Source organism: Astatotilapia calliptera, chromosome 4 (assembly GCF_964374335.1).
Source record: "Astatotilapia calliptera chromosome 4, fAstCal68.1, whole genome shotgun sequence".
Lineage (NCBI taxonomy): Eukaryota > Metazoa > Chordata > Actinopteri > Cichliformes > Cichlidae > Astatotilapia > Astatotilapia calliptera.
The window spans coordinates 8,083,378-8,216,808 of record NC_137425.1 but is presented as its reverse complement, the minus strand read 5'-3'; the positions used below and the strand labels follow the sequence as shown (position 1 = coordinate 8,216,808).

Genomic DNA, 133,431 nt, shown 5'->3' with positions numbered 1-133,431 from the left:
TTGATCTCCCACACTGCACAGCTTCTTTTTATGTTTTATGTATGCCTTAGGCTCTGAGTCATGCTTCATTTCTCATGCATGAATTATGTGGATGAATAACTTTAGTTGTGCCCTAAAGGACATTGTATCATATGAAGTCTTGAACGCGGAGAGAGGAATAGATGCTTTGTTTAATTATCAAAAATGTGCACTAAAAATTGTCAATATTTGTGATAAGTAGTGCAATCTTCTGTCGTTTGAATTGGTAAGAAGTGCAAAGGTATGAACATAACCAATATGAGCAAACGAGCAAATTAACAAGCGCACATAATAAAACTGATCAAGTTTTCAGTATACTTTGTCCTGACAAATGATGTACAACAGACACAGAATTATACACCAGACCTTTTCATATTCTAAAAAGTTTTTATTAAATCTCCGTTTGCAGTCTTAACTGTTTATTTTTGGCAGCAATGCTATTTCTGTTGTGGGTCGTGACCTGATACAGGTGACCTGCTGGCCTACTTCTAAGAGGAGTATAGATCATCACCCAGAGGACCACTGAAAACATATTTGTATGTATCAGCTGGTTGAATGTCTACATCAGTACTGGTGCAAAGGAAAAAGACGGTAACTGTATTGGAAATCTCTAATGGGACCAGATAGCGCATTTTAATGCAGCAAAGTCTCAGGTAATGTAAAAAAAAAAAAAACCAAACCAACAAAGAAAAGAAACTTCCTCTGTGTCAATATAAAGTCTTGCAGTAAGAATTCAATTGTTTATATCAGTATTACGTAGCATAACATTATTGTAGACTCCTTTCTCTGGTGTGATCTGTTATTAAAACTATTATTATTAGATCTGTTATTGTTCTAGTATTAAACTTGGCAAAGACACAATCCTCCTCAGCTCATGCTAGGGCTGCCCTTTTTAACATCCCAGCACATATCACTTTAATTAGGTGTCTACCCTGAAATGCATTGTAACCTGAGGCCAGGTGACCGCATCTCTTACCACAGAGGAAGCAGACAGCAGACAGGAAAGAAAGTGCCAGGTCTCGGCATGCTGTTAAACATCATTTTTCATGCCTTTTTTTGCCTCTTACAGTCACGTTTTTGTTGTTGTTGTTGTTGTGTTTTTTTTTTGTTTTTTACAACGTTTACAACATCTTGAGAGCTGCTGTTAAGCATGTCATTGCCCGAATTCTGTAGCAGTTCAAGACCTAAAAGTAAACTCCACTCCACTCGCAGCTACGGTTAAGACAGATCACATAGATCAGCGTTGAAGTGACAATGGCAAGGATAATTAGGCAAACTAGGTACACTGCAGCAATCAATTATATTGAATGGCTTATATTGGCATACAGTTAGATAGCACTGGATGATACCTAACTGCTGCTGCCATCACTGCTGTGTTCAAGCCTATTACAGGCTTGCAGCAAACGAGACATATTGGAAACCCAACTGGTAGCTCACAGATAAAGTTTGTTGGGAAGGAAGAAAATGTTGGAGACAAACAGGACAATATACTCGAAGCAGAAAAAAAATTTCTGCTAGTAGATGAAATTATCTTAGCAATTGCTTCTACAGTGGCAACACACAGATAGCTTGTGTATGCACATGGGAGACACAACATAAGCAATTAAATCAGTTATCATTATTCATGAGCCCCGTTTGAATGCTTTTCTGTGTCTAAGTGTGCATGTGTGTGTGCTTTGTCCAACTAGATTGAGGTCATGGATGCTTTCTAGTGTCTGGGGAAAGGGCTAACATCTGCACAAGATTACTGTAAGGAGCATTTGATTAAAAAGTGATTACAATGATAAAAAAAGAAAAAAAAATCTCAATTATTGAGGCTTATGTTTCATTTATATTTGATTATATAGTGGATTAAAGTGCGTTGGATTAGAGTAAAACTAGGTTGAATGTTACATACCGATTTTTACAAAGACCAGATCTCTCTATTATTTAACAGTGTATATGAATTTCGCTGCCTTCTCTGATGTTTTAGCATGTTTAAACTATGTAATGTAACATGCATACACCAACAAGAGGGAGAAGTAAATGTTCTCTGTCTCTTTTCTTGCTTGTTGAGTCACTGGCACAGTATAATGCAAAGTCGGTCTAGATTTGTAGAGCTGTTATCCTGTATTGATCCTGTGGATTCATCCATGACCACAGCAGAATATCCCTAACAAGCCTCTTGGATGAGCCCTGCATGACATCTCCAGCTAACTCCACCACTCCTACAGCAAAACAAATCATCATTACATAGGTACTTTCGGCGTTTTATTCAAAGAAAGGTTGTGATGTAGCACATTGCATTCTCGTAATTGCTGGATGTTAGCACAACAAAGATTCACTTCCTCTTTTCTTTTATTTTTGGGCGCTCGTGCCTGTAATATCTGTGACTTAAAGCAAATGTTTAGCGTGTTAGTTTAGTTTCCACAAAACAAACTGTTGGTATTTAGGTCAAAGAGTGTAACTACATCTATTTAAGATTACATTCATACCTTTTCCCAGGCTTGTGTAATGTTTCAATTGAATATTTGGCGAGTATTAACAGAAAAACATACGAGCTTGTAGTCTGTTCGATATAGTTGATAATTAATCAATGTTTCTGTCCGCTTTTGACCACCTGAGTTAGTCACATGGGTTAGGGGAAGATATTGCACTATGGCTAATGATGTGTGGCAATACCATCAAATCACATTTAACACTTTTTTTTTTCGTCATTCTCACATGATCTGTTATCCTTTTTCTTTGCTTTACACAAAGAAAAGCATGAGGCAGTATGTGTATAAACTTTAAAGCTATGAATTATATATTGACAAATATTCCCTTAGTTACAGGGAATGTAACTGCTGATATTCTCTTCAAAATTTGAAAGGCAACCTACCTATAGAAATGTCCTCTACATTCACTGAACGGGCATGCAGGACTATGCTGAATTTGTAATGCAGGACACCTTTGTCATTCTACATGTTTTTATTCGGTGTTTCATTTAGTGATCACAGATTGCAGATCACATTTTTCTATACTGTTCTTTTCAGTGTAGCTTATACTGAAAACTATCTTCATTCAACAAAGTTGACTAAAGTCTGATGGTCAAGTGCAATAATGGGGAATGAAGGAATTATTTTGCCCAGCGTAACAGGATTAATCATCTAGCATTTACTGCTGTGATGCTTCTGCAGGCTGGACACTACAGTTGTATTCTCGTTAGTATTAGGTGACCATGAATATAATCAGGAAGGATGCCATAGAAGGAACCAAAGACGTGCAATGAAACTTAATATGAGATTAGTTGTTGTATAGATGAGGTATGTCAAGGAGTATTTTAATTATGCATTATCAAACACAATGCAAATGTATAGAATTCACACTGAATTCAGAAAAGTGTGACCGAGTGGGAGGATATAGCTGTGGTACTCTGTATAACCTCTGTGTCCATGTTTAGCTTATCCAGATAATCCATCTGCCACTACCGTAATCACTCAGACAGCTACCATGTATACAGGATCGTAAGGTTGATGCCTTTGTTTTTCTATTTTAATATGGCAGAGGTGAGAGCTCCATCCTGTTTTTCTGTTTCTAAAGGATGGTATTTCTATCAAGAGCAGCTCTGCCACATATAGCAGCAGGCCATTGTGATGGTAAATCCCCATATGTCCAAAAAATACTATCAAAATATAGTTATATATTCACAAGAAAAGGATGGATTTCCTCTGGGAAAACATTATGGCTCATACACTCTTTTCTCTCGCTGACAACAAACAAACACTCCCTCTATTGAGTGTGTCGTGCTTTTTGATAAGCTTAATCAAGAAGCAACATTTTATACTACTTATACAAAAATACTTATGTATTTGTGATTTTTGGTTATGTTTGAATTTAAGATTCAAGAACATTTAATTATCATTGTCCATCCATCCATCCTTCCTCTTATCCAGGAAGTACCTGGAGAGGACTCATGCAAATTCCAGGAGAACACACTAACTCCGCACAGAAAGGTCCTGGCAAGATAGTGGAGTTGAAATCAGGATCTTCTTGCTGTGCTAGCCACAGTGCCAACGTGCTGCCTAATTGCTTGCAGTGTCACTGGCGCAATATAATTTAGTAAATTGTGTAATGCATTGCACAACAAACCTGCAGGAGTTCCCAAACTAGAGATGGCATGATACCACTTTTTTATGTCCGATACCGATACCGATATCATAAATTTGGATACCGATATGAATCCGATATAGTGTTTTTTAATCAACAAAACTGTTTTTTAAATATCTTGCTGCATTTTGTATAAGTTCATACTCAAGTTTAAAACAACAACTACACTAAAGCTATTCTGTTATACCTGTATGCAAAAAAAAAAATTTCATAGTTCAGCAATACCGATCAATCTAATAAACTTAAACCTACACCATCCTCCCTATTCTGGTATTTTAAAGAGTACTTAGCATAAATATTAAGCAACCTAACTAATAGGGTTCCAACTCCCAGCAACAACAAAAATAAATAAATAAAAAATAGGGAACCACCCCTCATGCTCCACCTCATGATGCTTAATCGACGTAATCAACCTTAATTTGATGCAGTGTGAAAAAAAAATGCACAGAAATCAATTATTTTTCAAGAAATATTAAATAGATTCAACATCTTTCTTCAACAAAATTGCAGACTGCACAGATGGTACCTTCCCAAAGGAAAAACTACTATAGCTTACTAGGGTGTATATATTAGACTTAATAGTTACTATATACAGTAATTGACTTCTATTCATTTTACATCAAATTAAAACTTTGGGTGTCAGATAATTATTTATTAAAAGCTAGACATTTTAAATGAGAATAAGAAAGAAAAGTATGTCTTTGTGCCCCCTTTTCCCTGTTAATGCCCTATCGGCCCCCCTGGCTAAACTTTGCTAGATCCGCCCCTGCACAGTTACCAGCGTCAGCTACGTAGAAAAAGATCCTCGAGTAGAAAGTAATATTAAATAAATTCTAACAACAGCTGATCAAGCTTAAACGTGCTGCTGTTGTTCAGCCGCTGGTTTCCTCTTTCTGGTGCAAAGTGGGCCAAAAGCAAACTAGAGACACGGACTCGCGACAGAAAAGCCGATCAGCTGATCATTATAAGCAGTTTCATGATTGAAGTAGCAGCAAGAGGAGGCAGTCGCTCCATATATCGCTTGTTAAGCTTAACGCAGGAATGCTTTACAAACATTCAGAGATGGACTTACACACTTGCTTTACTTCTCTCGGGGATAGCTTTGTCGGAGATGAAATGCCGGGTTGCTAGCGAAGCTCCAAATGCTATCCAGACCACCGACAGGTCCCGCATGCCACAGCCGCTCTATCACGTGATGCATACTGCTCCGACGTGCTAACGTTCTGAGGTGAGTTACGGCGTGTTGCAAGTTTTGTGAGGTGCTTTCGTGATATTTAATGGATCGGATTACATTTTTTATTTTTCTCCGATATCCGATCCAGTCATTTAGGTCAGTATCAGACCGATACCGATACGTAATATCGGATCGGTCCATCTCTATCCCAAACACAAGGTTGCACTGGGACCAATACTTCTCATGCTATTCATACTTTCCTTAGGCAGTATTATTAAAACAAACTTCATGCACTACATTTGCTATACAGATGATCTCTGGCTATATCTACCTGAGACCAGATGTCACCAATCACTTTATTAAAGTACAGGTATGTCTCTAAGATATAAAAATCTGGATTAGCTGTAATTTTCTACGTCTAAATATGGGTAAACAGAGCTTAGTGTGCTTGACTGTCTAAATCTGAGAAATGTGGTTTCTAAACTGAATTTAAAGCCTTTCTTTAAGGGAAGGCAGTTTTCAAAAGTAGAATGGGAAGTGGAGTTTTTAAATCCCTCATGTGTAGAACTCTTACCAGTTTAAGAAAAACTAGTTCTTAAATTTCCATTTTACCTTACAGTTAGTACTAGAGCACGTGACCCTGAACCATTCCTTGTATAAGACCAGGCTGTTTGGTGACTTTCCAACCAGTCCTGGTGGATGGCTGCCTCTCCCTTATCTTAGTTCTGTCTTTTCACACTAAAAGTGTCTTTTTGTTTTTGTTTTTTTTACCCTTCCCACAGCTGTCAAGTGCTTGCTCTTAGGAAATCATTTGAATGTTGGGGTTTTCTCTGTAATACTGTAGGGTCTTGACCTCACGGCACAAAGTGCCTTGAGACCGCTATTTTTGCACCATATAAATTAAATGAAACTGAACTCAATAGAAATGATCTTCCCACTTTTTTGTTGTTTATTTTGTGGTTGGCTTACAGCCAGATTATCACCATCTTCTGGCAGCAGTATTGTAACAAGGATGGGTAAAAAGAATGCTATTTGAAGATAAAAATAGCTGCTGACCATTGTCTTCAATGAGTACTCCCTGACAAACCGTGGTCTCCCAGTAAGATAGTCCATTATCCAGGATATTAAGTCATCTCAGTCAGTTTACCTCTGAATGAAGGGTTGGATAGTTGGACAGTATAAGAGAAATCAGAGAATGTGATTCTGACAGTACCACTATCCTAAACCAGATGAGAGTAGTCCCTACAGCAGATAAAGAATAGCATCTTCTACACACACCTTCATTTGGTAAGCAAATTGATGTGGGTCTACTGAATGATGGACCTGAGGGTTTTGAAAATGTGGCTGTAGCCTTTACAGGGTTCATGATGTCAAATGTTAGTATAATCACCCAGGACCTGAAGTGGGAGCCCACCATCACCTCCGTCATAAAGAAAGCCCAGCAGAAGATGTACTTCCTGAGGCAGCTGAAGAAATTCAACCTGCCAACACGGACGATGATGCAATTCTACACTGCAATCATCGAGTCCATCCTCACCTCCTCCATCACCGTGTGGTACGCTGGAGCCACTATCAGGGACAAACAGAGACTGCAGCGTGTTGTGCGCTCTGCTGAGAAGGTGATTGGCTGCAGACTCCCATCTCTGGAGGACCTGTACACCTCCAGGACACTGGGGCGTGCAGCTCGGATCTCAGCTGACCCTTCTCACCCTGGACACAGTCTGTTTGACCTGCTCCCCTCAGGCAGGAGGCTCCGGTCCATTCGCACCAGAACCTCTCGCCATAAGAACAGTTTCTTCCCCTCTGCTGTTGGACACATGAACAATAACCGTATGACTGTTCCCACCACTAACACATGACCCACGCTGTGTTCACTGCATCATTCCATGTTTGGCACTGATCACCACCTGCACTCATGTATATATCTATCTACTTAGCACTTTTAATTCTTATTCTTATTTTTTTTTCTCATGTCTATTTAAGCGTTGTTTATGACAGTATGTTTGCACTAAGCACCGCAGCAATTTCCTAATGTTGTAAACCTGCTCAACATTTGGCAATAAAACCCTTTCTGATTCTGATTCTGAATCAGCCTGAAATCATTCATATCACTGGCATGTGACTTCTTCTGGGCTTGTATAAAGCATGGAGTCTTTGCATAGGTCAGGACTTTACCCGGTCTCAGGTTTGTGTTGAATGTATGTTGAAATCTCCCCCAGTTTGACTGCATGTGCCCTAAGCGTTCTTGAACACGCTCTGTCTGGGCTAGTAGACTTCTTGATGCAGTCTTCTCATTCCTCTTTTGTCCTGATCTGAGGTAATAATAGAAGAAAGAAGAATTTTGAGGTCCTGGGTGTGCTTCTATGTCTGGTGGGGGAGGTTAGTTGGTGAGAACTGTTTGTGTTTCTCCAGATGGTTGGTGGAGTTGTGGGGGTGATAACAGGCCAGGTGGCATGGACAGGGCAAGCCTGTTTAAAAAACAAAACAAAACAAAAGTGGCTAAACTGGTTTGCAGCACCGTGGCTGTTCTGCGATGATTTTCATCTTTTCCAGACCTCCTTCACATTGTTCTCCTTCAAATTCTGTTTCATTTTTCTTCTGTATGATTCCTTTGTCTCTCTCAGCCTTAGGTCCACCTGTCCGTGTATCGGCTTTGTGTGGTCTCTTTTTACTAACGAGGAGCTCCTTGACACGGGAAACAAGCCTTGTTATTTAAAAAGCAGCAGTTTTATTGAAAACTAAAACATCCATACAGAAGTGGATGTAATCACTGGTATAATTTGAAACCTCCTTTGTCCTCAGTACTTTAGCATACGCTAATCAGTAGATTCAAAGCAGTTCCCTAGAGCCTTCTTTGCTCGGAAGACTGTTTTCTAAGGTGTGGTAGTGGGTTGCCTCTGCACTGGTGGCTTTAACCTGAGGTGTAGAAAGACCAGGTTTTGAACTGATTTTCCTAGTGGGGCCAGGGAGTGATTCTGTTTTCATTCATCACATTAGCATACAAGAGATGTCTTGTTCTGTTGTTCCTGGTGGGGCTATTCACAGGTGGGTAAAAGGCAAACCAGGCTGAGTATTGTCTCACACAGTCTCTGCAAACGCCCATGAAGGAATGTAAACGCCAACACCAATAACAATAGCGTGCAAGATCTCCATCAACATGACATATGGTCAGAGACTTACAAGCAACAGTTTGATATCGCAACGGCAGATCTTGTTTACAGTCACATACCCTGGGTTGCACCACCTGTTGTTGATAAAAAAAAACGTGCGAGAACCCTGCCTTTGCACTTTTCACTTAGCTTTGGGTTTCTGTTTTCTCTCCCAACAGATCAGCATTAGCTGAATTTTGGTGAAGCCCATTAAGCTACACTGTAGCTCTTTGGATTCCTCACTTGGGCTGCCAGCTTGTCAGGTTTATTAACTAATGAGTTTACATTCCTCATGACATCTGAATGAATGGAAGCTGCTATCTCCACTGCTCAGCAGTATCATAGCCTTGAGCTCTGCTGCCTTAAAAGAGTCTCTTAATTCCTGTGGTATGGATTAAAGAGCTTGTGGTATGTCCCATTGTTTTCAGTGAGCAGCTCGTCTTTGGTATAAACAGTAATATTGCTACTGATTCAAAGTTGTTATATCGATAGCAAGAAATGTATATCAAAGTTGTATCAAATAAAAGCTTTTTTTTTAAAAGTAAGAAAATATATGAAACATTCAGAGCTACTGGAAAAGCTGCTACTTGTGTGGGCACCACAGAGCAAAAGTTGCACCATTGAAATGTATTGACTGAAGCACTGAATCACAACTTCACTTTGATGGGAAATGTTCTCCGTTTCTGGTTTGCGTCACAATTTTGAAAGTTTCCATTTTTAAATTTTCACGACCATTCAGAGAGCAGTTTGCCAGTGTTTGCCAATCAGAGAGTTTAAACGTTTTAAATTCAAAATCCTGCACTGTAGATTGCACCTTTTTAGGTTTCAAAATCTGTTCTCTTTCATAAAATGGTGCTAGTGCTGTTGTTTCTGTGGGGGCAGAGCTCTCTGTGGGGTAAAGGTGGAGTTGACCTTTACTGAAAGCAATGAGCTTGCCATCAAGGGAGGGGAGACACGGTAAGGGAAGCAACTGTGTGTGGGGGTGTGTGTGGGGTCAGGGCCGGGCAGAGGTCTGGTGAGTGAGTTAAGATACTGTGTGTGAGAAAGTGCAGCTATCTGACCTCTGACACATGAGGAGCTGGAAAGATCAAAGGTAGAGCTCTTTAAAGTTACGTGCATTGGTGTTTACAGATGCACTGATATAGAGGAAAACGAGAGTGAAAGAGAGGAGGATTTACCTTCGAGCACCAGTAAAGCTGTTCTGGATATAGAGCAACAGTGAAATCTAAATAAGGAATTCAGTAAAAACCCTATTCTGAGAAATGAATTCTCAAGGATGTTTTCATAGATGCTGGCTGGATTGTCGTTGGACTAGTTCGAAGATGTTGCAACAATACATAACCCATATTTGCCTACCACCCTCCCCCTGCCACACACAAATACAGCGTGTATGCACACAAACCCTCTGCTTGAGTCTTGCAACATGATGTGCCTCTGAGATTGCGTAGAGGTCACAAAGTCCCTTATCATACCTGTTTTTTCCTAGTGTATCTTGAGTGATTCTTGAGTGATTTGATTTCATTTGAATTACTTCATAAACGTGGATGAAGCAGGAAATGAACAAGAACAGAAACTCTTGTGTTTAAAAATAAAAGACAAATGCTGTAGCGTTAGGATGTTTAAATACAGATGAATTTGGTGTGATTTGAATTTCTCAGGTAATTTTGTTATAGTTATAGAGGCTAACTAATGTGATTACTTCCCCGTGATAGACTGTATTAAACCAATTTAGCTGCCTATTTTTTATTTGTTTTTTTCTTGCTGATGAAAAGCATTGATTGAACAACCTTAATCTGATCATTTTCCTCATGGATGCAAACTCATGCAGTGCATAGTCGACTCCTAACAGCTCCCCACACAACAGGAAGCCTATGTTCATGCCAATGAGGGTTATGAAGCAAGGCCCCCCACCATACGTCTTTCTACAGGGAAATTACTTGGTTACTCATAGTCAGTCAGGTTGGGCTAGAGAGAAGTGTTATTTATTCAATTAGACGGAACAGAAATAGCCTGCATGATAAACTGCATGAATGAAATTAGGAAGGAGCTGCCTTATCAACATAGGAAAGAATGGACAGGCAAACAATGGAAACATCAGTGTCATTGGAAATGCAGTGTTGTGTTTGGTCAAATGTCAGATCAATAAGGTTCTATATTTCATCTTTACAGATAGCAATGGCAGAGTGCATAGCTTATGTTTGCAGTTTCTTTTGAGCTGTGATGTGCTTTGTTTTGTTTTTTTAATTTTCTTTTTTTTTTTTTTTTGGTTGTGTTTTATTACCTCCACCAAAGGGCAGGATATGCCTAGCGCTGAAATCCGCTCTGGCTCCTACTTTTATCCCCCGTCTCTACTGACCCACTCCTGTTTTCTCATAAAACTACTACAAAATGTGCTGCTTTTATGGGGTAGTCTGCAATTCATGAAAATAAAGAGAAAACTAGACAGTAGTACACAAATCATTGCATATGTGTATATGCATTCAATCTTGATAAGAGGATTCATGTAAACTATTTATCTTTGTTTTGAAGGAGAGCTCACAGTATAACCAACACATAACATAATACCTGTGAAAAATGTTAATTCACTTAGAAAACTGTCACCACAAGGATGCGAATGAGAGCATCGTTCTTAACTCAAACTGAGAAACGGGAATGTCAGTTTCACAACAAACAAGCTAAGAAGTAAACAAGATGAATGTATGTATGTTCATGTATGTATGCATATGTAAGTATATAAGTGGGTATTTACATTAGAAATCCTCAGTTCAGCCATTTGAGATGAATACTGTCAGTTTATCCAATAACGATAAAATAGAGTTTTCTATTTTGTGAGATTTAACTCACTAGGTTTCATTTCCTTTGCTCTCTTACAATCAAATAGCTTCTGAACATCTATTCTCATCCTCTGGTAAGTCTGGGGGGTTTACAGATACAGTCATCTGAGGTCTTATTGCAGCTATTCAGGGGCCAAACAGCCCTTTTTGTGGGGAATCTGCACCACCCGGTCCTATTTAGAGACATAGTAGGCCTTTACGATGTTTGTCCACTTGTCAGTTTTATTTAACATGCTATGTGGGAAGACAATAAGAATGGTGCCAGAGGGGGTCAGTTGGCTGATGGGTGCACAGGGGAAGCCTGATAAGCAGGATCAAAGTGTGGGAGATATTTGTACCCTGTTATGTAGGAAAGCAAAAGAAGCACCAGAAGTTTTTCTGCATTTTTTTAAAGCATGTTTTCTATATGGCATCTATATCTGTGCTGCTGATGACAAACATGATTTTAAATGATGAGTATATTACCGTTTTACGACAAATGGAAGCTTTTTGTAAAAAACTCATTTGGACTACCCTGCGTGACTAACCAGTGTAACTATAATGTTATCCTTTGTCAATGACATTTTTTTAACCTATCATTATTTTTTATTGATATATTCTTTATTTGCCTTTCAAATTCATTTATTTTTACTGTATTTTTGTAGACGTCAGCTGAACTGAATTTTAAGCATTTCTCTATGTATGGCCAGGTACCAATTTGGCTTAGGTTTCTCTCCAGTGTCCCTGTTAGCAGATCTGGAAAATGAGTCGTGACAAGGCCTCCCCTGACAGGTCCTCCATACGAAGAATAGTTTCAGTGCCAATGTGCCGCTCTGCTACACTAGCTGAAATAAATAATTGGAGTCTAATTAGAGATTTACAGTTGAACAGTATTAATTTTCAGGAATTCTGTTTTGTCTTGGGCAAATAACTATCTGGAACAACTGTCAGAAGTAAAAAACAAAGATAAAATCTTTAATAAAAGTGTTATCTTGGAAAATGTATAGACCGCAAGATTAATTGCGACATGTCTATGAGACAGAATGCACTTTATTGTCAATTCATGCAATGGCAATGACACAGCAGCTGAGATTTAAAAACCACCATGTTGCCAAAAGCAGATTAAAGTTCCCACTGAATGTGCTTGATAAAGAACTCGAAGGGATGGGACATTATGACAAATACCCTAAATGCCCTCAGCTAACATACGGACCAGTAGGGCTGCACGATTTTGCATAAAATGAGAATCACGATTTTTTTTGCTTAGAATTGAGATCACGATTCTCTCACGATTTTCTTTTCCAGTATAAATATTTATTGCACTTATTAACTGCACATCAACTTCGTAACAGTTGAGACTGAACATAAAAACAATAAATAAACATAAAAATAACAAATGTCTCACATTTTGCACAGTGTTGATGGGAGCCATATCTTTGGTCAGGTGATAAGTAATAGCCTCCGTAATTTCTTTGTGCCTGCGGGAGTTCGACGGGTATAGGGAAGCGCTGTATAAGGTTGCCGTTATTGATGTTTGGGTGGTTGACCGCGACGGATTTTATCCAGTCACTTTCTCGTCATCCCCGACGTGCTCTCCGTTGTTTTTTACCTGCCAATTTTAGCAGCCAGCTTCTGTATCACGTGGTATAAGGCTCCGCCCTTGTCATTTGTTGAGCAGGAAGAGTGAGCGCTTGTTTTCATGCAGATTACGTCCCGGATCAAAATGCGGTACAATCGTCGTCGTCTTTTTTTAAAAAATTTTTTTTAAATCGTTGTCATTTGGAAATGAGATCGCACATAAGTATGAATTGAGATCGTGATTTTCTAACGATTAATCGTGCAGCTCTACGGACCAGTGATCTTATTTATCTGGATCTGTTGCATGTTCATTGTGTCCAATTCATGCTGTATGTAGGTTAAGCTTCGTGCTAGGTGATTATTTGGGAAAGGGGTTTTCTCCAGTTGGCAGAAAACCTCTTGTTCTCTGCATGCTGTCAACCGTAGCTTGCTATTTGTATTGAAGTGCTTTTCTGTTGGTAACAATGGCTAACAAAAGAGTGTTAGTCAATAGCCCACTCTTTAATCAACAGTGGTGAGCTCACAGGAAATGAATTTGAAGCAAACATGTTAAGGTTATAGTCTTCAGGGTTACTGTGTCCAACAGCAGGATGTTAAATCAATCAGTGATACATGGACAATATTTGGATGATCTGATATTTGAATTCAAATTAAATTTACTATGACAACTTGGAAGAACGGCTTATGTTTTTCTTTATCTGGTTTCCAAATGTTGCACATTATCCAATGGCAGCCTAGTGTGTTCCATTAAAAGTTTTAAAAAATGTTTCCATGAAGCACAACATCCTTCAAGGAACCCATATTAGTTCACAAATCTTGCCAGACCAGAGTGAGCAAAATACAATTTGTGGGCTGGCTTAGCAAAGCTAATGCATCCTGCTGATAAGTGTTGCTTATCGGAAGAGAATCATGGTAGTTTGTATGTTTGCGAACCCAAGACGTAGTCTGTCATAGTCTAGATCGTAATCATGTTTTGTTTTCTGTCTCTTTTGTGATTTAAAAACTCTGGAGAGAGATTTTAAAATACTTTAGTTAGACCTTGGTCTCAGGTCTCATACTTGAGAATTTGCTGCTTTGTGATCTACTTAATTGTAAACAGATGTTTCTTTTTTCTTTTTTAGAAAAACATGATGTTTTCATCTTGGACACTTGGACACTTATCATTTTTGTCATTTTTATTCTAAACATGTGATTCTTTCATTCCTTTCCATTTTATTTAATTCATTTACTTATTTGGTATGTGGTTGGGAGAAGAGAGTAATAACAATACCTAAGTAGGTTATTATTGTATAGTTAGTCTTAAACCTAGAAGAAAATTCCTCAGTGAGTTTATTAAAATGGACCCATTTTGCTACTGTTACTATTATAAACACTCATTACACTGAAAAATGTGACATTACCAATTATTTCTGTAATGCAATGGATGCTAGAAATGCACTCTTTTATTCCTACTACAATGATTATCTTAATGATTAATATTAGATATTTTATTTTTCCATTTTGGACTTCTTATTTCTCAAACCTTTTTTGGATAATATGGCTAAAATCACAGGCTTGCATAAAGTTGTGTGGTGTTTCTGTAATCAGGTCTCATTCAGTCACTATAGTTCATCCCAACACCCCCTACATCTAGGCATGGGTTGTGGCTGCTGATTGGCTCTGAATGTAAAGGGCGACAGTTTGAGTCTATGACCGGTGTCTGTTTTTCTAAGTCAACTGCCACTACCCTGCTCTGATGTCTCGTTACAGCAGGCTGCTGGACAGTGACAACTGACTAGCTGGTTGCCCCTGCTGTGTGGCTCTGCTCAGTGATTTTCTGCTGCTTGGTACTGCACCAAAAGTGGCTCCACTCCAACAAACTGGCATTCCTACTTCCCCTTGCAAAAGTGTGAGGCTGTGTCCACATTTAACTCTCCCTCTGGGCTTGATATTATATAATGTAATCCACTGGTGCTTTGTAGCTGAGACCCAAATGCATCAGTGCACCCATATGTGCTGACATAAACACCCACATTCACTCTGTGTGAATATTGACATGTAGCATAGGCCACATTCATCATTCAGAAGAGGAAAAATTGGATCGTCACTGTAGTGGGCAAAGTAGTGACAGATAAGACAAATACAGAAGTAACAGCTTTTAATAAACTAAAGAAGTCACTTCTCTATTTTATTCTATGCATTGCATTGTTCTGTTATTTGCTTTTCACACTTTGAAATACTTGGATAACAACAAGATTTGTAACTTGTTGTTTTCTCACTAGATGCATAGATATATTACTGTCAATTTATCTTATGTTCACATAGAATATGAATTATGTCTTATCTCTAAGCTCCCACTTTGTCACTGCCCATAAGGAAACATTGGCCTCAGCTCAGCAGCGGGTGGGGATCAGTGACAGTGTCTGCAAGGATGGAGGTGGGGCTTTTAAAACGCTCACAGCATATGCAAGCAACAACATAACTGTCAAGTTATGTGAGCAGAGCACTGACAGCTGATGTTCAAAACCGCCACTGAAAGGGAAGAATTAGTGTGTCTGTAGTCATTTTTAGCAAGTGTGGAAGTTGCCTAAACTCTTACAGTTCTTTGAAGAACATACAACTGTTGTTTTCAGTACAAGACATTTGTATTTACTAATGAAAATATGTAAATGTAACATTGTTATCTACTGTCTTGACAGGGTTTTGTGTTGGCTGTGCTGAATTCTGTGCAGAAAGGATTGGAAGCTACCCCATCTGTTTAAATATTTCCTGTATCTTTTCCTACATCGTAAAATAAAATGCACACAAACAAGCACATACCGTTGTTTCACATGTGCATGCTGAGCGGTTATATACACAAAGGAAAAAAGCAAATGCTCCAACAAATCCTATACTGAGTTGATGTAGAGAGACCGGAACTGCATTCATTCTTGTTATGAAAGGGAGTATTCCACGTGACCAGCTTTCATTGTGAATATTTTTGTGCTTTGTGACACTTTATTCTGTCAGAGCTCAGCTTTGCACCCAATTGACAAGATGAAGCTTATCTTGCACTCGAACAAAAGAGAGATTCAGTCTCTCACTTGAAGCTATTACAAAGCTATTTCCTTTTCACACAGGTTTCAACCTTGTCACCTCAGATACCTGGACTTGATCTTAGATGCCTTTTCACATGGTTGGAAAGTGTGAGGCTGCAGAACAAAGTAGAACGTTAGCTGGTCAAACTCTGGAAGGATTTTAGGGCAAAGGCTTTTGAGCCGGTTGAGCACGGTGAGGTCGCGCTGCTAGGGAATCAGCACTTACAGCTGCAAATTTTTTGCAAGGAGCATTCATCGTCTCCCACTGAAGTGCTGGATGACGCTGTGTATGTTTTGTTGCAATTTTGTTTTTCAGATTAATTCTAAAATTACTCAGCCGCTAATAAGTGTCAACATATTTCCTTGATGATTTCTTTATATATACCTTTGTAAATTATAAACATATTTTGAGGTAAAGTGTACTTGCTGTGTGCTCGAAAAGCTGCTTTGTTTGAACTAATGATCAAAATAACTTGAAAAGATATTGCAGCTTCTGTAGCAGGTCATTTACATTAAATAGTCTCTTGCTTTTGCAAGGTAGCAAAAGGCCTCAAAGGCTGCATGTAAAGTAAGCCTTCTCTGCTGTCGAAACACGGCTCACAAGAGACGCGTCTGCGAAAAGCTCCATAAAGAAAGTATCTTTGACTTGCTAAATCTAGTAGAGTCTGTTCCCAAACCCTAAGTACCATTTGCTTGTTAGTTTGGGGCAGGTCAATGACACACAGCGTTATTTTAGAGGCATGACAGCGCAGTCCAGCAGGATCGGTTGGCTGTGGTGTACTATGTCTCCCCGATTCATTTCACTTCACACTGACTATTGCTTCATCAATCAGACTGCAGGCTGCACAGCTTATGTCAGTAATGCAGAAGTAACAGATTGCTAAGGTCTGGATTTTAATCAGAAAAGGAAGGTAGGTACCAAGCACAGACGCTGCAGTGGGTCTCCTGTAACTGAGACCATTGGAAATATATATACTGTGCCATTTTCCAGTTTAAGCTGAGCGAGCACCTTCACTCCCATGCCAGTTATTTTCCGATCCCCTTATGTAGACCAGATTTTTCCCTATGTTTGTTTGGTGATAAATATTGTCCCTATAAGGATCATTTTTTGCTGATAAAGAAATAAACATGCTAAAATGGGGGACAGGAAATAGCTGTACCACAGCGTTCACATATATTAAGATAATTCATGTAATACATCACCAAAAAATAATATTTTCACAGTTAAATTTTATTTTAGTGGCTCTATATTGTAGTGGTTTACAGATTGCCCTGGTTCGATCCTCCCTGGTTCATCTGGTATAAAAATCGACAAAACCAAATCAAACATGTGGAGCTCTGTGCTGCAGTGACCCCTTGTGAATAAGGCAGCGGTTGAAAGTAGTTGTCACTAATCATTATTTGGTTATAGCACTGAGGCGTCTTTTTATTACGTATACTCTTTATTTATACATGCTCATGCTACAGTATTGTTTGGTCTGGGATTTTGGTCCATTGTTAGGTGGTTGCTAAGCAACGTGATAAAGTCATAATTTATCGTGGCTAAAAAAAGGTTTGGATTTAAATGACATGTTATTGCAGCAAAATTAAAGTGTTACACTGCTTTTCTAAGCTGCTATAGGTTAATAAATGCTACAAATAGGTCATGTTAATGCTTTGGTTGGCAGTTGTTAGGCAACATGCTGATGTCATAATATCTGATATTGACAAGATCTTTCAGACCTTTAGATGTACCTATGTGGCTGTTTTGGTGCTCAACTTGACCGTGGTTACAGGCAAACAAGCAGAAATTTCATGTGTTTTAGCAAGATTTCCTACTGGAAAGTTGACTTCTGCCATTAATCACGTTTCAGTAAATGCACTATGATTTTCTCAGCACCTTTAGCGTCACACCATTATCCTTTACTAATGGCTGTTTTATTTTAGATTTCTTTTCTTTCAAATGCACATTCATGCACTGAACAAGAACAGAGAATTCTCTGAGGGAATTTCTGTGTCGCTACAGAAGGAGAAAATTCCTAGACAAAAACAGGAAGGTGATCGATGCAGACATCAAACTTGTCTGTACCTTATCTCTACCTTTCTGAATCCCACAATGCCAGCTGTCTGCAGACAAGCAAACCATTGTACTCCTCTTTCTAACAAGCAGTCTTTCTAAAAACATGTCTGTAGCACTTTTCATAAGAGCAAACCTCTACTGCAAGCCTCTTCATCATACCAAGACATGCGGTCTTATATCTAGTTGTAAAGCATTATTGCTTTGCTTTTGAGCAAGATATATACTATGCAACAGAAAATCCCATTATAGCTTTAGGATTGGATTAAAAATCTTTTTCTTACTGGAGAGGATTTCTGAAAATCTATGTCATTATTTCCATGTATCATGTCTGTCCCAAGGCAGCCCATCCTTAACAAAGGTCAACTATTGAAAGTTTATCTTCAAACAAGATAACATCTTCAAAGTTCTGGGGCACGTTGTTATCTCAGACCACCAGCATGTTTTCTTTGATCTGACTCCCTGTGGGTCTCCCCATATGGGGGTGGGGGGAATGACAGTTTTCACTTTTCATTTCTGCCTCAGCAGATGACCTTCTAGTTACTTAAAATAGTGAGCCCTTGTCTGCTTTAAGGACGAGCATCATTGGGGGGATTTTCCTAAAGCTTTGAAAATTGTAGTCATGTGCAGTCATGTATGTGGAGAAATGTGTTTCATCCCTTATTACTTAGAACTGAGATGTTTGAACTGTAAGCCATGAAAAAAAAAAATCGCATTGTAAGTAGTCAATAGGAGTAAATACAAGTATAATCTAGTGATTTTCAGCATAGTTTTAATGTTTTTTTTCCCAGTTTGCCAAAATGTCAAAGAACAAAGGCCTCATAAAGCAGGGCTGAGGTGGGCTCAAACTGCCAGACTTTGAAGAAGCAAATGATTTCTGGTTGCTTGATCCTGTTTGCAGAGTGTTGACAACATCTACACAATACACCCTGCAGGGCATTGATCACCTGTGTGAAATGGCTATATGATGCCTGTCAGAGATTATCTTCTCTTTTTCGTTGTAGCGGCTCATCATCACAGCGGCATCCCGAGGCCTCCAGTTCAGCACCACGGGCAACTTGCTACCTGGGGGCTTTTGCAAGCTTCTCTTTTATCTCTACGCAATTACGTTTGATCTCATAGATTAAAATATGTCTGGGCGTGTCTGTGTTCTTTAGATTGTAATAGAAAAGAAAATATTTCCGCTCAGTACGAAAGTGTGTATTTTAAGATTTGCGTCATGAGACTGACGCTTCACAGTCAACAAATGCGTAAAAATTGTTGATGATCGGGTTTTGTGTAGAGCTTCAGTGCAAATTTTAGTTTGTGTTTTGGCATTTGCAATGTTACTAATGGGATTTTTTTATGTTTCAAATTCTGAGCATTATAATTAGGGTATGCTGCATGTAGCCTGAATTCCTTCTTTATCAATATTTTAATATAGTCCAAAGATTATGCTGCAGCTGCAGACAGCTGTTGTGGCTCTTTAAATGCACATTTTTTATTTTCTATATTATCATTTTTCCAAACCACAGCATCCTTTATTTCTCTTGGTTTTTCTGTCCATCTGCTGTGCAGACTTGTACACATCATCTTCTAACTTGCCCCGAGTAGTTGATGTTTGTGCTAATCTTCAATATACATGCTTTCAGATTATCTTTTCTACATGACTGTGAAACGGTCAGTGGACCACAGTTTTCTTTGTCTGATTAGTCAATTCTGTGCCATTAAAATGTTTTACTTAAATTCTAAAATTCTCTCAATTAACCTCTTATAATTCTTAAATTTGAGACCATTCAGTGTCTGTGTGAATTCCGAGGTAGTGCTGTGTGTTCCAAAGCAGTTCCTGACAACTTTGTTTTTGTGTTGCTTCTGCGAAGGAGTGACAACAGATTATTGGCTAAGAGTGGAGAAAATCAAGACCATGATAACTTAATTAGCTTAGAGACTTTACAAGCTTACAAATACACACAGATGAACTCTTATGAGCTTATTCTGCTGGACGTTTTGAATAGTTGCTAGCAGGGCGTTAGGTTATTTTGGCCTTCATGCCAGTGAGGGTGGCAGACACGCTCAGCTCTGGTCTTGTCGCACGAAGAAGTAACAACAAGATCTTCTGACGTAGTGGTTGATGGAAAGGCCTGCAGGGCAGAAATGTTCAGTTTCTAATGTGATTTAGCCATCAAATGTGATCCTTTTTTTAGGGTTAATTGAGTCATGTGAGGTGCATTTAATTAGAGTTATCCGCATTCAAACGTGAGTCCTGTCATCAGCCGACAAAAGTATCCAAGCGCTTGCAAACTAAAACACGTGACTGAGCTAATAAATGATCTCCCTTATGCTGACAGCGTGATGAGATGTGGGTTGGAGCATAGCAACAGTACCTCAGGGCAGGTTGGACGGCACAAGGATCCTCTTGTAGTCGCCATTCCCTCTCTGTGAGCCGCTGGCACATTTGTTTGTCATGCGCTTCTCTGTGACAATAAGTTTCCCATGTCTTCTTTTCTATTCTTTGACTTTGTGTCTTCATTGTGAATTAGTAGAAAGATTTGTTTTACTCTCAGCAAAGTCCTTTTTATGTGTTTGATAAATGTTTTACACATCCACAAATTGGTCCCAGACCCAACCCCCAAACCAATTTTTAAGGCAATCGTTACACTATATGGCTATGTCTGTTTGTGTGTGTGTCTACACACGTGTGTGTCTACACACACACAAAACAGAAACTTTCATTGCTTGCATTTGATGTAAATTCTAGCTATCAAAATAAATAATAACATGGGTCACACTTTCTGGTCACTGCATTAATATTTGCAGTTTTTAAAAAACTACCTATGAATTAATTCAAGTGGTCACATGTTTGAGACTCGTAAGTGCTTCACAGCTTTGACTGCATTCGTGTTGTGTGTCAGCTGAAAATGCCGATGAGCTGTACTTTGGCTGGCTTAAAGGGTTTGCGTGGAGGAGAACAACTGGCAAGATCCATGATAATAATGTAATAAGGATGTTTGGTCTGGCTGAGATAATGGATTTCATCTTGACTCCTGCTCTACACTCTGCCACATTTCAAGTTTTTGCTGCTTTATAGATCCATGTTTCTGCCCTGCTTCTTGCCCTGCCCCGCTTCACAAAAGCATTGCTCTGATGACATGAAGGATCTTTTTTGTTGTTGTCTTTTTTATTGCAGGTGACGTGTTTGGTTAAGGTGATTTAGTTCTTATATTGGGCCACAGTAGTTGTGGAAATGTATACCGCCGTGTGTTTCTGGATGTAATACTGGATCGCAGTTATGGGCAATGCGGTTTTACTGTGACGTGTTATTTATAACCGCTGGCTAAGAGTGGGTGTTATAACGCAGAGTCTCTATGATGGAGCAGCTGGACTGTGGGGGAGAAGGAGGGAGAAGGATGGAGGATGGGAAGCATAGCCGAGAGACGGTGGAGAGAGCAAACATTAAAGCTGGTTGTTTATTTGGGGCCTCTATTATTTACCCTGACAAATAAAGTTATGTGTATGCAGTGCTGTTGTATAGCTCTCCTCCTTGGGCAGCCTCTAGAATCAAGTGTGTCTTTATTCTGTTTCGTGTTTCTTTGAAAACTGCATTTAAAAAAGAATTTCTAAGTAAAAGAATAAAAGTACTCCTCTATGAACAGGTATTTAACAGGTATGCTTCAGACTTTGACTTTTGACAGTTTCAGCAGCACAATTGACAACTTAAAAACTACAAAACAGTTCCAGCGAGGATAGAAATGATTTTTAACCCTCGGAGGCTTTAAGTCAAAAAAGGGACCCTTTTTTGACTTAAAGCCTCCGAGGGTTAAATCATTATTTTTAAACTGAGCTGTAAACTATTTTTTTCTTCTTCACAACTGTGACTGCATTTGTGCTATGTATTAATTTTAGACATCACAAATTTGTACATCTACAGTTCTGTGCAAGAGTCTTAACCCACCTCTTCTTTCTTTATCGTTATGATATTGCAGGAAAATGGGGAATATGTGCAGGTATTTACACCTATTTTCCTGCATTGCATCGACACTGTCAATCAAATGTTCTCCAGATAATAATGCATGATTGATCACATCCTGACAGTAATTTTTTGTGGTCATATTTCCATCAGTTTTGAAAAGATCCCCAGCGCCACTGACTGAAACGCAGTACTAAACCATGACAGAGCCTCCACCATGTTTTACATTTGGCTCTAGGAACTCAGCTTTTCCTCTCTCCACCATTCTCTGTACACACTGACAATAATTTGACCCAAAAATTTCAAATCTCCGTAAGACTTGTTGCCAGTGATTTCCAATGCAGTTTCTGTGTAATTTGGCTTAACTCAGCCTTTTCTACTGTTTCCCTTCCTTAAGGATGACGTCCAGCCTTCCACTGATACCATTTTTGATGAGACTTAGTAAACAGTAGACAGATTAACTGAAGGGCCAGATGAATCTCTCAGGTCTTGTGTCAGCTCTTTCTTTTTCCGTTTCTTAAGGATATGACTTTTAGATATTTCTCATCTGCTGCAGATAGTGTTTTTATAGGCATGCCAGGCCTTTTTTTTTAGCCTCCACTTGTTTCCTTAAATTTTTAAGGACACATTCATACCATGCCAAGATATGCCAGGTTTGTAGCTAATAACCCTTTGGCTACCACCTTGTTTGTCCAAAAATACTATTTTATGCCTGTCAAACTGTGTTGTCTTTGATGCTTTTTTTTATAGATTCAACTAAAACATTTAAACTATGTTAATAGCCTAAAGATCCAATTTTAAAAAAAAATCAAAGTTGGTTCTTTGCCCAGTTGTCTGTCATGTGTGGACACAACACTGATTCATCCCTTGAATCAGGTGCTTTTTTGTATGCTTGATTCACAGGCTAGTGGCTTAACAAACAACAACAAGAAAAAAAAATTCCTCTGAAAATGGTCAAGTACAAGGGCAAGTATGAAAAATGAAAATAAAGCAGCCAGTGTCTTAAGGAAACCTTTGAAAGACCTTCAAAAATGCTGGATAACTTTTTTGTTCAGCACCACTTTAAATAATTACAAGAAAGTAATAATTACTTTTGCTCCTTGAAAGTAAAATATTAAGAAATGAGGGATGGTTCAAGACTTAAAATATATATATATACCTTTTGTGCCAATAGATGTTTTAAAGGAGAGTGCCATGTTACTGCCATACTAAATACTTTCCAGAACTCTTTCTAGTAGAACACAGCATTTAAAGCCTGAAGGGTAGAATATACGTCAAACTAACAGTTTGCATGAGAATAAGGGAAAAATCTATATATTTAATCTCCTGACTGTCAACAGCAGCTGGTTCAGACTCATGAACTCAGTTGAAACTAATAAATATGATCTGGTTTAAGTATTAAACAACTGGTAAGCGGCCCAGCAGTCATGCTTTAGTACAAACAGATATTCAGTTCAGATCATGGTTTGTTTGTTGAATAATTGCTAATTCTTTCTGAAAGTTCATCCAGACCTTAGCGACCAGTTTTACCGCTAAGATTAAGATCTGAATACCAGCTTTCAAGAAGCATTGATCTCATAACTCACTTTATGAAATTAGCATGTGTAAAATGAAAAATAAGTAAATAAACATCATGTGAGTATTGTTGATAATCGCATTAGAAAGGTTATCACGAGGCAGCTGGTCGGTTGAACCAGTCAGTGATAGTGCTTCACACATGTCTGTAAAGTCTGTACTGTGAACTACAAAAGCTTTTAATTTAGCATAAAGTTAAAAAAAATAAAGGAGATGCAGTGAAACGATAGATAGATAAATAAATAAATAAATAAGACGTGCAGAAGGAATGCTGGGTAAACACGCAGAAAGTGCGAGCAAATGCTTTTGACAGATTTCTTTGTTCCTTAATCCTTAAAGAGTATTTTATTCTGAGCATTCACGACCTTCACAAACAGTGTTTACACTTTTAAAGCCATATTTAAAGGCAGCTTGGATATTTTTCTTTAGTGATGAGACAAATCAGCCTTTCCTCGTGTTCTAACAGCTATTTATTATCATTTAAATAATATATAAACTATGTGGAATATTTTGGTAATGCAAAAAGTGCTGGATTTGAATCTATAACTTGTCTTCAAACAGGTTGTTTTCATCATTTTACACTGCGTTAAGTGAATAGGAGCTGCTTCTGCTTATAAGAAGAAATGCATCTATCAATGAGAAAAGCCTCTGCATATTTTGTCAAATAGCGGTTAGCAGTATTCATGCCGGATTAACACTCGTGTCCCCCAAAAGACATTCAAAGTACTCGCAGTGTTACATGACATGTTGTTGCCGTGTTTCCTTTCTGTTTTGTATTCTCAAGGTAAGACTGCTCTGAATGGTGGGTGGCACTTCGGTTTCCTTACAGGAAGTGCTGACGTTAATGAATGGTAATTTTTCCTCAGAGGAAAGAGTGGGTGACACGAGTTCATTGAATTAACGTGCCAGTTTATTTCGAGACCCCAAAACCTCTGAGCAGAGCTTTAAACCCACCCGTTTGTAACTCTGTAAAACCCTGGTGTGACTGTGACGGGCTGAAAGAGGACATCAAACACACAGATGATGTTTCAGGGCCAGTGCAAGCGGGAGTTGTAGTGTTGTTTATGTTCCCTGAAAGCTGGAATCTAGTGCACCTTGGCTCACAAGCGAAATTAATCGGACCGTGTCAGCAGAGAAGGATGTCTGTTATTTGGATTGTTTGGTCTCTTTTCACACATACGCAGAGAGTACACGCAGAGCTTTTCTCTATTTTGAAGCTCAGAGCTTTCTGGGCGCTGCATATCCCTGGGAGAACACTCTGTGAGGGTTTAGCTGTATTTCTTTTTTGTTGATTTGTCCTATAATCGAGACTTTTTTAAGAGCTCGTTGAGTGGTAGGGATACTTTGAAGCTTCCCCCTGCTTAGAAGTCAGTCTCCTCCAAGGATTTAGCAGTCCACTTTAGCACTTTGTGTGACTGGCATTAATATCTGTGACATATATTGGTTGGACAGAGCCTGCTAATTTGCTTTTAAGACAACAAATGTTCAGTGGCTGTTTCAATTCACCTGTAATCAGAAGAAGTGGGAATAAAGCAGTCCTCCTCATTATGTTGTTTTTGCCCTTTGTGGGGCATTATCGAGAACCTTGTGCAGCTGGTTTAAGAAAGGGATTTGATTTATTTGTTTTTAGCCGTTGTGCAATGCTAGCTGGAACCTCTTCGCTTGGATTTGTATCCAGGCGTTCTGAGCTCATAAATTTGCATTGAATCTGCACAGCGGGTGAAGTTGTTCATTGTGTGTTTGCCAGTAATGTGTGAATATAGTTGGGGGGGTTTTCACTTAACTTGCCGTCCAGTTGCATTTTGTTTGGTATCTTAGAGAGCAGAAGCAAACCGTGGATGTCGGAAATAACTAATGTATTTAATTTCCAATTAATCAGTGAAATGAGAGGCTGGTGTTGGTGTGGCGTTGGATTGAATTAGTCGAACTGCTTTTCTTTTTTTTCCGTTTTGCGTGTGCGTCAGAGAGCGAATATGAGAGAAGCACAGGAAAAAATTTACTGGCAGTACAGTTTGCAGTAAATTTATATTGGACAACAAAAAGCTTGAGTGACTGTGAGAATGGCTTTGAAGATGGAGCAAAGGTTATCCTTCTTTTCCAAAAGAATGACAGTACAAATAAAAGAGACTGGCAACTGATAATCTTTGATGGATGAGCGAAGGCAAAAGTCAAGTGCATTTGTGCGTTTGCTTCTTTATTCTCATAAACAAAGACTACAGATAAGCAGCAGGAACACTTTTGCAGTTCAAATAAAAACTGCAAATTAAGTTTTAGACCAGCCAACAGGCACAAGGAACTAAAACATTTTATTTTGCAAATGCTGTGTTTGTCAGAACTTTTTTCCTATTTATCTGGATTATATTTTGCCCTTCCTTGTTTTCTGAAACGATATAAAAACGTGTGAGTCATCCAACTGAGATATTATCCTTTTGTATCAATTCCAAAGGCTTTTTCTCTCAATTAGTACTACTGTTTCCAGAAAACCAAGCCAAAAGTGCTTCATAGTTTCTGTTATGGGAAAAGAAACACATTAGAGGACATTAAGTATAAGGATCATTTTGAGCTACGATAATAATCTGCAGTAACTGCTTCAGTAAACCTCTCTGGTGGTATAAACAGCACTTTAGTCTCTCTTGCTGCATAGTGATTTTTGTCCGTTATGGCTGTGGGTAATTTATGACGTCAAGCCACTGCTGGTATTAACATGTGATTCTTTAATAACAAATCACGGAAGGATTTCTAAGTGACATTTTTCTCCACTCTAACTTTCAGCTGGCCTTACAGTCTTGCAGAGGTTTCAGTAAGTTTACTTTAATTTGAGTCACAACACCATCAGTGTGCGCTGTATGTGAAAAGATGCACATTACAAGCAGAGCTGCAGAGGTGATGAGTCAAGTGACAAGTTTCCTATATGCAGTGACGAGTTGAAATATTCTAGACAAAGCCTTGAGATGAAACGGTTTGATTGAAGCTTCTGCTTTGAGAGAGACAGCGTTTTGCCTACACGCCTCAAGTGGAAGCAACTTTTTAAGGCATTAATGGCAGTGAGCTTGAAGAAAGAAAGGCAGGAGTGCAGAGGAGCTAAGAAGAAGACTTATCCAGACTGTAAAATAAAGATGTCACATTTTTGTCTAGAGCCAACATGTGGCGTCCTGATGTTTTGCTTCTTCAGGGTACAACCAGTGGTAGTTGTCTCAGTCGTCATGATTTGATGTGTTTTTACATATTAATGGATGAAAGGCATGGCCTTTAGGTGGTAGTTTAGATAAAGCAACTGACATTTTTCAGCCATTTAAATGAAACCTGAGTGAACATTTATAGAGCCTCCCATTGGTTCAGGTTTGAAGCATGACTACTCAAAATCTTACTTTAAAAGAGCTGTTTCGACTGTGGTTTTACTCTGTGGTAACTATTATTGTTAATTATTGTTATCAATAACTTGCAGACTGGATGTTTTAGTAAATTATACTGTATATAATTTTTCAAATTCATTAAGGATGTGGTTCATATTCTGACAATTTGTTTTAGAATGTGAGCCAAATGTGTTTTGCTCACCAAAATCTTTCAGATATTCAAGTAGACTGGATTCAGCCGTATCCCTGTAGTGACAACTGAAGTGCTAATTAGCCGTGCCAAACAAGCTGTGTTGTTGTTTACACGCAGCACCCGTTGAATGACGCTCTTCTGTTAGCAGGTGATGCTAATTTATGCTCTGCATTTTGTCGTGTTTTACAAACGTAGTATTTTTTAGCGCCTTTATGTACTGCTGTGGTTATAAAGTTGCAATGAACTCTAGTTTTCTTCTTCTTCTTCTTCTTCTTTTTTTGTAGTAATCATTTAGGGAATTGAACCTCTCTTAATTCTCTCTAAATCTGATTTCTGGCAACACTGTTGTTTTTTGTCTTTTTAAATGCATCAGCTTCAAAATCCCCACATAGTGAAAGAACCTTTCAGGCTTGGGAAGAATGTTCAAAAATTATGCTATTATGTTGACATGTCCAGTTCATCTGGAATAAAGTCAAATCTGTTCAGTGGACTTTCCCTTTTTCATGCTTTTTGTTAAAGCTCTTGTCCTTGTGAAAAAAAGAGAGCTTCCTCAGAAGCGCCCAAGTTTGACTCACTTCCTCCTTTTGGTCTCTGTCTCTTTCTTTCTTTCATTCTCTGTCTCTCTCTCTCTTTCTGTCTGTCTCAGGTTTGTGGTGCTCCTTTTTAGAGTTTCCTGCTCTTACATGGTAACACAGAGCTGAAGGTAAGGTGGATTTTATTTATTTAATTACTTGAAGCCAAAGTGAGGTTGGTGATGAAATAGCAGTGACATGTTACAGTGAGCTTCCTGTACATGGAAGAAAATGGCAAAGGCAGAACGGCTGACTTGCTTTTACAGTATATTTAAGGTTCACGCCAGGATGTTTGTATATTGAGGTCAAAGTAAAGCTGTTGCTTGGGAGCATTTCACTTTTTCTTGGAGATGAGAACTGAGGTGCTACTGGTTGTCAAACCCTGTTTGCAGCCATGTCTTTAAAGATCTGTTGAACACACTAAAACACCAGTTTGTCCCACTGTCTTCTGACAGCACAGCAAACACTCTTTTAAGCTGCAGCTCCCATTATGTTCAGCATTGGTCTATTTATATGTTTGTGAAATACAGGTTGGTGTAGAAAGAAAGTCCTACACCCACGATGGGTGTCACAGAAAGAGGTGGTAGAAAAGTTTTGTGCTCTTCCTGTCGGCTCCTCCTCCAATCAGCTGATTTGCAGTTTTGGGCTGATGCTCTCTGCTGATTCCTTTACAGATAACATGTGTAGGTTATTCATTTAAAAAGCACTTGACTGTCTTTTCAAAAATCAGTCTTTATGCCTTTTGTGTGCTTGTAGTTTTCTTTCACACAGGCAATCGGAGAATAGTTTCTTGACATTTAACATGCAAAAAATGCTTATAATGCTTTTATTTTATTTTTTTTATAAATTTTGTGTTACACCCCGGCCTAGGCAACCGGAGTGCAACACGAAAAAAAGTAAAAATAAAGAAAAAAAACCCCACTAAAGCTCACCACCAAAATCCCGAAACGAAAGTATTTACAACAAACTATTTATTTACAACAAAACACACCAAACTATTTACAACACGGGGGAGATCGCGACCATGACACACTGAAACACAGGGTTTAAATACATAGAGGGAGCAATCAGGAAAATGGACAACAGGAGGGAAACACAGCTGGGGCAAATTAGACCTGACGAGACAGGGAAACGTAAACTGAAAACACTAAGATAACACAGACTTTCAAAGTAAAACAGGAAACACATAACAGTCACGCCAAAAACAACACACTGACAACACCGAAACGTAACATTTCCCCCCACCCAAAAATCAAACATGTAACCCCAAGTGAAATGTTTGATCAAAAGCGGATGAAGGCTGGTGGAGGCTGGAGCGGTCCCACGGACCCTCCAGCAGACGACGAAGGCTGGAGCGGTCCCCCGGACCCTCCAGCGAAGACGGATGAAGTCTGGAGCGGTCCCACGGACCCTCCAGCGAAGGCAGACGAAGGCTGGAGCGGTGCCTCGGACCCTCCAGCGAAGACAAACGAAGACTGAAGCGGTGCCTCGGACCCTCCAGCGAAGGCAGACGAAGGCTGGAGCGGTGCCTCGGACCCTCCAGCGAAGGCGGACGAAGGCTGGAGCGGTCCCTCCAACGGACCCTCCAGCGAAGACGGACGAAGGCTGATGAAGGCTGGAGCGGTCCCACTGACCCTCCAGCAGACGACGAAGGCTGGAGGGTCAGTTATATTTTGAAAATATAGCTGTAAAGGTCAGCAGGTGAACTCTAGGACACATAAGAGCACAGGAACAGTAGAATAGGCTTTGTGTCGCCAGATTGTGTCGCCAGATTGAGTGGAATTACCTTTTTGACCCTATTTCACCTTGGTCTACAAAGACATATAGTCAGTTAGCAAGCATGCATGTGAGCCCAGCTATTAGGCATTTATGACATCCACATGCACAGGAAAAGGCTTTTGAGTCGGGTTTTTGTTTTGTTTTGTTTTTTAATCAAGTTAATTCATTGTCTAATTGACACATGTTTTCTTGTACAGATGACAAGAGGTCACTTGTGGAAGTCATGGGATATTTTTGTGCAGGGAAATGGCTACCGTTATTATGCTTTATCTGTAGCAAAACGCATGTTTTCACATGTTCTTTATGAGGGAGTGCAGACTAACAAGGTTAAAAAAAAAGCTCTTCAATCGGTATAACGTGGACAAGATATGTGACAGAGACATAAGCTACAATGGAACAAAAAAGAGCAATGACAAAGAAGAGGATGAACATTTTTTTCCTTTTGTTTTTGTTTTTTTGTTTTTTGATGCAATGTGTAGTATCAATTACATGTACGTGGATATAAAAACTATACATGTACTGTCAAGCAGAACCACTGACACCACAGGCACCTACAAATACACACATGCACACGCAAACACTCACACACATACACCACAAACTTCCCGCGTACTCATATCTCTCAGTCTTTTACTGACAGTGACTGTGCCAGTTTTGAGAAGGGTGAGTGGGTGTGCTGACTGGAAACAAGCAGCAGTGACCCAATACAAAGCCCTCTCAACCAAGCCATAACCCTCAGTGTGGAGTTGTTGGCTCCACAGAGGAGCATGTTTAAGTCCTCAACATGTTCAGTGAAGGAGAAAGCGACCCAAGCGGGCCGGGCAAGTGACCTGGATCTTCAGTCGTAGAAGGAAAACAGAGACATGTGTATTAGTCACTTCGTAAAGCGGACTTAATCAAGGTATAAGAAGATAGAAGTGTTTTAGTCATTTATTTACCATTAAAACTATTTTTATCTGTATGACTGACTCTTTTGGGAAAATGTTAAATACTTCACTTAAGTGATGTTCTTTCCCCAGTACATTTAAAACCTTTGTAAAGCTGCTAAACCCACATTGTATCCCAGCTTACGTCCGACAAACGCAGCTTGTATCCCCGATATTAAAAAATATCTTTCTCAAGGATTAAAATGATCAGAACAACACTTCTGGAGGCATTCTTCTCGTGCACAATTTTACAGCAGGTTACAAGTGTTTGTGGCGTGTTTTCATGTGTGTGGCAGAAGATGGGAAAAGATGTGCAGAGTAAAATCCATGTAAAATAGCCTGGACTAATTACTACTGCAGCTGAATCCAATTACCACTCGGTGGAAAAAATTATAAATATTAAGTTATAACAAGTTATTTTACATGTGGTGTCTGGGATGTCTTCTGTGCTTTTGCAGAACATTACCAGCTGGGATTAAACACCTGAATTGAAAGATGAATTTTTGCCATAAATGTTTGTAACTTTCTATCTGTGTAATATTACACTATACTTTAAATGGCTTCATAAAGTGGCTTTTATTCCTTTTAATTGTGTCATGCTAGTTAATGAAAGGTTTTTAGGTTTATGCCAAATAAACATGTTGTTTGTATCATTCCTCATACTTTAGCTGTTTTTTTTTCTTCCTTTTTTAAAAACAAAACAAAAACAAAAAAAACCCCAAAACTCACCACCCTTCATATTCTTGACAAGCTATGGTTGTTGTGCTGATTTCTGCAGTCTTTGTAAAGGTGAGACACTTGGCAAATAGTAAAATGAAAGCGAAAGTTTCATAAGTTGATCCGAAGTGACCTGAAACGATCTTTTTCTCACCACTTTACATCCCTTTAGTTACTGTTTTCAGTTTATGTGTAACATATGTTCCCTGCACTCTAATTAAGAATTCTCCCCTTTTTCAGCTTAAGGGTGTTGAAGATGGCGGTGTGGATCCAGGCCCAACAACTGCAAGGAGATGCCCTCCACCAGATGCAATCTCTGTACGGTCAGCACTTTCCAATTGAGGTGCGACATTATCTGTCCCAGTGGATAGAGAGCCAGCTCTGGTGAGTTTATTTGATGCACGTGTGACCAGAGAATGTAAAGGATGTTAAAAAAAAAATCCTAATCCTATTTTTGTAACATTTTGATTTGTTCTGTTCAACATCTTACAATTTATCGTGTGTGTTTGTGTGTGTGTGCGTGTGTGTTAGGGATGCCATAGACCTGGAGAACCCACAGGAGGAGTTTAAGGCCAAACGCTTACTGGACAGTCTTATACAAGAGTTGCAGAACAAGGCTGAGCACCAGGTTGGGGAGGATGGTTTCCTTCTTAAAATCAAACTGGGACACTATGCCAACCAGCTCAAGGTGAGGCTTTTATTCGAACGCCGCTGCATTCTTAATATAGTTCCCATTTAGTGCTTGGTTACCTGGCAATAGCTATTAAGCAATAGCTGTTGTGTTTTATTTAGAGTTGCTTGGCTTTGATTTGCAGCGGGTACATGTGTATCAGCTGTGGCTTGTTTGTCAGACCCTGATTTGATCATCTGTGGCTACAGAAATAAGGAATGGAAAGTACTGGTACTCCAAGTACTGGGAATGTCAAAAACAAGGCATTCAAAAGCAACTCTGAATGAATAATAAAAACAAAACGTACTAAATCTCAGTATTACACCTACCCAGACTGTAGCACTGTTTTAAGAAGAGCATAAAATTGTTTACAATGTCACAAAATGATGTGATTGATGTGATTAGAAGTCACAGCTGTTCAGCTTAACTGCCTCCCTTACTGTAGTTCTCAGAAAGAGCACATGTTGCACAAAATGTTTTAAGAACAGGTTGTATCCACTGAGAGGAAAACAACAGGATGGCTCGAGCGAGGGCCTCAGTAGCTAGCCAGCTCTGCTATTTATGATCGAACTCCCTCTTCACAGATCTGTTCTTCTGTTTGTTTTCTCCCCTCCCTGAGACCACGAGGAAAAACAGGGAGAATGGGGCAGGCTGCGCACATCACACTGCAGTCCTGAATTCCTACCACACTGTTTCCCAGTTTATGGCGCTGAGCACACGTGTATTCGTGTAGTTGAGAGTGACATGTTAAATGTGTCACTTGGGTTCCTCTCTTTCCTGCAAAAGTCAAAAAAATGCAGATATATAGCTACTGTGAATGATTTCTCTCTTTCTGTGCGGTATGAAGTGAAAGCAATTCAACTTGAAACTTAATTCCTTCACTTAAAACAGGAAACAACAAGAGTATCACCCGCAGTTTTAAACTGAAACAAGATTTTGTTACACTGTAACAGACAAACCACTTAACTAGGCGTATACTAATGAGTCATGGACCTATATGAAGTGTGCTCATTAACTTAATAGGTTTTGGTGTGTCTGCAGTGTTCGCTCCAGAACCTTTGATTCTACTAAATTGGCGAGCCCTGTGTGCAGAAGCCGCTCTACTCGTCAAAAGCTAACAGGCCTTAACACAGCTCATGTGCTCCTTGTCTTTCAGAGCACGTATGACCGCTGTCCTCTGGAGCTGGTCCGATGTATCAAACACATCCTTTACACAGAGCAGAGGCTCGTCCGAGAGGCTACAAACGTAAGTGGGATTCGTGTTTGTGCATCGAACATGTATAAAAATAAATAATTTCTGAGTGTATATGTGAAAAAGTATTTGCCACATTCCAGTTTGTTACACTTATATTTTCAGATCGTCAAGCCTATTTTAATATTAGACAAAGAAAAATACAAAATCCAGTTTTTTAAATGAAGATTTTATTTATCAAGGGAGTTAACCAAACTCTTCGTGACCCTATGGCAAAATAACCCCACCCCCAGCTTGTAAAATCACGATTTAACTGTGATTAACTGCTTTTTTTTCTTTGGAAAGCTGACACATCTTGCCACAATCTCAAGAAACATGAGAACAGCTGAGAAGCAAAGTCATTGAAATCTATCAGCCTGGAAAGGGTCGCAAAGCCATTTCTGAGGCTTTGGGATTCCAGTGAACCACAGTGAGACCCATTATCCACAAATGGAGAAAAATTGGAACAGTGGTGAACCTTCATGGGAAAGGCTGACCTAACAAAGTTACTCGAAGAGCGCTTTGGGACTCATCCATAGGGTTCATATAGGGCCAGGAGCTCACAAAAGAACCAAGTACAACAACTAAAGAGCTGCAGGCCTCGCTTGCCTCAGGGTCAGCGTTCATGATTCAACAATAAGAAAGAGACTGTGCAAAAGTGGCATCCATGGGAGAGTTAGAAAGAGAAAAATTACTGTTGACCAGAAACAACACAAAGGCTCATCTCACATTTGCCAAAACACACTTTGATGATCCTCAAGACTTTTGGGACTGACAAGACAAAAGTTGAACCGTCATACCGACAGTAAAACATGGTGGTGGTAGTGTGATGGTCTAGGGAAGCTTTGCTGACTTAAATCCATTTAGATTTATGCTTAAAGGCTTCAGTTCAAAGCGAGCAAACCATGCTTTAAAACCCTCTAATGTGGCTGAATTAAAACAATTCTGCAAAGATGAGTGGTCCAGAATTCTTTCAAAGGGATGTGTTTTTTAATTTACTCAGGTTGTCTTTGACTAATATTAAAATTTGTTTAATGATCTGAAATATGTAAGTGTGAAAAGTATGGAAAAACCAAAGAAATCAGAACAGCAGACACACAAACACACCTGTGGCTTCATAGCCCGCAAAACACAAACTACATAATGGTGGCTGATTCGGAAAGTGGATAACTATTCTGTTTCCTGTATTTGTTTATCCTAGAGGATCTCCTGAGTTCATTGTATTCGAACATTATAAATGTGATATCGTACCACAGCCAATACAGTCATGCTTTAAAATGGCCTTGTAAAACCAAACCATTTCTATTTCCCTACTTTAACAATGCAATATACAGGAAAGTCAGATATTTCTCACTTTTATAACTTGCAGTGAGTTATAAAACCATAAAGCCAGCCGTGCGTAAGACATCTTCCTTGAACTCCTGTGGTGAATTGATTTTCAGTCACAACATGCTTTTTCTGTTAGTGGAGTTAATTTTGGCCCGTTCAGTCTGAACCTTTAGGTACAGTAATGCACTTTTTCAAATTGTGGTGACCTTGCACTCTTCCTGAGGATGCAAATACATTTTTTCCTTATCAACCTGCACCGTTGACACTATCCTTGTGTTCCCAGAGAATTTTTACAGTTAAATAGTGCAGGTGCTGGGGTCTAGCCATCAGTCAGTGCATCATGTTAGTTTTGGTTCAGTAGCTGTCTGTCTCTGTTTGCTGGTCTCTCAATCTCATATTTTGTAATTGACAGTCAAACTCTCCAGTGGGTGGAATGATGGACAGCATGTCTCAGAAATACCAACAGATCAACCAGGCTTTTGAGGAGCTTCGCCTGCTGACCCAAGACACTGAGAACGATCTCCGCAAGCTCCAGCACAACCAGGAGTACTTCATCATCCAGTACCAAGAAAGCATGCGCATTCAGGGTGAGACCAGAGGGCTTGCATCTCCTTAGCGCTGCACGACCATAATGACAGAATCAGTGTTTGTACTAATGCAGTTTTCACAAACTTAACTTATACCTACTGCAAATACCAAAAAACATATAATTAATGTTTCTAACTGTTGTTAGTCATTTAGATTTGCTGCTGTACCATTTTAATTCCTTGTTGAATCAAGAAACAAACTCTAGTTTATCTACTCTGTTTGTTTGGTGAGCAACTTGCTTAAAATAGATCTTTTTTTTTTTTCCAATTATGCTGCTCCCTTTTTGGTTAATCAGTCTCACTTAGTCTGTTGTGTGCCACATGTCACTGTTCAAATTAAATATAAAAGATAATTCTTCATACAGCTATCTGAATTTTGTGTTGAGACATGTAGATTAACAGCGGGAAACTGACAGCTTCTGTAACACTACAGATTTTTCACGAGTGCTCCATGTGTCAGACAGAAAGCATCGATCTTTTTTAATATCTGAGCTATGCAGGAGGGGGAGGAGGGGGTTTTCCTGAGTAAATCATTATTCCTCGGATGGGACATGAATATTGCATGTGCACAGGTTAGAAATTGTTACTGCTTCTCTTCTACTCCCTCTGTCTTTAACTTGTCTCCCATCTTCAGCTCAACTGGCCAGCCTGGCCACACTGCCCCCTGCTGACCGCCAGCTACGAGAGCCTGCCCTTCTGAGCAAGAAAAACACTGTGGAGGCATGGCTGACGAGAGAGGCCAACACACTACAGAAATACAGACTGGTGAGACATACTTGCACTTACTTATTTCGTTCATGTGTGTGTGTGTGTATCAATGTGTAAATTACACTCCATAAAGATAAAATTAACTAGACCACATTGTGGAATGAGATCATATCACTGCAGTGCCAGTGCAGTTGCCAGATTACACCCATCCTTGAACTGGGCCTTGGTTTTGATTTTAAACTGTACAGAAAATCTTGGACAGCTGATAAAATCTCTCCACAGACAGACATATAAACACCTGGCAAAGAGGTTGAAGCCAACTTTGTGGTAGTTGCTGCTACAGCTGTTGTCTCCCAGACATTTTATCATGATGACTGTCACACACATACACACACAAAGCTGGTCCCGCGTTTGCTTTTTGACTTTAAGTAAATAAAGTATGGTATATGTAGGTAACACTACACCCGCAGTGAAATCGGCCATCACTTTGATTTTAGTTACAACCCTGTAAAGTTTTGTGACCGCACCTTGTTTCGAGGCAGTCACATCCAGACGGACATGCAGAATGAGCAACTGTTCTCTGCAGCTTTTGTGGTAGTTGCAAACATTACACTCCCTAAGTTAAGTCTTTACCCCTTTTAAAAGCGTAATAGGAGTAACCCTTGATGCTTTTTTCTGAACTGAGCCATTTCTCTCATATTTCGGGCCTGTTTATAGCATAAAATGACTCAGTTTGCATCAGAATTAAGTGAGCATGGTCTCTGCATATGCAGGTATACTTGGAAAAACTTAGAAACTCTTTTAATAGTCGTCAAACCACATTTTTATTGACATATATACTGAGGTGGCAAAAGTAAGAGTGAGGTAGAGGTCACCAAATGAGGAAAAGAGTCTCTCCATAACCACGGTTTACTTCAATGACGCACAAATTTGTAGCCCACACACAGATTCACAGAAACATTTGACCAAAACTTGGTTCTGGTGAAGTACATGTGTCTTGCTTGCTTGTGTGCAGGACCTGGCAGAGAAGCACCAGAAAACACTGCAGCTGTTGAGGAAGCAGCAGACCATCATTCTGGATGACGAGCTGATCCAGTGGAAGAGACGGCAACAACTGGCAGGCAATGGGGGACCGCCGGAGGGAGGCCTGGACATCCTTCAGTCCTGGTGAGTTGCTTTTTTTTCGCTCTACCTCCCACCAAGATCACAGTAACTAGACTCTCTCACAAGGCAAAAGGTCACAGGTTTAAAAGCTTGCTTTGGAGTGGTCCTGTGTGGGGTTTTTTCAAAGGTTATTGGCAGGCATAGGCTGTCTTACATATTTTCTATTTTTTGCTTTAACCCACCGTCAGGGATCCCTGGCTGTGAGCCCTTTACATTTTTAAAGGCCTCACTTATTCAGCCAGATCTGAAAGTTTTAGTAGTGTCAGCTACTTAAATTCTGTCTAATATAGCTGAGCTCAGCTTTCAGGAGCTCAAATTAAAATAAGTAATGGTGAAATATAATATTTCTGGCACTGGTCGTGTTGATCTTCAAGTGTTATTCTTACTTGTGTGTCTTTCTTGTGGATGCGTGGCTGGATTGGTGCCAGGTGTGAGAAGCTCGCGGAAACGATTTGGCAAAACAGGCAACAGATTCGGAGGGCCGAGCATCTCAGACAGCAGCTGCCTATCCCTGGACCTATTGAAGAGCTCCTCAACGAACTCAACAGTACTATCACAGATATCATTTCAACACTGGTCACCAGGTGTGTTTGTGTGTTTCAAGTTTTTCTACACATCAAAGGCTGCAGCACCTGGCATGCTTATGTGTTGTCTGCAGGTTTTATGTAGAGCTGTGCAGCTCACTAGGAGTCGGGGGGTTGGGGGGGAATATGTTAGAAATATGTGGAACCACTAATGTGCGCAGCTCTTGTTCGTGTTTGTCTTGCTGTTGGTCCTTAACTCCAGCCGTGAAGAAGACAGTAGCCATTACAGAGCTCTGAAGTGTTAAAAACCATACATATGATCTCTGTCTGCTCAAGTCGGATTTTTAACCAGGCAGCATTAAACGACTACACGCCATGTTTACACTCAGGCTATGTGATATTTTTTGGACTTTATGCAATCACGTCTGCATTTGTTGAATACCCATAAATCTCCACTCTGCATACTCAAATACGAACACTGAGGGAACATCAATGAGGGGTCATAAATGGCACATTAATCTTATCTACAACTTTAATTTATTTTGTGAGTGTAGGCCAGTGTAGGCCAGTGTAGGCGGTGGGTGGATCTTTTTTGCACATTGAGGAATTGCCTTTTATGCACTCAGGTTACTGAGTGCAAAAAGGGCAATGAAAGGGCAGGTCTACTTGTGCAACTGGTATTGTGGTCAATGGAGTGAGAGATGTCATCTATTTGTAAAATGAAATTACTCCCACATTCAAAATTATCCATCAAATAATGTAATTCAATCCACATGCAAAAATTTTGTTAAAGTTTGGGTTTTCTTGTCTCTCTCTTACACTTATTGTGTGAGTGTTAAAGGAAACATGAGAGCTCTTTACCTTGTACTTAAGCTATAATCCTGATGCTGCCGCAGCCTGTTGTGGTAAAGAGAGCTGAGCAGAAGGCAAAGCTTTGCTGGACAGTCTGCTTTCCTTCCCTGACCTATGGCCACAAGCTATTGGTAGTGACACACATAACCTTCCTTCAAGGGGTGTTTGGGCTGCCCTTAGATATGTCAGACATGTCTTCTAGATACCCTCTTTTTGAGGTATTTTGGGCATGCCCCACTAGGAGAGGATCCCAGGGCAAACACAAAACATGCTGTAGAGAGCTGGAACATAAATGTCTCTGAAGAGGAGGAGGCGGTGGCTGAAGGGAGGGGTGTCTCAGCATCTCTGCTTAGATTAGATTACTGCAACCAGTTAAATAGTGAAAAGTGAATAGGTGGATGGACTGTTCTATGGTATCCGATAATGCGATAGTGTGGAGGTACATTAATACACATAGCACTGGTAACTGTAGACATCAATAATCCACCATCAATACCTCTTTTCTCAGGGTAGCCCTTGCACAATTTAAGCTGCATAGCTGTTACCAATATCAGATATTACAATAACCTCGATCCATAGTGCTAGAGTCTGGGTGGTAAAGGGAATTTTCCATTATGGACTTTGGCTAACTGCCCCCAATAATGACTCCCACACTCCCACATAGACAAGTACACTGTACACTGTATTAAACTGCATAAACAAAAGTCAAAAAGTGGGGTTTCAGTTACTGTAACCTATGGGGATTATACCTTAAAAGTTAGATTAAATTTAGGATTTGACTTTATGTAATACAGAATAATGAGTGTGAAAGCAATGCACTGAGCATTTGCGTTTTAGATTTCATGAAATATGTACGAACCCAGAGACAAAGAATGCAACTATACAGATATGCAGAAACAAAAAGCATACAGTGTTCGAGAGCTTAAAGGGAAGGAAGTGCACAGGGAACTTGTTTTAGTCCATTATTTTAAGCCCCAAATGCACATATGCCAGTATCTTTTAGTCATCCAGCATCTCTGAACAAGAAGTATTCTGAAGTTTGTGACAGTGTCCTCTCTCGCTTTCCTAGTAGATTCCCTGCAGGGACCCATAACCCACTAAGAAGTCATGTCATTGTCACAACGATTTTTGACTGGCCACAGACAAGTCTGAAACAAGACAGTAATGCACAGCTATCAAGCACAATATAAATGCAGATTATGTTTCCTCCTATCTTTACTCCCTAGGAGCCCCGGGAGGTTTCACACTGGCAATTGCAAAGTGCGGTCTTCTCATAACCACTTAGTTCAGCAGTATTTGTTTGCTTTCAAGCTTCCTCTGAGCCTGCAGGATTAATCATTACGCTGATTCTGCTGTTATCTCACTTCTTGGTCTCTTTAATGTTAATGTGGAAATCAGAAAACGGCTACACCGCCATACAAAAGAAGCACCAACTCTTTAAGAAGAAAGTAATTGTTAACCCTGTCGGTTAACTTGAAAGCGATTACTTACATGACCTTCAAATAGTGCGCAAGGCAGCAATAAAGGTCATTTTGAAAGGTTAATGTTCTCAAGCCTGCAGGTCATTAGAGCATAAAGAGTTTGGAGTTTTTATTAACAAAACAAAACAGTTCGCTGAACATTACCCCATCATTACCCTATCATAAAACATGCTCCATGCTTTATATGCTTAAAACTTTTTCCTTAAACAATTAATGCCGTAGAGTGCACATACATAACAGGTTCTGCTGCAGTGAGGTTACTGATCTCCTAATATTTGTTCAACTCTGCCTTTCACTAAAGTTCACTAAACTACAGCGATACCAGTCTTTCTAGCTTTAGATCATTGACTCGTTTGCATAGTTCGCATGTTCTTCGTCCCTTCTTTTCTCTGCATGCTTAAGTGTTTCTCACAGTTTCCCACAGTCTAAAGATATGCTTGTATAGGGCTGTGCGATATGACCAAAATCTCATATCCCGATATAAGAGTTCTATCGTCCGATATAAACGATAATAACGATATAAATCACAAAAAAATAATATTTAACATTTTCTGTAAATTCTGTGAATCTCGGGCAGCTCGACTTGCGTGAAGTGTTTCCAGCTGCACGTCCTTTACCCGGAGTCAAGTGTTTTAACCGATGCACGAAACTATACATTTTTAGACATAAGTTGTAATGCTGTTTTCTTTGTATTTATTACACGGCGTGCTGCGGGTTGCCTGTTCTAACGTTTGAGTCTAAGGTTTATTTTTTAGCACCTGGCGGCTCTTCTTTACTTCTCATCCATAAATAATCTGCTCTTTCACGTGATTCAGTTTATTTTGAAAAGTCTCAACAGGATCTTGAGCTTTATTGTGAAAGGTTTACGTGGAACATAAACAAGCGGACACGCGAAGGTGTTCCCGTCGTTGTTGCTAACGACAACGCATAAAACAGGCGCTTGTCCGTCAGTAGTGTGGTTATTTACATATAAGAGAAAGAGAGAACTTTAAGAAATTAATATAACCACTGCAGTGACCATCAGAACGATGAAAAAATATTGCCGTAAACAGTTTATTTTGCGACACCACGAAACAAACGATAGCGTAAAATGAAACGATAGATGTTTTTATATCATCATCCGATATATATCGTTATATCGAACAGCCCTATGCTTGTAGGTTAACTGGCAGCAGGTGTGGATGTGACTCTTAATGCTTACCGGTCTCTCTGTTAACCCTGTGATGGACTGGCAACCTTTCCAAGGCCTACACTACTTCCTCGCATGTGTCAAAATACGCTGTCTTGGCTATTAAAAACATATTACAAGTTCATGGTCATGCAGCTTAAGTAGGGTGCGTTTGCTTTTAAGTTGCTTCTCAGCTCAAAGTAATCATTAGGTTGTGTTATTGGGCCAATCACACAACAGACAGTAAAAGCAAAAGAATAATTTCATAAGAGACCTGTTGTTGACCTCTATTAGTGGGAACAGTTACAAATAAGGTCATTTTCACCTTGTGAAGTTTCATTTTTAGGACAGAGTTTGCAACATTCAACACCAAATACTTTTAACATGTTTTACATCATAAATCATTCATGCTGTCTTTTTTTATGCTTTAAGCCTGTTTTATCTTTTATTGAAACAGTTTCAGTGAGTAGACTATAAGCTTAGTTATAGGACAAGTGACTTTTTAGTGCACATTCTCAAAGTTGTCAGTCTTCTTGCTACAGAACGAAAGCAAAAAGCTTAAAAAAATCCACAGTTGAAAATTGTGTACATAACCTGCACAACTGGAATGGAAAGTTAACTGTTTCCTAAACAATTGTTTCAGTTGAAGCTGCAAATACTCAGCAACAATTTAAGACCGAAGTAGAGCTTATAATCTGCAATAACCTGTGCAGCTGTACTAAAGTTCACTAAACAACAATGATACTGATCTATTTTGCTTTTGCTTGGAACAGATGGAATTTGACACTGACATATTTGCAAACCCCAAGATTTCCTCACGTACACTGTTGGTTGTTCATGTGACACTGATACATACTACCAGAGCTGTTATTTGAGAACCCGTTAATTAAATGGACGGGTGGTTGGATGTCGCTTTAAGATGTGCATATAGTGGCAGTAGGTATCTGATGATAAAGACATTTGTCACACTCTAACTGTCACTCTTCTATCCACAGCACATTCATCATTGAGAAACAACCTCCACAGGTCCTTAAAACCCAAACTAAGTTTGCCGCTACAGTGCGCCTTCTAGTGGGAGGCAAGCTGAACGTACACATGAATCCCCCACAAGTCAAAGCTACCATCATCAGTGAACAGCAAGCCAAGGCCCTCTTGAAAAATGAAAACACAAGAAAGTAAGTTTGGTGCATTGGTGCAAATGGACTAGTGCTTTTCTGCTGGTCATTCAAAGAGCTTTATACAACATGCTTCATTCACACATTCATACAGCATATACATACATCCCCTTTTTTTTAAACGCTCAACTTTTCGCATTCCATCTTCCTTGACAGAGAGAGAGATAACACTGCAATAAGTTACCATAGCGCAATTAAGATAAGCGGTTTGGTTTTCTTCCGAGATTACGAGATCCCATGGTGAACTCTGGCCTAGTGTGTTCCGAGACCTCACCACAGAAACATGGCTGGAACTTGAACAATGTCTAAGAGGAATCTATGGTGTGGACACAGAATCCGCATTTAGCCTGTTCCACAGCCTCGTTCCACATTCCTCCTAACTAATAGAAACCTTACAAGACTGTAGGTCTGCCAGGCAGCTAGTGGGAAAGTGGCTGAGCGGCTACATCTTAGCAAAATCTACAGAGCAAATCTACATACATCTGCTGCGTCTCATCTAAACCACTTGTCGAGAGACTTCTGCCACAACGTCTCGCTCAAAAGCATGTGACTAAAGAGGGACGCCACATGAAGTGTAGTCTAGTAATGCTAAGCGTTTTGTCCCGTAACTGCATTTAACAAACCAATTCAACAAACCAGCAGTGTGCGCATGTCAGTAATTTAGTATGTAGGCAGTGTCTGAGGAAGTGAGTAGTGAATGAATGTAAAACCAAAAAGCACGACATAGCTCCGCCGGTTAGTGAGGAAATCGAAGAGATAGAAAGTGAGCAAGATGGTCTTGCTAGGCAGCTTAATAGTCTCCTGAGCCCAACTTGCTCAGGTGTGGTTTCTATCCAGGTTGTCTCCACCCACTAATTTCCAGGAAGAAATAAAAACATGCAGGCTACAAGGAAAGACAACAAGAAAACAGCCCTGAACCTGCCATACTTGTGTTTAGTGTTTAGAGAAGACTAATGGTGGTAGTTAAACCTGCCAATTATGCACGCAATACCCCCCCTACACACACACACCTACCAACCACTCCCTCCATACAAAACAAAAAGCTCCTGCTGTGTAAACATGCATTTGTAGATAACATCTAACTTTATTGTCTCTGTGTTTCAGTGATAGCAGTGGTGAAATTCTTAACAATAACTGTGTGATGGAGTACCACCAGACTACGGGCACTCTGAGCGCCCACTTCAGGAACATGGTAAGTATGAGCTATTAGTGAAGATTATTATTTCCATGTAAAAAATAAAAATAAAAAAAAACCATAAAGCTGAAGTAGTATTGCCATTGTTCCTTCTATACAAAAAGTCTCTTAACATTTAATCTAAAATAATAGCGCCTTGCTATTTGCCTTCTTTTGCTGCACTATACCCGAAACAGGTAAATATGTGATTGTCTTGGGTCTATACAGGAGAGTTGCTCAGCCGCTTATATAAGGGAAGTAATTGCCAATCATTATGTCCCATATAGCATTTTTTCCCTTGGATTAAAATTGTGAACAGTAGTCCTTTGGAGGATCGGCCTGCAGCTTCAGTGAAGTTCTCTTCGTCACTAATGTTGTTAGCAACAATCTCCAGAGCCCTCCAAGGATTATTCACATATGATCCCGATAATCTGCATGCATGTACTGACTGTGTGTGACGCTTATAAGCCTAACTGCGTAGTTAATACATACCATTTGTTCTTGCACATCATTTATCATGCAGTCTTTAAAGAGGATCAAGCGATCGGACAGACGAGGAGCAGAATCTGTCACAGAAGAGAAATTCACCATTCTGTTTGAGTCCCAGTTTAGTGTTGGAAGCAATGAGCTTGTCTTTCAAGTGAAGGTAAGAGGATGTAGGCAAATTAATGAATAAAAAACACTATACTTTAAATCACACTTAAAAAAAAGAACTATATATATATGCATGTGTGTGCGTGCATGCACATGCTGCAAGTAAGAATCTGGCTCGAGTACTCCCACTTGTTCCTTCTGTCTTTTTCCCTGTTGTTTTTATCATGTTTAAAAAAAAAATGTATGAAATGCAAGAAATGTTTTATTGTGCTGTAAGTGCATTATTTACTTTTGCAATTTCCTCCTTTCTTTCTCTGAACAGACATTATCACTTCCTGTAGTGGTGATTGTTCATGGTAGCCAAGACAATAATGCCACTGCAACTGTATTGTGGGACAACGCTTTTGCAGAGCCGGTACGTAAATGTTTCAGAGATATTGCATGCAATGCAAACCTTCCTGGAACAAGCATTAAATAATTATTCAGCTTAGTGATATTTTTGTATCCTAATGCAGAAGTACTGCGTTAACTGAGAAAGGCCTTGAATCAAATATTTCTGAAGTGTGCACATGTTTAAATAGTTTAGCTCTTACAAAATAATTGCTAGTTCTTTAGATGTAATGTAACACGTGCAGCCCGGAACTGAAACACAAATGCATGTTTAAATCTGTTTTAAATTTAGGTTTTTAATGCAATTATTAAATATTAAATTTTTTTTTCTTTAAAAAAAAATGTTTATGCAAAGGCATAACGTGTGTGTCACTTATGTTTTGTGTCTGTGTGATGTGAGTGAAAATTCTTTGCCGTTTTCTTCGTGTGTTGCAGGGCCGGGTGCCTTTCCTCGTGCCAGATAAGGTGCTTTGGCCTCAGCTGTGTGAGGTCATCAACATGAAGTACAAGGCAGAGGTGCAAAGTAATCGAGGTCTGTCGGAGGAGAACTTGGTATTTCTGGCTCAAAAAGCCTTCAGCAGCTCCAGCAACAACCCTGATGACTACCGGAGCATGACTATGACCTGGTCACAGTTTAACAGGGTTAGAAACGGCCTCTTTCTTACTCATGATCCTGTTTGTCTCTATACATGCACACAGCTGAAGAGTATTCCATATATCTGTTTTAGCTTGAAAGTATAGATTTCTGTCGTGCTGCACTTCATGCATTTTTAAAACGCCTGCAGGCAAAGTTCAGTTAGTCATTTGAACCACATACTTGTTCTTCATGAAAGGATTTACTATTGCGCTGTTATTCATACATAGAAATATTTCTTGCTCCATTTGCAGCAGTTCAAGGGGTTTAATAAATTTATCTCTGATATAACTGAACCTCTGAAAATGAGCGACTATATATCAAAATTGCTGTACTTCCTAATTAGTTAATGCAATATGTTTTGTTAAACTCCTTTAATTCAACATGAAAGACTTCAGTCAAATCTTGATTGTTTTATCTAAAACCTACTGTGCTGGTGCACAGTGGTAATATGACAAAAATTGTGTCATTGTCCAAATACTTACCCACCTAAGTGTAGGTCGGTTTAATGGGCTTGTTTATCCGCACAGGAAAAAAAAATGCTGAAAGCCTCATTTTCTGCTTCTAAGTAGCTTGTGATTCAGAAAATGCACTCAGATTCACCACAGGCCACGGGTCTTATTAGATTACAGGAACATTAAGTTTTAATCGCTCCAGAGATGTAAGTATAGGTTATAGAAATATGCAGAACTTTACCCAGAGACGTGTACAGCTGCACAAATTTTAAAATCATAAAGAGAACTGTGATTACTGTCAGCGGTTGAGGAGATTTTCATTATTATAGACTGAATTGGGTCATCTAAAAACATTTTAACAGTTGTCAGTTCAGTCTGGGGTTTTTTTTTTTTTTTGTTTGTTTTTCATGTGTTTTTAAAAAAAAATTTCCCCAAACTATGCCCCTTTACAGGAAAGCTTGCCAGGGAGGAACTTCACATTTTGGCAGTGGTTTGATGGTGTGATGGAACTCACAAAAAAGCATCTGAAACCACACTGGAATGATGGGTAAGGAAACTGCTGAGGGTTTTTGTTCAGTTTCAAAAGATTCAAAATGAGGAGGGACAAGAACGAGGCACAATTTTTATTTTATTTTTTAAATTTTTTTTTTATTAATGTCTCTCTTCCTCTATTTTTAGAGCCATCCTGGGCTTTGTGAACAAGCAGCAAGCTCAGGATATGCTCATGTCTAAACCCAACGGTACCTTCCTCCTGCGCTTTAGTGATTCTGAAATTGGAGGAATTACAATTGCCTGGGTGGCAGAAAATCCTAACAAAGCAGGTAAAGCATGCAAAACACAAAATTTCTCCATTTTTGTTTTTTAAACCACACCGTTCATCAGACGGGCCTCTTTCTAACAAGCACAGAAGCCACAGAGAAATAAAGGAATCCCATTCAGTTTTTCTTTTGTTGCTGTTTTTTTTCGCAGGTGAAAGAATGGTTTGGAACCTTATGCCCTACACAACCAAAGACTTTACCATTCGCTCTCTGGCTGACCGCATTAGTGATCTCAACCACCTTCTATTCCTCTACCCTGACAGACCCAAGGATGAGGTTTTCTCCAAATACTACACTCCGCCTCTCTGTAAGCGTCCTTCTGAGCACACTGTTACTTTCAAATTTGAATCTCACAGCTGCGAAGCCGTCATTACTGAATGATGATCACATCGAGCCATTACTTATTCTGTCTGCCTGTGCTTGTCTGTTTCAAAGCTAAAGCAGTTGACGGTTACGTGAAACCACAGATCAAACAAGTTGTGCCTGAGTAAGTGTCCGGCTTCCTGTTCTTTCTTTTTCTCGTGTCCTTCCATCACCGTTTCCTCTCCATTCTTTTCTCGTTGTCATCCACCCAGCATTTTATTCTGTAAAGCACAATTTAGAGTTAATCACAAAATACTGGGCCATGAATTCAGATCAGCTATTAGCTAGCTGTTACAGTTGGAGGAGGCCAATTAAGCGCGGCCTGGGTTCCTGCGCGAGCTCGTCTTCCGCTGATCATAAGAGTTAGGCTTGTTAGTTAGCAAGGCACGCTCCCTGCCTTTCTCCACAGTTGGTTCACCTGCAGATATGGAAAACGGCCATAATGATACAAGAAGGCCTGAAAATCATGCTGAGGATCGTTGCTTAGGCAACTACTGAACACAGGCTCATGGGGGGTTGTTGTTTTCTTTTCTTTTTTTTTTCCTTGTGTCTATGTGTAGATACATTCAGAGATGTATATGTACTTTGTTCATTACCAAAATGTGGTGTTTTGGTTGTTTTCAGGTTTGCCACAGCCAATCCAGACCCAGCAAGTGGGAATCCAACTTACATGGATCAAGGTGCCTCTCCAGCACCTGTCAGTCACCCTCACGCCTATGGCATATATCCAGCTATGTGAGTTTACAACATTTTTCCGTGTCCCAATTTTGTGCGTGCAAGGAGTTTCTTGTATCTCCTGCTGTTTGATTGCCGTTATGCCGAAAGCTTGTGTGAGTGGCCTCTATCTATTTCCTGTGGCAGGGCTGACTCTATGTTGGATGCAGATGGAGACTTTGACCTAGATGACACCATGGACGTAGCGAGGCATGTAGAAGAGCTTCTCCGGCGGCCTGTAGAGAACCAGTGGAGTGGCCAGCAGTCGTGACCTTTGACCGTTTAACTCGCAACAAAACCAAATGAGCCCTGCCCAGCAACTTGCCCTACTCACATCGACATGGTTTAATTCCATTGGTCTCTCTCATTTTTTTTCAGATTGCTATAATGTGAAATGTTCATAATGGTTGTGATTTTTTTTTTTTTTTTTTTTTTTTTGCTTTCCAGCATGAAAACATGCATGCCAGTGACTTCATATTGTTTTTATTTGTGTAATCAGTGTTTGTAAAAGAAAATATAATGCAAAACCTCTAATGTTACAATGTTATGAAAAAGAAGTAATGGTCACTCACATAGTGCATGCATTTTCAATTGATTTTAAACTGATTTTTTTTTTTAAATATGCTACTGTATGAAGTTATTTTAGAAGTTGAATGTTTTTATTTTATATTTTCTTCTTTGTAAATGGGTTATTAGTATTTTATTAGTGACATTGAACTTGCCCTTTGACAAAAAAAAGAAAGAAAAAAGAGAAACTTTGATGAAAAGTTTTGATTTTGCTCCCAACAACATAATCCGAGTCACTGCTCTGGAGAGTTTTTTTTTTCAAACCCATATACACTAACCTAAAGCAGAGTGACTCTTTGCTCACTGACAGCACACACGCTTCAAAGATACACATGCACAAATTTAAGGTGTATTTGTTTCTGATTTGTTCACCAGCTGAAAGGAGGGGAGAATTATGTACCTCCCTTGCTCTCACAGGGCTACTTTTTCTTCTGTTTGTACCTGAAATGCAAATCTGAGCATCTACCCAGTGCTGCCTGCTTGTCCTCTCAGGTCCCTCTGTGCCCCTCATCAGTGCTACCTCGCATTATTCCACTGACAGTCTCTGTTAATGATTCTCTTGTTGTTTTCTGCACCACATTCGCACCAGTAGGTACGGTCAGAAGTTTTTCTTCTTTTAATCTGCATTATTTTTTGTGAAGACGATCCCTTGCTGCACAGGCTAACTCTGTTGGCTGTTTTTATGCTTGAAACTGCTCACCTGGAAAACACCGGAATCATGAAGTGTCACGTCTGATTGTTAATGCCTGAATATTTGAGGCTGTTCTGCTCCCTTGTGACTTTTCTGCCTTTCAGTGCATATATATATATATATATATATATATATATATATATATATATATAATTTTTTTTCTTTGCATCTATGAACGAGTGCAGACTTCGAATGCTTGCACATACTCACAAGCTGCTGGGTCATGTTTAGGATTCTAGGATGTTGAACTGTGTCAGTCTGTTTCTTTACCTGACTTTTGATTTCCCCCACCCGTCCACACACACATAAAAAATAATTGTCTTGCATCTCAGGAATGAATCACTTTGCTTAACTGATGTATAAGCCAAAAAGAAGAGATCTATGTATACGAAATATATGAATTTATTTTCTCTATCTTAATTGTATTTTATTATTATTATTATTGTTTCACTGGCACTCCCAAATTGAATGTAACCTTTTGCATGACCGTACAATACTCTCTCTGTCAGATAAGAAGTCCCCCGTTGACCATAAGTAGCAACTGAAAAAGGATGCACGGCAACTGGAAATTAAAGGTGTAGTTCTGTGTTTGTCCAGTAAACACAACAGTATTTGAAATATTTCTTTTCCTTTTTTTAAAAAAAACAAAACTTTTTCTTTTGCCTCACTTTCTTTCCTGTTTTAGAAATCTCAAGCTACATGGACAGTCTTGTGCTATGTCTCTCATTATCATCACTTCTGAGCTTTGTTTCACTGTAGTCTGTGTATTTTTTAACGATATAGATGGCGCTGTGTGCTGTTTTATGTACGTACCCTGTTTGTGGTTTGGGTTTATGACTTGGAAGTTTTCCAAGCGAAAAAGCTGTTGGGTTGAAAAGAAGGAAATAAAGTTTTATAAATAATTTGAATTCAATCTGTAGGAATACTTTGAATTTTAAATGTCTTGTGCTAAATATGTTTTGTATGTGCAAATATACAGAGTAAAACAAGTAATATGTAATAATATGCAGTACAACATGATATCAAAGTGATGGACTAATCGATATTCGATGAGGCCTTCCATATGGAGAAAACAAATCAAAGTAATTTATGCCAGATTAAGAATGTGAGCTGAAGTCATCACCAAAGAATCTTGATTCTTGACATTGAATTAAACGACTAAAAAACTGTACTTTAAAAGTACATGCCTAGCTATTTGCATGAATATATTGACTATTGCACGAAGCATACCACTGTGATTTAAAGTTTTACACGTTTCTCCGCCAGGCAGTTGTTTCCTACCATAAATTATAATTCACCCACACTGCCTGTGAAGCTTTTGAATGATGTTAAGCTGTTTTCCAACGGTGTTAACAGGCTTGCAAACTGGAGCATGGAGAATTCAAAATGCTTTTCATATTGCACAATGAAAAAATACGTGGCATTGGGCCAACGATAAATACAATTAAAACATGAGATTCACATTCAGTTATTTTGAATGATCAACTCTAAATAGTATAGAAACGGAAAGCTTATTGGAAAAATAATAGACCATTTGTCAAAAGTCAGATCACCCCTGATCTGGGGCAGGCCTAGAATGTCCCATCCCCAGTGCCACCATAGTTTTGCATATGACAATACTGGTTATTAAAATAAGCTAGAATTAATACTTTGAGCCTAGCTGCAATTAACGTTGACTTATAGATACTAAAACTGAATATGTTGCATAATATAATTTGCATAGCAACCAAAATTGCTTTATTTTCTTGCTTTTAGCAGCAACTGACACCTCTAATTGTCCCTGAGCACAATTTGAATCAATAACATTTGAGATTTCAACACAGGTGGTTGATTGTTACACTGGAAATGCTATGAAGGTGAGTCTTACGTAACCCAGTAAATCATGAAAAATGAGGTTTAAATTTCTGTTGGAAAAATACACCCGTTTCTTCATGAAAGTGCAGATTTCTGACATTTGGTGTAACAATTTGATTATTACTAAAGACTTTTTACTGATCCATCTCACGTGTAGCTTTCTGGATTTCACACTTATTTGGCTACATGCTTATTTATTATATAGGCTATACAGTACATAAAATCAAATTTGGCATTTTTATGTAACTGAAATATTATTTGGGCCAAAGCCAGTAAGAAAGTTATAGACTATGTCTATATGAATGATGTGCATACTTGCTGCATTTGTATTTAAACCGTATTTGATACATATTACAGAATGTAACACCAATGTGTAAAGAAATGGCTTTGAGTTGGCCACCCCATCTCATTTCCATGCCACCCTAAGAAAGTATCTCTAGATCCACCCTGGTGTCTTCCTCTATTTGAAAGGAAATTATTTCACATGCTGGGAATCTATATATCAGCTCGTTTCTGCCATCTGGTGGAGGCAGGAAACGTGGCTTTGTGTGGTTTTTTGCTAAATTGTCACTTATCTGGTTTGTGTCATGCCTAGATAAGAGATACATTATTTTCCATGGAATTCAGTAAAACTTAACCACATTCTGCCCATTTTTTCTATTGCTTTTTATTTAAACAAATAAACAAACAAACTATTATTATAGCGCAAAGGCTTGATTTTGCATATGAAGACTCAACAGACTCAAGTAGAAGTTTTCCTGTAGAAATTGGGCCTAAAATAATTTACAGTACAGAAGGGACTATAGAACAACTGCAGGTAGGTCCATAAGTTTAATGTACAGGGCTTTACTTTCTGATTAGTTTTCCAAATCCTGCAAAACCGACAGATATTGATAGAAATTGGATATTATTTGAAGTCACAACCCAGTGAAGCATGCTTAGTTACTGTAGACAAAACTGAACGTTGACTGGAGGCGTCTGCAGCAAAGGCCCGGCAGAACATGTTAAAGAAGACACGGCATTTGATGATAACCATTGATCGTGGTCTTCAGGCAGTCATTAATTGTAAAGGATTTTTTATCAAATATTGAAAAAAACAATCCTTATTTAAAAACTATATTTTACCCAATTAGTACTGAACCTCGTAGTTAAGGGAATTAGGCATTATAATGGCTGCATAATGCAATATTGTTTGATTTCAAATTCACTGTAGTGGTGTACAGAAGAAGAATTCCCCCCAAAATGATACAATTAAATAAATTAATAAATACTGAAGATAGAGAAAGTGAGATATATGAAATTATGCTTTTATAATTAGGCTACAGTAATTATGCTGTGTCCATTTGCAATGAAAGTAATAAGATATATATGATATGTCAGTTTTGAGGGCGCAGACTGTTTTGTAGGTCAACCGAAAAATAATATACTTTTAAGGTGTGGTTATCTCCTGATGCTTCGATGTGTGCTCAGTCATCCAGGTGAGGAAATCCCAAAAAGTAGATTCTGCTCTGCTCATGAAAGGATGATAGTTTATTTTCCATCTATAGTTGTGTAACTATACATAGGTATAAGTTAGCACACTTTCTGAGTTAAGGACATAATATATATATATATATAAATCTTGACCTTGTAAATTGTCACTGTGTCTCCTTTCTGTGATGTCCTAAGTGAGCCTAACATGAGGATGACAAATTTCATGACACATATATTAAAAAGCATGAATTCATGATTTTAACAGCAAATCATTTGAGGACAGTCAGCTAAAATTAAACAAAACTAGAAACTTTTCAAAGAAGCAGCTGTTAGCCATATTCTGTACTTTAATATCTCTATCTTTATTCTAACTTTTATGAACCAAAATAAAGAGCCACCACTAGATGTCAGCAGAGTCCACAGGATCAGAAAACGGCCAGTGCTTGTTGCTAAATTTCAATTGAAAAAGTGTAGATTATTAACAAAGCTTATTCATGCAGACTGATATCTTTTCACTGGAAAGGTGTACGTGTTGATGGCTGGGGTCTTATTCATAGCACTGAGCTGGCTTCTTTTCACATACAAATATGGTCATAGTGCAAAAGATCTTTTTGCATCTAAATAATGGCTCCCATTGGCCTGTGGGATATTCAGGTATTTTTAGGTGTCATGTATATTTGGTAACCTATCTTCTGGTAATCCCGCCCCTTCCATCCCTGTCACCTTCACTTCTTTGCTACTGTTAGCATGCCCTTTTCCTGTCTGAATACCATTTCTGAAGATCCTGGTACACTGATGTCTGATTCACTCCTGGCATGCATGCTGTTGATGTATATAGGATGTTCTCTTCAGAACCTGTATCCATATCCACATTTTCAATAATCTGTCTTAAGAGGTTCTTGTCTTGTGCCTATGATGGATAAAAAGTACAGCTTTTTCTTTTGAAGCACATAGCAGAATTGCCAAAAGAAAAAAAATACTGCATGGGTTGATTTCACCTGATAAGGTAAAAGACTTTCTTGTCCATTGTTGCTTCTATTCACATTATCAGGCAGCGTAATCATTATGCTGTGTACAAAGAGTATTTCAATTATTTACTGTCTAAGATTAAATCATAAAAAATTGTCCTCAAAATGGGGCCAAGATTAGGCCACTGTCAGTGGGTTACATTGAGCTCAGTTTCCCCCATTATTCAGAGGAGTCATTATCTAATGATCTTCTGATTTAATACTTTGTGAACAAAGCTGGTCATCAAATTGCTACATCCCTACAATGCACATAATGATATGGGTATCTGCAACGTTTTGACAAGCACTACAAATAGACATATAGTAAAGGCTAGTGAACTGAAGATGAGAAACACATCTGATAATAGATCACCGCAGAGCAAGAAACTCTTCTTCATGAGCAATGAAGTCAGTTCTTCAGATTGTGAAAGTGAAGTTGATGATGCATCGGAAGCTCAGGCGTCAAAGACGACTTTAAGGTTGACTTTATTCTAGCCAAAAGATGTGTATCATTCACTTCAGCTCGCACACTGATGCAACTGATAGCTGATCAGGCATCAACAGCGCTGCCTTCGTAGCAGATCAAAAGATGTTGTTGTAGAGAAGTAATCTTAACCAAGAAATGTTTAGAGCTGAGATACAAGAAGCAGCAAGCTGTACATCCATGCTGCCTCGGGTGAGCAAGTGCAACATTAGTCAAAAAGTTGAACTAGTTGACAGTCCACATTTTCCATTTTTAGCATTTTATGTAAACTTCTGCACACATGGTACTCTTTCTATAATTGTTGTAGTCATGAATTAGCAATCATTGTAGTCTGTGCAAGTTATCTATACAGTAAGATGTAAGCTGGCTGTTTACCTCTGGAGAAAGAATCTTCACTTTGCAGAACAGTGTGTGAAAATATGCAAGAAACATCTACATACATGGCAAAAATAACACAAATGGTCCTCTGCCTAACTTGCCCCAGTCTCTCCTCGCCCTGTCGTGGGAACTACCACAAACATGTTTTAAATATGCTGCCAGCTGTTTATTTTTCCATCTGTCAGTTTGATGAGTTTGTCAACACAACAGCGTCACTTTAAGATTGTGTAGTGTGTAGTTGACATGAAGCTTGGTCATTGGCATTTCAGCTGGCTAGTTATCTGACTTATCTCTCTTTTGACTTTGTCCTTAAAAAAATCAATTGGAAGTGCACAATTAGTGTGTAGAAAAAAAAAGAAAAAAAAAAGCACAGTTCTAAAAAGCGTTTCTAATGTTCATTCTTTTATTTGTGGTTTCGATTCCTGATTAACCAATTATCACATGTGCTAGCACAGGAAGTGGTGACAAAGATCAGGAAGACACACCCTCCACTCCCCATCTGTGAACATCGTGAACTTCCTCTATAGACAGTCATCGCTGATATTTAGAGTTCTCATTTCTCACCATATACTAATATACGCCTTGCTCTTGTGGTTTCATTTAAATCTCTGAGAAGGCGACTCCTCCCGGCACTCAGGGAGGAGAGAGCCGTTAGATGCTTGCAGGTACGGCAACGGCGATTTCATTGGCCTGAACCTGGCAGCTACTGCAACAGCAGGGAGCAGCGCCTTACTGTATACAGCTATGGCTGACATCCTGCCACAGGAAACTATAACAAACCTCAATAGAAAACAACAAGGTGTTATTTTAGAGCATCACTGCCATTTCAATGTTTAAAACTGCTGATGCAGCCTGCTCTGTATTTCTCTTTCTTGCTCACAGTTATTTTAGCTCATTTTACTCTCAGTCAAACAAAATAATGTTTATTTAGTTCCCGTGATTCTGATGTGGTAATTCATTGGGCCTTGATGCCCATAGTGAGTAAAGAAGTATATCACAGCTCAATCTAACATACAGTTAATGTGGGTGTATAATGCCCCTTTAAAAAGACTGACTGCGGTCACATCTTGGAAATTCTTTTGAACTATCACTTGAGTTTGGAGACCGGTCGTCTGAGGCCTTTTCACATTAAAGTGAGACAGCCGGGGTGGGTGGGGAAGCTTTTAAAAGCAGGATTTTTGCTAAATAATTTCTGAGAATGCATAATACATGACCCTCAGAGATCGCGAAGGGAAAGGAGAGAGAGCAACGAGCGAATAAGGGGAAGAAAGGGGTAGAAGCCTCTAGCCTCCTCTTTAAAAAAGTCACTGCCTATTTATATCAGCAGTCGTTTCATTCTCTCATCCCCTTGCCACATCCTACCTGTCCTTGAGAAGAAGCTGTAGGGTGGTGCGTTGTGGTCTCAGGCCGAGTAGAAACACAGGCATCCTGAATGAAAACTTTAATTTCTACAGACCTTCATACCCTTTGAACACATCTGATGATTGTATACTGTTCACAATAATCTTGTGTGTGTCTCCCGTGGGTGTTGTGATTTAGCAGAAATAATTTCTCCACAGTATGCAGCATTCATGTAAAAGATAACCACCCAAATATAGAACCAAATCTGCTCGCGATATAGAGATGCTTTTGCACTGATAAGTCTGGCCACATTTCACAAATCTGAGCATAAGTCATGCTCTCTGCTGCACACGTCTCTTCATATACAGATTGGACATGATTTGATTTGCCTTCTTAGTGGGTTATAAAGGAGGCTGCTTTTCCCAGCTCAAGGGCTATAGCTCAAGTGATGATGTGAGTTGGTCTGACACTGAATGTCACACCCCTCATTGTTGTAGGTTTTCTCATCTGACCTCAGAAATGTCAGCAGATGCTCAGTTTGTGGTATGTATGTGGCTGTGTGACAAAAGTATTTTCAGTTTACTTTGTGAATATTAAGTATATTGTAAATGAGCACTGAATACTCAGTGTCCTCTGTTGTTCCTGCTGATTATCCCTAAATTAGTGCATAAGTAGGAAAGGGAGAGTTGGGAAGGTCATCCTTGCATGCTAGATGAAGAGTGATAATATGACATTAAAAAAGAGCAAGAGTTCTGGCATTAGCTTTAACTGCAAACCATGAAATAATTAAACAGTGTACATATGCACATCATAAGCATACTAATTTAAACTACAATAAGTACATAAATGTGGAAATGTACTTTATTGCCCTGAATATCCAAAAACCACCCAGGAAATTATAGGACGCTGTGTTTCTGAGGCTAGATCTGGTCATTATCATACAGTTTCTGCTGCAAGACTGACCTGTATGCTCCAGTCTGCACCACCTCAGGAAATTAACAGATGATGAAATTTTGGCACCATATAATGCCAAGGGATAAGTTACACAGTATTTAAGATGTTGAGCCACAGCATCCTGCCTGCACAGCTTCAGTGTGTGCCTGGGGTATTGATTTTATAAGTCTCTGGATCCCTGCTGCATGCTGCTGATTGAACATTATTCTTCTAAAAGATATTCCCCTTATTTGGTGTTTTGATTATTATGGTGGAACTTGCGATTTATACAATCTCTATATTCAACCCAACCATTCAGTATCTCTGTGTGTCATCTGAATGAGTGCATTCACATCAGGACAGAAATGTTTCATCATAGGGTTAAAAAGATCACCCAGAAGAACTGGTATTCATCAGCGGTGACCCTACCCTCTGTGGGAACCAGTGGACCAAATCATGTAAGTGAAATCCCCCAGTACAGTGTGGGCTCAAGGGCCCAGGTATTAATTTTTTATAAAACACCCACTCCTTTCTCACTAGATTCGTTTGTTTTAAAGTTTTGACCACGTTTGATGTTGTTTAAATGAATTTTTATTTATTTTTGACCTCAAAAGTTGGTGTATTTTCTTTTTTCTATTGGATTTTGCAATAAACCATATGGGTACTGATAAAGAAATTCATAAAGTGTATCTTCACTAAAATGAGCTAGAGTAAATCGCTGTATTTTAAATAGTAGTTTTAAGATTTTTTAAGATTATTTTTTTTTACATTTTTATGTATTATTTTTTTTACATTTTTATGTATTATTTCCACGTTTCATTTTATTCCATGTTCCATGTTTCTGGATTCTTTAATAGGCTTCCTGGAGCGTCCTCTGGTGGAGACTGCAGCCTGCTTGGCAGAGAGAGTTTGTGAGTTAGTTACGAGCGCTTATTTTGACAAAAATGTCTGCTGAGACATTAAAACTGTAGAAATGTTAAAATGCTCATCCCAAATTCCAAAACACTCACACAAACGTGGTGAGCTTGCTTCAAAGCTTAGTGACTCTGCGCGTGCACGTCAAGGAATCGAGCCGTGATTGCGCACGCGACACTGATGGAGTGGTGCACGTACTTGTCCGTGTGCGCACGCGTTTATGCGAGTGCGCTCTCACGTTCTTGAATTTGTCCCGCGGATGCCTGAGAGGGGAAGATCTCCTCCAGTTTGCAAGCACTGCAAAAGTGTTGCTGGCACGAGGCGATGCGCGCAGAGTCTAGAGAAGCGGACGTGGTGAGAGAAACAGATTTTTTTCAGGGCAAGGAGACGAAACTGCAAGCGATAAACAGGAGCGACATCCTCAAACCCCGATCTTAAGTCTGTATTTCCATTTTTTTTATGAGCACGCGCTTCCAGAAAGCGAAGCGGGAGACGTCGCGCGTGTGGGGTGCACCGTCTGCTTGTTATTTCACCAGGACAGTTCAGTCTGACCGGCCTGGCTCTCGAGTACCAACGCTGCCGTGCGCTCCGATGATGGACCAGCCTCGGTAATTCGGTGAAGGAGACGAGCCGCCCGGATGACAGCAAGTCCACCGTGGTTTGAGAAAATGGGTTGTTTTTACATTGTGGCGGGGAGGGCTCTGCTGTAACACCGGCGGATCATGGCAGGGGTACACGCTTCAGATGGGGTGTCGGGACATTTATTGGATCCTGCCATCAGCGCCCCGCCAGCTCAGGGCGCGACCAACGCTGCGGGGATCACCGGCGATGCGGCCACTCTACCTCCGACCGGTACCCGGACGTACTTGGAGGTGTCGGCCGCCGCTCAGGGGTACGGGGCGGAGGGAGTTTACACCAACGGACGGTACAGGGACCACGGCAGTCCAAGGATCGGGAGTGGCAGCCGTGATAATTCAGCGGAGAGAAGTCAGGGAGCTGGAAACACACCTTGCGGCATCATGAAGGTTGGCGATCACTTATTCTCATTGTCACCGATCCTCAAGGTGACACAAGGAGAATTTGCAAAGTGGCGGTGCTACAGCTGTAAAGCAAGGCAGGCAGTAAAAATGTGTGTGCGGACTTCCAGAGTTTCCGTAAATGCCCCATAAAAAATGAGAATTAGGCAGCTTTCAGTTTTGCAGCGCCCCGTAGAACTTTGGCATAATGTCAAAATTCATAGCCTTATGGGAATAAAGCCGAAAAGTTCGTTAAGGTTTCCATAGAACATCTTTATTTTGTTTTTCATGTGTGGATTTTCCTGCTTAGTGTCAAACCAGTCGAGACACTTTCAGTCACTTTGAAAACCTGATATTAGGTTACCGTAAAGGTCCATATTATAATAATATTAGTTATCCTTAGGTTGTATCTAAATTGGAATTTGTTACAGGGGTAAGAAATGTGGAAGTGAAAGTAAGTCGGACTGATGGTGTGTAGAATTTGGTGTCCTTTGAAACTTTTTTCCCACAATATAAATTTAGATCGTTGGCCGGGGCATGCGCATTTCTTCTTATAGCTCCTTCAGTAATGGATAGTGTCATTCTAATGTTTTTAATGGCGCGCAACCCTAATTAGTGCTCCCATTACTAGAGGTTAATTAACTTGTCTTCCACAAACCTGCACTGTCAAAGTGGCAAGTTTCCTCATGTTATATATAATGTGACTCTACATGCTTTTAGTAGGCTACTGCATAATATCTGCCTTGTTGCAGTCTGTTACAGATTACCATGGGGTCTCTGGTGGATATAGAAGTATTATGGAGGTGGGACACACTGGAGAGTTGCAGTCTGTCATATCAGACTCAGCTTGCATAGCAACTGACAGCATGCAGGCAGGTTATTTGTTACCCCCCATTATTGGATTTCCCCTGAATGTGAACAGACACAAAGTACTCTCATTCAGACCTTCAAACAAACACATAGGCACACACATCTATGAACTTTCAGATGTAAAATCCACTGCAAATTCCATTTATAGTGCCAGTAAAATAGCTATAAAGGAGCCAGTCTGCAGTTTACATTCCTTAAAAAACATACATATTTGTCACAAACAAAATATGATCTCAAACCTCAGGTTGTGTGTTTTAAACTTTCAAGGCTGATGGCTGATTGGAATCAACAAAAAAAGAAAAAAAAATACAGTAGATATTTGAATATCCTGAATTATCTGTGGAAAACGCTTATCATCAGAGTGTTACTTAGTTACAAGTGATACCTATGTGATGCAGTATGGTTTCTTCTGAGAGGTGCACTGATGTGTCTGAGGCGCTTTTTCCTGTTGGATGTCTGTGTGCGCTTGACTGCATCATGCATGTCCTTGGTGAAATAGAGTAGAAGGTACATAAGATAGAATTTTGGAGCGAAAAGAAGGCCAGACTGATAAAAACACAAGGAAACTACAAACTGGGCATAGTTTGAATTCCCTTTTTTATGTTACACGTTACGTGGTACAGTGTTAAGTTTAGAAAAGTCCTCTGCTCTATAAGCTTACTATGATACATCAAATATTGTTACAGTTGCTTGTCTTGACATGTAGAAGAACGTGTAGATATTCGTCGACAGACATTCATATCTTGAAATGTTACTTTCTAATCTTCATCGTGCATCCAAGTAGGGTTTAATTTCTCTGGTCGGTGCTAGAACGATGCACTCCACTAATAAGATAACAATAAAGTAAACACTGGTCAAGTGGGGCATGGCGGGAAAATAGATCAACCATTCTATGCAGTTGGTTTCTGTGTAGCTTCAGCGCACATGACTGCTTTTCAGCAGTTTACTGCATGTCTGTTTAAGCCAAGCTCTAAAAGGTGAAGGAGTTGTGGGTGCATGGGAATCAGGAAGCAAACAAGCTATTCCAGCATTGCATCGGAACATTAACTTGGCCCTCGGTATGCAAATCTTGGAAGGAAGGAGTTTGCATGTTTGTCCTCTTCTAATTTCCTCAGCGGGGTGACATTTTCGTGGTGGAGAGACTGCAAAGTGGCTGGGGAGGTGGGTAGGTGGGGGGTGTTTGGTGATGCAGCCTTGTTATGTAATGCTGGATTGTGGACAGCTGCAAGGCCGGCTCCAGCCTGGCTGCAGGGTGGAGGGGACTGACAACTAGCGCAGCTAGTGAAGCAGCAACCAGTGTTTTACGAAGCATGTAAGGCGGATAGTCTTGCAAGTCAACATAATATACAGTACATTTAGCATATTGTTCCATTCATCTTTATGCATTCTAGATGGGGTTTTTTCAGGCGAGTACAGGCAAGGTAAAGCATTTTGACCTGCAAAGTCAGGTTCTAATTTATTAGGAAAGCACAGACATAAATGATATAAACCCACTTCAACAGAAAATAAAAATCGATACGGGTCACACTGTTATCAGTTGTACATGCATAAGAACATCTCACCCTTTCACCTCTTTTCTCTTTTGCCACGAGAGGCAGGACATCACTTCAACTTTTCATTGATCTCATGTAATAGATTTGAGTCAAAATGACTCAGTGTACCCCTCCCCACCTCCAGAATGCAATAGAATACTTTAAAAGAGCCTGACCTTGCGAGGGGATTAATCCACTGAGTAAAGTGAATGTCCTGGATGAAGATAGGGGCAGGTAAATGCTATGTTCAAATAATCTGAGATGAGACATCAAGTAATTTACAAATTTGCATGCAGCTCATGCAATTTAAAGATAGATGTTGAGAATGTTTTTTTCTTTTATCTGAAGGACAAAATATTCTCTGGGTTAAAACCAAGAAAGACAAGATTTTTGGCACTCTTGCCTCTGTTAGAGAAAAGCGTTCTGCCAAATAATGCCAAATAATCCTCAGCGCTGAAATGTTCCTTCCAATCTCAAGGTCATAGCCCTCCACTTATTTATCATATAAATAGAAAGAGCAGTTTATTACTGCGTTTGACTACCCCTGGTCTCGATAAGAAATTCAGGGCATCCTTCCCTTGTCTCAGCCAGATGACCTGTGTGGTATCAGTGTTAAAGCTGACCAGGCAGATATCAGTGGATTTCATAACGCTCCAAGGTTGATGAGGGAGCAGTCCTAGTTCATGCCACAGGGGTTTTGTATGATTAATTAGGAATGGTCACCATGACATGAACTGTTATTTTAATTTGAATCTCCTTATTTGAATTATTTCTGGAGGATTCTTGCAGTTTGATTATATTTTTCAGTATACCGACTTCACACATGCTTCCTTACTTTTTACGAGAACAGAATAACAGAATTCTTCGAAGACAGACCTTCTGGTTTGTATTATTCCAGTAAAATTTAAAACATGTCGAACACCTGGATAGAAACATAGCTGTAGGGGATATTTTGCGTATGAGGACAGTGTCTTAAATCTCTGCCTCTGAGTCTGGCTATTGTTTCACTAATGTGAGCTTTGTCTGATCCTTTCCAGGGCTGAGGACAACTCAGTACAAGCCTGAACTAATAACACTGATTACATATAGAGGGATCATCTGAGATGATGAAAATGAGAATTGGAATAAGAACCTGTTTATGCATCACTACTCCCATCACAGGCTTTATGAAAAATAATAGCTTTCTCCAGAAACTTAATTTAAAGGGAATATGGGTACAGATAACTCAAGTTTAGGTAAAATGTGTGTCTGTTCATGGATTTCAAAGAGCATAAGTAATTCCCATGTGTCCTGCAGCAGCAACTTGTACTAAACGCCTGGATATTTTTGGAAGGCAGAGATCTGCACTGCGTTGAAAAAGAGGCACCAGAAGATGTGAAGCGGTGATTACAGACGTCTGGGGCTGCTGAGTCATCGTTCGCTCTCTTGGCTCGTGTTCTAAAAGCAGCAATCTGCGAAATACAAACATCTCGAATAGGCTTTATTGTATGTGAAACCGCAACTTAGCATCAAACGGGGAGGTAAATCATAAACAGTTTTGTAAAGGTCACTCACCAACAAGAAACGAGAACAAGCTCACAATCACCCATATCCAGTTATTGAACAACAGTGATTTTAGAGTGTAGAATTATGTGCGTTTTAAGTTTTTGACTTGCTATTTTAAGCATATTTGATAGGCATAACAAAACACTTTCCTCCCTTGAAGCTGACTTGCGTCATAAAGTATAGAAAGGACAAGCAGCATAAGTGCAGCATGGTGTCATAGTGGTTAGCAATGGTGCCTCCCAGCAAGAAGGTCTTTTGACTTTGAGATGGTGACTCTAAATTGGTTGTGGATGTGAGGTAGATAAAGCGCTTAAAGTGCAGAGAATAAAGCGCTGTGTGAATGTGTGGTAAAAAGTAGCTTGGAGTCTAAAGCGCTTTAAATGCCAGTACGTTTGATCTGGTCAATGGGGAAATTTGATATATTTGAGCCACTGTCTTTATTGGAGTTTTTGAAGCTTGGTTATAAACGCTTTCAAGAAACACATCAAACTTATCCAGGTTATTTTTGATGACTAGGCAAATTTCTAAATACAGTTCTAACAAAGATTTGGAGATTTTTATAGCAGCTTCTTTAAAAATTGTTAAAAGGTCTCACGAACCAGTCAAGTTTCTCTTGAACTTTTGGCCATTCATGTGCGTGGAGCAAAGGTGCCTCCTAATCCTTTGTCCTGGTTTATTCCCTTGAAGGATACCGATTTTAACTATAACCCCAATTACCCATGTGTCAAATTGCAAAGAGATCAAACGAGAACAAGTGATTTGATTGGACACCGTCAGGGAGTGCTTGAGGTGATGGCTTATCTTGATGATCCTTGAGGGATGTGCACAACAGTGATGTCATCAGAGGATAGGCAGGTTGTCTATGTCAATGTGGTACTCATGCCAGAGAAAATCTGCGGCTGAAACAATCCAGGCAGGGCATTGGTTTGGACATACACTTTAGTAGAGTCTGGTATGGTCTTGGCTCTTCTGTAGAGTGGTTGTAAGGTTGAATAATGGTCAGATATGTCATCTGATCATCCCCAGGTTTATCTGAGCTAGGGGATGAGAGGTTTGAAAGATAATGTCTGTGAGAACTGCACCATCTCCATCAGGCTTTGCTTTTGCATGCGTTTACTGCCTTCATGCCACTTCCTCTCATCACATGTTTTTTTTTCTGTCAATATACAGTAAGACAGAAAGTGAATGTAACAGTGCCTCCTCAAGAGTACTTTCTGTCAATGATGAAACAATTTGCAATCCTTTGCAAAATACAAAAGCTGCATGTTTCAAACCATGAATGTATCGGACGGATGATGCGTTCTTTTTAATGCCAATTGCATAATTAGTTCTGTTTATTAGTAAGAATATTGACTGGTCCCCTCACTGATTCCCACTTAAGAGTTCTGTGTGGAAAAAAACATGCTAGTTTTTGATGCAGGTTTTTGGTACGAGCAGAACTGTTTGTTATCTTTGAATCTGTACATGCTGTAGAAATAAAGAAGGAAAAACCTCAAAGCAAAAGCTTCGCTGTCGGTACAAATGCTCTACTGTCATAAGGCTTATTTTACTGTTACTGTTCCATTGTGCAACTGTCAGAAAAACATGCCAGCATTGATAAAAGGAACAAAGGATTGGGAGGTTTACAATTCTTTTGGATTGGATCATTCCAACTGGAACCAGTCAAGCTGTTGTGGCTGATAATAAATGAGGCAGTAATAACTATTGAGTACAAATGGATAGGAATATGAAATCCCTTTAGTATGGTGATCAGGATCACGTGTTACCATGATCACATATGCACATAGGTGCCCGTGTGCACAGACACACACTTACACAGAAACACAAGAGGAGAAAAGAAGGCTAATGCTAACACATATTAAAATCAGTTTTTTCATTTCTTTTATTGACTCCGTCATTCTTAGGTTTGGTCTGTCAGATAGAGAGCTCTGTCTTCACGTTTGCATCATTTATTCATCGTCTTCTGCAGACAAGCCATGCCAGGGTGGTCAGGAAGACTTATCTCTGAGACTGAAATTTGAACATGAGGAGAACCTGAACAGTAGAGGGAATGATGTGAGGGATATGGAAATTTCTAACAGTTGTATGCGACAAAAGACTGAACTTTCAGCCACATCTTTCTGTGAGAATACAATAAGATGAGAGAAAGTTAATATTGTAAGATAAGACCAGAGATTTGCTGGAGGAAGAAAGCGAGTCAGCATCTGACCGTCTGACCTTCTGGGTGGATTTACATGAAAGCATATCAGAGCTAGTTTTATGTTTATGTTAAAGATATTAGTAAAGCTTAAAGTCAATATTACCGGCAACCAGTGATGGGAAGAACGGCGTTACAAGTAACTGCGTTACTAACGGCGTTACTTTTTTCAGTAACGAGTAATCTAACTAATTGCTATTCCTATCGTTACAACGCCGTTACAGTTACTAACAAGGAAACGGGGTGGGAAGAAGTAAACACTTATTTAATCCCACCCCTTTGCCATAAATTATCATATAGTAGTTTTTACCTTTAAAATAGTTTTTAAAGGTAAAATGTTGAGGGAAAATCAAAAGTAGTTAAAAATGGCCAGTTATACCCTGGACCCCAGAGGGTTAAACGTTTTTTTAAAGTAACTGTTACGACCCGTCTAGGGCCAGGCCATAACATGAACGAGGCACTCGCTTCCCTCCCCAAGACCCAAGCAGTCACACGAAACCAATCCGTTAGATATGAGGTGATTTATTTACAATGTGAATAAAGAGAACCAAAACGGGAGTGTCAACACTTCAGGGTGAGCCAAGGCCAAAACAATAAACAAAACAAACCTACACAAATCCCGCACCCCTGACCTCACCAAAATAAAGTCAAAAATAAAGACAGAGTCTGACCTCCTTAACTAACTCAAAACAGGAGAAAACGGGTGATCAAAAGAAATGGCAGCTCACCCCTACCCACTCCACTTCCACAACTTTCAAGCGTATACTGCAGCCAGCGGCTACCACAGGACTACTGCTGGGTGATGAGGAGAAATGCGAGGACCTCTCCCGCTGTAGCACTCCAGCCTCCTTTTAATGGGCGGGTCCTCCAGCTGGATCCAATCACGCCGGGGCAGTAAGTCCACTCACCAATCGGAACAGGGACCTGGCACAGCTAAATTAACATAGACAAAAACACAGCACCTGCACAAACAAACACATTCGTAACACCCCCTTCCATAAGATTTAAACAATCCTCCTATTGTTTAATTCCTAAACTACAAAATTGCTCTCGACAGGGCGTCCGCGATGACATTTTCCGTCCCTTTCTTATGCTTGATCTGCAGGTTGAAGTCTTGCAAAAGAAGGGACCAACGCATAAGTCTCTGATTTGAGTTTTGCATCTGGGAGAGAAATACCAATGGGTTATGGTCAGTGAACACTTGAACAGGGATAGAGCTGGATCCGATATACACCTCGAAATGCTGTAGGGCTAACAACAAGGCAAGGGCTTCCTTTTCAATGGTACTGTAGTTCATCTGATGTTTGTTGAATTTTTTTGAAAAGTAACAAATTGGGCGATCCACGCCGCAATGGTCTTCCTGCATAAGGACAGCTCCTGCACCAACCGCACTAGCGTCAACCTCGAGCTTGAAAGGGGACATGAAATTCGGGGCCGTAAGAACAGGGGAACTGCACAGTAATGCTTTCGCAGACTCGAAAGCAGTCTGACAAACAGGCGTCCACACAAAAGGCTTCTTCGGACTGATCAAATCGGTGAGAGGAACGACGACAGTGGCAAAGTTCTTACAAAACCCTCTATAATAACCACACATTCCCAGAAATCGGCGCAGCGCCCTTCTCGTTTGTGGGACTGGAAACTCAACGATCGCCTGTATTTTCGCGGTCACCGGCAGTATCTGTCCCTGACCCACCTGTTTTCCCAGATATGTGATGGTGGCTCTGCCAAATTCACATTTGGCTAGGTTCAACGTAAGCGAGGCCTCCTGAAAACGGCTGAAAACAAGAGAGAGTGTTTGTAAGTGGTCAGACCAGGTGGATGAGTAAATGACAACATCGTCCAGGTAGGCATCGCAGTTATTCACGCCCGCCAGTACTTTGGCCATAAGGCGCTGGAAAGTAGCGGGTGCATTACGCAACCCAAACGGCATAACCGTATACTGGAGAAAATGGTCCGGTGTAACAAAAGCAGATATTTCAGAGGCTCGGGGAGTTAAAGGTACTTGCCAGTAACCTTTTAACAAATCAAGTTTGGTTACAAACGATGCCGATCCCACTCTATCAATACAATCCTCCATTCTAGGAAGAGGAAATGAATCAGGTTTGGTAACAGCGTTAACCTTCCTGTAATCATTACAAAACCGAGGAGTGTTGTCAGGTTTTGGTACTAGCACACACGGTGAACTCCATGCGCTGGCGCTCGGAAAGGCTAAACCGTGTTCTAAGAGATAGTCAACTTCCTTCTGCATTATCGCCCTTTTCACTGGGTTCACTCGGTAAGCATGTTGCTTAATCGGTTTATGTCCTTCCACATCAATATCGTGGCACAGGACCGCAGTTTGACGAGGGTGATCAGAAAAAAGTAATAAGTTCTTTTCTATCAGATCAGTGATGTCAGCTCGAGCGGGTTCAGACAGGTGGACTAAATATGTGTCTAAATCATTTAAGATCTCCGAATTTTTTAACCGGCCGCTACCCAGCGCTTCACTTTTCTGGAGTAGCCCGTCATCAGAGGGTTCATAGGGAGAAACAGTACTAGCGGCGCACACTGGAGACGGCGCACCCGAAGGACTCCTCGAGTGAAACGATTTTAACAGATTAAACTTCTGCAAACAGCTTTTTTATCATAGCGAGTTTTCATTTTAGCTTGCGTATGTGACAGATTCTCTCGAGCTAACTGACATGCAAGGTGAAGCTTTTCCCGAAGTCCGCTAACATAATCCAGAACATTATGCTGAGTTTCAGAAGTTTCTGACAACCACTTCTCCTTCAGAAGGCGGAGGGGACCGCGGACCACGTGTCCAAACACCAGATCCATCGGACTGAATCCCAAGGATTCCTGAGTGACTTCTCTGACTGCAAACAACAATAACGGCAGACCCTCATCCCATTCTCTATCCGACCCCGCGCAGAACTTGCGCAGCATAGCTTTGAGGGTTTGATGGAATCTTTCCAGAGCACCTTGACTTTCCGGGTGGTATGGACTGGATTTTACATGTTTTATGTGCAACTCCTCCACGACCTGTGCAAACATTTTTGAGGTGAAATTCGTTCCTTGGTCTGTTTGAACAACCTTTGGAAGCCCGAAAGTAGAGAAAAATTTAAGTAGTGCTTTTAGCACCGGTTTTGCTTTCAGCGTGCGTAGTGGAATTGCCTCTGGGTACCTTGTTGCTGAACACATTATTGTAAGTATGTATTGGTGTCCGGATTTGGTTTTTGGCAGGGGACCCACACAATCCAATATTACTTTTTCAAACGGCTCACCTATGACTGGAATAGGATGTAACGGAGCAGGTGGAATGGGTCTGTTAGGTTTCCCCGCCATCTGACATGTGGTACAGGTACGGCAATATGCCACCACATCAGCTTTCAACCCTGGCCAAAAGAAGTTGCGCAACACCCGATGATATGTTTTGTTCACCCCAAGATGTCCAGCCATGCTGGCATCATGCGCTAAGCTAAGCACCTGCCCTCGATGTGGCTTCGGCACCACCACCTGCGTAGCACCAGACAAACCACACCGGTCAGAGGACCACCTCCTCATAAGAACTCCATCTTGCAAAAAATAAGAAGTGGGTGATTCACTTCCTGCACTCTTAGCTGCAGATAGAAAACAGGGAGCCAGTGATGAGTCATTCTGCTGAGCGGTTATCAATGCATCCCTATTCAATTTCTCATCCAGCTCTGGCATCAGTTTCATCACATCGCTTTTTGTTCTGTCACTCTCACGGCTGGGAGATATTCTCCCGTCTGGCGTCGCCATAAACGTGTCAGCAACATCCATAACGTCATCAAATTTGCGTGACTGCGCACGAGTGATTGCACAAACAGGAAACACATTTAACAAAGGGGCGGCAACATCAGTGACAGAAGAAATAGGCGTTTCCACCACTTCAGGCGGTGGGAAAACTGTCCCACCAGCCAAGTCATTTCCTAAAATAAACGAAACCCCTTTAATCGGCAACTGGGAACTCACCGCAACTTTGACATGCCCCGTTTTCACGGGCGAATGTAAATGGACTTTGTGTAACGGCGCCCGAAGAACGCTCATCTTAATTCCCCAAACCAACACATCCGAATCACAAGCAGTTTTATCTGACAATGGTAGTACACTATCCAACATAAACGACTGATGCGCACCCGTGTCCCGAAGAATAGTAACAGGCACTTTGTCGGCCTCTTCTCCCGTCACAGAAACAAAGCCTTTCGTGATGAACGGTTTAAAACGTGGCTCTATTTCTGCATCCACATGGTGCAAATCACGGGTGAGAGTGGAATGCGATTTAGGCAAAGGGACAACTTTGATGAGACCTACGCCCGCTGGATTTCTAGAGCCTTTGCGCTGCTCTTTCCTCCGGAGCGCAGGACAGACAGCGATCAGATGTCCGGGTTCGCGACAATAAAAACAGTCGCGATTAACACCATCCTCCTGTCTATCTTTCAGTCCTATCTTTGGTGACTTTATCTTCCTTTCCTGTCCCACCCTAGTATTCTGTGCGACAGCGGCTGAAAATATAGTTTTGTGGGTGAGAGTAAACTCATCAGCCATCACTGCCGCTTTAGCAAGTGAGGTCACCTTTTGCTCGTTCAGATAAATAACTACTTGGTCCGGCAAACATTTTTTGAATTCCTCTAACAAAAGAAGCTCTTTCAGCCCCTCAAAATCCTGTGCTTTACTGGCCTGCAACCATCGTTCAAACAGGCGACTTTTCTCACGGGCAAACTCCACAAATGTCTGATTGGCGGTTTTTTCACACTTCCTAAATTTTTGACGGTAGGCTTCTGGGACGAGCTCATATGCCTGCAACACAGTCTTCTTCATGACGTCATAATCCAGGCTATCTTCAATTGATAAACTGGTACACACCTCCTGGGCTTTGCCAACCAATTTGCATTGTAACAGCAGCGGCCAAAATTCCTTCGGCCAGCTTAACGCGGCCGCTATACGCTCAAAAGCGTTAAAATAGGAATCCACTTCGGCCTCACGAAACGGGGGAACCAGTTTAACGTGTTTGGTGATGTCAAAACCTGTCGGGACCGCGGTGGACGTACTAGGATGACTAGAGGCAGATGTGGAGGGCTTTCGCTCCAGCTCCAAAGCTCTGACACGGAGGTGCATTGCTTGTACCTCAAGCTCTTTAGCACGGGCTTCCACCTCCCGAATACGGAGGGTCAAACGGAGATCTTCCGTAGACCGCCCCGCCAGGGGTTCCCCGGCCGTACCAGACTCAGCTGCTTCAGGCTTCGCCCCAGCAGCATCAGAGTCCGCCTCGGCTGTGTCAGAGCCCGCCTCAGCCGCATCAGAGTCCGCCTCGGCTGGTAGCACGTTAACAGGCCCTTTGGCATCCGACCCCGGCTCAGCCTCCGGAGCCACCTTCACACCCCCGCCATCAGGCTGCTCTACAGCTGCCTGCGGGGCAGGAAGAACGCCTCGCTCCACCAACTCTGCACACAAAGCGTCCCTAACCACCGCTTTGCGGGCACCATAGGACACTTGAACGTCATAACAACTAGCAATGATAAGCAAATCCGCTTTCCTGCACTTCACAATTCTATCCCACGAAGGCGAAGTAACAAAATCATCCAAAGAAAACTCCATAATTCCACACACCTACCACCCCCACACCCAAGAAAACCGCCAACAGACCAAACACACGCAAAAACCCACAGAAAAAGGCAGAGGACGAGCCCCCAATTCATGTTACGACCCGTCTAGGGCCAGGCCATAACATGAACGAGGCACTCGCTTCCCTCCCCAAGACCCAAGCAGTCACACGAAACCAATCCGTTAGATATGAGGTGATTTATTTACAATGTGAATAAAGAGAACCAAAACGGGAGTGTCAACACTTCAGGGTGAGCCAAGGCCAAAACAATAAACAAAACAAACCTACACAAATCCCGCACCCCTGACCTCACCAAAATAAAGTCAAAAATAAAGACAGAGTCTGACCTCCTTAACTAACTCAAAACAGGAGAAAACGGGTGATCAAAAGAAATGGCAGCTCACCCCTACCCACTCCACTTCCACAACTTTCAAGCGTATACTGCAGCCAGCGGCTACCACAGGACTACTGCTGGGTGATGAGGAGAAATGCGAGGACCTCTCCCGCTGTAGCACTCCAGCCTCCTTTTAATGGGCGGGTCCTCCAGCTGGATCCAATCACGCCGGGGCAGTAAGTCCACGCACCAATCGGAACAGGGACCTGGCACAGCTAAATTAACATAGACAAAAACACAGCACCTGCACAAACAAACACATTCGTAACAGTAACGCAATAGTTACTTTTCAAGTAATTAATTACTTTTAGAATATTGTAACTCAGTTACTAAGTCAGTTACTTTTTTGAAGAAGTAACTAGTAACTATAATTCATTACTTTTTCAAAGTAACTTTCAAAGTAACTGCTGGCAACAGTAATTCCCCTACAGGGAAAAAAAGAATGTACTGCTGCACTTTTGTTGTCATATTTTACAACAGAATAAGGTCATGTATTTGACAACACTGAAATACACCTTTTAGACTACTATACATAAATGAGGTTCTAATGTCATCAAGCGAAGTCCAGCATAAATGCATAAATGAGTTTACTGTTCTGAGCCTATCCTGGCTGTCATAGTGTAAGAGCAGGGTACACCCTGGACAGGTTGCCAATCTGTTGCAAAACTAAGGCATATAGAAAGGCAACCAGTCAAACTGACAGCCAATTTAGAACGATCAATTAACTTAACCCCATGCATGTCTTTGGACTGTGGGAGGAAGCTGGAGTGCCAGGAGAAAACCCACAAGACACTGGAAGAACATACAAACAGACTGGGTTCAAACCCAGGTCCTTCTTGCTATGAAGAAAGAGCTGTGGTGCTGACCGCTGCACCACGGTGTCCCCCCCCCCCCGCCTTTATTTGTGTATTTAATTCATTCATGTGGATTTCCATGAATGAACCAGTTAGCACTTGCTTCTGTTGCTGAAATCTTTAGAACTTTAGAGTTAAAAAAAGAAGTGTATGAGGCTTGTCTCCACTCCAGCCTGTCTCATCAGCATATACAGCTATCGGTATCCAGCGCTGTCCTGCATCATGTTTACTGTCGCCAAGTTTCTACAGCTATGAACACTGATTGGTTTAAAGAGACCTGTAGCTTAATCATGCTCTCTGGTTTCAGTATTTCTTTCTTCTTGTCAGCATGGATACTCGTGTACTCGATTTCTGTGTACCCACTTTGCTAGATATTTATTTATTAATTTTTTTATGTGTGTTTTATGTTTCCGCTTTGAGGCGCTCACCATGTCAAGACCTAGCCAACCTTAAACCTCAGCATATTTACACCTTTCATAATCGTGGGACTGATCTTATGTAATTCACACTGAAAGCTGGACTGCACAAGTGCATTTTTCTGCTTCTTAGATGAGAAGAGGAGCTTGCTTTGTTTTTACATCTCTGTTGATAGATGCATCGTGAAATTACTGTATTTTATAATCGGTTTTTGGCTTTCAGTCAAATATTTGTGGTTTCAGGGTGTAAATTTCAATACTTCTTTCTGCTGCTGACTGAAATGCATGTTCAACACAAAGTAACAAAACCTGCCAGGTAGACCAAAAATATCTTTGTAGTCTTTGTTGTTTAGATTTTTAATCATTCATCAGACAATTTCAAGTTTAATGCTTATTCTATTAGAGACTTTATTAATAATTGTGTTTGCTTAGCAAAACATTAAAGACATTAAATGTCCAGTAGAAATGACAAACAGCAGCAATGATTAGCTTGACGAAAATTACTGTCTCTAAAATTGATGCTCCTTTAAATGATCATTCAGATGATGCTTGTAGGCTGACTCTTCACTCAGTCTTATTTAGAACTGCAGCTTAATACACAGAGTTATATGAAATTTTCAGCCTTCACATTGAGCATTGTGCTTGTCAAGATGCCAACTTCAGGTAATCAGCGCAGAGTACTGTATAATCGCAAACCTAATTGTGTGAAAATCATTGTGTGCACAATACCAAGCTCCCTTCACTTTTTGCTATGCTTTTAAAAAACAAAACAAAACCAGTGCAATGCATTGCAAAAGCATTATTCAAATTGCCCAAAGCATTATGCAAAACTGATACTGAAAACAAGACTCGGCGCTCTTTTGGGTGGTAAAAACTTGCATGATCAGGTTCCTGTCTACTAACTGTGCAACTGTTGTACTCACTATTATGAATCTAACTACTGGAACTCTGTCAGTGTTCAATTACACATTTAAGCTTTTGGACTTTATGGTTAGTGATTGAAGCAGCACAGCACCGAGGCTCATAAACAGTATTGGCTAGAATCTAAAGGCCTGTTGTCAGCTCAGCTATGCTTTATGCTTGCTTACCGTTGTGGCTAGTACAGAGAGTTTGCCAAGGATTCACAGATGGTCCCATTTTTCTCTTTCTCTGGCACAGATTACATATGAACAGGGAATTAAGTATAAGAGCTTAATGTTCATATAAATGGGAAGAGATATGATATAGAATTTAATTGTCTTGTTGTGTGATTCAATTATTGACCCTTTCTGGGAATTTTTGTTTGTGTCTTTGTGTCTCATTTCATCCAGGAAGTGCTTAGTTTAAGCCTTGTCATTTGTGCATCTGATGGTTTGTGGAATTTGCCAGAGTTGCTGTGTCTGCCCAGTCATTCTTTAACTGCATCACCTACACAAACGGAACATGAGTTGGAATCAAATTTACCTCAAACTTTTAAAGCAAGATCTTAACTCCCAGTAATTCTGCTGTTTGTTTGAAATCTTGTGCAGATGCTGCTTAGACCATATGCCTGGTTTATTTTAAAGATGTAAAAGTATCTGTGTCTTGTGCCGCTGTGTCCTCAGTGATGCTTTCTGTGACCTAGTATGTATTGCCCCAGGGTGTCTTTCTGCAGGTTACAGTGCAAGCACAGACATGTGACTCAAACATTCCACTGATGCTCTGAAGACACGCACACACACGCACACACATGCACATTAATAATTTCAATGCATATGCATATATAAATGGCTCTTTTGCATTGCACAACTGTGTTTTTGTGTTTCCAGTTCTGTTTATCTGTTCTTTACATCACCTGTCCACTAAATGTCTGCAGTATTGTATTATATGTGTGCACTATATATATGTACTGGTAGTTATTGACAAATTTTAGGATTGGCAGACTAAGCTCAGGGGTGTCTTGCAATAGCTTTCTATTTGCAATGGACTTCTGGTCTGCCTTCCCAAAGCTGCTGAATGTACTGTGCATCGGTTTGTATATTTATATTTTCTCTAAAAGTACACAGTTTGTGTGTGACTAGAGAACAGATAGGGCTTTGCTGTGACTTTGGAGTAAAGGATTATATGTGTGTTCTTTTCATTGCATGTGTAGGGTTCATGAGAGACATAGATCTGGACTTTACAGTGTGAAATATGATACTATGCAGTGAGCTCTTCCTGGAGCTGGGAAAATAATAGACGGAGAGGGAGGAAGGAGAAGAGGCACAACCTGAAAGCAAATGAGAGAGAGTCGGTTTTCTTGAAATGAAAAGATAGAATTCATATTTAACAGCGCAATTTGTAGAATAAGAGGTTGTCACAGGGGTCGCTGTTCTATCTGTTAAGCCGTGTTGACATAGTGAAGGCTCATTCATCATCATGTACTGATATTTGTGTTTTAATACTGACTTGGAGGATCCTTGAATCAGTCTAGAATACATCAACAGCGGAAATTTATCCAACAACCAACCTGCACGTTGATCTGATGGATAACAAATAGAGTAATGGCTTGCTGTAAGGACCAGGCATCTAGACTTTGCTTGATGACATTAGAAACAGTCTGCCAGGAAGCAAAACTTTGACAGAGGAACAGTGGTTTTCTTCACTTCTTCTTCACTCAACTCTTTTAACCGGTGGTGGTTTATACACCAGTCCTCATTTGTGTTTAGTCCTGTTTCCTCTACCCTCACTCCTAATCGGTTGCCCTCCGGCAGATTCAGACTTCAGATTCAGGAGGTTTGTTTTTGTTAAAAGGAAGTTTTTCCTTTCCTTTCCTTCACCAGGTTCTTGCTCGTTGGGGGTTGTCTGAGTGTTAGGGTTTCTCTGTATTATTGTAGGGCAGAGGTCTCGAACTCCAGTCCTCGAAGGCCACTGTCCGGAAACTTTTCCATGTGTCCCTGTTGCAACACACCTGAATACAATTAGTAGGTCATTAGCAAGACTATAGAACTTGACTGCATGCTGAGGTGGCAGTTCAGCCAATTGATTCATGTTACAGCAGCTCATGAGTGAATGAACACAGTGCAATAAAAGTATATTTTTTCCAAACACTTACATTTACTTAAATTTACTTGAGTAGGGTTAGGGGTTTCCACTTCAGGATGCAATCAAAATCTCTTCTCTTGCTCATGACCTACTAATCTTATTCAGGTGTTTTGCAACAGGGACACATGGAAAAGTTTCAGGACACCGGCCCTCGAGGAGTGGACTTTGAGACCCCTGTTACAGGGTCTTTACCTTTAGATATAAAGTGCCTTGAGGAGACTGTTGTTGTGAGTTGGCACGACATAAATAAAACTGAATTGAATTGGTCCCTGCTCAGCCTAAAAGCAACCCCCAGCCTTCTGTGTTGTCTTCTGCCCAGCCTGTTCTTTAGCTGTTTTTGCTTTACTTCAGCATGATTGACAAGAGCTCTGAATCATAGACTGTTTAAAAAGGAAAACAGCTTCTTACTTACTTCTTACTTTTCTAATGTTGGACTGGGGAAAGACTGGTTGCGAACATGACTAACTATTCTGTCTTTAGGCCCAAAATGGTTCGGGTGCTACTTAGCAACTAAATTCACGTCTCTGAATCATAATACATAGTGGTTCTTAGAGTTGTTATTCAATTTTTTGAACCACTTAAAAATATTAATGAACTCTGCTAACTGCTGCTTTAAGGGACAGGAAATGGAAAGAAACAGGTTCTAGACCACAATCTGCCTGTGTGTCTTAAACCATATGATTGATGCATGGTGTGACAGCTGACACTGGCTAAATGCTCAAGTAGCAGGAATAGTATATCCACCACCTTGTGTTTATTTTTGCTTCTTTGACTGCTGCAGCTCCAGTTGAGCCTATCAGCAAGGAGCAAACACCTTTTTCTATTACAGTAAGAGGAACGATTAGTTGGGAAATGGGTGATAAAAGTCTGTGAATAGCAACAAAATGTGTATTGAAATGCCCTGAATTCCTGTGGTTTAGCCAACCAGTTCTCTAAACCTTTCTTCTATTTAACAAGTTACTGTAAGATGGATGTCCAGTCTTCAAAACTAGCCGCCATGAGTGTTTGCACCAGTACAGACCAAAAAAATCTGCTTTCATAAACTTCAAACATGCCAGAGTAATACATTGCAGGCAACATGCTGGCTCCATGTTTTTGGCTTCTTGGTTGTCACTTGAGTAAAGCAGTTGTGAGCAGGAAATGTTTGAAAACTATGCTGGGTGGTCTGTTATTGGACATTCTGAGCTCTGACATTCCTAAAAAAAATAATTTACGTATGAGGTGGTTGTTTGAAAATGATGGCAGGGAAATCAACATTGAACAGTTTGCTGTTGGTTTTGACCAAAACAGGCAGGCAGACAGTCAGAAAGGAAAGTTAAAAGTAATGAAATGTCAGATTTCCTTGAATGCATTCCCATGAAGGATTATTGCACCTTCTTACAACTGCAGTTCCATACTTTGAAACTAAAGTAATTAATTTGGAAACTGATAAATATATGCAATTTATTATTAAAGGAGGGAAGCATGTGCAATAATGGCCCTTTATTGAGTTCCTACTACCTAGATGGCCTTTTTATGCATTTACCTTCTTAATGCTATTGCGTAATGTCAGATTCCAATTAGGCTGAACAGAACAGGCCAGTCATAGTAAGTGAGTACAAATTCAGCACAGTGTGACCCAGATGTCAACTGCCTTGACAAGTTGTGTGAAAGGAGCGCTTGTTGTCATTGGCTTTTTCTTTCCTTTTTTTTCTAAAATTGAGGCAGTTTAAAGAAATTGGAGGGAAAAAAACAGCTCGACTGTCTGGAATACAGTTTCATTTGTAAGCTTGTGTGTCGGTGTCGCCATATGATTGCACTCAAGGAGTGGATGCAAAGCCATGAGTCAGTGTAACTTTGAGTGTGCGATTGTGTAAAAAGGTCAGACACTCATGCAACACGGAAGCCTGTTTAGTAATCAGGGAGAATTAAGGTCAGTGTGTAGATCTGATTGCCAGTGAGTTGCAGGTGCTGGGAGGTGTGGGTGGCACGCAGCGCGGGCCAAAAATAAGCATAAGGATCTCAATTACATCTCAGTTTTTTAAAATGGATTTAAATGCATCCACATCCAGCTGAACTTGATTTAATTTGACTGCGTATCCTAACTTTAGAAGGAGAGTAGGACATTCTACGGGAATATACTGGAAACAGGGAATACAACAATCGATGTCAATTTTCCCAATCAAGTGTTGCATTGATTACTCTGAGGGTTAATCATGTTAATCAATATGGACACAAAAGTAAATAATCTTTGCACTAACTTCATTAGTGACTTCTTTTTAGTGGAAGTGGTGGGAAAAGCTTTGAGATCCTAGATTACCTACAGTAGTGTATGTGTTTTATTTGAAATTATTACATTGTTAATAAGGTATCAACCTTGTAGAAGCAATGTTCTACCTACTTTACAGTCGTTTTAAATGGGTGTAATTAGATAATTAAGTGACATAGTCACTGTGGGTTTATTGGTCTCACACTGAATATTGAATCCAATCAATTTAAATCAATTTTGTTTCATTTTTTTAGAAATAGGCCAGGGGGAATGATTATATTATAGTTCTTCCTGTTTAGTTGGCACATAAGTGTGTAAACACAATAAAAGCATGCAATAAAAAGACTTGAAATTGATCACTGAGACAAATTTCTGATCTTGTGCAAACTCACTTAAAAGCCAGTGAATTTTTCTTTTGAATGGTAGTCTTATATCTCAGAAGCTGATTGTTTCAGACAAATAAAGCAATTTAAGACATTAGGGTCAGGCTGAGATGAGAGGAAAGAAATTTCTCAGGAGCTTAATGGAAGAAGTCTGAGAATATTGTCAAAATCTCACACTGATGTTAATTTGAGCTTGGCTAGGAGAAATAGGCTGGACAAAAAAAGAGGTTTGATTTGAAATGTTCCTTTTCTTCTGGATGTTCTGAATGTCAAATGGCCTGCGTTGAACAAGAAGTGGGGGAATAGCATACCGATCAATGTTCAGACATCTCTGGTGAATGCTGTTCAACAGAGGAGAGGAAAAGAGCAAAGATGGAGTATGAAAAGGAGGATGAACAGAGGACTAGACCAAAGGAGAAGGCACTGTGTGTTCTACAGCTATAGGCCATTAGCACCTTCAGTTGGCACTAAACCTGAACAGTCTTCTCCCAACAGCCCAGTCACGAAGCGGGAGGATGCAGAGAGAGGCAGGGAAGTGAAACACAGATGAACGGAGAGAGTGAAGATATGAGAGCATACATTTTGCATGTACATGCTTCAGTGAAGTTACAAGGGTGTTCCTCCTCCTTCTGCCTCTCTGTCCTCATTTAACCTGAGTATAGCGTGGGCGTTATCTGTAATTTATGAGAAGTTTGACTTAACAAAAAAGTAAAATGCTGTTTGTGTGGGTACCGGACGGATGCTATCTTCCTGAAGAGGCTCACGGTTGTGTTCATCAGATTTAGAGCGCCAACTTGAAATGAATTGTAATACGACTACAAAACAGTGTAGCTGTGTGCCATAGACTGAGGTCCTTACTCACAGGGATCATTTGCATGTGTGTGTGTGTGTGTGTGTGTGTGTGTGTTCAAATTGATGTGAAAACTAGTTCTAGTTGATCTGGATGGATGAGCTATAATGGCATATTTAATTATATTAAGTATATGGGTGATTCAAATTTTTTGGAGTTTGATATTCAATTCTTAGCTTTCTTTAAAGTTTAGGTTTCAAAATTTATTTACTCAATTTTCAGAGTTTTTTGCTTTAGTTCTAGTTTGTATTAACGGAATTTAGTCAGTTCCATCATCGTTTCCCCCCAAATGTTACGTTTATTCACGTGTCTGCGTTTCCTGATTTTCAGTTATTTTACTTTTATATGTTTTGTCTTGCAGTTAGTTTTACTCCCCCTGCTGTCTCAATGCAATTGATTGTCTTTATCTGTGAGATTACTAACATATGCAATTGATTCAAATCCCCTAATTATCGTCTTCTACCTAGTCTGTGTTACCGTGTCTGTTGATTCCCCCCTTTGTGTTTTTATGAGTTATTTGAATTTTGGGATACCCAGCTTTTGGAGTCTAGTGTATTTCTGCATTGACCTGAATGACTGTCTTGCCTTTTTTTGTTAAAGTCAATTGCTTACTGATTACTTAATAATTAATCTATTCATTTTCTATTCAAGGCAATCCAAGTAGTTGATGGAAATGTGGACATTTATATCTTGTCCAGAGTTGCAAGGTTAGCATGCTTTTTTTTGTTAAACAGTGAAGCAGACATGTTATACTTTTACTAACTGAACCTATATTAATGTAAGAGCAATATTAACACATGAGATTACAAACTTATTTTACTTTGCCTCCGTATGCAAACAGTCAGGGTTTAAAGTGAGATTTGGCAGGTGGAAGAGCCCTGATTGGTTGTAGTGGCTCAGCATGGTGAAACAAAATAACAGTAATTTCTATTGTGAGCTTCAGTAGGTTTTCTGTGTGTTCAGGATGTGTTTGTCTGACCTGTGCTGATGCTGCTGCTCCTCTGACATTTACTGCTCTTTGTGGGTTTACACAACCGAATTCAACAGGATATAACCCAATATTTCACCTGCTATCTTTGCTGATTTCCATTCTCTACATGAACAGTATGCTGTTTATACTAGACAGTATAAAGTTAGCATGAAGTTTGAGTTTAAATAATTAATCTTTTCTTTTTTTTTTAGAATTTACCACAAACAAAAAAATATATTGTTTTAATAAGGAACATAAAGTGAGACACAACCTATAAAAACACAAGTAAACAAAAGTAAAAAAAAATGGGTGTACCATCTAGTTAACACACACACACACACACACACACACACACACACACACACATATATACAGAAGTACAGTAACAAAATATTTTTTACTTTGTTACTGTACTTCTGTATAACTTTGTAAAGTATTTTTACTTTATTACCCCTCCCTCACCTCTGCCAACCATAAACACCAGAAGTCAAAGGTAAGAGGAAAAGTATCCTAGGTGGTGTTTTACCTGGAAAATGTAAGTAGAAGTATAATTTAACATCATCTCACTGCGGTTTAACAATAACTACATTAACTTAACTTTGCAACTCTGCAATCTGCTTCTTTGGATGTTTTTTTTTCTTTCTTTCAGGCAAGTAAAACAGATTTTTGTTCTAACATGTTGCTATGTATAGTTTATGAGTCCTTACTAGGTGAATATGACAGTGCTGACTAAAAATAATCTATTTATTGTGAGAAGATACATCCATTGGTGGATGGCTAAAGATTGTTTCTCATGTCTCTTCTATGCTTTTGAAATTTTCATTTAGTGACCAATAAATTAAAATGATTAGCCAATATCAGTATTCTGATAAATGGCTAACACTGGCCGATAACATTGGCCAGCCGATATATTTTTCTGCCTCAAGTACGAACTAAATGCTAACGCAAATGGAAAATGTCCTACTGCTCCAGGTACACATTAAAATTACTATCAACTCAAGTTTTGACTGCCAAAACATGAGCGCCTGCAGATGAGCAAAGGCCACAACTAAAATTTGAGTTCTGAGAAACATTCAAGGAAACTTTTGAATGCGGTAAACAGAGCAGATACATCTAGGTTGTCGGTAATCGAGTCACCTCAGGTAATTAGTATTGATGCTGTATTAACAAACACCTCATGCTAACGAAACTCCCTCAGGCATTACATAAATAGCAAATGGAAACAGGTGGACATTTCCTCTTTGTTTACACTGTTTGTGCTTGTGAGGAGGGTGAAATGTGGTGTGTGTGTGTGTGTGTGTGTGTTGTGTTGTTTATGCTGTGGAAGAAGCATTCATGGTGCTACCCCTTGTGGTGCAGCCTCTTTCCTAACTACCACATACACACCAGTCTCTAGAGACCAATAGATTCGCAGTGTGTGTGCGTGAGAACTGCCTTAAAAGACTCATACAACCCACACAATGGCACCACAATCGAGCTACCTGCTATCACAGTCGTAGCTGAGTGAGGGGAGCTAAAGTGTGCAGATGAAAGAATGAGAAAAGGGGGTCTGGCAATAAATGCAGCTGAAGGGAAAAAACAGCATTATTTAAAAGTGTTGCTGCACAAGGGAAAAAAAGTGTGATGTATTTTTATGTTCCAGAAATGAAGAAAATAAAAACAAGCAAATTCAGGGGATGAGAGAAAAATGCTGGTAGTACAGGAGTAGATGGAGATTGACAGTGAAAACTGGCAGGAGTGCGGTTGTTTACAAGACAGAGAGGTATTCAGTTAAATGGTGGTGGAATGCAAATAGGAAGGAACAGGAGAAGAAATTAGCGGTGGAGAGGCAACGCTGATGCTGTGCTTAGCTAAATCTTGCTGGCCATTAGATTAGCAGGAAATCTAATGGCAGTGATCTGTACAAATGTTAGTTTATAAAGCACACTGATGATTTGGCAAAGGCCAAACTGCACATCCAGACCAACATCGGATCACAAGCAGAAGCGTACACTCGGCCGCGCGTACACGTGCATTGCTTGCTAACGTTGTTAAATCCTTTCCTTTCTACGCAGAAGTTTGTCCTTGTAGGAGTACATGCTGCTCCTCCCTGTTCTGCTGCTCAGCCCCTCCCACCTGTGTCTAAACTCACTGCCAGAAAAGAGAGAAATAGAGAAGGAGAAGAAAGAAGATCACATTTCCCAGAGTCAATGTTGCATAGGTGATATAGGAATCTGGCAGCCGACTATCAGTAATAAGCATCTACCAGCCTAGCCTGCACCAAGCACATCAACAGCCTCCTCCCCGACATTAAGTATTGATTTCTGACAGACAGGACTTGTGATTGCCAACGTAGATCTGCCACTGTGTTTGTCTCCCCTGACTTGTGTGATACCTGTCATGTATGTGGAGGCATTTGCATGCTTGTGCTGTCAGGGTGATTGCTACATCTCTTATTGATGGAGCTGTTGACTGCGAGTAAATTGAAAAAAAAAAAAAAATGCTCGCACAGTGGAAATGTGTTATTGACTGGGGCCATAAAGTAAAGTATATCCCTGCAGTTCCGGAGACGTGAATTGCCATGCACGCCTACTGGGCCCTGGCTTCTAGCTAAATAAAAGAGTCGCTGTGACACTGTGTGAATTATATTCTGTTTTAATGGGGTGCACTTCATATTTAATGTTTCATAATAGGCACATTTGTATGCAAAAACAAATAACTAAACTCCCTATGCATTAGCGTGTTTAAGTATGACAACATCCATCTATCCATCCTCTTCTGCTTATCCATTTCAGGGTAACAGTGGGGGGTCTGGTTCCTATCCAGATGTTATAGGATAACAGGTTTCCAGTCTATCGCAGTGCTAACACAGAGACGGATGGCCTCACATGCACACACATGGCCAATTTAGATTGGCCAATTACCCTAACACGCATGGGTTTGGTGAGGTGAAATTACTTGTCTGGGCGTGCCACTGCATCAGGCAATAAACGTGACATATTTTACGTTGGCATGAAATATATATTTTTGTTTAAAAAGAGACAGCCAAAATGAAAAGAGAATCAATGTGGTACCCAGAAATGACACAATAAACAAGGAACTGGAGAGCTGACTGCCATTTAGATCATCCATCTTTGTACTGGAAATGGAAATGCACAAGGCTGTGCAACAGCTTAAAATTTACTCGTGCACTCTTTTTTCTGATGTCCTCGCTGCCATGCTGTCAAGTTTATAGCGATAATGGTGGGTGGCAGATTCACCATAAAAAGAAAGATGCAACTTTTAGAGCAACAAATCCCTTTGTGCTGTTGGTAGAAAATCTCAACAGATTTTTTTTAGTTTTTTTTGTTTAAACAGTTACGTAATATTGTCCTGGAAGTCTTGAGGTTAATAGATGTCCAAAGCAAAGAGTAATTACCTTCGCCGCCGTAGAACTAGTTTGTTCCGGTATTAAAAGCGTAATGCTAGAAGGACAATCAGAAAGGGCAGACTTATTCCAAAGCCATTTTTTTTATCATGTGTAGGACCTCCTATACTATAACCAGAAATAACATTTGTTCAATTCAATTCAATTCAATTTTATTTATATAGCGCCAAATCCCAACAACAGTTGCCTCAAGGCACTTTATATTGTAAGGTAGACCCTACAATAATACATACAGAGAAAAAAACCCAACAATCATATGACCCCCTATGAGCAAGCACTTTGGCGACTGGGAAGAAAAAACTCCTTTTTAACAGGAAGTAGAGCTGGGCGATAGAACGATAACGATATGTATCGCGATATAACTTTTACTCGATAGAGAAATTAAGCTATCGCGATAGACCTCGCCGCTCTTGTCCTCAAAAAAAAAAAAAAAAAAAAAAAAGGTCAGCCAATCCAAATTAAGTAGCGCAGAGCCGAACCAATCACAGCCGCAGCGTCACGTCGCGTGACTTGTTACGTACAGCACAAGTGCCAAGCCGCACGTGTGTTTGTTTGGGAAGCAGCCAGCGCATAATGGAGGAAATGAGTGTGCCTACTAGAAAAATCAACCGAGCGTGACCGAAGAGAAAACAGATGATGGTTCCAATGCCGGAGAGATTGTCGAACGGAAGAGCCATAGAAGCTCCGTAGTGTGAAGGTATTTCGGCTATTTCAAGTCTGACAAAAAACAGAGTAGCGTGCACTGTAAATTGTGCCGAAAGCAAGTCTGGAAATACAATAAACTGGTGCATGCGTCACACTGTGCGCCACGTTATTGTTTCGGTGAAATGAATTTCTACAATACTGTTAATTCTACTCTCTGCAGTGTTTAAATGCTTACATGTACACACAGTTACTGTCCGTCCACACATACGACTCGGTTCTGCTTCTATGCCCCAGCTTTGTTTACTTTTTCCCACCGAGGCTTCTAGACTTCTGATTGGCCAACGTTTCTGCACGGTTAGGAATCTAGCGCCACCTGCTGCTTTGGCATGTTCATAGCAGCGTTTTCCTTCATTTCTGCCTTTATGTGTGGACGGGATTATTTTTTAAAACGAAAACGGAAAATCTCCGTTTTCAAAAATACCCGTGTACGTGTGGACGTAGCCTCAGTCTCTGACTGGAAGCGCTAATTCGTCATTCGGCTTTTGTCAGACTAAAGTAACTGTTACAACTGTTTGAAAAGCTAAGCTATACAACAAGGAGAGATTGAGAATTTCCTTTTAGTTCTCAGTTTATTTGATATTGACAAAAGTTAGTCAGTTTTGTCTGTTCTTCTGTAACACAAGCTAAGATTTATTTTTAGAATTAATATTTTGTTTCTAAGTGGAATTGACAATTTAGTCTGTTTTGTTTGTTCTATTTTGAAACTTAAACGCTTTAGCGGCTGCCTTTTGTGTAGTTTGCAATATTTGCCTTTATTTATCTGAAAAAGTCTCATGTTCCTTAAGTACATCTACCCTGTTGAACTTATTATGGGAAATAAATATTTAAATAAAAACAAGCTGCTGATTATTTCACATTTTACTTGTGAGCAACGGCACATTTAAATCTTACAAATATAGTTATTTGGCTTATATCGTGATAGATATCGTTATCGCCTGAAATGAAAAAAACATATCGTGACATGAAAAAATCTCATATCGCCCAGCTCTAACAGGAAGAAACCTCCGGCAGAACCAGGCTCAGGGAGGGGCGGGGCTATCTGCTGCGACCAGTTGGGGTGCCTTATTAAAGGCATTTTGCTGATTGCTGTATCTGATTCCAAAGAGTTCCTGAGAATTCTTATTTGGCAGCTCTTCTGCTAATTTCCTATGATGGACAAACGTCCTCAGAAACTCAAATCCAGATAATTTTAGCGGAGCATGATCTGAAGAAAGTCTGTTTTCAAACCACATCTTCAATTTTTTGTTTAGCATGTTTAATAGCCATAATTTTGCGTCATTTCTCTATGCTGGGTAATAGCTAACAAAAAGTAGTGTGTTATATATTGTTTCGATAATGTTCTGATTTTAATGATTTAAAATAAACGTTTTAAAAAGTGCTTCTGAGACTGACGGGGAATTGCTGTTATGTAACGTTTGTGTGTGCGTGAATGTGTGAAAGTGACTTGTAAGCCACACAGTACATGAAGGTCAGAATTATTCAATAGTCTAGCCTGCTTTTGAGAGATGCACTGCTTGCATATCAATGAGAAATATTCTCCTCCTGCATATCTCAACATTTCTTCATGTTTGCAAGATGCTTAATGGAGGAGACACCTAATTTCATGCCTCTGGTCAAGCATCCATTGTGTGTCTCATAATTTTCCTCTCAAATTTGATCTTTTTTTTTTCTTGCCATGAAGGGAGCCTTGCAGTGCCACTGACTCATTTAACCAGTGATTTTCCACTTAGTTATTCATCAGAATTCTTTCTGCTGATTAAAGTGCATCAATCAGGCTGTAGATTTGTGATATCTGTGGAATTTTGTTTTTTAAAAAGCCCAGGGTGACACTTGTAGCCTTTGTGAAGCCTTCAGCTGCACATACGAGCAGGGCAACTCACATTTTTTAGACAAAGAAGAAGGGAATTTAATCAAACATGCAATGTTGTGTTTAATTGAAGTGGGAAAATTAAAGCTAAGAAGGCAGAAACTGTGTATTTATTTACTGTATTGTGGTTTTAGTGGGTGTAATTTATTGTTATTATACAGTTTTGATAATCTGTTCTGTATGAACTGATATTTCCCAGTTTCCTTCTCATTCAGTTGATAAACACCATCATAAGGACTCAAGGTGCTGGTTCTGCTTTATTTCAGATTCAGATTTTTTTTTAATAATACGATAGATATATTAATCGGTGCCAATATATAGATAGTTGTACCGCAAATTACAAGTGAAATTATGTAATTGTTACATAAGCATGATAATTTGAACATTCAAAGTTAAAAATGTGCTGCAGTGGCTTGTAAAAAATGACAAATGAGCTAAATATGCACAAGTCTGAGTGTTAAACATGAACGACGTCAGCTGTCACACTGGCTTGATCATCCTGAAGTCTCCATGTGAGCTTTTTGTTTATTTATTTCAAGAATCACAACTTTGTCTGGTTTGAGAGCATGACAAAGCGAAAGAGGATGTATAGCTGGAAAATGTTTTCTCTTCACTTTAAAAAGCAGAAGCTGAAAGTTGAGCATTCAGCTAGAAAAAGTGTCAACTTGGCTGTAATTTTGCATGAATGTTTTTGAGTGAGAGAGAGAGGGGGGGGGGGCAAAGAGAAACCAAGACATCTGTGAGGTAATGCCTCATAAAATGTTGTCTGTCCCTGTCTGGCTTTATTTTGGAGGCACGGGGGATGCTGGATCGAGTGTGTGCGTCCGCAGCTGCTTGAAAAGAGCCTGTAACAGACAGCTGAGACTGAATTGAAAGGACAGTGACCAGTAAAAATTTGCATGCCTCAAGGCAACTGATGTGATATTTTGCAGGCTTGGGTCAGACGAGTGATTTGCATGCTTGCATCATGCTGACTCAGCACCTAAAGGGAAAGAGAAAAAGCCAGAGGGAGAAGCACTCATGGCAGCTCCTTGCTGCCATTGAACTCTTCTAAAAACAGCTCTGCATCACTTCTTTCCTCTTATCTTTTTATTGATGATTGATGTCTCGTGTGATAAATGTTTTTGCATGCAAACTGAAAAGAATGCTGAAAAACTGAGACAATGCTGTGATTTCATCTGTGTTTTTGTTTTTTCTTTTGGTAACTCTGCTTCAGAAATAAAGCTCAACCTGTGTCCCATTTGTGCTTTCTGCCCTTAACCACTCGGCTAGAAAACGCATAAGCAAACACCCACAGCTTCACCTACGTTCTCTAACCCTTCAGTCAACCTATGTATTGATTCCTCACTGGATTTTCACTCAGTTTGAACAAAACTAAAAAAAAAATGACTCATTTCTCTGTGTCCATTGTTTTCCTCGTGAACTGGCAGTACACACCGAGATCGGCGTCCTTCAGGACGCCTCTGCATAGCTCCTGAACTCGATACACAAGGCTCAGCGAGTGGTGCAGAGCAGCCCGTCTTGTCATCTCTTACTCGAGATGAGTTGGGCTCCAGCTTCGGTTCCGTCGATGCTCAACACCTACAACTGCTTTGATGAGTAGAATTAGTTATGTGACACTTCAGGGCTAATCATTTTGGCATGGCACATGCATTTTATAGTTGCCAGTAGAATTTCTGTGTCATTAACCCCTCTATATTTTAAGTATATATAACATGGAACTTGGACAATTATGGTAAATTGTGAAGACGTATACACTGAGCAGTGTTTCTTTTCTTTTTTTTTGAGAATATTTTATTGGCAATTTGTTTATGTATTTCCTCTTCCTGCCCATTTGTGTCGGATCATAGCGGTTCCTTCTTCTTGTGGCTTTGAGTGTAAATTAACAACTGAAAGACATCACTGAGTTGCTAAGCAACTTAGACACCCTATTAACCTCATTGTACATCTCTGACTACATTTCAGATGAATGAAATGTAGGAAAAATGCTGTATAAACAGAAAGATACCACTTTGTATGCAGTGCAGCATAGTACACAGTACATAGTGGCTTGTTCTTAGGCTACATCAAGTTGCCAGTTTATAATATTTAGACTACATTCATTTATATGAATCTACACATATATATTAGAGTTGCATATTTAAGTAAACACACTAACAATAAATGTTGACGTTGTGGAGCTGACCTTTTGAAGTTTTTACCGGCAGCAACCGTGAAGGAACTGTATGACAACTGATCAGTAAACAATCAACATAACCTCCCCAAATGAAGCACAGTAATTAATAAAATGTAGGTATGAGCTCATGCACAGAAACAAGTAAGGTGATCACTAAACTGTTACATAACAGCATTAATATTTACAGCAATGTCTTAATTTAATAATGCACACTGAAACTGGCAACTGCATATATAGCAAATACTGTATAAAGTGAAGGTCAAGAATTTATTAAATTATTTAATGTGAATTTTTTTTAAAGATATGTTCATAATTGTATCTAAAAGAATCGGTGGATTAGTCTCTACACTGCTGCTCAGTTTATTTTCTTGCCTTGGCAGAAAAGCCATCAGTTTGGCTCACAAGTGTTGTAATTAATAAATCTTTTGGCCTAAGTGTGACAACACTGTTTATTTTATTAGTTGCTCTTTTAATATCCTGCTTTAACAGGAAGGGAGCAGATTTTAAAATACGTCACAGTCATGTAAGAGAAGTCACAGCAAATGGGTTATTCCCTTTTCGAACTTTCTCTTCGAGATAAAACCAAATATTAAAGCATTTAATTTTTTATGCTATGTTTCTTAGAGTGAGTTTGACAAAAGGTTTCTTTTTATTAAGGATTAAATTATCTTAAATATTTAGCAGGCCTCTGTTTCTTGCTGTGCATACTTAAACTGTATATACAGTCTCACAATATTTATGAAAGATAAAAATGTTATGCAAGCTTCCTAGTGTGCACAGAGCATGCAACTTTTTATGAATTCATACAGTCGTAGACTAAATTTTAAACAAAACCTCTCATCGCTATTTTTTTAAACTTCTGTCTTGCAAGGCTAGTTAGCATTTATTTACATTTGACTTTCCTCCTGAATGTTTTTTCCTGGGCTTTCCCTGTGTCAGGGTTCCTGGGTCGGTGACCCAGTATTTTCAGTTCACGTTCTCTGTTTATCTTCTGCCTGTTCCACTTCCTGTTTTATTGTGTTAGCCTTGGTCCATGTGCATTATGTTCCGTCCTCTTCCCGTTTATCATTAGTTCATTATGTTCAGCTGTGTACTCACCAGGTTCTAATCTCTCATCACTCAGCCTGTGTATTTATGTCCCTCAGTTCAACCAGTCCAATGTCGTGTCATTGATGTTATTGTGATGTTGTCTCTCCGTCTGTATGTTCAGTTAGTCAGTCAGTGCTTCAGTCAGTCGTCCAGCCAGCCATTTTCTCCCTTTGTTCTGTTCATCCACTCCTTATAATAAATCGTGACCTACCTGCGAGTCCTGCGTTTGGGTTCCTTCTTCCTCGCCTCCACCCAACCGCTGACACCCTGTTAGACTGGTCTGTGTTAGACTAATTGCAAAACATGGGTTCAAATTCCCGTCACATATCCTGTATCATAATTTTTTTTATCTTTTTTTATTTATAGATTCTGGAAAAGCAACATATGTCAGTGTCCCTCCATTTTTAACTTCATCATTTTATTTACATGCTGACAGTATGCTGAACACCATATGGTTACTTTCTGTATTTGGTAAATCTTGTTTCATTTTCCAGCAAATATCTTCCCATTTATCACTGGAAAACTTGTCAATAGTGTAAGAATCTGGATGCAGCTATGTAAGCACCCCTAAGGTAGGCCTTTCAGTTACTTATACTCAAGAAATTGGCTGTCAGTTGTAATCATGGTTCATACTTAGTCAACTTTGACATCACTTCACACTTGTAGCTCATGAAAAAAATCAAATCTGTGTTTGATGGGGAGGAGTTCTGCAATTACACCCTGCTGTGCTCTACTGAAAAACATGGATTAAATATACATATGCATGTGGTATTTTCATTTTTCATTGAAAGTGAATACTGAATCTTCTTTTCTCAGTTCTGCTTCAACATTGTTTGCTCACTGATGCCATTCTTCAGGATTATGCACCTGGCTGTTTCTTCTATCAGCCTAGTGTTTGATCAGATTAGTTGTGGCGCATTTGTATTGTGTGGTGCATGCATGTTTGCAAGTGTCTTTGTTTGCTGTGTGCGACTGTCCTTCAGGTCGCTCACAGCGCAAAAAGAGGACAAACAGTAAGAACAGATAAACAGAGGCACAAGCAAAGGAAGGTCCGGGCATACACCTCTACCACATAGTAAAACTCTCAGTGTTATCACTTTGCTGCACTGTTATAATTGTATTAAATCCCTCCTGCACACTAAGCCTATACAGTGGAGTAGTGCAGAGCTGGCTGTTGTCCCTAATAAATGTAGTAAATCAGCCAGGATGCTCAAGGATGCAACACGCTAAATCACAATAAGCTCTTTGTGCAGGAAGTGACAAAGGAGCTTCCACTTGCACGGCCCAGTGATTGAAGGCCTTCTGGTAAACTGAACAGGCAATAACAAAAAAAGACAAATGATGGTCATATTTAGCTCCTGCTGAGGATGAGGCATACTGCAGATGCAGTTGTTTAGACCTGGAAAAGAGATGAAAGTAAGAAAGACAAAACATAAGGCGAAGTCGGGTAGAAAGGCAAAGTGCCCCATAGGACCCACATTGTGTATGACGGTCTGGTGCACTGACGTCAAACGGTGTGGAGTTCAATAAACTAGAGAAGATTGGTCGTTTCAGTGTGATGCTGTCAGCCCCTAAACCATGCAGTGTAAGAGTATTGATTTTTCAAGCTCACCTAGGAATTTCATTCACTTGCGTGTGTAAGCATACTGTAGATGTTGCGCAGATGTAATCTTCTCTCAGGGCAGAAAAATTGCTAGATCCTTCTGCTAAAACTTTATTCAGCTACAGCTTAGGATTTGTCACTTTAAGAAGATAATGTTTATGTGGATTAACTGTACTTTGTGGTGTGATTTTTCTCTCCTGCTGATTTTTTTTCTCTAACCTGCAACCCCCCAAAGTCCTTAACAGCTGCTCAAACCCTGGTTCCCCTCTCCACCCTAATATGTCAAAGCACCCACTGCAGAGGCTTTATTTACTGCTTTATTTTTTTATGTTGAAGGACTTAGGACACCTTACCCTTTCCTTAGTAATTAAACAAATGCACAATAAAAGCATCCTTGGAGAGATGTGAGTAATACTGGCGCTTTGGGTTTTTAAGTAAGACCTTCATCTTTGTTTATGAGCTGCTTTAAAATAGGGCTGTAGTTTCAAAGTCAGATTGTCAATTGGTGAGAAGCGCTATCCCCACAAGTTGCATGTCTTTGGACGGTGGGAGGAAGCCGGAGTACCCGGAGAGAACCCACGCAAACACGGGGAGAACATGCAAACTCCACACAGAAAGACCCCGGCCTGATGGTGGAATTGAACTCAGGACCTTCTTGCTGTGCGGCAACAGTGCTAACCACCGTGCCACCGTGCTGCCATTTCCTTTTCTAAAGACAAGAGAAGATGCTGAGCCATAAAGAGAAATATTTCCAATTTTCCGTTTTTGTGACCCATTAAACGCAATGATATTGTGGTCTCAATTTAGAGAAGGCCCGCATCATTTAAACAACAGTTTATATGCCAAGCACGATATTCCCGTGATAAGATTAAACTGTGTGTGATTGTTTGGGGCCCGTTGCGTCCCCCATGTGTCAGGAAAAGAGGACAGTCTGAGAAAAATATGCTGATTGTAGACGAAAATACACAGAACGTGCTTCAGTTCAAGACAGTGGAATAGTTAACCATGTTTTTGTTACCCCTCTCTGATTAACCTTCACGTGACCTTTAGTAACAATAATACATCCTTTCCTGCGTTTATATAGATGCCTGTTATTAGTCTGTGCTTTAAAAAAAAAACACATCCTCATCAGATTCATCTTCCCTCCTTCTGTTCAGTTCTCTCCCAGGGAATCCTGACTTCCCCCCCTCTTCTTCTCGGTAAAGTAAGGCCGTTACTAAAAATAGGAATTACAATTCTCCTGCTCGTCTCTATGCATATCACCCACCTTCTTTCCTCCTGATTCAAGAGACCTTCAGTTTTTTCACCTGTGATGTGCATCAGCCAGTCCATCACCAGTGCCATTCCACCAAGCTGGTTTCAGATTGGATTGTCCTCGCTGCAGAATTTCCAGGCAAACACAAAGGTCACCTTCAACCAGAGCTCCTCTGCAAAGTGGGCACATTGAACCACTCTCCTCACGTGTCCTGTACCCTCTCTTTACTGTGCATTTACACAAACATGCTCACTTCCTCCCATGTCCTAGATTTGTCTCCACTGCTGTGATAAAAAGCTTTTAAAACTGCCGTTCATCTTAGCGTCAACCCTGTTACCAGCGCTTAATATGTGTTGCTCATCATTCCAAGACATTCATTTTCTTAAATGAAAGCTGTAATTAAATGAGAGTACTCTTTGTCAGTGATAACTATATGGTTATATATGATGTAGAAAGATTTTAGTGATGTTTGTTTGCCTGTTTGTTACCAAATAAAATTTAATTAAAACCTGGTGGATGGTTGGAGTGTAATCAAACAAAGAATTGGGCTTGACAGTTGTGTTTTTCAAGCGCTCTTGCAGCTATTAGTGTGTGAATGTCTCCGCAGTGTTTTGTGTTGTAGCTGATGGAGGGCTGGTTCCTATTAGCTGCCTAAGATTATGTAGGTAGATACCCACAGACAAGAGGCATGGACAGGAGACTGTCACAAGCCAGGATGCTGGTAGTGTATCATTTAGGTTTTGTGGCTCACTTGATCTTGATTCAGTGGCTCCTGCTGAAGCCTGATCAAATTGGGATCTGGGGATTTTGGAGGTCAGGTCTCTGCTTTGGGCTTTTTCCTGTGCCCTCATTTTCTGATCAGTTTTTATGGTGTGTTGGAAGGTAGAGGTCACTCGGTCTGCAACAATGTTGAGGTAGCATTAAGTTAAGCATTAAGTTTTAGTTGAGTCGGTTATATTTTATGTAATACATAATCATATCTGATATCCTCATCCTCAAGTATGATTAACTAAGTGCAATGGTGAATGATTATCAAAGTAGAAAGAAGGTGGCTCTTCATCCAGCAGATCAAAGATAAGCGGGTGTAGATTGCAAGCAATTTTTTCTTTACACTGGCCCTGGAACAGTCCATGAGTCGGTTTGCCAGCCTCTTGACGAGACAGAAGGAGCCTAGCCAAGGATCAGACTCACGGGGATTATTTATAGACTTGAGTGGGCTTCACGGACGCAGGCGTGGAATGTGTCAGAAAGAAAATGCATCATTGATCAAAGCTTGCTCAAAGACATCGTCTTATTTTTGCCAAATGCTGAGCAGAGATGGGGGATTGGGAAAAGAAACAACAGCGTTCACCAACGTCTCTATGTGTACTGGGCTATAGTAAGCTTGCTTGCTCCACTACCCACACAGAGTCCTCTGCACCTACACAGGTGACTGGACTTCACTGAACACATGCCAAATTTAGCCTCCTTATCCTCTATCTCTACTCCAGCATCTAAATAGCTTCTCAGCTCTGGATGTTTAAAATACATACATGGTGGGTGTTTGAATATTGAGTGTGCTGTACGTGGAGGCAGGTGTGTAACTGTGCGCTAATATGTGGGTTTAACAATGAAGTAAAGTGTGTTTGTGTAGGTGTACATGAGGAGGCGTAGAAGAAAAAAACAGAACCTCGTAGGCGTCGGTTATGGATTGCACATCTTGTACCCCATGTGATTTCTTTTTCTAACATTTTTACCTCAGGAAGAGATGGAGGCTTACAGAATTGCTATCAAGGACAGGCTGCAGTGATGTGTGTTTATAGGTCCTTCTTTTTTAGTCTGCATATCACACTAAGGAACATCTTTCAGAGGACAGTGCATGATGCTATTCCCTCTTTATCCCCACCTCCTGCTTGTCCTGTTCGCGAATAGAAAAGAGGGGAAATGTCAGGTGAGGTGTAGGGAGTGAAACGGAGCAGAGTGTAGTAGAGGTGTCCTGTGCTGCTGCTGCTGCAGCACAGCTCGTTGCTGGCAGGAGGGGGCACTTTTCTCTCTCTGCCAGTCGCTGCAATGCAGATGGCAGTCAAGGTTATGCCTGTCCAACCACACCGACAGACTGAAGTATTGAGGATGCTCGTGCAGGAATTCCAAGAGATGACAATTAAGCTTTGGGAAACTTGTAGTTGTGTTGTTCTGTGATGGTTTTATTTGTAGCTTAAGATCCTTCATGCTCAGACTTGCAAATGTCGTAACAGATGTAACAGATGTTTCTTTGGCTGAGAGGCAATGTTTTGGTTCTTGTACACTTCACTAATATCTTTTATTTTCCTCTTTTTTGAAGGGTTGTAATATATGGCTTGTTGTCATTTCACAGGAGTATTGTATTTGAAGTAGAGGGTAAATACTGTGGACGTGGATAGCACGGGACTGGCAGCGTGACATTTGTTGTTAATCAGCCTCCTGCTCATCCTCAGCTTCCTCTGTCTGGGTGTGATAAACATGTCAGTCTCAGCCAAACTGCAACACTGAGTACCACAGACTGTATGTGGTCAGTGCTTTGGAAAAGTATGTTCAACATTTCTTTGGAAGTGGCCATGTTTAATACTATTGTATTTTAAAGCCACTCTAACATTCTCACTTCCTGTTCAAAGTGAACTGCAGTCTTACACGGACATGCTGAGAGAAAACAAAAGAGGATGGGCAAATTTCCACATCCTGTGTGCTTGTCTATGTGCGCATGTACCCAAAAAGAATTCCTCTGGGTTCCCCTTTTTCCTGCGCCTGAGGCTGAGGCAAACCAGTCACTGTGAACAGGTTTAAAACAGCTGCCTCTGTCAGATATTATTGAGGAAGTGATAGATCATTTTCCACAGGGTGGAAACATTTAGCACACCACTAGAATGACCTTAATTGTTTCCCAGTATCAATTTGATCTCTTTATTGATGCTGTATGAAGGGATATGTTTACCCAAAGAGCAGATTAAGACAAGATAAAAATGTATTGTGAGCCAAGAGATGCAATGATGATGACAGAAAGTGGAAACATGAACGATTGTTAGAGGTGAAAGGGCAAATGGTAGAAAAAAGGAGGAGACTGACAACAAGACCCAAGTGTTGAAAGGCTAATATCAACTAATATCCCTTTATTGCCCATTATCAGAAGTTAGTCAAACACACTTTCATGTCACACTCCCCTAAAGCCTTCACATCTCTGTCTCTACATCAACACAGCTTAGAACAATTGCCTGTGGCTGAAGACCATTTGGAGAAATGATAAAACACCATGGTAATGAACGTAATGAGAGGAACACTTTGGAATGAGACAAAACTGTTTAATTAAAGCAATAATGACCACAAGGGGGTATTAAACATAGTCAAATTTGACGTTGGTGGGTCTAATGTAGCGATTGCATGATGGGCTTGGCACACAGCTCTGTTTGTTAGCATACGGCTGTTGTGGGATTAATACCTTGCAAATCCCTTTGTGTTTTGTTTTTTTTGCTTCCATGATTTCATTATAATAAGATGACCCAGCTCTCCTTGAGCTGTGCAGTTCTAGCAACCTTTGAATTATTAGGAAAATAATTAGCCTTGTGTATTTTATTCGAACACAGGATCCACTTCCCTAAAGAAGCACTGCACAAAATAAGATTCTTAACTTAAATCAGTTTGTTTTTCCATATAAAATCTGCTGTCGTGATCTTAAATGCACAGGAAGTTACTAATCCAAGCCTAAGATGAAAGCATTAAACTATTCGCTAAACAAAAACAAGGCAAATACGAGTAAATCTCCCCTGTCCTTTCAGTATAATGCGATCAGAGAATAGTTGCTCTGCTATGAGGATATCTGGGAAATAATTCTTTAAAGTTGTTCACATTTTTCTATCACTGTCACTTCAGTGTGCAGAGATCAATTTGGATGCATGAGGAGATAACAAATTTAATTTGTGCATAGTCTTTTAAATATTAGAACCCTGTTCTCCATTGGCACATTCTATTCTGGGACACTCAGACACATTAGTTAAATGGGGGCAATGTGCTCAACAGAGGAGGTGCAAGATAAAAATTGTGAACATGAGCTGAAAAAAAGCCTTCAAACATGCTCTGCTAAACAAGATAAAACTGTGGAGTGGATGCTTGCCTGGTGATGTTAGAGAATCCAGTGGCAGTTAACTGGAGCAATTATCCCCTCAATTCCCACGCACCCCACCGCCCTCACCAGACACAAGGATTATTCTATTGTTTTACACAGCTTCCATGAAATTACAAACATAACCTTACTTAATCACTCGGGACATTGAATTTCTACTTGGACTTGCCCGAAACAACTAATCTAGGCTTCTAGTAAGCATCCTAGTCCAGTAGTCCCCAACCTTTTATGCGCCACAAACCAGTTTAATGTCAGACAATATTTTCACAGACCGGCCTTTAAGGTGTTACGGATAAATACAACAAAATAAAATGATGCAACCAAGAGAAAAACTGTGGTATTTTGTAAATATGATAATAAACGTGAATTCGCTGTGTAATTGTGTAAGTTTATTAGCAGCGTCCTCCTGAAATGCACTAACAACATTAAGAGTAACATCCTCTTCTCTGCCCCTTAATGCTCTCTGGTTACTATGGTAACGCGTAAATATTTCTTTCAAAATAAGACACACAACTACATCATGGGAAAAGACCCAGGGAAACCGAGTTAATGATAAAAACCCTGAAAACCATAAATTTCATACCCGAGCCTCAGCTCTCGCGGCCCGGCACCAAAGGACTCACGGACTGGTACCGGTCCATGGCGCATGGCTTGGGGACCGCCGCCCTAGTCAGTTGGCTGAAGCAACTCAGCTAGTTTCTTTTGCGTAAAGAGTAGCAGCTCTACACTAAAGCCATCCCGTATAGCCAAGCTTCTCACCCACTAACCTAATCTCGAAGGGAGACTCCAGACACCCTTCAGAGGCAGCTTGCATCCACCGTCTCATTCTTTTAGTCAATACAAAGAGTTCATGGCCAAGGTGAGATTGGCAACGTAGCTTGACCAGTCTGAGACTTGGAACTGGTCCACAATCTGGACAGACTTAAGGGATCCTATGCTGAAATAGCTCCTGGGATCACTCAGACACATAAACTCCTTCACCATGATAAGGTGGTGATTTATGGAGGACCTTTCTCTCACTTTATGCCTATACCTGAATATCCTGAACAGAGATGTGAAATATGCTGTGCACAAAATAAATATGTGCACCTTCTAAAATGGTTTTACAAATTAATATATAAATAAATTTATTAGAATTGGTCAAACTGATTATTCAGAGTTGTGATTGACAGTGACTTGCACAGTGTGATAAAGTGTTCACCAAATCCACAGCAAAATCCTTGAACGTTATACTGTACACGTCTATGGTCTTGCTATACATGTTCAAGGATTCAGATATGATAAGTGATAATGGTATGATAAGGAAAAGAGACACATCACATGCTCTGTGACTGAAGTATCTAGATGGCAGCAATTGGTGTGGTTTTTGTGGGGGGGCTTTTGTGGTGCCTGGCTCAATACCATTGACTTCTTCTTCTCTGTAGGCCAGTAATTAGTCAGACTGTTCGGTGGGCTCTGACTTGCTGAGAGTTCTCTGGGGGATTTCCACTTATTATCTGACCGTGAAGAAACTAAGCTTTACATTCCAGGCACAGCAAGTGTCAAACACAATGGACCACCTGGATGAAAATGTAAATTCATTTGTGGACTAGGACAAACACAAGTACGTCTGCACACAATCAATTCAGGCATCTCGCATTCCCTCGACCTTAAATTTTCTCGGCTATTCACACATTATGTTCGCGTTCTGCAAAACTCTCACTAAGATGGTGTAAGCACTCGGCCACATTACCGATTACTGTGACAAACAGTGACGGGCCTGGCTTCTCTCTCTTTTTGACTCTCTTTCCCTTGTCTGTTTTTCTTCATTCTCTCCATCCCTTTCTCGCCTTTCCTATTTCCAAATCTGTATTCAATTCCAAGAGGGTTTATTGGCATGACAGATAACAATACCATGTTGCCAAGGCAAAATGTTACTCGCATTTTATTTATCTGTCAATCCCTGCCTTCCTATCTCCTTTCCTCCTATTAGGAGTCAGTTTTTCAGCTAGATTTAATTTGCCTTATTGGCGCTGAGGTTGCACAGTGTTGCCAAAACATCTAAACAAATTAAAGTTAACATTATCAAATCATCTTTCTTTCTCAATTTCTGTCAATTTCTACTTCCATCTCACTTGCACTGTCTTAGCTTTGGCCCATTTTATCCCCTTTTCCCTTTTTTTCCCCCTGTGGATGTCTATAACAGAGGATAGAGTCTGTTAGAGGCTGAATGATGTCTGCCCTAAGCTCTGGATTCAGACGTCAGTTTAAATAACTATCTAGGATGTAGGGAAGGAGAAGGCACTGCGGTGCAGCCTACATCTGAGGAGGGGACTGACTGTGACCTCTCACCTACCTCATGCAAGCAGACCCATGCTCACTGGCTTATGAAATCCTGTGCGGTGAAAGTGCTCTTTGTTTTTTAACACCTAGTGCTTCCGCTGGGAACGGTGTTGCTCTTGCTGGACATAACCCACCGTTACACTATCACATTCATCTGTTAATATAGTTTCTGCTGGGATTGTCTAGAATAAAGACTGGAAATAAATGTGCCTTGTAACAAAGATGAATTTTGCCTAGTTACTCAGATTCACCCTAGGCACTTTGAAACAGTAAGCATGTGCCTTTGCGATACCTGCGATTGTGTTTGACATGTCAATGTGTGCGTTAGTTGTGTAATGTGGCTTGATCCTGCGGCTCGTTTTCTATGATCCTCAGGCACACATGCTGGCAAACAGAGCACACATACTGTGACTCACATGTTGGAGAGCACGTCATCAAGAGGGCTCTGCTCTGTTCTGTCTTCACTCCCCATTACCCACGCCCCCCTGTTGCCTATTTCGCGGATTCTCATTGCACACACACAAATGACACTGGAGCTCTGTAGGCGAGAAGAACTGAGCCATGCCTGACCACTTTCTGCAAACCTGTTTTAGAGTTGAGATATGATAGCCGTGAGTGGCAAACGGCCAGTACAGCCCTGGAGGAAGTAGGATAGTTGGAGGTTTGCTAGAATGGGGTGGAAGTGGGCCACATTAGTGAAAATGAGCAGTATGTCTAAAGTGTCATGGGAAGTCATGTGTTTAAAAACAGGATTAGCTGAGCTCCTAACCTTTTTGGTTATTTTTAGTGTTGCCAACCCAGTGATGGAGACAAGAACTGTTTTTGGTTTTGTGGGGTTTTTTTTCACCTGACACACTAGAGTGTTGTATTTTGGAGTGTGTGAGTATGTGTGGTAGCTAGGGCTGCCACGATTTGTCGACTAGTCACGATTACGTCGACTATCAAAATCGTCGACGACTAATTTAATAGTCGACGCGTCGTTTGAAACTTTGTACGATCACAAAAGACGCAGGAATAAGTGGCAGGATTTAAGAGTGTAATAACGGACTGAAACAGAAGATGGCAGCATTGCATGTACAAGGATGTCAGCTACCGTTAAACCCCGAAGAAGAAGAAGAAGAAGCAGCTGTGTCCCAGAATTCATAGCGCGGCCCAGCGCAGTTTCCAACAATGGCGGCAGCTAGTTAGTTTTAATGTTACTCTTATTATTCTTTCTGGGTCACAAAATAAACGTTTAACATATTTTCAGGCGAGAATGTAGCTGTGTAAACCTCAAATATCTGCTCAGTTTATCAGGACACCACATATTTTCAAAAGCGCTCCGACGTTTTCGGAGACATCTGTTACCCACTAGCTCGTTAGCGAGCCGGGGGCTAGGCTCACTAGCGCCGTGAGAACACCGGACTCCCCGCAAATCGTTTTCAAACCCACCGCCGTCTTTCGCTACTCAGGTTAAATATATATGAGTCACTTAGATAACTTAAAATGTTATTGTTTGGCTTTTTTTTTTAGTATTTTATTTGTTCCTGAGTAAATCAGTTTGTCTGAGATTAAAGTTATAGTTTTTACACAGCTGAATAAACGTCAAGCAGACGGCTGATTATCAGAAGTGTGAGATGCTCCAGAATATACTCCAGTGTCCTGTTATATTTTAGATAGCAAGGAGTTTATTAAACTTCACCGAAACAATCTGCAAATTTCATTAAAATTTAATAAACTATCATCTTGTCTTTATTTTTAGTTAGCACAGACCTTAAACACTTAAAGCTGTAAGCTAATGATAGTTATATAAGAGCAGATGCTGCTGGTGCAATAAGCTGTAGTTTTACGTCTAATGGATGATGATCTGATTAGTCGACTAATCGCAAAAATAATCGGTGACTAGTCGACTATCAAAATAATCGTTTGTGGCAGCCCTAGTGGTAGCAGTCAAGTGGTTCATGCCATCACACAAACAACTGGAGGAAGAGGACTTTTTAATTTTGCTTGAGCACACACACAAACACTCCAGTCTGTGGAGATAAAGGAGGAATTAATCTCTCTGATGATGTTGCTTTCCAGCTTCCACATCACAGTGGAAGAGTACAGAAAAGCAAAGGACTGTATAAATTTTATAGATTATATGCCATTACAAATATAAAGATTTAAAAGCTATGCAAAGACAGGAAGTCTATTAATATATTGCATCTATTGTACACAGCAGTACAGTCAAGGGTTATTGTTTTGATGTGAAGTATTCAATAGGGGACTGGAGTGTACAGGCAACCTGGGAGCCACGACTGTTGTTGCCTGGGAGAGCAGAGAGTTTTTTCCATTAATTGCCTCCCTGGAGTTATGTTCTGCAGTCACACTGCTTATGGTGCCCAGTGTCATAGTGTGAAAACAATGATAGGAGAAGGGAGAGAGCGTGACACACCACTGTCTTTCAGGGGGTGTGGAAACACTCATCTCACCCTTCCACCAGGAAGTATTTGACCAATACTCAAGTTGCTGGTGTTCCCACTGAGGTGTTGTAGACATGTGACTACTAACCATGTGGCATTAACTTGACACTTGTGACTGTGACAAAGCAATGTCAAGGTAATAGTGCTAAAGTCACTCAGGCCTAGAGATCAATCCGTGACCATTTGTTAACCAATGATCATGAGAGAAACATGGGTATTCCCCAAGCGGTTGCAAGTAGTTGCTGGATGGTTGGTTGGTGGAAATCACTGGGAAAATGACTGCTAAAGGCTGAGTCACACAGCCCTACAGACTGATCAGTAAACTCCTGGCAACCATCTGTTGCTAGGGAAAAATTCATATTCGCCACCTGGTTAGCAAAAACATACTTGTGATAACTGCTTTGATCGTTTATGTGGTTGTAATTTGAATGGAGGTGGTGGATTTGTCTGCAAACAGCAGCCAGCTACTCTCTGAGGTCTAGTAAAATTATGAAAAGTGCAACACAAACTGGGACTGTAGACCATTTACCTTCAAAGTAAAAGCTGTGCCATTTTGCAACATGTTGGCTACAGCACTTGTTTCCATTGCTCTTTTTTAGGTTTTACTATTGCTTGGCTAGTAGTTGCAGACAAACATGAAAAACTACAGGCAACTGTGGCAATCTGTTAGCAACTAGCAACCAAATCAATTACTAGGAAGTTTCTGGTAAAGTAACTTGTTTGCAACCAGTTTCACCCATCCTAGCAACTGCTGGTTGTGTCACATGCAACAGGACAGACTACTTTCAAGCAATAGGCACATGATGTCACGTTAGAAACCTCAATAGAAAGGGGAATGTGGGAGCTGTGGAAGATTACCAAAATACCCCAACATCACCACCGCAGCAACAACAGGCAGTCAAGCATACACACATAAACACACACATACATAAAGAAACACAGGGCCAAAGGGGATCTGACAAAATATGTGAATCAGAAATAAAAGAGCACAAGAAACAGTGAAAGAAGGTTTAAACTATTGTAAACAGGCAGTTCAAATCATTAAATTAACAAAATTATTTTCCATGAACTTTGTTATTCATGCATGTACTATTATATTATCATTTCCAACTAGTGTGTAATCATTTACTACCACACTACTAATCCTATGAAAAGCAGAATTGTTTTCAGTTGTGTTTTGCTGCTTAGCTTTGATTGAGAGGCAAAGAGAAACAGCATGCTGTCTTGTCTGGTTGTCCAGCTAATTGTAACAGCATGTTAATGAGACACTAGATTACCCTTATAGCCTTTGACCCTCTGTGGCTACATCACTTCCCTGAAGAAGGCCTGGAAATAATCAGACCTGAACAGATCTTCCCTCGTAGAACCACTTGCTCAGTCTGCTTTCAGTCATATTCCCAATACCCCAGTTAATGTTCATGTCCATCTGGCTGATTTTGCAAATAGCTCATGAAGAGCAAACCAGAGGAGAGACCAACTGTCTTTCAGTCTGTTTTTTTAAAAATAGACTAGAGTGGTAGCTGTAATTTTCTGTCACATGAGGTGAAAGGACCGTGCTCGTCAAAATAAAGTGCATGGCATTTGGGTTGAAATGTGAGCTCTTGATTATGGCCTCCAGATTTATCTCCCACTTCTCCTATGATGGATGGGGCTGAATGATCTACTGGAGGAAATGAACACAAGACAAATAAGGATCTAAGGACAGAATCAACTCTTTGGCCCGTTTATCTCCTATGTGAAGTGGTTGATGAGCTCATATTACTCTGTAAAAGAATTTGGAGCTACGAACTGACCAAACAGCACTGTCTTACCCTTACAGTCTTGGCACGGGTCCATGCATTTCCATGTGCCTGTGGCTCTTGGCACTAGCTCTCACAGAAATTGCATGCAAGTGTATCTCAAGGGGAATAACACAAATACTAGCTTTATTTTAACACATTGCAAGCAACCTTTTTGACCTGGGTGGACCAGGCATGATTGGGCTAAAGCACACCATCTGGTAAGATCAGTAATCACTGACTAAACTTATCCAGGAGGTATTCTCAGAAGCACTGAAGAATTAAAGATTTTGACATTATGATATTGAGTGCTTATGTGTAGGACAATGAGATAGAGGTCATAAAACAAGGGCACAAGTGGAGTAATGATCATGTCATTTCTTCAGCTCTGCCTAAAATGGTGCTCATTAATCGTGATGAGTTGCTATGCATCATCTGCTTCTGGCTGTCAGGTGGAAGATGGATAATCCGGAGGTGTTTCACTGTGGCTAAAGTTGGACCATGCTTTGGGGAGATTTATCAGGCCTGTACAGGCAGTCACTGTCTTAGGTGTTAAGGGGATGCCCTGAGGGTGACTGCCCTTTCTGGCTTTCCAAAAAACAAAACAAAAAAAGATGAAGATACAAGAGACAAGGTCAAATTAAGTGGCTTTGGTTACATTTATCTTGTATTGGAGGTTAAACAAACCATAGCTACCGATATGGCTCTGTAGTAATGGAAATGCCCTTTTGAAAGAGTCTCAAAGGTGTTGTGCTTAGAGTCTTAAATAGCAGTAATTTGTGGCTTGGTTTAGGTTTTTAATGTACTGTTCTTTGTGCTATGCATTATTCAGCAAGCCTATTTTCCAAGTTTTAAACCAGGCCATGTGCATTCAGGCTATCTAGCTAACCACAGCTCTGTGTGGAAATAGGACAGTGCTGTGTACTCTCACCAGTTAGACTAACAGACCTAAAAGCTGAAAACGTTCCAGCATGTCATTGCAGGTGGTGTTTGCCAGTTGCATTTTACAAGTTTTATTTTAAAACTTACAAAAATTTAGCCCAGGGCTGTGTAGAGCGATGTCTCCTTTTCAAATTATTCAAATTATTAGGTTTCACTGCAGTTTGTCATTCTCTCAGATTCTATATTGTACAAAAAAGATTGAAAACAGATTAATTTCTGGGGCTTTCCTATGAGAGAAATCATACCATCGTATCATCCAACACTGCGTCTCATCTCTTAAAATGTTTATAAGAAATAGTCATTACTAAATCAGAATCAATATGTGATTTAAAGTTATTAATGTGTGATTGATAATTAGTAATAACTTATTAAAATTTAATAGTTTGTCATATTTAAATTATTAGCAGATGGGAGTGGTGCATCGTTGTCTATCTTTACCTTTTAGCAGCTATAGTATGGGATTTTCCTTCATTTAATTCAGTGTGGATTTACATATCCACATATAGATATATTTAACTATAGACATAATGCTATCTTTTTGTTTCCTTTCTGCTTTTGAAATCACATATAATGTCTAACATGAAACTCATTTTCTCTCATCCAACTCTTCCCTACCCCATTTTGTTCCCAGGATGGTTCCAAACAGAGGCAGGTGAGGAAGAAAACGGTATCCTTCAGCTCAATGCCGAGCGACCGCAAGATCAACAGCACAGCTGCTTGTATGGCCTTCATGATGGAGGGTTGTGAAATGAAGAAGGTGCGCTCCAACTCGCGTATGTACAACCGCTACTTCCTGCTGGATCCGGACATGCACTGGTTGCGTTGGGAGCCATCCAAGAAAGATTCGGAGAAGGCTAAACTGGAAATCAAGAGCATTAAGGAGGTCCGTTTGGGGAAAAAAACTCCTGTTCTCCGCAGCAATGGTCTCTCTGATCAGTTTCCTGATGAATGCGCTTTCTCTATCATCTACGGGGATAACTACGAGTCCTTAGACTTAGTGGCTAGCACAGCAGATGTTGTCAGCACCTGGGTGATGGGCCTGAGGTATCTGGTGTCTTATGGCCGCCACACTGTGGATATGGTGGAACAGAGTCAGCCAAGTCTACGAACATCTTGGATTGGATCAGTGTTTGAGCTAGCAGATGTGGAAAAGGAAGGACACATAGACCTATTCAGAGCCACCCAGATAATTAAGGGGCTCAACCCTGGAATGAAAGAGTCTAGGATACAACTGAAATTCAAAGAACTCCAGAAAGCTAAAGACCAGTACGGAGAGGCAATTAACTTGGACACTTTTGTTGAGGCCTACTGTGAGCTATGCACACGGCCAGAGATTTTCTTTCTGCTGGTGCAGTTCTCCAGTAACAAGGAATATCTTGACAGCAAAGATCTGATGCTTTTTGTAGAGGTAGAGCAGGGTGTGGAAGGAGTAACAGAGGACATGTGCAGGGATATTGTTCAGAAATTTGAGCCATCTGCTGAAGGCAGGGAGAGAGGCTACCTCTCCATTGACGGTTTTACACACTACCTCCTGTCCTCAGAATGCCACATTTTTGACCCCCAGCACAAACGTGTATGCCAGGATATGACTCAGCCTCTTTCCCATTACTACATCAACTCCTCGCATAATGCTTCCCTTCTGGAGGACCATTTCTGGGGTTCGTCAGACATCAGCAGTTACATCCGAGCTCTGAGGATGGGGTGTCGCAGCATTGAAGTAGTTGTATGGGATGGCCCTGATAATGAACCAGTAGTGTATGTGGGAAGTTCGGTAGCCTCACAGCTAGCTTTCTCTAAAGTTCTGGACATTATCAACCAATATGCTTTCGAGAGCTCTGAGTACCCCCTTATTCTCTGCTTAGTGACCCACTGTTGCATTCCCCAGCAGAGGGTCATGGCACAGCACACGAAGAAGATTCTCGGGGACAAGCTGTATATTGACTCACCCAACAAGGAGGAAAACTACCTACCCTCTCCTGAGAAACTCAAAGGTAAAATCCTCCTTAAAGGCAAGAAGCTGCCACCCAGCTGCAGTGATGCTGAAGGGGATGTGACAGATGAGGAGGAGGGTCTGGAAATGTCCCAAAGAGTGGGAAATGATGAGAAAGACCAGCTGAATGGCTTGGGCTGTAAGATATTCAGGCTGTGCAGAGAGCTGTCTGATCTTGTATCTCTCTGCAAGTCAGTCCAGTTCAGGGACTTTGAGTTCTCTAAGAGGGAGCAAAAATACTGGGAAATATGTTCCTTCAATGAGGTAGATGCAAACAAGTTTGCTAATGAGTTTCCAGAAGAATTTGTCTGCTATAACAAGCGCTTCCTCTCCAGGGTATATCCCACTCCCATGAGGATTGATGCCAGCAACATGAACCCCCAGGATTTCTGGAAATGTGGCTGCCAGATTGTGGCCATGAACTATCAGACTCCAGGTCTGATGATGGATCTCAACCTAGGGTGGTTCAGGCAGAATGGCAACTGTGGGTATGTTTTACGGCCAGCCATTATGAGGGCGGAGGTGTCCTACTTTAGTGCCAATGCTCGGGACTCCCTTCCAGGAGTGTCTGCACAGCTTCTTCACATCAAAGTCATCAGTGGGCAGAATCTTCCCAAGCCTCGTGGTTCTGCTGCTAAAGGGGATGTGGTGGAGCCCTACATATATGTGGAGATCCATGGCATACCAGCTGACTGTGCTGAGCAAAGAACCAAGACTGTGTCTCAGAATGGTGACAACCCTATTTTTGATGAGAGTTTTGAATTCCAGATTAATTTACCTGAACTTGCAGTACTGCGTTTTGTGGTTCTAGACGATGATTACATCGGAGATGAGTTCATTGGCCAGTACACCATCCCATTTGAGTGCCTACAGCCAGGCTATAGGCATGTCCCTCTACAGTCTCTTACAGGAGAGTTCTTACCCAACACGACCCTGTTCGTTCACGTGGCCATCACCAACAGACGTGGTGGAGGAAAGGGTCATAAGAGGGGTATATATGTCAGGAAGAGTAGGAAGGCCCGGGAGTACACCACCACCAAGACCACAGGAATCAAAGTAGTGGATGAGCTCTTCAGAGCTTCCACCCAGCCTCTCAGGGAGGCCACAGACCTCAGAGAAAATGTGCAGGTAAGGAACTAAATACTAAGAAAATATTAAGTTACAGTTCGAAAACTGGCTTCTCAGTCTATAGATGGCTGGGGTGGAGTTTGTGGATGTGCTCTGCATCTTCCCCCATCACTTCCTTTTGATTTAAAAGAAAAGTACAAGGAAAAAACTGCCATAAGTGATTCCACAGTACAGATCAGTAGAACATCAAATTCAGATATGATTTTCTGTGGTAATATGGTATTTAAACTGGCTTATATAATGCAATATTTTCAGCACACATAGGTTAACCTCCTAGGACCTGGCGCCCACATATGTGGATATCACATTTTGGGTTATTTAGACCAAAATACTCAATTTTGCTCTACAAGGGCCTGATATCCACTTACGAGGACATTATACTGCTACTTTTCTATCGAAATTTTAAACGAATATCCTCATATGTGGCTCTTATTTTTCATAAAAAATTTTTTTAAAAAGGTTAAAAAAATATCTGGTAATTCTTTGTTTTGACATTCATCGGGCCCCAATATGCCCAAATATCAAAGAGAAATTAAAAATGCATGCTGTGGAAGAGTTCGGGTCTTAGGAGGTTAAAGACCGCATTAGAGTAGTTTATTTTTTAAGTTTACCAGTTTTTTTCTAAACATTTTACCCTGATTTTGAGGTTATAAAACACGCTGATAATATTTACTAACCCTTTTTAGCCATTTAATTAATAATTTGTATAATATCAAGGCTTTCAAAATAAATTTACATAATATTTTATTGCATCCGTAGCAATAAAATCCATTGTAAATGTTTTGCATTGTACTTAGTTCACTTGCTATCGTGGATAGAGGCTTGTCACTAATTGTGCTCTATTAATGTAATAAAAGAAAGGGGCAATAAAGCGACATTGGTGTACAATTCTAAAGTTTATGAATAGTGTAATCATTAATGAGGGACAATTACTGCCCCAGGATGACGAGTGGGTTGCTAGGCACTTAGTGCAGTATTTTAATGCTCCTCTCAGCTCAAATGAAGATTTGTAAGCACTGTGTATATTTGTCTGACAAGCACCAGCACGGGCCTTTCAGTGTCTTTGTTGGTGGTCATTAATATATGGTGTGTGGCAACTGCAGAGTGGTATAAATGCTTGTGCCATTTGTGCTGCCTACAAATTATAACTCAACTAGAGCTGGCTAGAGGGTTTTTTTTTGTTGTTGTTGTGTGTGTGTGTTCTTAAGTTGCTAGTTTACGTCGGCAGCCTCTTGTTTTGTCGTGTTTGAAGGAGGTCATTTTTGTACACTGCTGAAACAGCTCCAACAGCAGTGTTCCATCTTCCACTAAATAGTAGATTTCTAAGTGAAAGAAAAGACTAAAATTAATAAATATGTGCCTTTTTGTTCTTCTTACTTGCCTATTGATCATATGTGTAAAGGAGCCCATCACTGGAGAGAAATGGGAGATTTAATCTTTTCCTCAAAGTCTAGTTTTAAACATTACTGTAAATCACTTTACACACTTGTGCACATGGAACAAAGTAGTGATATTTTCTTTGTTAACAGAATAAGTTTCTGGACTTTTTTCAAGGATAGGCAGAGCTCATCCTCACTAACATCTGATGGAAACTCAGTCATTTTGTTCTATAAGCCAGCTTGAAATATGACAGAAGCGGCTCAGTTCAGAGAAGAGCCTCCAGGCATACTCTTAGTAGGCTTTTAAGGGGTAAAAAGTTAGTTCTTCAATACACTTGCTGTATAACTGGTGAATTTTTATAGTGGCAAACTTGACTGGATCAAATATGTAATGATGATGAGTTTTTTTATAAGTAGAAATTAAATTTGAGGTGCATGCAGCACATCGCTTTCACGTATCATGATCATGAGGTCTGTTTGTCTTCAGATAGCAGCAACCTCAGTCTAATGGTAAAGCAAACAAAAGACAGACTGAACTAAATTAGCAGAGATGTAATGATGATTAGAGATCCCGTGGCATGCAGTCATGCATTTTTTTGTTGTGGAAATGGGCATGTTCTGAAAAAGGGCTTCATTATACCTATCAGCATGGGAGAAAATACGTTTGTGTTCTAGGGTGAAACCGATCCTGTGATGCAGAAGAGGAATAATAGGAACGTACGGTATTTTCTTTGTTCAAATTTTTTTTGTGTAGTTAAACCTATTAATACAAGCAGTTAGTCAGCACCACTGACTGAAATAAACGAATAAATAAAAAAATCCCCAGCTTGACAAAACATTTTGACATGTGGCATAATCACATGTTTTTCTTTTTGGCATGAACTAAAACCTTGAGTTTGTCATAAGGTCCTCTTAATCTTTACTTTGATGTCTGTCAGCAGAAATTATTAATAAGTCATGAAATATGGCCCAATCTGTCTTATAAATCTCTGACAACCTAATAAATATTCTTACTTTTGTAAGAGTCAAATAAAATTACTAATGCAGATTAAGTATTTCGTTGCAGGCGTGCCATGTGTCACAGTTAAGACCCTACAGACTTTGTTCTGTAGCTATGATTCATCTCTCATAACAAATGGCTTTAGAATTTTAATTTATAAGGCTTCATGAAAAATGCTTGGTGGTTGAAAGTGAACGTGTGTTCAGCTGATGCGATCGTGTTGGCGCCTCTTATTAAACCACATTTTCCTCTGGTTTGAAATGTAAATACGCCTTTTTGAAACGAAGAGATAAAAGTTGATGAAATAGATGAAAGAGGTAAAGTTATGAGGGAGGCTTTAAAGAGAACAAATAAAGGTGTTTTTAGAATGAGGCATATTGCCTTTTAAATGTAAAATAATGGACATATGGGAAGGGCTTGTACAGACCAGCTGCAGAGAGAGCGGTTCTGTGGATCTGGAGACAGCTGAATGAAAGGATCTGTGGCCAAATACCCACAAGGCGACAACTAGACACTCTTTAAAAAAACATATCTGTTGTACTCAGTGTGCACACACGCTTATTTTTTTAATATATTAAGCAAAATGAATTATTTGATTGCTTTCATTCTTTCAAATAAAAAGCATTATTTCACCTCACTTAGCTCTTCTAAGACTCCTTCATCCTTAAGCTGCAAAGCTTCCAGGTGTTCTGCTTTGAATAACAAAGGAACAAGAAGTACATTTGAATATTAAAAAGACTAAGGGAATCCATGAACATTGACCAGTGAGCTATTATAATAAGTTTGCATTTTTAATATGTGGATCCATCTACGCAGCAGATTAATTACTTCTGCGGGAGACTTGAATAAAGTCCTTTTCTGAGTGCTGCTGCCCGTGAATGTTACAAAGTGTTGATGGATGAGAACTGCTGCCAGCCTGGATTTTCTTTTTATTTGCTGAAAATCATGTGGGCCACCATTGGCGCGTTCACCATCACTTAGTGCTGCGGGCAAGAGAGAAGAGAGAGATTCGGAGATAGAAGCAGAAAGAGAGACAGAAAAGGGCAAACTGAAACAAAAGCAAGGTCCTAACTGGACACAGAGCTCCCATTTGGGAAATGCTGGAAGAGGAACAAAGTGGGGAAGGGAGTAATTAAAAACACAAGCCTCTCATTGGGTTTTGTAACACCATGGCTTGGAAAGACTGCGGCTTTTATTGCTCAACAATTATCAAAAAACATTTACTCGTGTCGTCCCAAGCACACATGCGAGGAATTATACAAAACATAATGAATGTTAATAACTTTAGCTCAGACCACACTGAGTCATAAACACATGCAGCCACACATGCTGATCGTTCAGGCACACGCATAATCACACAGTGGTTTTTAATCCAGAGCCCCAGAGCTGTCCCACTTCCACCATTGTGTTTCTCTGTAGCTGTGCTCAGCGGTCCAAGGGGTGTTAACCGTGTATGGTGCTCAGCATACAGATCCTGTGTCCCCTGACCACCCTCTTTGTCTACTGTAAAGTTGGGCCTCCCAGTGACAGCATGTCCTCTAACGTATGGGGATTTTTCTGCAGGCCTAGCCCAGGGAGACAGCTGGTTTCCCAAGCAGCAGCCTCCACTGTGTGGACGAATTTCCAAACACTAAACTGTTTTCTTGCTATCTCATACTCTCTCTTTCGTCACTAAATTTTAACACCCTCTCATACCTTTTTGTTTTCTCAGTGTTTCTCATTAACTGCCTCTCCTTTTTTTTGCTTTTTCAGTTACTCATGCTTCAAACATGACTGTTTGTTCACACTCCTTCCCTTTCTCCATCCTTTTCTCTTCTCTCACCTCACTCGTTCTCAAGGATAAAGTCTGCTTGCTTAAATTCCCACGCTAGCAAAAGAAGAAATTAGAGTATGTGCTTACTAAATGTTTATGTTAGGTGGTTTCTTTTTGAGGAATTAGTAAGCAGATTCAGTATTAGGTTGCAAATAAATTCCATGACTATAAACACATTTCAGTTTTATTTAAAGTGCTATTGACAGCTGTGCAGAATTCTGTATTTTGTTTTAGTTAACTGCACAAGCAAGTACCTGTAAGACACTAAAAAAGGCAAAATTACCCAAGGTTTTTAAAGATTTGGCTGAAACAATCCTTGTCGACGATGGCATTGCACTTACTACAGTGACACATACTGATCAATGGAAGTACTTTAAGATTCAGTATCATGCTCAAGGCCTCTTGAATCTGTGACAAGAGGGCGACTGAGGTTTGGATCACGCTCAGTCGTCAGTGATAGGCATGCAAACATGATTTGCTGAGATAGAGATTTTAGATGATTTATTTTTGAGCAGACTGATATTATAGGAAGTGGGAATAATTTTAGGGTCATCGTGGTCATCAAGAAAAACACTGTGCTGAAGTATGTTGTTTCTGATCAGGCGGGAAACTCATAAGTCTATTTAACTCTATTAAATCTCTTTACTTAAACTGATCTGTAAAATGTAGTTGTATTCTATTAGGACAACTATGATTTCATCAGTCACCAAGTGCAATATATCAACAGGAATCTTCCTTTGCTGGATACATTGGCAGTTGAGATAAACATTGTAGCAGCTATTCTGAGACCAATGACATACAAGGGCACAGAATGCTGTTTATAGAATATTTATGTTTATTGATTTATTTGCATTTTAACATTAACGTCTCCTTTTAATTAATGGAGGATCTTGAAATTAATGAACCAGGAACTGGTTAAGTATAAGCACTATCACTTATATATTAAACAATGCCCACACAAATGTGTCACACAGTCTTTTTTATGTCCACCATTTGAACCTGTTTATAGCCAGATTCCTATTTTCTTATGTGGGTGCTTTCTTCCCAGAATGCAATGGTGTCCTTCAAGGAGCTCTGTGGTCTGACCCCTGCAGCCAACATGAAGCAGTGTATCCTGACGGTGTCTACATGGCTGATGAACAGCGAGAGATCGCTGAGGGTAACTGTGGACCTGAGCGAGACCTATCCCACCATGGAAGCTCAGGGTGTTGTGCCTGAGCTGCTGCGCAAAGTACTGAACGCCTATGACATGGTAAAAAAACAACAAACAAAAAAAACCCAGCACACACAGAAAAGAGTGAATGCCACCACCTTTGACACTGTCAGGCAAACAAATGCGTTAATAATACAGATGTGCGTAAATGTTATGTGAATGGTTCTGAATTTTGCACTGGAAGTACTTTTGTGTTTTCCTTTTAATTTCAGTTATTAAAATTCAGTTCACACAAACATTCAGACACTTGATTACATTTCGCGCTGCGTGTGTGAGGACAGACAGTAACACCTGTCCTTTATCGTGCAGCATCCAAGTAAATATCGATTTGGGGAAACGATGAGATCTCAAAGCATAAAGCCTTCAAGTGTAACAACAAAGTCTGTGCTGGGATGATGTGATTTGCATTTCTTGTCCCGTGCAGATTTTCATACATGCTCTGCTTACAAAGGTAAACTAGAAAAAAAGGCAAAGCAGAGAGTAAACTTGTTCCCTGCCTTATTGCCTGATTGCTTAACATTTCAGGTGTTAACACAGCTGGTTGAGTTTTACATGGCTTCTAAACATTGCTCAAACCAGCTCAATGACCAGCCAGATTATATATCTTCAGTTACTCATTGTATTATTTCACACGTCCTTCTCTGTCTTGCCTCCTCTCTTGCAAGAAAACCATATTTTTCACCCACTCGACATTGGCTGTGCTCAGAAAGGGGGTTGGAGGACGCTGCCTGTAATTAGTCATCACCCGCTGTTTGTCCTGCCCTCCTCTCTTGTGAGACTTAGTGGGAGCTGATGAAGTGAACGAGTAGTGAGGAAAAGGTTGTAGCATGCATACTGCTCAGGTCAACAGCGCTCCTGCTGTTGACACCTACAGATGCACGCACACATCAGTAGGAGCACAGGGCACAGCTCCACGTACAGTACAGTCTGCTTTGGCTTCACAGCAGAAGGCTTGGTCCTATCAAACCAACTCTCCAGTCTACTTACAAAAAGGTTTTTGGGGAAGAAGCCAAAAAACAAGTCCCAACTCTCATGTTTCTGTTTTAGAAAAAAAATGGCAAAATCATACACGTGCAAGTGTCTGTTTGATGTTCATTATTCTCTCTCTTTCTCTCTCTCGTGACAAATCCCGTCACCTCCCCCGATTTATTTCCCAGTGTTTTTTCTAGCACTAGTAATTGTTCTGTTAATTGTGTTATGTTAGAGGTTTGCGGTTCTACAGCTGATACCCAAGGTCTAAGGAACTAATAAAATGTTGGATGCTCAGTAACCTATAGTCCTGTCCCGAAGCCGGGGCCTTGACAGCTGTGTTTGCTTCTCTGAGATTGGTTTGTTGCCACACTCCCCGCTGAAGAACAGAGGACTTAATGTGTGTGTGTGTGTGTGTGTGTGTGTGTGTGTGTGTGTGTGTGTGTGTGTGTGTGTGTGTGTGTGTGTGTGTGTGTGTGTGTGTGTGTGCGTGTTGTTTATAAATGCTTGCAACTTCAAGAGAGCATGGCTGCCAACACAAGACCGTTTACTGTATAATTTCAGATTGTAGTTCATGTCCCGAGTCACCCACAATTGGGACTTTGTCAGTGTGAGCTACTTACAAGACCAGAATGTAATGCAGCTTAGAGATATGCTGCATATTTTTTTCACTTTTGTAAATGGCCATGAAATTAACAGTACTAACTCCAGTCTGTGGGGTTTAGTGAAGATTTTTCATTTAGAAATATAGATTGATGACATATTATACATGAACATTTTTCTATTTCTATTGTCATCTTAACCCATACCCATTATGACATTTTTGTCCCAAATGGCTTCCCTTTTCATAATTTCTGCATTTAAACTACTTTTCTTGAAAAGATCAAAACAAGAAGAGGCATGTGCATGACACACACACACACACACACTTTAAGAGTCCACTTCCTGTCTCCCACATGAGTGTGAAACTTCATTAGCCTCCTCCTCTGTGCTGTAGCGATAGTCCAGCTGCTCCTCATCAGCACTGTGGTATGATGTCTACGGCTGAGAGTATAACTTTTCCATTAATAATACTGATACTAACAGAGAGACCTGTCTAAAGCATGTTTTGTTAGATAATTAGGAAATAATGTCTGTTTTAAGACTCATTAACTGCTGACATACCAAACACGTTGCTTGCAAGTACATTCGTCTCGTGAATTTTACCCAACTTATTTATATAATTGCATAAAAGACAAAAGAAATCTCAGCCGTGTTGTTTATATGCCCAATTAATTCGAAAGAATTTTCTGATTATGATCTGACCAGAATTAATCTAATCAGACATTTACATGGCAGCTTTGTTGCCTTAATTGGGTTAGGCTGAATTGTTATTGTCTCTGTAAACGTAGCAATTAAGAGCTCATTCCAAATACTTCAAACTGAGCCCTGACTGAGGGGATCAAATCTGTTATAAATGAACAAAAACAATGTGGCAGGAAAGACAACTCTAATTTTTTTTTGAAGTGTTTACCTCTTAGCATTTTTATTTGTTCTCATCTTTATATTCATTGATTGACCACAACATTAAAACCACTAACCTGCCAAAATAGCTCTGGCATAAGCTACCTCAGGGGATGACAGGCACTGTAATGTTGGCAGTCCATCCTGTTGCTTAGAGCCCTGTATTACGAAGCATACCCAGACTATCTGGATTCACTTACCCTAATACTGGCAATTGGGATAAGCAGTCACTCAAAGCTGGTTATCAACTCGTTAAGTTAACCCAAGATTTCCCCCCTGCTCATTCACATGAAAAGAGCAGTGTTGGCAGCATCTGATCAATCACAGACATGAAGGAGTATATCAGAAGTAGAGCAGCTGATTTTACAAAGGAAGATAAAACTATACCACAGAAAAATATGCAGCTTTTAAACACATAATACAGTGCAGTGTGAGCGTGTGTGAGAGTAAAAACACTATAGAGTAAATATAATGTAGTGCTGAAAGTGTCTGCTTTGAAGACTGGAAAGAAAGCTGGCAAAAATGCTGACTTTGTAATTTAACAGACTTATCAGTATCATAGCTCTATCATTAAAAGCTTCCTGTCGTGTTCGACTCAAATCTTTACAACTTACAACTTTACAACTTAAAACACTCATAAATATTGTGTTTTACATCTGATTGCCTCAAGGCCTTAAGCCATCCTCCACACTATGCACTTGAACGTATGAAAGTGATGAGCACCTCTTTCATTGAATTTTGAGTGTTTTTTATCAACCCAGTTACATCTGTGGTGTACCCGATCAAAAGTGAGCGCCATAGGAAATGAATGGGAATCCACTCGGACCACCCCCACCCCCACCCCCACCCATTGGCCCTTGACCCCCTAAATGGCCCACTGAACTGAATTTGGTGGTGAAAAATGTTTGTTATGCTAATTTAAGAGCTGTTAAAACTGAACGGTCAATTTTGACTGGGAAGAATCCGATGGATTATAATCGTGTATTTCATTAAGTTATTGTTTAAAAGACAGTTTTGGTTTTTATTCTTTGTCAGATAACTCCATATGTCCAATGTGGACAAAGCCAGCAACACAGTGAATTACTTTAACTGAGGTGACTAGCAAACAGCTTGCTAGCTAGCCGACGCCTACCTGCTTCTTTCTGCTGTAAATTTTAATGTGTGTCTTATAAGGACTGATTCACTTTTAGAACCACCTTCAAGTGGCATTTCGAAGAACTGCAGTTTTTGGGGGTTCTTCCAGTGTGGTTTCATTTTTTCAGACCTGGAGGGTGTCGCTTGGGGTTGCGCTCCGTGGATTGGGCTTGTTCTGGCACATCCCTCTGATGCTCGATTGGATTCGGATCTGAAGAATGTCGAAGCTGAATGAATTCCTTGAGCTCTTTTTCATGTTCCTTGCACTGATCCAAGGAACATTGTCCTGTCTCGGAGGGGGGCGGGGGTGTCATGTTGTGTTGGAGATTGCCTTGTCGAGGGTGGTAATATCCACATGAATGCAAATAATCCAAGGTTTAGATGATCGAGTTTATTCACTCTGTCATTGCTTTTAATGGTGAGGTTGATTTCTTTTCTATACTGGGAGGCCCTGGTAGGGAATTAAGGTGTTCTACAAATTAACTCCATGTCTTCTTTTTATTGTAGCTGATCCAAACCAGCAAAACGCTGATCGAGTCAGCTGATGTGGTCTACTCCAAGCTCACACAAGCACAACGAGCAGGTATGTACCACTGTTTAGTCACTGTTGAAAAATGCTGACCGTTATGCCTTTTCATTAAATATCTAAACAAATTAAAAGAAAGAAGATATGAATGTGTAAATAAGGATTTAAAAAAAAAGAGGTTCAGATAAACGGGGTGTTAGCAGCAACATTCCATGACAAAATTTATATTTATAACTGGAAACTTGAGTCAAGTTGATATTTATCCTTCCCGTTGGCTGTTAAAAATGTGTGATATTGTCCTGTTCCTTCCTGCATTCAAAATCTTTCTTCTTAACTGCAATCTCTCTGCTACTGTGATGAAAATGACTCATAATTCAAGGACAAAATTTATGAGAAATGATTTAAATTACCTCTCTTACTGGCACATTTCATTAATTTGTTTAAGACAAATAAGATCCACAAGAAAACTGCCTGTGTTTATTTAAGGAGGGATGGATGTTTTCAGCTTCTCTGCTTTAATCCCAAATGAATCATGTGATTTACGAATGTGCATCCGCGCCCTTTTAAACACATTGTGTGTCATGTCCTCCTGCCCAGCAGAATGAGCATTGTGTGTCTACTCCTACAGCATCTGCATCAACATCAACAGCCGTGGCTGCTGTCAATAGAGCAGGCCATCATCAGTGAGTCAGCAGAGTAGTAATCATGTCAGTGGGCAGGTGAAAACAATCATCCAGCCACACAGACAAAGGGCTGCAGGAGAAAGAGGACAGAGAGCATAAACATCCTTTGAGAGGAGGAGAGAAATGAAAAGGTTTGACAAAGAGGGGGAGGGATGGAAATGGTGAGAAAGGACTGAATTAACAAAGCATTTTATCAGTGCAGTCTTTTAAAACGGCTGCTTGATGCAAGAGGTCCAGTGTTTTAGGAGAGAGGATAAAATTGGCCATAATAAGATCATTATGGGAGAAATGGCTTAAAATCAAGAAATCCTGTGGCTTGTCTTCTCGAGCCTCTTTTAAATTCAGCGCTAATTCTTCCTCATTTGCCTTGCTGCTTTGCTATGCAGCAGTGCCTCTGCTGAAGAGCTCCTCGAAAAAGAGCTCAGTTTGAATAGTGACATCTTCATTTTTCATGTTAAGACATTTTATGGCTACAGGAAACCGAAAGACATGATTGAAACTAATGAACATGAATAATAAACTAATGAACCTGCAGATTTGGCTCCGTTATAGACCTGGTGTGAACTTGAAAATGTGTATTTTATTTTACATTTTATGTGTGAAAACTGGGGTTGGCTAATTGGCTCATGTCAACCCAATATCTTGAGGCTGTTAAGTCCACTTTAAGCCTGCTTTACTCCCCGGTGTCACTCAGAGGCAGACATATGCTTAACACCCCTGACCACAGCAAGCCAAGCTGATATTTGTGCAGCGCAGTTACACAGTGAAGTAGGCTAAACCCTGGAGCTTCAATCATAGAGATGCCCTCCCGCTCCAAGGTTCCCCAGTGCAGAGCTAGAAGCATCTTCAAAGGCGATGACAGGAGAGTTAAGCAAAGCTTAAGCCTCACACACAGCCACGCCACAGCCTCAATCACATCAGTGTCTGCTAAAAATCAGAGGTTTCAGCTTTGTGTGCTGCTGCAGACACATGAAAATGTTTTAAACAGAACAGTAATAAATGAACCGTGTTCTGTTTTGTAGATTAAATGTATGCTTCTCTGACATAACTGAAATAACATTCAAAGGGGCTCATCAAAAGCCTTCCAATGCAAATGAAATGCAAATATTAAAGTTTTTCTAAATGTAAGTTAAAAGAAACATACAAGGACACCAAAGGTAGGAGCAGCAGCCTTGAGGGGCCTCAGCTGCATGCCAAACACAGCATTTTTCCTATTACTCACTCTAATTCCCTCTGCCCCAAGCACTCACACACAAGCCTTCGTCCAAACCATGCAGTTCTCAAATATACATCTCCTCCGTGTGTATGCGTATCCATACTTTCAGGCCTTGTAGCTTTGATGGCAGTAAATGAGGCAGAAAAATAAAAACACGTTGGCCAAAGAGCAATCGTTTTCAGTGACACAGTATAACATTACAGCAGGCAGCAAAACAAACACTTTCCCCAACAGAGTTTAGAAAATTTAACTTACTTGGCTTTTTATGGATAAAGTTACCTATTGCCTAAAATGAAAATTGGAAAATGGGAATTATAAGCTTTAAATCTAATCTTGTTGACTTAAGTGAATATAAAGGCAAGTTAGCCTTTATTAAGTCATTTCAGCTTAGAATAAACAGAGCAGAGTGAACCTAACACCAGTATTTGATACCATACTTGTTTAGTTTTTGCAGCTTCACTTGCTGCAATGCCATAATAATTGGCTTAATATTGTAAGGTTGCTCCCTGTGCAGCAACACATGTAATCACATTTGGTATAAAGAACAAAAATACACATTTGTATTTGTGTTAGAACATTCTTGAGGACACACTATGACACCACCAGCCTGAACTGTCAATACAACGCAGGATCTTTGCTTTCAAGTTGTTTGTGCCAGATTCTGACCCTACCATTGGAATGTCACGGCGGTATTAGAGACTCATCGGACCAGGCAACGTTTTTTTTCCAGTTTCCTGTTGTCCAGTTTTGATGAGCCTGTGTGACTTATAGCCTCAATTTCCTGTTCTTAGCTGACAAAAGTGGCACCTGATGTGGTTTTCTGCTGCTGTAGCCCATCTGTTGCCTTGCTATGAGCTCAAAGCAGTCTGGCTATTCTCCTCTGACCTCTAGCATCAGCAAGCATTATGGTCTAGAAAAGTTGGATACTGGATTCTTTTGGACCGTTCCTTGTAAAGCTCATGGATGGTTATGTGGAAAATCCTAGTAGATCCAGGTTTCTGAAATAACTAAAACTAGTCTGTCAGGCACCAACAACCCACTTTCAAAGTCACTTAACTCACCTGCGTAAACTTCAGCAAGCTGTTGTACAATGTCTGTCTGACTTAATGCATAGAGTTGTGTCATGTAATTGACTTATTGGATATTTGCATTAATGAGCAGTTGAACAGGCACTTCTAATAAAGGGGACACTGAGTGTATGTATATGTACAGATGCATAAGCAGTATTGGTGGTCCAGGTGGTTCCTTAAATTTAAAATCTGCTGTTGGCAGAACAGCAGATGCAAATCTTACTTCTCTTGTCTAACCCTCTACCAGCAGATGAACATGGAAACAAACCCCAACATTTTGCTTCATGCACAAAGGTCACCTGCTTAATCACATGCTAATTTGGACTTTTTATTTCTTTATACTACTAACCAGACTAATGACTAATGATCAGTGATCACAAACCTGACCGCAGGCTTTTAGTTCCCTGTTGGAGCACTTAAAATTCAATATACTCTAAGGTTATTGTGGATTATTTTACTGTAACATATAAAAGATGCTGCTTCATCTTTAAGTGTTCAGATGTTTAGTTTAACATAAATATGAAACTAACGCAAAGCAAAACATACTGAGCTGCTTGTTGTGAAACTTCTCTAAAATGACAGAATATATGTTGGTGGACAAATAAAATTCTAGACAGACTTTCTGCAGTAATGCTACAGTGTCACTGTCCCTAAATAGACTTTCCCCTTGTTTTTATCATGTTCTTAACCTGTGTCTCAGCTCATTAAAATGATTTCTTACCCCTGGAGAAAAGAAACGCCATGCATTGCACTGGGTTTGACTCGACTCCCCCACCAAAACTCGGCATCATTCTGATGGCTTGGAAAGCATGAATTTACCTATCTTGATAGATTGACAAGTACTGAATGCATCCTTCAGAAGCCATTTCATCAACCATATGATTATGTACATATTGACAATGACAGTAGCATCAGCCTGAACATAGAGAGTCAGTGAGAGGCATGTGAAGCGTGAAATGATGGATTTGCACGGAATAGAAGGTTTTGTCCTCACGATCAATCCAGAAGTCGAAGTTATAATTTTGTTATAATGGCTGTGTGAGAAGCAGAAAAGGTGCTAATGGACGACAGGCTGTCAGTATCCAAAAGAGAATGTGGAGTAGGATCCGTGAGTATGTTCGCTTCATGTAAGCACATGCACTCATTGATTTTAGGACCTGTGATTGAACCTGACACTTTTGCCCTAGACATTAAAATTGTTCTCTGCTCATCAGCTAAATGCTGTTGTGACAAAGCCATAATCACACCAATGGCCACGATCTGAATGAGAGGCTCAAACTATCCTCTTACATCCTAACCTGCCCACTGGCACATTGCTCATTTTAAGAGTAGGAAGTTAAAAATGGATAGTTTGGGGTTGCTGTGGTTTTTAAGTCTCACCAGCACCGCCTCCTTCCTTCCTGTGCACAGTTTTTCCCAGTTATTATTGCAGCTAATCAGTTCAATTTGGGCAGTGAAGCTGACGTGTTGATGAGGATGGAGAGGTGTTAGATAATTCCCCTTGGGCACTATTGATGGCTCACTATCACACACATAATGTGGGACCAGGAAAACAGCTGGGATGCACACTCTGGCACCTCCAGATGCTACCACTGTGTTTTTGTGCACATTGTGTACACTGGCTTATTTGTCTGCATGCATATCTAATCTGTGTGTGGGTTTCCAGTCATTCTCCCCACTAGCCTCTGCTTCACCAGCTTATTTAAAGATTTGTTCCAGCAGTGTTTCTTAAAAATGTAATGCATAAGCTTTGTTGTATTCAGAATTCATTTAGATGTGTATGTGTCGTGGTGTACTAGTTCGTCAGTGCACCGATTTACTCACATCGCAAAGAACAGAGCATTCATTTTCAGATGCAAATGTGGCATGACTGTACCTTTGTATGAAGGTGATATACTTGGTGATCAGATGATATAAATACTTAAATACACACATCCTGGTCGTAGGAGAAAGATTCTAAGCAGAGATGCCTAGACCTCCCTCTTCTTGGCCACATCCTTTAACCCTTCTTTCGGGACACCAAAGTGTTCCTAAGCCACCTGAGAGATATAATGTCTCCAGCATGTTGTGGGTTTCCCCCCGGCCTTCATCCCATTGGGACATGCCCAAAACACCTGACCTAAGAAGCGCCCAGGAGAATGTGGAGAAGTACACACTCTGAGCCCCTCCCCAATGAGAGATAAGCTGAGCACCTTATCCTGTCTCTAAGGCTGAGCCCACACATCCAGGCATTCAGAGGAAAGTCATTTCTGTCACTTATATCCACGATCTCATTATTTCGTTCACTACCCACAGCCTGTGGCCATAGGTGAGCGTAGGTGGACCAGTAAATCAACAGCTTCGCTTTCCCGCTTTGCTCTCTCTTCACCACAACATACCAGTACAGCATCTGCATTGCTGCAGATGTTGCAAGAGTATGTCTGTCAATCTCCTTTTCTGCTCTCCCCTCACTCATTAAGAAGACCCTGAAATACTCCGACTTAAAATCAAAGGTGCTGATTCTCATTTCTCACACTCCCCGGTGCAAGCTGGAGGTCATGACTCAGTAAAGCTAACAGAACCACATCTGCAAAATGAAGAGGAAAGATTGGGAGACCACCAATACTGACATCATCTACCCCTTAGCTGTGTCTAGAAATTCTGTTCATAAAAGATTTTAACAGAATTGGTGCCAAAGGGCAGCCCAGTGAACTCAGTACTCACAGGGAATGAGTCTGACTTGTTGCCTCAGAGCGAATCAAGCTCTCAATGCAGTTGGACAGAAACCAAATGGGCTGAAGCTGAAGCAGTCCTGAAGCATGCCTCACATTATACTTTGAGAAATGCAGTCGAGTACTTTCTCCAAATTCCCAAAAACTATGTAGACTCGTTGAGCAAACTTGAATGCATTGTTCTTCCTGGATCCAAGGTTCAACTAACAGATGAACTCTCCTCTCTGGTAACCTGGCATAGACCTTCCCCGGGTGTCATGGATTGGCCGTGTGGGAGCAAGGGTGGAGCCTCATGCAGGACTCTGGGGAAATGGGAATAACTCCAAAAATCTGCTTTAATGCTGTCAGGCAAAGAGTAAACAAAAGCCAAAAATGTATGCAGAAAAAAGCCAGGAATTCCAAAAACCAGAAACCATGGAGCAAGGGAACACACAGCAGTGAGGGACAATATGACAAAGGACAAGGAGAGACAGAGACAACATATACTCACAAGTTAATGAGGGAGAAGTAGCACGTGACAACACAGCTGAGGATAACATAACATAATAACTCAAAAGGAAGTAAAACTAAACACCAAGCACAAAAGACAAAAGACTACCACAATAAAAATGGGAAGTAGCAAAACACAAAGACTAAACAAGACACGGAAACACAAGGGAGGCAGGAACTCAAGGATTTAAATATAAACCAAAGTATAACCATGAACAGAACTAGAAGTGAAAATGAAGCCAGATAAAATCATTGCAAAGCAACCGGGAAATGCAAAAACTCAGAACAAGTGATTCTCAAAACCAATAGAACAGTAATTTATAGAAAACTCAGAACCCAGGGACTCTGAGAAATGGAGGCTGAGGAGTGAAGTTAGAGCACACCCTCCTGCCCCCCTTCTTGAAAAGGGGGCACCAGCTGTACTTCTCAGCACCTCTATGTATTCCACGTCTGGTAGCGAGGTGTTCAGGCATCTGTCTTGAATATAGTCATGCATCATGCCATATTAAGGCAGGTCCAGGAACAGGTGCAAGCTTACTGTATGAGTTAAAGATCCGCTGCCTCTCTGCCAGCCCTATCATGTGTATTTATTGATGTTCTCTTTCTTGCAAAGGTTTTCGCTATGATGAACCACTATTTTAGTCAGCACTGTGTATTTTATTGCCAATAGAAAAGATAAAGAACTCTCCCTCAATTTATCTTCCTTGGATTTAACCAGTTTTTCTCCCAGCTCATCAGCAGCTGGAATATCCCACGTTCTGCTTCATGGCATTGTGTTTGGGCTTTGCAGTGTGTATGAATAGAGATAAATTAATGAAACACTGAGCTGACTGTCATGCATTCCCCACTCAGAGCATTTCCTATCTTTTTATTCATTATTTCTTTTCATCAGATCCTGTTTGAAGGTTCTGTTTGATTTTATTATTTACTTACCTTTCTGTCTCTCTGCCTGAAGCCACTGTATGTTTTTGAAGCAGAAGAGGTGCTGCTGCAGTACTCATTACAAAGGCAAAAACCCTCTCTGCTTTTACTCTACCGAGGTGTGTGTGTGTGTGATATGTTTGCATTTGTTTGGCTACTCAGAAGAGATATATTATTCCCTAAGTCCTCCTTAGGACCCGACTCTCCCTGTCTCGTTCTCTCAACGTAAAATTCAATCTCTTCAGAGTGTGCTACAGGGCCACATTTTTATTAGCTCAAATTTCACATAGTTTAAGTGACACTAAGGAACAGCAACATCGAGGCTGTTAGGGGAAGGGAAAGCTTCATAATGCCAAATTAAATGCTTCAAGAGCTGTATTGCGTCCTCTAGCTAATTTGCTAAATTCATGACTTACTCTGCTCCCTGCCATCCTAATTTCTTGTGTCCTGTGAACACAAACTTCCTTGGCTCTTCTCTGAGCCCATTAACTACAACAGATTACGAGATCAAATCAGTCCTAATCCCTGTTAGCAGAACTTTCAGGCTCTGAAACAGATATTCTGCATTGGTTGTACATCACCAGTGTTTGGAAATGATAGCACATTAGTTATTTTTGGTATGGTTCACCCTGGTTTGCCCTGAAAACTGGTAATTTTGTTTTTATTCTATTTATTTATTTTTTATCTTGACTTCATAAAGTCAACATAGTCTCATTTTTCTTCTTACTTAACTACTTAACTGTGTTTTCCAAAATGAGAGGCCTCTATATCCCTTTGCATGTTTCTGTGCTTCAAGGATGCACTCTGAACATGACAACACAAACAGTTTGTCAAATGGGGAACAATGTAGCTACTAGGGGTGCAACGATATTCGTATCGATATTGAACCGTTCGATACAGTGCTTTCGGTTCGGTACGCATATGTATCGAACAATATAACATTTGTAATTTATTTTATCAATTTTCCTTCTGACGATGCTGTCTGTGTGGAGCGCTCAGTGAATCTGTGTTCGACTACTCTGCCTAGGCTGCACTGTCGAGCGCAGATCCACTGAGCGCTCCACACAGACAGCATAGTCAGAAGGAAGAGCACAGGGCAAGCTAGCAAGACAGAAGTTAAGCTCTCCTTGCAACAGGCAAATTGACCCTCATTCAGATCTGGCGTTTGGAATTATTTTGGTTTTCATGTGGCGTATGACCCTGAAGGTAAGCGAGTCATGGACTAAAGTAAAACAGTATGTTGGATGTGCCATGCAATGCTCAATTACATTGGTGTGAACTAGTGTGTTAGCGCAGTTAGCTCGTTAACTTGTTGGCCGTCTAGCCCCATGCACGGAGCGATCGGCGGTAGCTCGTTAACGGAGATTTGCCGTGTTGTGGCGTTAAGGTCATTTCAACGAGATTAACCTGAAAGCACTAGTGGGAACACAACGAATATGACTGCACATTTACACCGACATCATCCTAGTGCAAAGACAAAAACAACAAGCATGCTACTAACTTTAGCCGAGTCATTTAGACAGCTGTTAGCACATGATTCTCCTTATGCTGCTGAGAATATAGCCCAGAAGAAGTGGATAGTATAGCTTTTATTTTGGAAAGAGCCATTTCTCTGTAATAAACTCTCTTTTCCAAAGATGAGTGATTCCTCAATCAGATACAGGGCTTGCAATATCGCTAGCCCGACGTCCCGGAGCTAGCGATTTTTTCAGTCGGGCTACCAAAATCTATCTCTTCCCTGCCCGTCGGGCTATTGTAGGAAAAATATATGTCAATGCTTTTGCATTCTTTCAGAAATGTAGCTGGGTAATTATGTCATTGGCATCGGTGAGCCACTGTCAATATGTGACATATTGAAGTCGCGTTTGAATTTGCGCTTGTTTTTTTGCTTTCACTTTGCAATGTGCGAACTGTGTATAGAGAGCGACAGCACTGATCTGTGAGTGATGATAATTTGTGCACCAATTCCTCTGACATCGTCTTATTAATGTTAGCTTACTATGCAAACATGACAAGTGAAATCTCCCGCAGCAAGCTTAAACATGTGAGAGGTTGATCGCGCAGAGAATCGCTGAGCTTATGTGAGTGCGTGTGTAAAAGCATTTCAGTTCTGCTGAGCCAAATAAGACAGGTCAGGGTGAAGAAGTGACAGCCAAAGAAAAGCTTACCACAAAACGGAGAAGTTATGACAAATCAGACTATAAGGCAAAAAGAAAGTGCAGCTTTATGGTTTCATGGACAAAATAATTTCTGTGGCTGCAATATGACGAGCTATATAACCAGGGCTGCACATAAGTGGTCCGCAGGTGCGCATTCGCTGTCAAAATAAAAAACGCGCACAAGGGTTAGGGTTAAATTTAAAAACTGTACTTTTGAGTTAAAATATATATTTATAATTTTAATAAATGACAAATTAAAAATGCATGAACATTTTTTTTGTATCGAAAAAATATCGAACCGTGACACCAAAGTATCGAACCGAACCGTGAATTTTGTGTATCGTTGCACCCCTAGTAGCTACATTACAAAACCAAGACGACATCTCATACTTTCCTAGCACAAATTTTGGGTGTTTTTTGAATATTAAAACAAAACAAAATAACCCTAACAAAACAGTGGATATTATACGGCTCTGATACTTGCTGACAGTACAGTAAGTCTCTTACTCTCCACCAGTTCAACTAAAGAATGTTCCTGAAAAGAGGTTTCTTGCAGTACCTGCCACCTGGAAATGTTCAAAGACTAAAGAAGGAATGCCTTGAGGTGACGGGCTTTTTGTGAATTGTAGTGTATTATGTTTCATCATTGTTTTTGCAGTAAATTGAAGCTGGAGAACCATAAGGTCAGTTGTCAGGGACAGACTGACAAGCAGGCTGAGCCTTAGGTTTAGGAGGAGTTTGCTCTTAAAGCCCAGGGGATTAGTTACGGTCTGCCTGGGCTAAATGAAGCAGGAAGCACTGATAGATTAATTAGAGTTTAGCCTGCTTCATATGACCTCTGTTTAGACAGCCATAGCAACCCAACACATTGCATGCTAAAATCCAACTGTAACGCTCCAACTTGGTTGTGGGTAGAAGAACAAACTATAAAATGTACTAAAAGATGGTTATATTACAGTATGTCATTGCATTTTATAATGTCTGTGAAGTTATATGCATAACAGATCTGGACTAATATGCATTAATGCATTTATGGCAGTTTTGTACACTGCAAGACACTTTACCTAAAACTTCTCAGCAGGCATATTTTGTTTCATGGTGTTTTTTGCAAAATTGCAAAATGTAGTTATTTTCCTTGGTCTGCATGCATGAGGATATTTACTCTATTAAGAAATTTCTTCTACTAAAAATATGCCTAAAAGTGTTTTTTGCATGGTATTTTTTGGGCTTTAATATGATTTGCTTTTATTTACATGGCACGCCTGCCTGTGTCTTTGTCCAGGTTTGGACTTCCACGAGGACCTGCATCGCATTGGAGCAAAGGAGGGTCTGAAAGGACGTAAACTGCAGAAGGCTATGGAGAGCTACGCTTGGAACATCACTGTGCTGAAGGTTAGTGAACCCCTCCTACAACACAGCAACAAGCCTAATAATTAATCTAAACCCCCCATTTGTATAAAGTACAACTATTAAAACTGATTAATGTGCATTTGAGATTACTATGGGGACTGTACCCAACTGGACAAGCAATCTGAGACCATGTTGCTGAGATTAAATAACATAATGTCTTAAGAAAGCTCACTGGGCTAATTGTATTTCCCTCTTCTCTAATCCCTAAACCTCTTAATTAATTACTGTTGAGTCCAAGTACCATTTTATTTATTTGGTCGTGTAACTATCTTGACAAGACATGATAGGATTGTTCGCGCTTGTTTGTAGACACACATATGCTGCTCTGTTATTCCTCATAAGGAGACACTGGATCCCCTAGACATGCCTTGATGATGATGCATTCTTGTCTTTGCCTGCCCCTTGACACAGGAGATAAGGCTGCTCAATGCTCTCATCTCATTTCCTCTACGACTGCTGCCGGTAATAGCAACGCTAAAATAACGCCACATGCTAAGTACAGACAGAGTGGCTTGAGCATTAGGATAGATAGATGTCTTCTCCTTTTCATGCCAGTCTTGCCAGATGGAAAACAACAAAAAGGGGGTTGCATTGCTGCTAGGGATTTAAATGATGTCCTCCACCCATCTATGGTGCAATTTATGCCCTTGCTGTTTAGGTAGACCAGCTGTCCAGAATCTATCTCAGTACTAACCACATTCACACACCTTATTTTTCCGATCGTCGTCTCCCCCCCCCTTTTCGTCTGTTCTCCTGTGATGAGCCACCCTTTCAATAACAAGGTGGCACCCACATAACTCCGTCTTGTCCTCTTCCCATTCTTCAGTTGTAATCTGCGTCTCATAGTGAACATTTGGTGAGAGCTTGGTGCTTGTTTGCCAAGGCTGGCAGCCGTACCCAGTTATTATTTCACCTGTCAGCCTCTCCAGATTCTCAGCAGGCCAGGAAGTACTCGCTGGTTGTTAGTTGGAAGTGTGGGATGCTGGGAGGAAAGCCGAGGGAAGAGCCATGTCCTATATGTTTGTCGGTGTTCGTCTCTAGCTCCCTCTCCAACCTTACTTTGACAGTTTCTGTCAGTTCGAGGCTGTCACGGTGAATGAGGGTATTTGCCCATTTCTGCCACTTATTGTTCCAGTTAGTCAAGAGAAAAGAAAAATCAAAGAGAGAGAAAGAGATCCTTTGAAGCAAATGTCAGCCATATTGCTGTCCTTTTTAGAAGAATAACAGGGTTTGAAAAAAGACGTGTCTCCCAAATCGTTCACGTTTTGTACTTTCTAGTGTTATAATCTGTTTTCTTGGGCAGTTACATATAATTAAATAACCTCCTCTTAAATTCACTCAGATTTTGGCCTCCTCAGTGTTTTCTGTGGTAAGCCAATGTAACTCTAACCCTTTTATATGTGATTAAATCAAATTCTGGTAGATGTCTTGTTTTAATATAAGAACTGACTCAATCTATATGTCCCAATGATGCTTATACTCTGCTGTCTCTTCTAACTCCCCGTGAATGTCTATAAATGTAAAATAATACCTAGAGGCAGGTTATCGACTACTCGATTTCTCTCAGAGGAGTGGTCCGTTTCTGATAAACAAAAAGGACACGGGTCTAGAATTTAATGAGGATATAGTTGTGGGATTTAGTAGCTGTCCTTACATCAGCTTAGCCTCCTGCGGACAACGTTAGGCCAGCTGTAGGGGTGAATGCATGCAAAGACAAGTGTAGCCGTTATTTGACTCAGACAGCACAGGATAAGCTTCTTGCCATCTTATTTTATGCCTGGTGAGTCATGACTTACATAATTTCTTTTTTTTCCCCTCCTTCTTTTTTTATTCCAAACATATGACATGCTCATACTCCGGGTTTGCGTGCTGTATTGGTTGAGCTAAAATGCCACTTGCAGTGTATTAACATCACCAACGGGTAGATCGCAGGCCATCGTCTGCAGAGCATCACCTTTAGTCTTACCCCAGTATGTCATACCGCTGTACCTGTCTTGTGGCACTAAGAACTTTATCCCTTTCGCCGTTTATATTTTAGTCTGGTCCACAACAGGTCAGACTGTATCTCTTCACAAGGAGGTTAGCCCAGCAAGCTGTCGCAGCACGTCAGACAGACCGAAGTTCAGTGCGAGGGAGGTAAAATATGCAGATAAAAGGAAAATTGCTTTCAACTTTCTTGTGAGCAGATGTTGAAGTGGACATGCTGGAGGAATCTGGCGAGAGTAAACCCTGAGGGGAAGAGTCAAGAATTAGATTGTTCAAGTGGAGGGAGTTTGTCGAAGCGTGTGGTCTTTCTCCCTTTTTTTTCATCTCCTTTGGACAGTTCTAATAATATAAGCACCTCTTACACACAGAAATAACTGCCTGTGGAGAAAACTCCACCACATTTCCACATGGCAGAGACAGCTAGCTTAAGGGAGGGAGGCAGCCATGGCAGTGGCCCAGATTGACTTGACAGTGCCGTAGCGCAGGATGCCTGCCCTGACCACTTCCTCCACATATGGCAGGGTTTCATCTCTGGGGTGTTCAAATAAAGAGCAGAAATGTAGTATAACATTGCCACCATATGCCAGCAGTACTTACAAGCTGAGAGGAACAGTACAAAGGGCTGGCAAGAAACCAAAGCCCTTTGTTCATTGGCTTCATACTGCCCCCTTCTGCATCTTTTTGAGTAATACATTAACAATAAGCAATAATATAAGCACCTTTACTTTCTTCTCACTAAAAAGTCATGCAGATGATGGTCATTTAGAGATTAAAATCTATTTTCTAAAAAAAACAAAAAAAAGAGGGATAAAAGAAAATTGCATTGATGGTGTTATTTAAAATAGACTTAGTATAAGTAGCCTTTAGGGAATGCTGTTTGAATGCATTTAAATTTTATATAGTTGAGTGATATTAACAAATGTTTCTTTCTGCTTCTTCTTCTGTGTCTAAATCTTAGGGCCAGGCTGACCTGCTAAAGCACGCAAAGAGTGAGGCACTGGACACTCTGCGTCAGATCCACTGTGCAGCTCAGTCCTGTGGCCTCAGTAAAAATGGAGCAGCTTCCCCACAGCTTCAGCACCATCCTCACCACCAGCCGCAGCAGACACAGCAGCAGCCTCAGGCCAAGACCCACCCAGCGCCTCCACTGCTGTGCCAACCCCAAAATCAGCTCCAGTCTCAGACCGCACCTCAGGCTTATCTGCACCCGAATCCCCAGCAATATCCCCAGCTGCATCCCCAGCTATCGGCTCCTCCTCTGGCCCCACCTGTTCCAAAACCACCTGCCTACCCTCAACCGCCACCGCTACCCCAGCACCAGTTTCAATTCCAAAACCAGCAGCAGGGGGCAGCAGTACCTCTCGACACCATCCCCGAGAAAGAAAAAGAGACTGTCAGTGACAGTCCTGCGGGATCCTGCTGACCCACTGCCTGTGCCCACAGAGAATCCGTCCCAAAGAGAGACAGTGAGATAGAGAAGCAGAAAGGTGTAGAAAGAAAGCAAGAGGTCAGTAAAGAAAGAGAGATGGAGGAAGTTGCTGAGAAGTTGAAAGAGATGATGAGGAGGAGGAAGCCTCGTCGTGTTAGAAGCGAGACGCAAGTTTGAGAGGTGATTTGAGTTGGCCAGAGATATGAAAGAGAAGCGAGATACTACACTTCAGCTAGAAGTGAAAAACAGAAGGATAACAGCTGAAAACATCAGTGAGTTACATACCCCTGTCTCTCTCTGGGCACTGCTATTTTCAAGCCCCTCCACGATGTACTCTAGCTCTGTGGGTACAGGCTTTACCTCACTTTGGCATTTAATGCCACAAATTTGCCTTTTTATTTTCAGAGACACCTTGGCATGTCTTCGAGTGTTTATTTCTTCACATTCACACTTTCCCTCCCACAACTAAGACATACAGGAAACCCTCACTTATTCTGATGATGAAGAGGAGGCCATTTTAATTTTAGTGGCACAAAGTAGAGCAGCTCTACTAGTCTGTAGGGGTCACAAATGGCCATTTCAGCACAAAATAAGCAGCTGTAGTGCTAAAATAGAAAACAAAATCACCCTGATGTATTATTGCTGGTGTCAGTCTTCATCAGGCCCCTCAGATCTCTAGTGTCAATTCTCTTAGGGTTTAAGTTCTCCGGCATTCTTATACACTCCTCACACAATCTTTTTGTCTCCTTCCTAGGGGCTATGTATATGATGTTATGTGAGTTGATGTCCTGGTCCCTAGGATGGAGCACGTCCTTAAGTGGCGGAGTTCACCAGTCAGTCACAACTGGAATATTTGACCCCTCCCGTTAGAGGTCAAAGATCATCAGGAACATGATACTGCTGTCTATAAGAATAAAGTGACTATAGATGTAAAATGTATGCAAAGTGTAAGAAGGGAACATATATTGCTATAATAATTCTGAGACATTCATGATTGATATTATTATAACTGTTGTTAGTTTTATTGATATCCTAAGTATTTTTTAACATTACTTCCACATACACAGTGATTTGACACCTGTTGTTCTGTGGTGCAGATCAAGCCAACCAGTGCATGTGGGATTGGAATGAAAGGTTTGGGGGTTAGCACCACAACACAACAGTCAAACAGTAACCTGACGTGTTTCACTTCAAAGTGAGTGTGGATTCTGTAAGAGATCTCTTAAGTGGCCCATTAAAACTGGCTTCATTGTTTCTCCTGTCTCCTCTTGTTCATTACTATTTAATAATCATTCAAGTAGCGATATGAACTGGGATAAATGGATGTTCTTTGCAATTTTATTTCGATTTTTAAACTGATAAACTGATATAAGGTTTTTACTGTGCAGGGTTCACACACGGTGCCACTGCTTTTATTTTTTAAAGAGACCTAGCCATTTGAAAGCAACAATCAATATAGCTTTACAAAAGTGCACTGTAATGCATAGTCAATTCTCAATCGATCTTAAATGATTGACTTATTACTAAAATAGATTTAAGCCATTTAGTTTATCATGAATGAGATAGCACTGCTTCCTGTTGTCCATAAGATGGCAACAAACATTAAGTAAATGGTTGTGAGGATAAAAACAACTTTTAAGAGTTGTTATCTTGTTATTTTTACTGCAAATTTTCCCAGATTTGTAAAGCAGATCATTTGTGCACAGATGTGTCTGACATGCCTGACACCCTACCGGAAGTCTTTTTCTAGGTCTTTTCTTGTGAAGTGCTTTCACTATGAGAGAGTAAAGTCCATGCATCCTCATTAGCATAGACTTTGAATGAACTTGTCATTAGAGCAGAGAAAGGGCAGCCGTTTTTAAAAAATATATATATATATATATTTGCTAATAGACTTCAGCCCCTCACCAGTCATTGTAATGGTATGTCTTAATAAACCTTTAGCATGCAGCCACAAAAACATACCTGCAGTGCATCAAAGGTCCACTCAGGCGTCTTGGAGATGACCTGGGATAGGCCGCTAATTAATGGCAGAAAGCTTTACAGCAAACTTCAAATGAGCAAAGACCCAAAAAAAAGAGAGAATCAGTGGTTTTGTGCTACGTTTGTCACTGGTCTAAATGACGTCCAGAGGACTGATGGGATGGATGGCACAGGACAATATAAAAGACACTCATTCTACCCCTGGGACCAGATGACTTCCCTTCAGACAACAGAGCAGATGTTGTGGTTCCCCACCAAGTTCCAACAAGCTGCTGGGATGGAAATGAATAACAAGGTAAGAAGACAGCTTCATTTTTTTTGTTTGTTTGTTGAGCATTTGTCATGGTTTTACTTTGCTGATTTGTTTTGTTTGTTCTTTTTAATTGCTTTTTCTACATTAGCATCCTTTTGTGCTGCTAAGGGTATAAGCAGCCTACTGAAAAACAATTTGGGATATTTGGTATCAGTTATTCAATTCTCAAGTGTAGTGCGAGGAATACATTTAATGCATTTTCCTATAAATATTTAACTGACCATTTCCTACTGAATGTGGTTTTATCATGTCACCAAGCTCCTATGATAAATACATATGTACATTTATTATACAGCATCTTCTCTTCTGTAACCCTGGAGTGAGGGAATAAAAATAAATAGAAGAATAGAAATAATTTCCCTATGATATAGGAGAAATAACTAATTATGCCTGGCTATATACATATATGTTCAGGCTTATAAACTTTATCATTAAATGGGGGCTGTTTGTATTGTACGTAATGCAATGTTGGTTAAAATTTAAGCTTACCAACATGTTGCATGGGCATGTTGATACTGACTGACTAGTGCTTTAGGCTTATTATCATTGTTTATAATAGATTTCAGTATTATTTTATTATAAATTCAGTGATTTATATTTATTATGCATTGGAATTTGTCCATTCAATTTCATATTAATTCACATTTACATGCACTTCATGCATTTTCTGTTATTTAATCATACCTCTTTAATCCTAAAAATCATATTTTTAATCTGACCAGAAAGCCATGGTATTGGTCTTGCTGCTGCTACTGTCTCAGCTGGCCTGTGACGCTCACAGCGAGCCTGAGTGCTGCAGAGAACCGTCTCGTCCCTGCCGCCTTTATGTGTTGCTGTGTCGCTCAGGCAACAAGGGACCGGGTGGAGCCCTCACGGATGATGCAGCCGCTGGGATCCTCACTCTGGGCAAACGAAAAGAGGACGAGTATCGCTTTCAGAGCCGACTCCAACAGCTCCTACAAGGCTCCAGGAACCAAGCAGCAGGGATTCTGACAATGGGGAAGAGAACCAGAGAGAGAGCTGGGGAGCAGTACATGGACTGGATGGCTCAATCTGGAACGACCATTATGACACCCCTGCCTGTTTGAAACTGAGTAAAACCAGGGACGCTGTTTAGATGAAAAAAGTCACATCTTCCACCAAATGTATATATTTTTTTTTTCCTCAGAAATAATGTGAATTTGAATGTGATCTCCAAATTTTAGGAAAAATGTTCTATATTGTACATATATGTAAAAGGGTCTGTGATCTAATAAAAAAGAATCAAAGCTGATCAACTGTTAACTTTCATGACTATATACAAAGGTGACAAACACTCAATTTTATTTTCTGGAATAAGTTAAGCATTTGATAGACATCACATACAGTAATGATCATTTCTTGGGTGATGGGAGGACTATGGGATAAAAAGCAGACTGTGGAAGACACCCAGAGATTTAAAATAGATAATCAAGATTTATCCACGTGAAAATCACTGATGAATGCCTGAATCCAGCCAAAAAATAAAAACAACCTTCGTGTTAGTCTATAAGCACAATCCATCAGCCACACCCAAGGTAAATAGTAACCAGCCACCAGTGCATGTAGGGTGCTTCAGGTTTCTTAAATTTAATTTTGCTTCATCTAAGTGTAGTATGGGGAGAATAAAACATAAAGCACAAACTGTTTTTTTAACTGCTTCCTTACCAGGTATTAAAGGCATAGACTTCCAAGGTAGTCTGCCGATTTGAAATACTGGAACAGACACATGCCTCCCTGTAATGCTCGCAATCATTGCCAGGCACCTGACTCAAACTCAGTCCGGCTGGTGGCTTTTTAAAGAATTTTTTTATATCTGCCAAACTGACACAGATGCATATAAATCTCAAATCTGTCCAACAGAAAGTACCTCTGGTTAAAACAAACAAAAACAAAACTGTTTGTGATTAAAAATAGAAATTTTCATGGGTATGAATATATATGCGTAACTAATATAGTGGATTTGTGTGCACAACAGCTTTATGCAACCATATGGAGTCGAGAGGAAATGCTAATAAGTGACGATGAAACATAAAGAACCAG

At 40.3% G+C, this 133,431-nt stretch overlaps 2 protein-coding genes across 2 annotated transcripts; both read left to right on the top strand.

Moving 5' to 3' along the window:
* The first annotated feature begins 31,276 nt into the window (after positions 1–31,276).
* stat5a (signal transducer and activator of transcription 5a) lies at positions 31,277–130,328 on the top strand. The gene is given in 29 exon segments (XM_080300665.1): positions 31,277–31,417; positions 31,565–31,721; positions 32,860–32,949; positions 34,676–34,850; positions 35,485–35,615; positions 36,574–36,725; positions 37,151–37,306; positions 41,743–41,922; positions 43,027–43,114; positions 43,620–43,742; positions 44,013–44,105; positions 44,516–44,722; positions 45,622–45,716; positions 45,848–45,990; positions 46,139–46,294; positions 46,423–46,474; positions 46,975–47,085; positions 47,212–47,331; positions 47,858–48,177; positions 56,650–56,703; positions 56,935–57,034; positions 57,036–57,255; positions 57,353–57,425; positions 57,428–57,732; positions 102,977–105,463; positions 110,704–110,907; positions 114,982–115,057; positions 125,532–125,641; positions 128,604–130,328. Coding segments are annotated over 29 exon segments (6,771 nt in total). The 5' UTR covers positions 31,277–31,289; the 3' UTR covers positions 129,069–130,328.
* Positions 130,329–130,472: 144 nt separating this feature from the next.
* Positions 130,473–132,643, top strand: hcrt (hypocretin (orexin) neuropeptide precursor). The gene is made up of 2 exons (XM_026164381.2): positions 130,473–131,352; positions 132,093–132,643. The coding sequence occupies exons 1-2, from the start codon at positions 131,020–131,022 to the stop codon at positions 132,456–132,458; spliced, it is 699 nt and encodes a 232-aa protein (XP_026020166.1). The 5' UTR covers positions 130,473–131,019; the 3' UTR covers positions 132,459–132,643.
* Positions 132,644–133,431: the final 788 nt, after the last annotated feature.

What these genes read in the sequence shown, in the direction of transcription:
- hcrt (XM_026164381.2), top strand. Translation starts at nt 131,020, where the DNA reads ATGCAGCCACAAAAACATACCTGCAGTGCATCAAAGGTCCACTCAGGC. An exon ending in GGATGGAAATGAATAACAAG is followed by an intron (nt 131,353 to 132,092) that starts GTAAGAAGACAG and finishes TAATCTGACCAG; the next exon opens with AAAGCCATGGTATTGGTCTT.